The sequence below is a fragment of the Phocoena phocoena genome, chromosome 12 (genome assembly GCF_963924675.1).
Source record: "Phocoena phocoena chromosome 12, mPhoPho1.1, whole genome shotgun sequence".
Classification (NCBI taxonomy): Eukaryota; Metazoa; Chordata; class Mammalia; order Artiodactyla; family Phocoenidae; genus Phocoena; species Phocoena phocoena.
The window spans coordinates 42,672,086-42,802,952 of NC_089230.1; the positions used below are offsets into that span (position 1 = coordinate 42,672,086).

Below are 130,867 nucleotides of genomic sequence, written 5' to 3' on the forward strand. Positions count from 1 at the left end.
TAATGTTTAGTCACAAATGCTTTTTTTCTGGAATCCACGAAAGACAGTTTTATACATTTTGAGTTGTTCATAATGTTTGTCTTGTGATAGTCCTGGCACTTAAAGATACATCTTTTCTGTCAGTAAAAGCTCAAATTTATTACCATGTCAATGAGATACATTCAAAAGCAGTTTTCTCTGAAAGTACCTAACTGATTTGCCAGTCATCCAAAAAGCTGAGGCACTGGAGAGTAAGATAAGGTGAACATGTTTTGATATGGTAATTGTTTTGGTTGGCTTTTCTTGTTTGTGTTTGTTTGACTAAAGTGCTTTTCATATGCAAACTAGATTGCTACTTCCGCTTATCCCAGGAATAAGCATGGAGTGCCTGCTCTCTTATTTACTGTTCCGCAGGCCACTGTACTGGGCAGGGGAAAGGGAAAATATTGCATTTAAAGAGATGATAGTTTTGCCAGTATCATTGTTTTAAAGGACATACGTTGAAGGCAATATTGATTGGGAGAAGGCTTTTATAGTATTATCAGTATCTCTTTCTAATATTCAAATGTTATGTGATATAAAACATGTTCTTTTATCTTTCCTAGATGCACTGTATATTTGTTCATAGGTAAATCTATAAAATGTATATACTTTATTTGGTGGTTTTGCTATTTATAAATTTTATGTTTTAACTGTTGCTCATTTATGGTTTGTTTTGGGTGGTTTTGTTCATCTGTATATCACCATGTTAATTTGTAATAGAAATGCACTTCATAGTATATATGGTTACTGGTATTAAAATACCTTGTAGCATAGCGTTGCCTTTAAGCAGAAGCTAGTATTTAATTGTATAGCTGAATAACCAAGCTACATGTTATTGTTTGCTCCTGGCAGGCTAGGCCTCTTAAAAGAAAAAAAGTCTTCTCCTTATGCATCCCCTGCTCCAACACATGCCCCCATGCATGACATGAGATCTGCAAACTGGATTTTAGCCAGTGTATTCATTTAGTCAAAAAAATTTCCATTGTCACGTATCTGGAAACTTTTTGTTTTGACTTGAAACCATGTTATCTTACCTTTTTAAAACACAGCCTGGGATGGGATGGCCATGGCAGTTTTCAGAGAGTATCCTTTATCTACTAAGACTGATTCCTTAGGAAATGTTAGCTAACACCTTTTGATTTTCAAGAACTAATATGTCTATAAAGCGTTTTTTCTTTAGAGCCTTGAATTGGCATTTCTATGAGGACGCCGTGTAATATGAAGAATTGTATGAGATGGTTGTGATACAAACTTTCTTGGGGTGATAAGCAGAATGAAAAATTTCCCAGGTAGTTTAAAATTGCAAAGGTCAGTTCCCATTTCATTCCTGCCTCACCTTGCTTTTGCAGGCCTATGTGAGAGCTCAGATGCTACTATGAGATTCCCATCAGGTGTTTAGAAAGTACTCGGTTAAAAGTTCATTTTAGAATATATAGTCTTTGGGGGATGAACTAAGAATTACAGACTTTTCCCAAAGGACTGAATGAGAAACAGTTTTTATGTTTTCACGTTTACAGGAAAGAAACTCATAACGAGTTTCAAGGACAAAACCAAACAGATAAGGAGAGAACTGTTGCAAAGCCATTACAATTAAAAAGGAAAAAGAAAAATATACATATGCACACACAAACAGAATAGCTGAGAAAAAATTTTCAAGAATGTGAGGGTTGTATGTATGTGTGTATATATTTACATTTAACTTCTAAAATTCTAAGTGTCTGTTGTGAATATGATGGCAGACAACATTTGGGTTATGAGACTTGTTAAAATAGATTGAAAAGAGATGACAGTTTTTTGATCCTTGGTAATATAACTGAATGGTTTTAGCTGAACAGTTGTCAAAAGTTAGCCCAGCTTGTCATTGGTGCTGGTTCTGTTCCCCCCACCGTGGACTTATTTTGTTTTCATGTTTAGAAACAGTATATTGATTCATGTGTAAGTTGCACATTTCTGACATCCTTATTACGTAATCACTATCCCACCTATCCAGTCTTCCACATAGGGTCAGCCTCAAATCTATAGGATTTTTGACAAATGTATTATATCTAGTTGTGTTGAATTTAGTATTTTTTTATTAGCCTGTAAATAAAGATGGCCTCTCCTACATTAAAATGGTATTAATCGCATTAAAAAAAATAAACATTTTGCAATTCTTTCATGTTATATATTTTATTTATTATTTATTTCTAGTAGCTTTTGTTATTTGTACCAGCAAGTCATAAAGTCCATGCAAAGGCTGAACCTAGTTACTATGGTGGAACAGTTTTTTTTAGTAGGAATTAACTGTTTGATTTTAGGAACTATTTAATCTGAATTAGTTAAAAGCATATTGGTTGGAAGGAGCTGCCAGAGCAGCTGTGGGACCAGTTTTCTGTTGAATCGTAGCGGATGCAAAAACTCTAGTCTCACTGGGTGAGTTTTATGTTACAAATATTGATGGCGAATGTTGCCTTTGAGGATAGCATTGATAAAAATTAGAAAACAAATCCTATTAGATACTATGTAAGAAGGTATTTATCCATTTTATCATCTAAGCATATATGATTTAGAAGTTCCCAAATTGTATACAAAATAATTTTAGAAATATCTATAAACATTGTTCAGTTTGTTTGCCTCAGAAGTTGTACATGTGGTCATTTATAGTCAACCTAAGAACTAGGTGTAGAATGTGTAGGAATGCTTTTTCTTTATCAAGGGTATCTGAGGTCAATCAGGAGGAAAAACTCACAAATGGTATTTTACTCTAAGTATTAATTAATGTAAACCATCTTTCAGAAAATTACTTGAGTTATGAACATTTAGAAGTATTTATTTTTTTGTCATTGAGTAACTGATTTAGTCCTAATACAATACGCTGTGTGTCAGCTTCCAGTTCACCAAGCAATTTGGAAAAGTCTTTTCCCCAGAATTCACCCACATAGGATATTGTTCTTTTTATTAAATTAAAAAGATTATTTTATTAAAGGGGTTTTATAATTAACCTTTTAAAAAAATTTTAGCTGAAAGGTATTATTGCAAATTACCATGTGCTGTTGGTGCTAAATATCTGTTTTGATCACAAATCTTTTTCAGGTGTATTTTGAGAGCTACAGTCATGGTCGTGGCAGCCAGGAGAATGCACTCCTCAGCTCTCCAGCAGGAAGGAACATAAGGGACTGAAGGCCCTCCAGCCTCTTCACTCTGGTCATCCCCACATTAATGCACAGGCTCTGCCTCATGCTGCTGCCAACCAGGGACTGAGCATGGCAGAGAGTTGACTCCTTCACTTTGGCTTGAAGACTACCTGACGGTCTTGCCAGACTCCTTTAGGATTGCGTTATAGTCTCTAAGTCACTTTCACCCAACCTTCCTTCTTTCATTTACCTGGGGTCATGCCTGCATCAGGGGCTGGTTGCCTCCCAGCCTCCCACCAACCCCAGCTCCCACCCTGCTTTTCCTCACCAGCACTGCCCCTAGTAAGTCTGTTCTATAGCTGATCCCTTCTTGGTCTTGGAGTCTGCTTCTTGGAGGACCCAGACTAACACAAGTGGACCAGGAGTGAGATCTGAGAAAACAGGTTAATAGGAGATTAGGAGCTGGTTCATCTCCCTCCCAAAGGATGAAGAGGATGACATCCTGGCCGGTGAGTGGTGTACATATAGGCCTTGGCACAAGGTTATGGCTCAGTTACTAGATATTTCACAGATGGTGTGCAGAAAAGAGTTACCAAAGCAGGCCTGAACCTGTTATCCTTAGAAAGGCCTGCTTCTGAGGTTCACCTGTGGCTACTGTCCAGCAGTTTGGATTTCATGGGTGTCCCCCCCATTCCCTAATTGATAAGAGTGGTTTACTGTGCCTGAAATGTTTGTACAGACAATAGGGTTTATGTTGAACACCTGCTTTCCTCTGGGAATCATGAATTTGGTACATGCTAGGCAAAGAGTGCCTACTTAACTGGGCACAATAAAAACCCTGGACTCCTATGCCCAGGCTCAGGCCAGCTTCCTGGTGAACAGTACTTTATACATATTATTATACATCATTGCTGGAGGAATTAAGCTCATCCTATGTGACTCCATTGGGAAAAGACTCTTGGAGCTCGTGCTCATTTCATCGGGACTTTGTTCATGTGCCTTTTCCCTTTGCTGATCTTGCTTGGTGTTCTTTCTCTGTAGTAAATCACAGTTGTGAGTACAGGTCTATGGTTAGTCCTGTGGGCCCTTCTAGCAAGTCGCTCAACCTGGGGGTGGTCTTAGAGACCCCAGAAACAGGTGGTAACTTAGGCAAATATCCCCATGGAGAGGAATTCTCTAGAAGTTCAATGAGGCAGGCGTTTGATAAATACAGAAAGGACAGTGTCTACAGAAACAGAATTGGCTGGTTACTGCTTGGTTGTATTGATGACCTATAGAAGGATAATGAGAGACTGAGGGATGTTATCAAGCTGTTAATACTGAAATGTGAGAGCTAAAGGACCTCTGAGGAGCTCATAAGGAGGCCTTTTCTCCTGCAATGGAAGGATTGAAACAGCCAAGATTCAGGCTGAGCATCTAATTGTTACAGTCACAAAGCTTCAGAGACTTGACTTAAATGTTCAGCCACATTATATTTTGTGAAATTCAAGGTTTTGGTAGGGAAAACCTAGAACCTTGAAACATGCCATGGGGACACCTGGATGGATGCCCCTGAAGATGTTGACTCTGCAGTCCCTACTGCATCCTATAGTCTTGCAGAAGCAGCCCAGCCTTCCCTAATAAGTCACCTCTGCTTATGCTGGAAGATGCTGCAGAGGCTGATATCCACCCCTCCTCCTCCCACCCTTTTCCCCCTCTCCCCCGCAGCCCAAGACAGTAACCGCCCCTCTCCTCTTTCTTTGCTCCTAGGTGTATAACTAGGGTTAAATCCTAGCAAATCCTGGCTGCAGATGTGCTGGGCCTGGTAAGGGAGAAGAAAGACCACACATCAAAAAAGGTAAGATTTGGCTAGCATATCCTGGCAGAAGCCAAGGAAGTGCTACTGGAATTAGATTTTTGACAGTGCTTGATAAAGAGCTAAACTCTCCAGTTGAAAGAAAGGATTCAAATTGGAAAAAAAGCCAGCAAAAAGTTCTTTATGAGGAACATACCTAAGGATACAGAAAGTTTGAAAGTGAAAAGATGAAGATACACTAGGCATATATTCTCCAAAGGCAAGCTGAGATAGTTAATATTCATATCAGAGAGAATAGACTTCAAGGGAAAGAAAAGCATTATCAGGCATGGAGAAAGCTACTTATATATATATATATATATATATATATATATATATATATATATATATTTTTTTTTTTTTAATTAAAGTATAGTAGGTTTACAATATTGTTTTAGTGTCAGATGTACAACAAGTGATTCAGTTATATTTTTTCTTCAGATTATTTCCTATTACAGGTTGTTACAAGATATTGAATATAGTTCCCTCTGCTATACAATAAATCCTTGTTGTTTATCTGTTTTATGTATAGTAACTTGTATCTGTTAATTCCATACTTCTAATTTATCCCTCCCCCCTCCTTTCCCCTTTGATTACCATAAGTTTGTTTTCTATGTCTTTGAGTCTGTTTCTGTTTTGTAGATAGATTCATTTGTATTATTTTTTAGACTTCATATTTAAGTGATATCATATAATATTTATCTTTCTATGTCTGACTTCCCTTAATATAATATTCCCTAGGTTGTTTCATGTTGTTGCAAATAGCAATATTTCATTCTTTTCTATGGCTGGGTAGTATTCCATTGTAGACATATACCACATCTTCTTAAACCAGTCGTCTGTTGATGGGCCTTGGGTTGTTTCCATGTCTTGGCTATTGTAAATAATGCCGCTATGAACATTGGGGTGCATGTATCTTTTCAGATTAGAGTTTTCATCTTTTTTGGATACATGCCCAGGAGTGGGATTGCTGGATCATATGGTAGCTCTACTTTTAGTTTTTTAAGGAACCTCCATACAGTTTTCCATAGTGGCTGCACCAATTTACATTTCTACCAAGAGTGTAGGAGGGTTTCCTTTTCTCCACGCCCTCCAGCATTTATCATTTGTACACTTTTTGATGACATCCATTCCGACTGGTGTGAAGTGATACCTCATTGTGGTTTTATTTGCATTTCTCTAATAATTAGCAAAGTTGAGCATCTTTTCCTGTGCCTGTTGGCCATCTGAATGTCTTCTTTGGGGAACTGTCTGTATCTTCTTTGGAGCAATGTCTACTTACTTCTGTGCATTTTTTGATTGGGTTGTTCGTTTTTTTGATACTGAGTTGTATGAGCTGTTTGTATATATTTTGGATACTAATGTCAGTCATATTGTTTGCAAATATTATCTCCCATTCCATATGTTGTCTTTTTCTTTTGTTAGTGGTTAGTGGTTTCTTTTGTTACTGTGCAAAAGCTTTTAAGTTTGATTAGGTCCAATTTGTTTATTTTTGCTTTTATTTCTTTTGCCTTGGGAAACTGATCTAAGAAAATACAGCTACGATTTATGTCCGAGAATGTTTTGTCTGTATTCTCTTCTAGGAGTTTTATGGTGTCATGATACACCATTTTGAGTTTAGTTTTGCATGTGGTGTGATGAGAGGTTCTAATTTCACTGATTTACATGTAGCTATCCAGCTTTCCTAGCACCACTTGTTGAAGAGACTGTCTTTTCTTCATTGTATATTCTTGCCTCCTTTGTCGTAGATCAATTGACCATAGGTGTGTGGGTTTATGTCTGGGCTCTGCGTTCTTTGCCGTTGATCTATATGTCTGTTTTTGTACCAACACCACGCTGTTTTGATTACTGTACCTTTGTAGTATTGTCTGAAGTCTGGAATGCTTATGCCTCCAGCTTTGTTCTTTTTCCCCACAGTTGTTTTGACATTTCTGGGTCTTTTGTGGTTCCGTATAAATTTTAGTATTATTTATTCCAGTTCTTTGAGAAATGTCATGGGTATTTTGATAGAGATTGCATTAAATCTGTAGATTGACTCCCTCTTGCAAGAGCACCAGAATCACAACTAACTGCTGAACAATCATTGTCAGGAAGACACTGGAACTCAGCAAGGATACCCCACATCCAAAGACAAAGGAAAGGCCACAATGAGACAGTAGGAGGGGCGCAATCACAATAAAATCAAATCCCATGACTCACAAACTGGAGAACAATTATACCACAGAGGTCCACCCACTGGAGTAAGGTTCTGAGCCCCATGTCAGGCTTCCCAACCTGGGTGTCTGACAATGGGAGGAGGAATTTCCAGAGAATCAGACTTTGAAGGCACACGGAATTTGATTGCAGGACTTTGACACGACTGGGAGAAACAGAGACTCCACTCTTGAAGGGCACACACAGGGTAGTGTGCACATCAGGACCGAGGGGGAAGGAGCACTGACCCCATAGGAGACTGAGCCAGGCCTGCCTGTTGGTGTTGGAGGGTCTCTTGCAGAGGCTGGGGGCAGCTCTGGCTCACTGCAAGGACAAGGACACTGGCAGCAGAAGTTCTGGGAAGTACTCCTTGGCGTGAGCCCTCCCGGAGTCGGCCAAACAACGAACAGGGAGGGAACGCAGCCCCACCCATCAGCAGACAAGCATATTAAAGTTTTACTGAGATCTGCCCAGCAGAGCAACACCCAGGTCTACCCACCATGAGTCCCTCCCATCAGGAAGCTGGCACAAGCCTCTTAGATAGCCTCATCCACCAGAGGGCAGACAGCAGAAGCAAGAAGAACTACAGTCCTGCAGCCTGTGGAACGAAAACCACATTCACAGAAAGACAGACAAAATGAAAAGGCAGAGGACTACGTACCAGATGAAGGAACAAGATTAAAACCTCAGAAAAAAAACTAAATGGAGATAGGCAACCTCCCAGAAAAATAATTCAGAATAATGATAGTGAAGATGATCCAAGACCAAAGAAAAAGAAAGGAGGCAAAGATCGAGAAGATGCAAGAAATGTTTAACAAAGACCTAGAAGAATTAAAGAACAAACAAACAGAGATGAACAGTACAATAACTGAAATGAAAACTGTACTAGAAGGAATCAATAGCAGAATAACTGAGGCAGAAGAACGGATAAGTGACCTGGAAGACAGATTGGTGAAATTCACTGCCACGGGACGAAATAAAGAAAAAAGAATGAAAAGAAATGAAGACAGCATAAGAGACCTCTGGGACAACATTAAACATACCAAGGTTCGCATTATAGGGGTCCCAGAAGGAGAAGAGAGAGAGAAAGACCTGAGAAAATATTGGAAGAGATTATAGTCGAAATCTTCCCTAACATGGGAGAGGAAGTAGCCACCCAAGTCCAGGAAGCACAGAGAGTTCAAGGCACGATAAACCCAAAGAGAAACACACCAAGACACATAGTAATCAAATTGACAAAAATTAAAGACAAAGACAAATTATTGAAAGCAGCGAGGGAAAAACGACAAATAACATACAAGGGAACTCCCATAACGTTAACAGCTGATTTCTCAGCAGAAACTCTACAAGCCAGAAGTGAGTGGCATGATATATTTAAAGTGATAAAAGGAAAGAAACTACAACCAAGATTACTCTACCCGGCAAGGATCTCATTCAGACTCAGTGGAGAAATCAAAAGCTTTACTGACAAGCAAAAGCTAAGAGAATTCAGCACCACCAAACCAGCTCTACAACAAATGCTAAAGGAACTTCTCTAAGTGGGAAACACAAGAGAAGAAAAGGACCTACGAAAACAAACCCAAAACAATTCAGAAAATAGTAATAGGAACATACATATTGATAATTACCTTAAATGTGAATGGACTAAATGCTCCAACCAAAAGACACAGGCTCACTGAATGGATACAAAAACAAGACCCATATATATGCTGTCTGCAAGAGACCCACTTCAGACCTAGGGACACATACAGACTGTAAGTGAGGGGATGGAAAAAGATATTCCATGCAAATGGAAATCAAAAGAAAGCTGAGTAGCACTACTCATATCAGATAAAATAGACTTTAAAGTAAAGAATGTTACAAGAAACAAGGAAAGACACTATATGATGATCAAGGGACCAATCCAAGAAGGAGATATAACAATTATATATGCACCCAACATAGGAGCACCTAAGGCAAATGCTAACAGCTATAAAAGAGGAAATTGGCCGTAACACAATAATAGTGGGGGACTTTAACACCTCACTTACATCAATGGACAGATCATCCAGACAGAAAATTAATAAGGAAACACAAGCTTTAAATGACACAATAGACCAGATCGATTTAATTGATATTTATAGGACATTCTATCTGAAAATAGCAGATTACACTTTCTCTCAAGTGCACTGGAACATTCTCCAGGATAGATCACATCTTGGGTCACAAATCAAGTCTTGGTAAATTTAAGGAAATTGAAATCATATTAAGTGTGTTTTCCAACCAAACACTATAAGATTAGAAATAAATTATGGGGAAAAAACACAAACACATGCAGGCTAAACAATACATTACTAAATAACCAAGAGATCACTGAAGAAATCAAAGAGGAAATCACAAAATACCTAGAGACAAATGACAACGAAAACACGACAATCCAAAACCTATGGGGTGCAGCAATAGCAGTTCTAAGAGAGAAGTTTATAGCAATACAATGCTACCTCAAGAAACAAGAAAAATCTCAAATAAACAATCTAACCTTACACCTAAAGGAACTAGATAAAGAAGAACAAACAAAACTGAAAGTTAGTAGAAGGAAAGAAATAAAAGAGCAGAAATAAACGAAATAGAAACAAATAAAACGATAGCAAAGATCAATAAGACTAAAAGTTGGTTCTTTGAGAAGATAAACAAAATTGATAAACCTTTAGCCAGACTTGTCAAGAAAAAGAGGGAGAGGACTCAAATCAATAAAATTAAAGATGAAAAAGGAGAAGTTACAGTGGACACCACAGAAATACAGAGCATCACAAGACTACAAGCAACTGTATGCCAATAAAATGGACAACCTGGAAGAAAGGGACAAATTTTAGAAAGGTATAACCTTCCAAGACTGAACCACAAAGAAATAGAAAATATGAACAGACCCATCATCACAAGTAATGAAATTGAAACTGTGATTAAAAATCTTCCAACAAACAAAAGTCTAGGACCAGATGGCTTCACAGGTAAATTCTATCAAACATTTAGAGAAGAGCTAACACCCATCCTTCTCAAACTCTTCCCAAAAACTGCAAGGGAAGGAACACTCCCAAACTCATTCTATGAGGCCACCATCACCCTGATACCAAAACCAGACAAAGATACTACTAAAAAAGAAAATTACAGACCAATATCACTGATGAATATAGATGCAAAAGTCCTGAACAAAATACTAGCAAACAGAATCCAACAACACATTAAAAGGATCATACACCATGATCAAGTGAGATTTATCCCAGGGATGTGAGGATTCTTCAATATACACAAATCAATCAGTGTGATACACCATATTAACAAATTGAAGAATAAAACCCATATAATCTCAATAGATGCAGAAAAAGCTTTTGACAAAATTCAACACCCATTTATGATAAAAACTCTCCAGAAAGTGGGCATAGAGGGAACCTACCTCAGCCTTATAAAGGCTGTATATGACAAACCCACAGCAAACATCATTCTCAATGGTGAAAAACTGAAACCATTTCCACTAAGATCAGGAACAAGACAAGGATGTCCACTCTTGCCACTGTTATTCAACGTAGTTTTGGAAGTCCTAGCGACAACAATCAGAGAAGAAAAAGAAATAAAAGGAATACAAATTGGAAAAGAAGAAGTAAACCTGTCACTGTTTGCAGATGACATGATACTATACATAGAGAATCCTAAAGATGCCACCAGAAAACTACTAGATCAGTGAATTTGGTAAAGTTGCAGGATACAAAATTAATGCACAGAAATCTCTTGCATTCCTATACACTAACAACAAAAGATCAGAAAGAGAAATTAAGGAAACAATCCCATTTACCATTGCAACAAAAAGAATGAAATACCTAGGAATAAACCTACCTAAGGAGGTAAAAGACATGTACTCAGAAAACTATACAACACTGATGAAAGAGATCAAAGATGACACAAACAGATGGAGAGATATACCATGTTCTTGGATTGGAAGGATCAGTATTGTGAAAATGAATATACTACCCAATGCAGTCCAGAGATCAGTGCAATCCCTATCAAATTACCAATGGCATTTTTCACAGAACCAGAACAAAAAACCTTAAAATTTGTATGGAAACACAAAAGACCCCGAATAGCCAAAGCAATCTTGAGGGAAAAAATCGGAGCTAGAGGAATCAGGCTCCCTGACTTCAGACTAATACTACAAAGCTACAGTAATCAAAACTGTATGGTACTGGCACAAAAACAGAACTATAGATCAGTGGAACAGGATAGAAAGCCCAGAGGTAAAGCCACACATCTATGGTCAACTAATGACAAAGGAAGGATATACAATGGAGCAAAGACAGTCTCTTCAATAAGTGGTGCTGGGAAAACTGAACAGCTACATGTAAAAGAATGAAATTAGAACACTCCCTAATATCATACAGAAAAATAAACTCAAAATGGATTAAAGACCTAAATGTAAGACCAGACACTATAAAACTCTTAGTGGAAAACATAGGAGGAACACTCTTTGACATAAATCACAGCAAGATCTTTTTTAACCAACCTCCTAGCGTAATGGAAATAAAAACAAAAATAAACAAATGGGACCTAATGAAACTTAAAAGCTTTTGCCCAGCAAAGGAAACTATAAACAAGACAAAAAGACAACCCTCAGAATGGGAGAAAATATTTGCAAGCGAATCAGTAAAGGAGTAATCTCCAAAATATTAAAACAGCTCATGCAGTTCAATATTAAAAAAAACAAAGAACCCAATCAAAAACTGGGCAGAAGACCTAAATAGACATTTCTCCATAGAAGACATACAAATGGCCAAGGTGCACATGAAAAGCTGCTCAACATCACTAATTATTAGAGAAATGCAAATCAAAACTTCAATGAGGTATCACTTTACACCGGTTAGAATAGTCATCATGAGAAAATCTACAAGCAACAAATGCTGCAGAGGGTGTGGAGAAAAGGGAGCCCTCTTGCACTGTTGGTGGGAATGTAAATTGATACAGCCACTATGGAGAAGAGTATGGAGGTTCCTTAAACTAAAAATAGAATTACCATATGATCCAGCAATCCCACTACTGGGCATATACACAGAGAAAACCATAATTCAAGAAGACACATGCACCCCATTGTTCATTGCAGCACTGTAGCCAGGTCCTGGAAGCATCCTAAATGCCCATCGACAGACAAATGGATAGAGAAGATGTGGTACATATATACAATGGAATATTACTCAGCCATAAAATGAAATGATATTGGGTCATTTGTAGAGACATGGATGGACCTAGATAGAGCCTGTCATACAGAGTGAAGTCAGTCAGAAAGAGATAAAGAAATATCGTATGTTAACGCATATATGTGGAATCTAGAAAAATGGTACAGATGAACTGGTTTGCAGGGCAGAAATAGAGACACAGATGTAGAGAACAAACATATGGACATCAAGGGGGGAGAGCAGTGGGCGGGTGGGGATGATGGTGTGATGAATTGGGCAATTGGGATTGACATGTATACACTGATGTGTATAAAATTGATGACTAATAAGAACCTGCTGTATAAAAAAATAAATCTGTAGATTGCTTTGGATAGTATAGCCATCTTAGCAATATTAATTATTCCAATCAAGGGCATGGGATATCTTCCCATTTCTTTGAATCATCTTCAATTTCCTTTATCAATGTTTTATAGTTTTCTGCTTATAGGTCTTTCACCTGCTTGGTTAAATTTATTCCTAGGTTTTGGGTTTTTGGGGTTTTTTGATGTGATTTTAAATGGGATTTTTTATTTTACTTCCTCTTTCTGATATTTATTTCATTGTTAGTGTAAAGAAATACAACATTTCTGTATATTAATTTTGTATCCTGCTACCTTCACATTCCAATGTGAAAATAATGCTAATCTTGTATATGCCAATTTTAACTAGCCTCAAAAGTTATAAAGTAAAAATAGAACCATAAAAAAATTATAAAAGTCCCTCACAATAGTAGAGATTGCAAGAAAACTTTCAAAGAAACTAGGAGAGAAGGAAGATTTAAACAGCAAAAGTAACAAGATTGTTTTAAAGTTCAAGTTAGAGAGGGTATTTGGTTATAAATGAAAGCTCTAGCCTTTGATAGGCTAGGGATGATAGATGAATGGACTATAAGAAGGAAAATTAGATACACAAAACATAAAACAGACAACTAAAACTTAGACGCTATGCTTTGGAAAGGTAAAATTTGCAATTTGCTAAAATGCCAGCAGGGGGCAGAAGATTCCAAATGTGATATTTTACTGCCACCTATTGTTAAGAGCTGGAAGGCTTTATAAAGATTATCAAAAAAATACTGTTTATTATGAGGATGAACAAACTGAGGACTAGGAAAGATATTACTTTCCAGGGTCACACACCTAGTAAGTGTCAGAGGCAGAACTCAAATCCATCTCTTGGTTCATCTTTAATAGGCCATATTCAAAGAGGGGAAAAAGGAAATACAGATGAAATTGTTGGTTTTTCAGTCTTGCTCTCCCAATAATTATTTTTAGTTTTCTTAAATAATGCAAGGTTTGATGAAGCCTAGGATTGATTCTGTTTTGATTTTTTTTTTAATTAATGAATTTATTTATTTTTTGGCTGCGTTGGGTCTTCATTGCTGCACGTGGGCTTTCTCTAGTTGTGGCCAGCAGGGGCTACTCTTTGTTGTGGTGCACGGGCTTTTCATTGTGGTGGCTTCTCTTGTTGTGGAGCATGGGCTCTAGGCGCGCAGGCTTCAGTAGTTGTGGCATGTGGGCTCAGTAGTTGTGGCTTTCGGCTCTAGAGCGCAGGCTCAGTAGTTGTGGCACACGGGCTTAGTTGCTCCGCAGTATGTGGGATCTTCCTGGACCAGGGCTGGAACCCGTGTCCACTGCATTGGCAGGTGGATTCTTAACCACTTCACCACCAGGGAAGTCCAACTGTTTTGATTTTTAAAAATCATGGTTGAGCTGGATCTGGATTTCAGTAGAAATAGTTTCTTTGTAGTTGAGTGACTGTTAGAATGCAAGAACTTCTCAAATTACAAGTAGAGTCCTCCATCCTTGAGACTATAACATTCCCCTTCCCCCCACACACAAATGTGTGTGTGTGTGTGTGTGCGCGCATGTGCACGCGCGCGCCTGCCTACGGTCCCCAGTTCTTTAGTAAGCAATGTTTGTGACATTCAGCGAAGTGTCATTGTCACTAGGTGCCTTCCTATTGTCATCCTCACCATTATTAAGGGCATTTTTACCTCTGCCTATGGCTATAACAGGTGGATTATCAGCTTCTGAAAGTGGGAAAATAGTAGAATTAAAAAAAAAATTAAAAACTGATTTTCCAGGGGAAAAAGACAAACTGTTGGCTATACCAGTCATAAAAAGGAGAGTACTAAAGGCAAATGCACAAAATAGGAAATACGGGAGAAATAGCCATAAAAGCAGAGGGAACTAAAAGGATAACGAAAGACTGTTTTGTTCAATTCCATATGAATAAATTTGAAAACTTTTCTAAGAGAATACAATTTACCCAAACTGAAGTTTTAAAATCTAAACAGATTTCTCTAGGAAAAAAATTGTCAGATTGTTGCCAACCCTGACAAATTACTCCAATATATAGTTTCACAGGGCAATACAACTAAACCTTTAAAGGGCAGATAATTCTAATGCCTAGCAAGCGAAGAACATAGGAAGAGGAGAAAACTTCTAAATTGTTTTTGTCAAGCAAAAACCTGATGAGGATTGGCACAAATAAAAATTGAAAGGGTATCTTGAAAAAGAATATTAATGGAAAAATTCTAAATAAAATGTTATCACTGTGAATTCAGCAGCACTTTAATAGACTCTTACACCATAACCAAATGTTTAACGTTAGGGCATCTATTGGTATAATTAATCATTTGTCTGGGTCTAGAGAGGGATCCTAGGGAAGAAAATTATTTGCTTCTAATTCCATAGATGCTGAAAAGGCATTGGTCAAATTCAATACCCATTCTTGGTGAGGGGAGAAAAGGGACATAATCTAATAACATATACCCCAACATAATCTATGCCCCAAAGCCAGCATCATGTTTAGTAGGGAGATACTAGAAGCATTTAACATGGCACTGGAGGAATTAAATGTACATGTAAGTATTTTAAAGGAGGTTGCATCAGCACTGTTTGCAGACATCATGATCACATGCCCAAAAGACTAAATCAACTAAAAACTACAAGAAATAAGGGATTTAGTAAAGGAGCAGTGTGTAAACAAATCAATCAGGACAAAAAATTAATTACATATTCAAATATATATGTCTGTAACTGCTAATACCAACATAGTGCGTATCATGGGTCAGGCACTGTTCTAAAGGTTTTACATGTATTAACTCCTGCAGTGTTCACCATAACCCCATGAGGTATATAATATTATGATCTTCATTTAGAAATAAGGAAATGGAGTCATAGAGAGGTAAAATAACATTTTCTTGGTCACACAACTAGAGCAGATTTTGAACCCAGGCAGGCTAGTCCCAGAATTCATGCTTTTTTCCACTAGGGCCATAGTGGTTCTTGATATATAAAAGGAGGGGTGTGGGATCATTTACAATGACAACAAAGAACACCTAAGCATAAATTAAACCAAAAATGTGTATTAGTAATATGAAGACCATTTAAAATGCCCTGAAAGGATGCAAAAGAAGGCTTGAACAAATGGAAAGGGTTATTATAGAAAATAAAAATTCCATTAGAAAAAAGAATGGGAGATAAAGTATATGAAAATTCTAGGCTTAGCTCGCTCTTGGAAGAAAGAGGACAGGTAATTAGAAGGACTTGGGATATTAAGGGAGAGTTCTTTACGTTTGTGAGATTTGAACAAGTTTATAGGTCGAGAGGAAGATACCAGTTCAGAGGGAGAAGTTGAAAATAAGGGAAATGGAAATAATTGGAGGGAAATCAGAGGTGAGGAGAGGCAGTGGGTGAAGTTTTCAAACACCTTTTCCATCGACACAGGAGGGAAGGATTGGAGTAGATACAGCTTTTTGTGGGAAGAGGGATGGACAGGTAGTTGTAGGATCTGATTTTAATGACTTTCCTAGGTGAAGGAGGTGGCAAGATCTCAGAGTAAAGGGAAACTGTGCAGAGTGGCATTGCTTTGGAATAGCTGCTGAGAGAGATGGAAAAAGAAGTGGATCCAAGGTAAGTGAAAGGGTTGAGGAGTAACGAGCCTCCAGGTAAATTGGAAACTGGGAGTTGGTAAGAGCCCCTGTGTGAATAGTTACACAGTGTTTTTCTGCTGCAGTGATGCAGATGTGAAGATGGTTTCCTGAAGGGCACTTACATTGTCGGGGCCTCAGGTTTGGCAGTCCAGGAGAGACTATAGAGTGAAAATGCTCAGACAAAACAGTTCAAGTGATGGATGGGGAAGAAGAGGCAACTGAAAAAGCTTAGCAGCCAGAGGAAAATGACGGGATCTAGGCATTAAAGAAATTAAATTAAATCTCTTAATGAGATCAATGAATAAGTAGTATAAAAGGTGAGGAATCAGAAGAATTGGAGGTTTGGAGCAGAGACAGAATTATTAAGATTTCAGAGCTGGAGTTCTTGCTGATAACAAGTGTGGACGTGTGTGGAGGTGGTTTAAGTGAACTGCAGGTTTCTAGAGTAAATGTCAAAAAATCATACAGGTGACCATGTTGGACACTGAACTGTTCAATATGATTAACAGAGGAAAAATGGAGAAGAATTGAGCTAGGTGACAGTCCTCAGTCAATGGGGAAAATGGCTTGGAAGATATTAGGGGACACACGGAGAAGAAAAGGTGGTAGAGCTAGCCGGCACAAGTATCATAAAGGCAGAGAGTTTTGCATGGGCCTGAAAGAGAGAGCGGATGGGGAAGTGGGAATCAGGAGGAAGGTGTGCATTGTGGGATAGTTGAAGAGAAAAGGCAGCCTCCACTTGAAAAGGGCTAAAAGAAATGGTGTTGGAAGACAATTTAGACTTAAGATTGGGCAGAAAGAAAAGGAGGCAGTATTTATTGATCACCTGTTTATGCAAAACACTGATATAATTAGTCTTCACAACAGCCCCCCCCCCTTTTTTTTTTTTTTTTTTTTGCGGTACATGGCCTCTCACTGCTGTGGCCTCTCCCGTTGCGGAGCACAGGCTCCGGACACGCAGGCTCAGCGGCCATGGCTCACGGGGCCAGCCGCTCCGTGGCATGTGGGATCCTCTGGGACCGGGGCATGAACCTGTGTCCCCTGCATCTGCAGGCGGACTCTCAACCACTGTGCCACCAGGGAAGCCCCCACAACAGCCCTTTTATAATCCTTTCCACTTTAGGGATTAAGAAGTGGGTTTAGAAGTCACCAGTGTTAAAAGATACACTGAGGTTGGGCTTCCCTGGTGGCGCAGTGGTTGAGAGTCTGCCAGCTAATGCAGGGAACACGGGTTCGAGCCCTGGTCTGGGAGGATCCCACATGCCGTGGAGCAACTGAGCCCGTGAGCCACAGCTGCTGAGCCTATGCGTCCGGAGCCTGTGCTCTGCAACCAGAGGCCGCGATGGTGAGTGGCCCCCGCTTGCCACAACTAGAGAAAGCTCTCGCACAGAAACGAAGACCCAACACAGCAAAAATAAATAAATAAATTACTAAAACTCCTAACCCCAACATCTTCTTAAAAAAAAAAAAAAAGATACACTGAGGCATATTAAAATTTTTAAGAGTTTATTTGAGCATTTATGGATTCTAATTGGGTAAAGACAAGCTGGAAGTAGTTAGGAGCACTTTACCAAAGGAGCCAGAAGAAAGACTTATTAGAGAAAGTATGGAAAGTATGGAAGCAAAGAAAGGAAATTATTTGATTGGCTAGAGCATAAAGACTAGTTCGCTATTTGTGATTGGTTGTCCTTAGCTTTCCATTTCGTAACCTTGAGTTATTTACAGGCTTAGATTTTGGTTTGCTTACCTAGGCTGCCATGGCATTAGAGCCACATCAGTCTCATGTCCTCCTTGTTTAACTAATTTAACACCAGTATAATGTGCCTGAAGTCATGTATTTAAAAAGATTAAATCCCAGGTTAAACCTGAGTTCTATATGGTTCTAAAGCCTGTGATATTTGCAATAAATATGATATCTTCTGTCTGTTGGGGAGGTATCATTCCAAGATGGCAGACTAGATAAGAAAAACTGTCTATGAATTCCTGGGTAAAATAAAATCAGAATTCTTTAAAAGGCCCAGCTAATCTTAAGAAATAAAGGGAAATACCCAGGTATCAGAATCAAAGAAGAAACTGACAAGTAGAGTGACAAGCACTGACTGGAGCTGAGGCTCTGGGCATCCTGGGGTTGGGGAGGGTTTCATTTCCTTAGATGCTGGGTATTTAACCTCCAGGAAGGGATAGGAAACAAGATTTGGGGTTAGGCGTGGCAGGAACAGTGAAACAGTGAACCTAAAAAAATCTGCCCAATAAGAGAACAAAGGATGAATGAATGACCCTGGGTGACAAGGGCAGTCTCCCCTGAGGAATTAAAACCAGGGGGCTGTGCTGCATACAGGCTTGGGTCTAAACTTTCAGTATAGTCTAGGAACCACCAATCCAAAAGTTAAAATACAAACCGGTGCAGGATGGGTGATACTCCTGGTATTAGGGTTGCCAGATTTGGCAAATAAAAGTTAAAGGACATGAATACTTTTTTAGTATAAATCTGTTCCATTGCACAGAACATACTTGAACTAAAGAATTATTTGTTTTTTATCTGAAATTCAAACTTAACTGGGTATCCTGTATTTTATCTGGCAGACCTGCCTGGTGTACCTGACAGATACAAATTCGAAACCCCTCAGAAAGGACATTGTCATGAAGTTTTCACAAGGAGGAAAAAGCCCTGCTGAGGGATGGCTCACAATCAAAAGTCTGAGACCACACAAAGACACAAACCATCACAAACAAGAGTCAGTAGAAACAACAAACAGGACAGAGCCTCAAGAACTTCTGCTTGTTCATTCACTGAGCAAATACTTCTTGAACACCGTCCTAAGTGCTGGGAGTATGCAGGGAACAAAACAGACAAAAGTCATTCCCCTCATGGGATACGGTCTAGTGGGAGAGTCAGATAATAAGCAAGAAAACAAAACTGTGCCAGATTAGCGACACACATTAAGGAGAAAAGTAAAGTAGGAAAGGAGATAGAATGTGTTAGAGGAGAAATGTGCAGTTTCCTGCCAGGGAGAGGAAGGAAGAGGCTGTGGAGGTTTCAGTGGAGTACAGACTTGACAGAGGTAAAAGAACAAGCCGTGCAGCCATCCAGGGGAGGAGCTTCCCAGGAAGAGAACAGCAAGTGCACGTGTAGGTGACAGCCAGAGGGCCCATGTGGCTGGCATGGGGTAAACAAGGTGGGAGAAGTGGGAGATGAGGTCAGAGAGGTGACAGCACGATGGGGGGTGCAGATCACAGATTTGTCCTGTCCAACACAGTAGCCACACGTGGCCATCTACATTTAAATAAATGAAAATTCAACAATTAAAAATGTATTCCTCAGTCACTCCAGCCACATTTCAAGTGCTCCATAGACACAGGTGGCTGGTGGCTACCCTACTGAGCAGGTCAGGGAGTATTTCCATTCTTGCAAAAGTTTTACTGGACAGTGTTGACAGAGCCTTATCACTGCACAGACTTTAGCTTTTACTCTAAATGAGATGAAGATAACAGAAAAATCAAAGAGAATGTAAAATTAGTAGGTTTCAAATGATTAAAAGAAGGAATCAAAGCCAAAGAAAATACCAAGACAGTGTAGAAAAGGGAAGACTTGAAAAAGAATCAGCAGACCGTCCAGAAATTTTTTTATAATTGACATTACAACCTCAATGATTAAACAGCCGATTAGATAGCAGAACTGAGAATTAGTAAACTGGAGTGTAATATGTAATCTTACACAGTGCTTCATGTGGGCCAGATGGTGCTCTGAAAGCTTCATTTAATCTTCATAACAGCCATAGGTAGGGGGAGAGTATTTTTTTCCCCCCAGGTAACAAGCAAGGAAACAGGTGCAGAGAAGTTCTGGTGCCTTGTCCACCATGCACTCAACAACTGTGCCATGTTGTCTTTCAGGAATTCACCTAGAACGCAGCACAGAACGATAATGAGATGGAAAGTAAGAGGGATGAGAGACATGGGGGATAGAATGAGAAGGTCCAATGAGCATCCAACAGGAATTCCAGGACTGAATAAAGAAAACAGCAAAGAGGCAAGTAGTATTGGAAAAAAGGGGCTGAGACTTTTCAGTTGATAAAGATGAATCCTAAGATTCTAGAAGCACAAGTCCCAAGTGAATACAAATGAATTTATAGCCCAACACAAAGTGGTAAAATTGCAGAATACCAAAAAGCAGAGTGAGAAATCTTTAAAGCCTCTAGGGGAATTTATTCCCAGAATAGGGAGAGGCTGGGCGAGAGACCCATAGTGGGAGATGAGAGATGTGTAGCGGGCCGTGAACACAGCAGTGTGGCTTTGAGAGGGGCACTGGGTGACTGGATGGGCTGTGTTTTGGGGAGGGACTGCTAGCTGGACTGTATTCAACCCTAGCTTCTCATTAGTGGGACTCAGCTCCTCCCCATTCCTGGCAAGAGCCTAGGCATGTGCTCTCTCTTAACTCAAGTAAGTACAGGATGAGCACTGCTCTCAGAACCTTAATAAATATTTGGTGCATGAATGAATGGAAGAGAAGCATTTTGAGAATAGTGAGGCCAAGCTGGTGGCTATACTTGGATTGCTGAACTGATGTATGTATTTATGAAAGGCCTTGTGGTGATGTTTTTATGAAAGGCTATTCATGGTGTCTATAGTTGTGCATATAATATAAATTTGATTTTAGTTTCTGCTAAGAATCTAAAGCAGTGTAAGATAAACACAGAAAAATCTCTAGCATCCTTTCCAGAGGTTTTCTAGGCTGATTATAAATATTGGTGCAAGTGTAAATCATAGTAGGAGAACCCAGAGCACAGTTTCAGCAGCCTCTGTGGACAGCATAGTCTTGTCTGTCAGAGCAGATGTATTTCCACCACAATTGTAAAAAGTGACAGAATGCAATCTTTGCCTCCCAATAGGATTTGATAACAGAAAAAAACCAGACAATTGCCTTATCTTATGTGCTAATGTTGCAAAACAGTGGAAAAGAAAAACAGTATTTTCCTGCTCTTATCCTCTAGTTTAGGCTTGGCTGTGTTGGGTGTATCAGACAGACTTTTCCACTGCCCATGCTAGGCTACACAGTAGGCCATTCTGAGGAAGCGGTGTTCCAAAACAAAGTCCTGTTCTCCCACTTTCTGTCATGATTAGATCATGTATACAGGGAAGACATGTGATAGATGGACACAGCCCCACTATAAAGAAGTCTGTTTTTATGGACTAATATTTTAATGTTAAAAATATATACAGCCCAAATGTTGTCACAATTAATTATCTGTAAGCCTTGGAGGAAGGCACATTCACATCCTTGTTACACATGAGGAAACTGAGGCTTAGGGTTATGTAATGACCAACTGAATACACAAATGGATCATGGCCATACCATAAGTAAAAACGGAACTCTGGCTGGCAGTGTACAGCAGTAAGCGTGGGAAACCAACTCATCATCCATAGTCACCAGCCCAGAACCCGGTGGCCTGCTGTAAGTCAGACTTGTAGGAAGTCTACAAGTTGTAGACTGGATTGTTACTTTTTGTAACAATCCAGGAAGCCAAACTAAAATGCATGAAACAATCGACCCCAAATCGCTAAGATTTTATTAATAACTGACAGCTTCCATAATTTCTGTCCCCAGTTCCAACTTAGGACCAACCAGAGGAAGCCAGATGTGCTCCTTCCACTGCACCACTTGCACTTTTGTGGAGGCTGAGCCTCAAGTGCCTTCAGTAGCCCAGCAAGCAGGACACCAGTGAGAGATTGGGGTATGTACGTTGGTTTGGCATAGTTTATTGCAATTAGTATTCGTAGAAAACCATGTAAACTCACAAGGTTAATGGTTTAACCTCCACAGTAACCACAGATAGTCTGCTGTGACCTTCCAGCACCTCAGTATTCTAAAATCTATGTTTCACAGAAAGTCAGTCATGCAAATAGGATTATAATACATTTTTAGGGAAAGGATCTTTTTGGTCCACATTTTCTATTAAAACAAACAAACATACACTTCCCTCTTTGGCAAAAGAGGTTAAATCCCCCCACTGTGAACTCACAAAGCAAACTCAGGTAAAAACCACTGAACATGAGGTACAGCTGAAGTCTGGGCTAATCTGGAATTACAGACACATACTCGAGGGGAAATTTTTTCTTACAAAATTAGTTCAGTTTCCAACCATCTCAGTAGAAAAGCTCTATGTAGATTTGGCCTCAGTCACTTTTGTAAGAACACGTCAAGTAACTTTTCTGTGTTTCAGAGTACAATGTGCTATTTCTGAAGCAAGTCATGAAAAGTGTGGGTGTCTGACCTCAGCAATATTTTTAATCTGAGGTACAAAAGCATCTGACACAGTAATTTACAGCGTAATTGCTGTGCCACCTTCATTCAGTTTGTTGAGAGAGCAGTTTTGGTTGCCGTTAAGTCTCAGCATTTGGCTTTGCAGACAGTTTGAAAAGGCAGACTTGCATGTGAAAGCAAGTATCTGCCAGACCTGAGGTGAGCGAGAAGCAGTGTGAAGGCCAGCTGCTCAGGAGCCTGCTAGCACAGGCTGCGGGCAGCGAGGCCTCTGCAGGCTCCAGAGACCTGCACCTTGCACACCTTCACAGGCGCTGAGCATCCCCACCTGAAGTGGAGTCTAAGGAACTGGCAGCTGCTGAGGTGGTGTATTTTGTTTGTTTGTTCTTTTTAATTTACAGTCATAATTGCAAACAAACAACCACCCTGGTGTGCTTTTCTTGCTTCAAGTAATTTCATTCCTTCCAAGAGAAGAATGTTAACAATGCTTTTAGTTCTCGATATCAAAGGAAAGGAAATGAGCCATAATAACAAGATTAAGTTTAAACAGACCTGCTGCTAACACACTATCAGATAAAATATCTTTAAAAAGTGAACATACTATTATATACGTTTTTGCAACAGCTGCATTCTCCTACATAACCTCCATGTAGAACCAAAATCTGCGCAACAAACTTAAGTTACTTTAATTCTTGTTAAATACAATTCTGTACAGATTGCACATTTTACACCGAAGCAGCTCGGTATCACAGTTAGAGAAATGAAAAATGCCATCTGAAAACTTTCATTTTTCTAGCCCCACAAAACCCAACAGACGCTCGCCCTAAGGGTCAGGGCAAAACCAGCTGCACAATTCTGTAAACAGTGGCGGGGGCGGGGGGGGGGGGGTGCCTCTACGACTCCACCGCAGGATCCTGTTAAACCATACACGCGCGCGCACAGCCCCGGCGCTCAGTACCACAGCAGCTTTCATTCACAGTGTGTTCACAGCAGGGCGGTCATGGCCGTCTGGTTGAGGGGTCTGAGGCAGTCTCTGGGGGCCAAGTAGGCAGCGTTGGTCGCGGGGTTGACCTGCGGCTTTTGATAGGCGGGATCGGCGCGCGCCGCGGCTGAGCCGCCGCCGCCCTTGGGCTTGTCGTAGCCCGGGTCCGCGGGCGCGGGGCTCAGCGGCAGCTGGTAGCCGGCGGCCGGGGAGAAGGCACCGGAAGAGAGGGAGTGTTTGTGCGCCGGCCCAGGCCCCGGCACGCGGTAGCCGCTCCGGGCCGAGAAGGTGTGAGCCCGGGCCAGGTGCCGCTCCACGATGGGCGTGGCGTACTCGGGCTCGGGGTTGGTCAGGGGCAGGGCGTACTCGTGGCGGCCGGCCGGGAGGGGGCAGTCGTAGTGGCCGCTAGCCTCGGCGTCCGGCCCCGCCTCATCGGCCTCGGTGTCCATCGGCCGGAAGGTAGAGCCCTTCCTGGTGACCGTTCCGGTGCCAATCATGAGAGGCTGCTGGTAATCTGAAACCCAAAGGGCAGACGTTTGTGCACAGCCCCCCCCCCCCCCCCACCATACACCCACGAACCGGCTGTCTAGAGGGAGTGCTCTGCTGAGGGCCTGCCCTGTACCGGGCAGGAAGAGGAAGAGAAAGATTAAGATGTAAAAGGCACAGACGCCACACTTAGGGGTTTACATAACTACACAGGTGCTTTAGGAAGCCTCAAGCCTCCGAGGAACCTAGCGAGGCGGAGCTAACCTCTAACCACACCTAGGGGTAGGAGGGAACAACTTCACGGGGAGCTCTTAGGCTGACTCCTGAAAGGCCACATTTTGGAGGTGGAGGTAACACTGTCAGGAAAGGGAAAAGTGATTGGACAACCTGTTAAACAACCATGAACATAGAGTGTGATGTGGCCAGAGCATGAGGGACATGGAGGAATTTAATAGAATATGAAGACCAAAGTAATAGGTTTGGGGCTAATGATAAGGATAAGGCTCAAAGCTTTATTGAGTCCTTACTTGGTGCCAGGCACTATTCTATGACATTAAGATGTCAATTAGTTAAATCCTCCGGAAAAAAGTACTATGAGGTAGGGACCATTATTCCCTTTTACAAATGGAAAACTGAAGCAGAGAGAGATTAATTTTTCCAAGAGTACACAGGTAGCAGCCAGTGGGGCAAGAATTTGAACACGTGTCCCAAGTGCGAGCTGTTATCCATGTGCTATATCATGGAGGGCACTGAGTGCCTTGCTAGGAAGTTTGGTTTAACGCTGTAGAAGCCTACAAAGATTGTAAATTTAGAGACTGGCAGAAGAGGTAACCGTGGAGGGAGACTGAAGAGGGAAAGATTAAAAAAACCAAAAAGCAAAAAGCAGAGAAATGAGACATATGTCATAAATTAGGGGACTGGCAGCAGCTCTGGAAAGGCCACACTTTGGGGACAGGTATCAGAGGAATTTGTCACCAATGATGTAGGGAGGTTATGACCAAAGAGGACACCTCCCAGATATTAAGCCCTGAAAACTGGGATGCCCATTCAGAAGCCACTTAGAAAAGGAATGCACAGAGCACATAGGTTAAGGGTTAGGAACGATGGGTTCAATTTTGGATCCCCTGAGGACGTGGTGACACTTGCAGGAGATGATGTCCAGCAGGCAAGAATTACTGACTTACTGGGGACCGGGAGGGAAGTCTGGATGTGAGCTGCAGAGCAGATAAAAGGGAAAGGAATGGCTCTGCCGGGAGCTCTGGAGTGTAGTGGGTGAGACTGCAGATGAGTGGAGGGAAGAGTGGGGCCTTGCATGTTTCAGGTGCCCAGAAGGACCACACAGCGAGGAAGGAGAAGAGGCTGGACCAGAAGCTGAAGGAGAATGAAAGGAGAGGGGCTCTCCACTCTCCTCGCCTCACCCCCAAGGCAGAGCTTGAACTGTCTGAGGAAAGGAACAAGAAGACGGATTCTGATTGGAGAATTACTCCCTTTGCCCCTGAAGCAGGTCAAGCAGCCTTTCCATTGGTACCTTTCTGACTTTCATATATAACAGTAGCCCTGGGGCATGGCCTAAAAGCCCACATTTCTAGCAAGCTCCCAGATGGTGCTGCCGGTCCTCAGAACACACTCTGAGTAGCAAAAAGCTAGAGCAGTGCTACTCACAGTGGTCTGTGGATGCCTACCTGTCTGAGAACTGTTTGTGACAGATCTGTAAAGAGACAAGTGCACAAATGGATAGAAAGTGTTCAGATCTTGCAGCAATTTGAGAGTCATTTTATGTCCCTTGAATCTAATTAGAAAATTAGAGCTTTGTATTTTATGTCTTTTTAAACATTTCATTTACTAATTTATACTGTATTTTACAAAAATTTTAGTCCTTGATGGATTAAAGAAATAAAAGGCAAAAACTGGATCCTTCCTCACAAATCGTTTGAGAAGATTGACTCTCAACAATGGCTTGTCAGGGACCTTGAGGCCATTCTAACAGATTCCTTCATCTCCTACCTCCAGTTTGTCAAGGGCAGGAGCTATGCTCAATTCATCTTTCTAGTTCCTTTTTCCTAGTGCCTTAATCAAAACCTTAGTAACAAAAACAGATTAGTTAAGGGCTTCCAGATTTCATTGGTACTTCAGGACCATTGCTCTGGGTGTCATTAGAGGCCCTGCAGGTGTAAGAGCCTTGGCTGAATGAGGCTTTTGGGAAATATTTCACTGTCACTTTGTAACTCTGTGCAGAGCAGAGAGAAAACGTCACACATTACTGATTTACTAGACCCCATCTAAACAAAAGATTTTGGTCTTATTTCTCTTCCTGGTCTCCCCTCTCCCATAAGCAGCACCTCCTGGCTAACAGCATGGTCACGGAGACTTGGTACCGACCTGCCATATCACTTGTGATGAGATCCAACTTTTGTGTCATCTCCTTTCCATTATCGTAGCTGATGGTAAACTCAGCTGACTGATGCCTGGCAAAGGGATATTTGATCTGCTTCCAACAGTCTGGAATAAAGATAACATGAAACAAACTAACTTCTCAGAAGTGTAACGCATTTACTCCACCACAGGTTCCAGGTTAAGTCAGAGGTCAGGCTGCCCTTTGCCAGCTGACTGTGACAGGTGCACAGCCACAGCTCTCCAGGTGTGTGTGGTGGACACAGCATGATGAGGTCACAACAAGAGCACACACCATCCCAACCATGCTTTCTACTCTGCGGGTAAAATGTATTTGTGTACCCATCAGGGCCCAGATTATCCCTAGGTTAGACCACCTGGGCATGGTTTCCCCTAATCTGCACTGACATGGTGTTTGTGACCGTGAGGGGTCAATGCAGCTGGCTGTTTAGAGCCTAGGGAGGTGGAGTCCCAAGTGGTCCTTGAGATTCTCAGGGGGGTCCTGCCCTGCTGCCCTCTCTTTCGACTGCAGCTGACTCATTGCTTGGCATCCTGTGTCCTAAGGATTTTCTGAAACCCGCCCTGCCTAGTCCTTCCCCAGAGTGAAAAACACAATGAAGGCCTGAAGATGCTGGGAGTGCCGGGCAATGTCCAGTTCACAGATGGGGATTTTATAACTTCTCCTTGGTGACAGGCAGCGTGGTGATGTAAATTCCAGTTGCCAAAAAGAAATAATTAATTAATTTTGATAAATGATGGGATGATGTTGAACAAAAGTAAAAATAAACTGGCTATGAAGATTCTGGATTAAGAGACAGGATACAGTATATTCCTTCCTGGTAGATTTGTTAACTTAAAGCTATTAGATCTTATTTCTTAAACCATATAAGTGTGGGTTTTAATCAGGATCTGCTGATTAAAAGCACCTAATCATGCTTTTAATCAGCAGATTCTGTCCCTTCCTCAAGGATAGAATAAAACTGTAGATAGTTTTTTCAACCAACCTGTTTTCTGAGCCTTAGCTGATCCATAAGGATTTCCTTTCTTCTTCCTCCTATCAAGACAAAAAATCCCACTGAAAAGATTTCTAAATGATATGTACTGTTCATAAAATAATACATGATATTTTCTACCTCTATCCAACTTGTTTTTAAAATAGAAGTTCACATTTTATCTTGGGAGAAGTAATGCTGCTTTCTACACATGAACATACGAAGAGTAACTTTTGTGACTGTTTACATAATTAGAGAAAAAAAATTTTTTAATGTGAAGTCACATACTTTCTAAGGACTACAAAGATCCCCACTCCAGCAACCAGCAGGACGAGGAGCACCAGTGGAGTAACAATAGTTATGACGTTTAACCCTAAGAAGGGGAAAAGACATCATATTACAGCAGAAATGAACAGCAACCAAATTTCGCGATCTAAAACTGAATACTGATTTGAAAGGTCCTCAGTGGTTTAACATGTGGGGGACAAGAATACATGCTAGGCATTTACTGATACTGGAAAGCAAAAAGAGGATTCAGGGCTCCCCTGGTGGTGCAGTGGTTGAGAGTCCGCCTGCCAATGCAGGGGACACGGGTTTGTGCCCCGGCCCAGGAAGATCCGACATGCCGCAGAGCGGCTGGGCCTGTGAGCCATGGCCGCTGAGCCTACGTGTCCGGAGCCTGTGCTCCGCAACGGGAGAGGCCACAACAGTGAGAGGCCCGCGTACCGCAAAGGAAAAAAAAGTATAGAAAGGTATGGAATGGAATGTCTCCCTTCCACCTCTGTTCTTCCTCTATGTGAAATTATGTTTCTTGACATTTTTCCAGATATACTGGGATGAATATATATATATATATAGATAGATAGATGCTGTATCACCCCCACTTTTACACACGTGGTCGAGTGCTATGTAAACTGTTCTGTACCATGCTTTTTTTTTTTTTTGCGGTACGCGGGCCTCTCACTGTTGTGGCCCCTCCCGCTGCGGAGCACAGGCTCCAGACGCGCAGGCCCAGCGGCCATGGATCACGGGCCCAGCCGCTCCGCGGCATGTGGGATCCTCCCGGACCGGGGCACGAACACGTGTCCCCTGCATCGGCAGGCGGGCTCTCAACCACTGCGCCACCAGGGAAGCCCCCATGCTTATTTTTTTAAGTTGTCAGTGTGTCTCAGAGAACTTTCTGTATTACTAACACATTCCTTTTTTATGGCTGTAGAGTATTCCATGGTATGGATGTGCTATTGTTTTATTTTTCTATAAAGGATTTACATAGTGTTTGAAGGGCACATATGTTTGTTTCCAGTCCTTTTCTACTTACAATAGTGTAATGAAAAGTGTGGACATATATTAATTTACACATGTGCAGATATCTCTGGACCATCTGCCCCCAGACACTTATATGACACAGAAAAAAAGAATGTTGTTGAAGCTACCGTATTATTGGCTGGAGTACAAGTTATATTCCTTAAGAAACCGCAAAACGATAACTGCCCTACCTTTGGGCATTTCTTCAGAGGGGATGGGTTTTAAGATTGTCTCATCTTCTCTGTTAGTTGAACCAACAGTATTTAGACTTGTTTTGCTCCACACCAATGAGTCATTACCTGAGTGAGAAGAGATGTTAGAGAAACCACATTAATAACAACAATTTGTGAAAGGAGGTGACCAGAATCCAGTAACTCACTGACTCACCCTGAGTCCTACTTGGTGCAATCTGGCAGCCAAGGAGCTCCACTTTCAAGGCTATCCTCTGGTGCCACGTCTGGGGGATAACACGCACGTATCTGGCCACGATGGGAGGGATGAAATTGTTCCGCACAGGGTCCCGAAAATTAGAGTTGCCCTGAAACACCTGTAGGAACAGGTAACCTTTACCTGAAGATTCTATTCGTTTCTAGGTCTTTATCAATCTACTCACACCTGGTTATATGAAATCAAAGTGAGGATTCTATGTTGCTTTTATAGACATGCTTGATATTGAAGATCCAAGGCTTTGCACTCAAAGGCTGAGTAATCTGGTGCTGTGCATCTGTTTTTGGAAACACACTGATGGACTGATGAAGATATCTGGAGGCCCACTCTCCCACTCAGTTCCCTCCTCCAGAGTGTCTCTTACCTTTTCTTCATTATTCACAATTCCTTTATAGGTCTCCCACTTGGAGTTGTTGTTTCTGAAGTTCATTACAAAACTCTTTACATAAAAGTTGAAATTTGACTGTGTGGATCCAGTGGTCCTAATTCCTTGTAAGAAAATATTATTTATGGGTTAGTTTAAAAAATATGTTATACAACATGTATTATAACTTCAGGTTTCTTTTCTTTTTTTCCCTCTCATTTGAAATTGCAAATCATTTTACAGGCCTGCTTTTCTTATCTGCAGTTAGAAACGTGATGACAGATGAGTTTTCACGCTGACAATATGCCATAAAAAGGTTTCAGCACGGAGATATCAGCTCTCTCACCCACACATCCATCCTTACCCCCTGCATACAGGTTCTTCCCACAGAGACAATGTGAAGGTTTGTTACTTTTGAAAAAGACATAGCAACTGACAAAGGATTAATCTCCAAAATATACAAGCAGCTCATGCAGCTCAATATCAAAAAAACAAACAACCCAATTCAAAAATGGGCAAAAGACCTAAATAGACATTTCTCCAAAGAAGATATACAGATTGCCAACAAACACGTGAAAGAATGTTCAACATCATTAATCATTAGAGAAATGCAAATCAAAACTACAATGAGATATCATCTCACACCCGTCAGAATGGCCATCATCAGAGTCTACAAACAATAAATGCTGGAGAGGGTGTGGAGAAAAGGGGAACCCTCCTGCCCTGTTGGTGGGAATGTAAATTGATACAGCCACTATGGAGAACAGTATGGAGGTTCCTTAAAAAACTAAAAATTGAACTACCATACGACCCAGCAATCCCACTACTGGGCATATACCCTGAGAAAACCATAATTCGAAAAGAGTCATGTACCACAATGTTCAGTGCAGCACTATTTACAATAGCCAGGACATGGAAGCAACCTAAATGTCCATCAACAGATGAATAAAGAAGATGTGCTACATATATACAATAGAATATTACTTAGCCATAAAAAGGAACGAAACTGACTTATTTGTAGTGAGGTGGATGGACCTAGAGTCTGTCATACAGAGTGAAGTAAGTCAGAAAGAGAAAAACAAATACCGTATGCTAACACATATATATGGAATCTAAGAAAACGGTGCTGATGAACTTAGTGGCAGGGCAGGAATAAAGACGCAGATGTAGAGAACGGACTTGACACAGGGTGGGAAGGGGAAGCTGGGACGAAGTGAGAGAGTGGCATGGACATATATACACCACCAAATGTAAAATAGGTAGCTAGTGGGAAGCAGCCGCATAGCACAGGGAGATCAGCTCGGTGCTCTGTGACCACCTAGAGGGGTGGGATAGGGAGGGTGGGAGGGAGACGCAAGAGGGAGGGGATATGGTGATATATGTATGCATATAGCTGATTCACTTTGTTGTACAGCAGAAACTAACACAACACTGTAAAGCAATTATACTCCAATAAAGATGTTAAAAAAAAAAGACATGGAGTACTCTGAGGTGGGGGCACCTGTGCAAATTCAAAACATAATTTCAACTGCAAGTCATCTTGTTTTGTGAAACTGCACTCGTTTCAGTACCTGTTATTTTCTTTTTCTCTCCCAAATCTATCCTCAGCCACTCCCGTTTGTGGTTCTTGCTCCTGTCCCCCGAAGCCCATGACGGGCCTTGGTCCTGAAGTCGGGCTTGGCCAGGAGACCAGCGGACCTGATCTCCAGTCTCATTGATCCACTCCCAAGAAGAAGAAGCTCTGATTTGCCGGTCAGGTTCCAAACTCAAGGATCTGCTGCAACCTAGAAAAAAAGGGCAGGGAAATATTTCAGATATAGACACAAAATGAAAACCAAAAAAACAAAGCACCCTGTTTCACCTAGAATTATTCGGTTGATTTACTTCCATTCTGATATTGAATCAACTGTTTAATTACTAATTTTTTAATGATTCAGACTTGCATTTGACTCGCTGGTGCTGTGGTATCTTGATACTATTGCTGCTTTTCTTCTTAATGGACCTTATATCCCCTATAAGTGACATCTCTTTGTCCCCACTGTAGATTTTCCTTTCTAATCTAAATCCACCATGATTTCAACGAAGTACAAGGTGTCCTAAAAGCTGAAAATGCTGAGGTTCTTCTCACTTGATCAGAGGGAGGACTCCACGCTCTCTACCCTTGAAGAGCAGGTACGTCAGGTGCCCTGAAGATCAGTTAATTGTACCCAACATCGACCCTGGGAGCTTAACTATACCATGTCCAAGACAATGTGGAGGTTGCAGATAAAGGCCAGTCCTCCTCCTGGGCCGAGAAGACATGTTTGTATTATTGTCCTTGAAATATGTTATTTTATGTGAGGGAGAACATTTCCCCAGAACATATTCCATGACAGAGGGGCTAAAAAGCCTTTATGCTATTCATTTTCAATAACTTCATTCCAGATACACACAAATCAGATTGCACTGCTCAAAAGGTTTTTCTGTTAAAATCTAACATAAAGGAATTTATCTTAACTGTCATTTCAAATTTTCATTTTTTCTGGCAAAAGTTTTAGATTATAAAGAAAAATATTTCTTTTCCTAATGTTAACTGGGTTTATTGTCTGATGTATTTTTTAAGTCACAGCATACTTGGTGCTACATGACCTGAGGAGAAAAGAAAAAATTAATCTTTTAAACGATATCTTCTGAGGGGTATGGAAGAATAAACTACCCCTGAAGATTTTAAAATATCAAATTCTTAAGGAAAGCATGATCCTTACCATTGGAGGTAAACAGAAATCGCTTGTCTGACAGGGAACCACTGAAATAATAAACACAAAGATGAGGAGGTTAGTTGCTTCACTGGATCTTAATGACTGGTACAGCGCTATAGGATGGGGCTCAGAGCCTTCCCACACCCCATGTGGTCCTCAGAGCACCCGGCAAGGCTACTGTTATTATCTCTGTCATTGGTATTTCGTAGACCAAGAAACTCAGGCCCTTCGAAGGTAAGCAACTTTCCTAAATTCATAGAGGTGACAAGCAGCCAGGACTCCTGAGATGCTGCTGTTGAACCACAAGCCTGTGCTGTTTCCATCACGCCACATTGTATTGGGAAGGAACAGGCACATATACAGTCTCCAGGACACACCTAAATCCCAATTAAAGAATACGTAGTGATGGAGACAGAAAGGATGACTGCCCTGAACACTCCCTTTGCTTCAGAAGGCACCCCTACAGCACCACACTCGCTTCAACAATCAAGGACCCCTGAGACATGAAGATGCCTGATCACTTGTACAAGAACGAGCATGTCAGTCTAGCTGCCTCCCCTACAGACTTCTCCACTCCTTCCCTGAGGGGTCCTGCCCCAGCAGCGTCGCTCCGCAGAGAGCCTCCGCCCGGGTCTCTCTCTCTCCCCTCACACTCCTACCGACTGCAGCAAGGACACCAAACCATGAACCAGCTCCTGCTTCTGGATGACAAGGTACAGCTGGAGAAAACTCAGAGCACCTCACTGACGGGTCCTGAACTGCTGCAAGACAGGCCTGCACATCTGGCATTGATCCCCGGGCCTCTGGACCCCCCAGTTCTGTACCTTGTATTACTCTCCTGGTGAACTTATCAAATCGGCCCTGCTCGGCAGTTGTCTCCTTCTGCGGAAAAGAGGTTCCTAAGGCCTGAGATCACATGTATCTTTTTGTAAATCCCTCACCAACTCAATGCTGTAACAATATGTAGAATGAATAGAAAACTTGGAATTCTCAAGATGAATCTTATAGGCATCGTACTTACTACATTAGATATTACAGGTAAACAAAAAAAGGTAGGTGTCGCTGTCATGTTCAGTTATTTTACGATCTGAGAGTACTCCTATTTTAAATGTTTAACTCTGAATTATTGTGACAATAATGGACAGAGAGGGTACTGAAATGTGAAATCCACAGAGAACCCAAAACTAGTCTGGACAGAAGCACCTTCACAGCAACATTTTGTTTTTAAGTAACAGGTTTTTCTTTCATATTCTTTGTCCACTCTCAGGCAGAGACTCTGTAAGCCCTGGTTTTCCACCTAAAGATTCTATTATAATCTGTGCTGAATATAATGCAGGCACCAATCATTTCGTACAGGAGAAAATGCAGACCCACTTGGGTCATGGGACCTTCTTCAGTTCAGTTAGTGGCCAAGCAGGGGTGAGGACCCAGCTTTCCTAACCTTTAAAGAAAGGTGCACACTGTTGCAATTTGTATTTAGATTTGTTAAGATTTTAGAGCCTCTCTTTGACTGATTTTTGCATTTTCTCTAATGTTCCTGCACGAAGTATTACACTTGAAGTTTGGCCCAGATAAGCCCAAATAATACTGCTGCAACCCTGATCACCTAAACGCACTCCCACTGCCATGAAACATTAAAATATTTACTTTGTTGTTGTTGAAAAAGAGAAGTTAAGGATAGAAGGTTAGCTTTGGAGTTCATCCTGAGAAGAAAATGCTGGGTAAGGTTCTGCTGCTAAGATCTCTCTGCCTGGCTTTCCTCTATTATCAGCTGGAATATGTTTTTTCATTTCACCCAATTAAGCTAATTAAATACAACCACTAGAGAATTCTATAGGTAAATAAGCTTCCTCTTTGAAAACCCCCTAGGGAAAATGGGGTTCTAAGGCATTCACACATTAGGGTGAATGGATTCGATCAGATTCCAGGAACTGCCAGCCTTCCTTCCCAGAGGGCTGTAGAAGCAATCAGGAAGAGCCTGAGGTAAACAAAGAAAAGCCTTCCCAGCAGATGGTTTGAGCCATCATCCTCTGTGTGAGGTCAGTCGCTCTTCCTGATTCCATTCTGGTCTCCTCAGATCAAGGAAGTGACCTGACCCGGGATGAATCCCAGAAGAACCCTAGATATTTACTTTAGGGACCACTTCTTCCTCAGCTGCAATGCTTCCTTCTGTGTTTCTTCCTGAGCGCCAAACAATCGTGTGTGGGAACAGAAGTTCAATGACCGCATGAACAGTGCTTCCCCAACAGCGAAACAGCACAGATCAAAACAACTGCTCCCTGAAGGTCTGGGAATGGAAATGAGTGGAAGAGACTGTATGAGCACACAGTTTACTCTTTTCTGTTCAGTACACAAAGATGGTGCCAAACCACAGAGCCAGAAGGGAGAAGGGGCCTTGATATAATTCTAGACTTTCTGTCTACTTCCACCAAAACAAAAATCTGACAGTTGGTTCAAATAACTATATGGAATGTGGAGCAAAACTTTTCCTAATTCATTAATGGTTTAGATTTCTGGACTCTTACTTTTGCATCAAAGTTGAATATCAAATTATATAATTTGTATTTCATGTGTATTAAGTCCAGTTGATGTAGCAGAATCAAGAACATTATGTCTATACTTTTACTTAATAGTTTAAATAACTTTTTTTCAAAAGTAAAATAAAATCCAAGTAGTACAAGTTAAACTTTTTACTACCCTATTTTTCTACAAAAGAAGCATTCAAATGTATTCAGACATAGGCAAGAGAGTCCAGAAACAGATTTAAAGCCAAAGGCCAGTTCTTCGTTCCTATTTGGAAACAGCGGCACCTAACAAATCTAGGCCACAGCTTGATACCTTCCTGAAACAGCACCTTATTATCCATAGAGCAAACAATAAAAGACATAAAAAGAAATGGATCTTCCCAATGTTCATTGCAGCACTATTTACAACAGCCAAGACATGGAAGCAACCTAAATGCCCATTGACAGAGGAATGGATAAAGATGTGGTACATATACAGTGGATTATTACTCAGCCATAAAAAAGAATGAGATAATGCTATTTGCAGCAATATGGATGGACCTAGAGATTATCATACTAAGTGAAGTAAGTCAGAAAAAGACAAATATATGATATCACTCATGTGAGATCTGATTTTAAAAAATGATACAAATGTGGGATCTGATTTTAAAAAATGATACAAATGAACTTATTTACAAAACAGAAAAAAACAGATGTCTGAAACAAACGTATGGTTACAAAGGCGAAACTTGGGGGGTAGGGGTAATTCAGAAGCTTGGGATGAACATACACACACTACTACACATAAGATAGATAACCAACAAGGACCTACTGTATAACACAGGGAACTCTATTCTGTGATAACCTATATGAGAAAAGTATCTAAAAAAGAATGACTATATGTATATGTATAACTGAATCACTTTGCTGTAGACCTGAAACGAACACAACATTGTAAATCAACTATACGCCAATAAAATTAAAAAAAAAAAAAGAAACATCCTCAAATGTCAAAGTCAAGCAGACATTTAAAGCTTACTGTGCATAAGCAACCATTCTTACTATAAATCAGGATATAAATATATAAATAAGGATATAAATTTTAATGTCCCAAAGAGTTTGAGGCAAGTACATAAGTGAAAAAAATGTAGGGCTTCCCTGGTACGCAGTGGTTAAGAATACACAGGTTCGAGCCCTGGTCCAGGAAGATCCCACATGCCGTGGAGCAACTAAGCCCGTGCGCCACAACTCCTAAGCCTGTGCTCTAGAGCCTGCGAGCCACAGCTACTGAGCCCGTGTGCCACAACTACTGAAGCCCGCGCGCCTAGAGCCCATGCTCTGCAGCAAGAGAAGCCACTGCAGTGAGAAGCCCGTGCACCGCAACGAAGAGTAGCCCCCGCTCGCTGTAACTAGAGAAAGCCGGCACACAGCAACAAAGACGCAATGCAACCAAAAATAAATAAATAAAATTAAAATTTTAAAAATGTATATACATATGTGTGTGCATATATGTAAGTATATATAATACATGTGTATATATTTTAAATTTTTATTTATGTAAAAGTACATATGTGTGTACACATACATGTGCATATATGTCAGCCGTATCTGCAGATTCTGCATCCCCAGATTCTACCAACCACAGAGTGAAAATATTCAGAAAAAAAAAAAAAATTCCAGAAAATTCCAAGAAGTAAAATTGGAATTTGCCACATGCTGGCACCTATTTACACAACATTTACATTGTATTTACAACTATTTACATAGCATTTACATTGTATTAGGTATAAATAATCTAGAGATGATTTAAAGTACGTGGGAGGATGTGCATAGTTATATGTAAAGATTATGCCATTTTACATAAGGGACTTGAGCATCAGTGGATTTTGGTATCCATGGGGGTCCTGGAACCAATCCCCAAGGACACTGTACAGTGGCTCAAGGAGCACTGTTCCCTCACTAGGCAGCCAGCCATTCCAAAGCGAGTGTCCCTCTGGACGATTCCGAGCTGCCTGTTTATACTGGTGGACAGCTGGATCACAAGGCTGGCCTATTTTAGTTCAAACAGCTCTAGTTTTCCACTCTAGAAGCTGAGGAAACCTGAAAGCATTAAAAGCTGAGGTTGAAGTGTTTAAAGCAATTGACATACTTTTTTCTTATGAAGCTAAAAGATCAGAGGATAACACGGAACAGAGAAGTTAACAATGTTAAAAAAAAAAAAAAGCCATCTTTTATTCACTTCCCAACTATTATTCATCCTTAAGAGACTGTCTCTAGGGATCCTCTAAGGAGTTCAGTGGTTCTGCTGGGTTTATGTCAGTCCCTTATCTCCTTCAGTATCTTTGGTGATATTGGTGATGATCAGTAATTTACAGAATCAGGAAAAACTAGAGAGGAATAAGCTTTATCCCCTCCCCCTGGAGCACCTGAGAGTAGAATGCTCCTCCGTCCTGGGGCTTCAGATGTGTGCCATTCTAACTTACTTGTCGGTGAGCTTTTTTATTGCTGCATCTGTCTTCCACACTGACAGCATAAATGCTGCTCTAAGCAGTCACACACATTTTTCCCAGTTGACATGCCCTTGGTATCACATGCCTGCAGCCCTTTCCAGACCGTGAGCTGATGACTTGTGCCTGCGGGGTTACCTTCCACTCAGAACAAAAGGCAAAGTACTTACTGCCTTGAGAGCACACCGTTGGCCAGGATCCCTTCGTATTGACTCATGCCTCTGCGCAGAAGCACGCCAATCTGACCGCCCACTTCATCTGCAATTACTCCTGCATGGATGGCGGCTTTGCATAGTAAAGAGGTCTGAAACACAGCAACATCTCACTTACAAATGGCTCAACAACACATCTAAAATATAGCGGGAGCGTTTACATTTTGTTACAACTTGTGCTCAGGATCCCTATTTGACCCCTGACATGGCTAAATTATAATTCATTTAAATAAAAAGTAGAAGGGGGTGGAAAAAATTATTGGCTAACTATCTCAGAGTGACATCAGAGTCATTCTATTTATGCTGGTGAACCTGGGAACCCTTCCACTAGGGAGGAAGGAAGGGAGATAATTCACAGTGTTCGTGGCTCCCCAGTGAGTAACGCCTCCTGGGGGTGTGGCCATCTCCCACAGCGACTCTGAACTGGGCCCTGGCGCTTGCTTTGATCTGCTGCAGGTAACGTGGCCCGGCAAACTGCCACACGTGTCAATGGGGCCACCTGAGACTCCCACCCCACCCCAGATGACCTGCCACACGACTGCAGCTGCAGGCGCAATTCTAGGTAAAGGAAGCTTAAGAACCAACCAGCCCACACTGCCGACCCGCGGACTCATCAGCAAAGAACATGGCTGTCGTTCTAAGCCACTAGGTTTTGGGCTGACTTGTTCAGCAAGAACAGGTAACATCAGTTTCTTGCATTCGCTTTACTAAATATACAGACTGAGGATCATTTGAAAAGGTGAACCTTCCATACCATAGCTTCATTTTAAAATGAGATTTAACAAGGCATCAAAACCAAAAGGGTAGTGTCAGCCACAGAACACTGAATAAAACAGAAAACTTCATGAAGTTCTCAGAGTGATGACGAGCAACCCAGGGCCCAAGGCCTCCATCTCAATTTCTGAATCTCCTCTGAGAGGGTCAAACAGCTGGCACCTGCTCAGCCCTCCAAGGCTGCTGGCTGGTGTGACAAACCCAGCAGGGGTACCCGGCAGGCTCTGATTAGCCGGGGATCCTGTGGTTGAAAGTGGGACTGCAGGAAGAAGTGGAACTGTTCCATGGGGTGCCCAGGCCCGTACGTCCCCCTCGAGCACAGACCCATGGGGGAGGGTGATGAGGTATTTAGCCCAGGACTGAGGGGCCGAGAGGATCTTTTCCTAAATAAATTTTAGCAATGCCCTGCTTCTCTGCAATGGCTAATGCCGAAAAGAGAAAAGCAGCTCGTGAAATTGTGTTTCAATAACTGAACTTCGGAGTGTCTCTTTGTGTTAACGACAACACTGTTTACCTTACTGCAGTGGAAAGTTTTCCTTAGATTTAGGTTACAGTATTAGGAGGACCAGCGAGACCAACTGTATTTTGCAACTGATGTGGTTGCGATGAAATTGAGAGCTTTTGTGATCTTTAACGTAGAGAGCTCATACTTCCCAACCTAGATTCGATTTGGCAAAGGGAGTCACTTTTGCAATGACTGCTATCATAGTGAAAAAAGGGGGAGGATTTCATGACAGAGAAGAAATGTGAGAATGCTGAAACTGAGGCAGATACTACCCTTCTTGACTTTTGGGGAAAAAAAGAAGAATTAGAAGAGAAAGCTAGTACTCTTTAAAGAGACAGCTTCCATTTTCATTTTTTCTGAATTTTCTTAAAAAGCTTTCTTATTACTGTTTTAGACTCTTAGGGTACAAAATAGAGGAGCTAGCTGTAAAAGCCCTGGATTTAAATTCAGCAATTCAGCGTATCATGCTGACTCTGCCTCTAACTCTACCAGGTGTGCTTACGTCACCTCCCTGCTCTGGACCCGGCTTCCCAATTCATCTTCACAATGAAAAGGCTGGACTGGGTGATGTCTAGAATCACCTTGTGATTCTAAAGGGCACCCTGTGTACCTCTTATAGAGTCCGTGCAGGCCGGCCTCCCTCTCTCAGCCCCAAATGAAAAACAAAGTGGTCGGCTGGGCAGCTATTCCCTTGTCCCTAGGATCACCTGGCTTCCTTGGAATTCAGTCTGGGGATGGGATGGTCTTCATCCCAGCATCCCTGCCCTGTGTGTAGAGCTCTCACTGGACTTGGCATGTACAAGGGGCCTCCTTGGTAACGAGGACAGATTCACAGGCCAACAAGCAACACGACCTATCAGCTTCATTGCCCAACAGATCTTCTCATTTCCCACAGTCCCCAGCACTGAGGGAACCCAGTGGTATGTGCCCCTTTTATGGAGTTTATTTCATTGCATTATTGCATGTTAAGTTACATGTATTTATTTAATATTTTTTCATAATATTAAATGCAGACCATAGGATACATCCCCAAGAGAATAACCACCAGATCTGGCTATCATATTATTATAATAAAATTATCAGCCCTTTCCTGAGTTATTTCCTTAAAAGAAATCACTTGCTCACCCACTAACTTAAATAAAATTGATGTTTTCTAAAGTTGGGGATTTTTTGGTATCAATTTTTAAAATTCACACTCACTGAACCTGCTTTTTAAAAATTTCCTTTTGAACAGGAGATTTATATTTTATTCTCTAGCTATTTTGAGGTCTAAACCTCGCCAAAATGTAAATATAGGAAAGTCTATGTTAATTAGTGATTACCTTAAACAAAATAATTTAAATGTAACTCTTCAGGGAAGGGAATGCAATGGACACTTGAGGAGAACACATGCAAGACTCATGAACTTGAAGGTTGATGCAACTAAGCATCCCTGAAGTTCACTGAGCCACAAAGATGGCCAAGCAGATCAGCATGAGAAGACTTAACTCTCAAAGCAGTTATCGAATCATCCCAGAACTGGAGTATTTTCTTAAGTCTTCCTTTAGGAAAAATCAACTTGTACGAAAAAGTATTGACAAAGTATTAAAATGTAATATAAACATTTTAGGTGGAAGGTGCCTCCGCTAACCTGATAGTTGAGCTGCTGAATTGCCTGGGTCCACGTCTCCGTCCAACCAGTATGTCCTCTCCATGACCTCCTCCAGCTGGATTTTAGCCTGGACAAACCACTCTCCCTGCCCCACTGTTGGTCCACCACGTGAAAGAATGATTACCGTGTGGCTGGCAGGGTCCTGATGCTCCGGCCGCGTGTCAAGCCTGAGCCTCTGACGTGGGAGAGCCGAGTTGAGTACACTGGTCCACAAGAGACCTCCCTGCCCCTTGTAATATCAAACAGCAAAAGCTGTCACAGAGAGCTCCATCTCAACGCTAAGACCCAGCTCCACTCAGGGACCAGCAAGCAACAGTGCTGGACACCCTGTGCCCAACAACTAGCAAGACAGGAACACAACCCCACCCATTAGCAGAGGCTGCCTAAAATAAGTCCACAGACACCCCAAAACACACCACCAGACGTGGACCTGCCCACCAGAAAGACAAGATCCAGCCTCATCCACCAAAACACACGCACTAGTCCCCTCCAACAGGAAACCTACACAACCCACTGAACCAACCTTACCCACTGGGGGCAGACACCAAAAACAACGGGAACTACGAGCCTGCAGCCTGGGAAAAGGAGACCACAAACACAGTAAGGTAAGTAAAATGAGAAGACAGAGAAATACCCAGCAGATGAAGGAGCAAGGCAAAAACCCACCAGACCTAACAAATGAAGAGGAAACAGGCAGTCTACCTGAAAAAGAATTCAGAATAATGATAGTAAAGAAAATCTTGGAAATAGAATGGTGAAAATACAAGAAATGTTTAACAAGGACCTAGAAGAACTAAAGAGCAAAACAAACAATGATGAACAACACAAGAAATGAAATTAAGAATTCTCTAGAAGGAATCAATAGCAGAATAAGTGAGGCAGAAGAACGGATAAGTGACCTGGAAGATAAAATAGTGGAAATAACTACTGTAGAGCAGAATAAATAAAAAAGAATGAAAAGAATTGAAGACAGTCTCAGATACCTCTGGGACAACATTAAACGCACCAATATTTGAATTATAGGGGTCCCAGAAGAAGAAGAGAAAAGAAAGGGACTAAGAAATATTTGAAGAGATTATAGTTGAAAACTTCCCTAATATGGGAAAGGAAATAGACAATCAAGTGCAGGAAGTGCAGAGAGTCCCATACAGGATAAATCCAAGGAGAAACACAAGACACATATTAATCAAACTATCAAAAATTCAATTCAAAGAAAAAATATTAAAAGCAGCAAGGGAAAAGCAACAAATAACATACAAGGGAATCCCCATAAGGATAACAGCTGATCTTTCAGCAGAAACTCTGCAAGCCAGAAGGGAGTGGCTGGACATATTTAAAGTGATGAAAGGGAAAAACCTACAACCAAGATTACTCTACCCAGCAAGGATCTCATTCAGATTCGATGAAGAAATTAAAACCTTCACAGACAAGCAAAAGTTAAAAGAATTCAGCACCACCAAGCCAGTTTTACAACAAATGCTAAAGGAACTTCTCTAGACAGGAAACACAAGAGAAGGAAAAGACCTACAATAACAAACCCAAAACAATTAAGAAAATGGTAATAGGAACATACATATCAATAATTACCTTAAAAGGAAATAGATTAAATGCTCCAACCAAAAGACACAGACTGGCTGAATGGATACAAAAACAAGACCCATATATATGCTGTCTACAAGAGACCCACTTCAGACCTAGGGCCACATACAGACCGAAAGTGAGGGGATGGAAAAAGATATTCCATGCAAATGGAAATCAAAAGAAACCTGGAGTAACAATTCTCATATCAGACAAAATAGACTTTAAAATAAAGACTATTACAAGAGACAAAGAAGGACACTACATAATGATCAAGGGATCGATCCAAGAAGAAGATATAACAATTGTAAACATTTATGCACCCAACATAGGAGCACCTCAATACATAAGGCAAATGCTAATAGCCATAAAATGGGAAATCGACATTAACACAATCATAGTAGGGACTTTAACACCCCACTTTCACCAATGGACAGATCAAATGAAAAAAATAAGGAAACACGAGCTTTAAATGATACATTAAACAAGATGGACTTAATTGATATTTATAGGACATTCCATCCAAAAACAACAGAATACACTTTCTTCTCAAGTGCTCATGGAACATTCTCCAGGATAGATCATATCTTGGGTCACAAATCAAGCCTTTGTAAATTTAAGAAAATTGAAATCGTATCAAGTATCTTTTCTGACCACAGCGCTATGAGACTAGATATCAATTACAGGAAAAAAAAATCTGTAAAAAATACAAACACATGGAGGCTAAACAATACACTAGTAAATAACCAAGAGATCACTGAAGACATCAAAGAGGAAATCAAAAAATACCTAGAAACAAATGACAATGAAAACATGACGGCCCACAACCTATGGGATGCAGCAAAAACAGTTCTAAGGGGGGAGTTTATAGCAATACAATCCTACCTCAAGAAACAAGGAACATCTCAAATAAACAACCTAACCTTACACCTAAAGCAATTAGCGAAAGAAGAACAAAAACCCCCAAAGTTATCAGAAGGAAAGAAATCATAAAGATCAGATCAATAATAAATGAAAAAGAAATGAAGGAAACAATAGCAAAGATCAATAAAACTAAAAGCTAGTTCTTTGAAAAGATAAACAAAATTGATCACCCATTAGCCAGACTCATCAAGAAAAAAAGGGAGAAGACTCAAATCAATAAAATTAGAAATCAAAAAGAAGTAACAACTGACACTACAGAAATACAAGGGATCATGAGAGATTACTACAAGCAACTATGTGCCAATAAAATGGACAACCTGGAAGAAATGGACAAATTCTTAGAAAAGCACAACCTTCCAGGGCTGAACCAAGAAGAAACAGAAAATATAAACAGACCAATCACAAGCAATGAAATTGTAACTGTGATTAAAAGTCTTCCAACAAACAAAACCCCAGGACCAGATGGCTTCACACACGAATTCTATCAAACATTTAGAGAAGAGCTAACACCTATCCATCTCAAACTCTTCCAAAATATAGCAGAGGGAGGAACACTCCCAAACTCATTCTACAAAGCCACCATCACCCTGATAACAAAACCAGACAGAGATGTCACAAAGAAAACTACAGGCCAATATCACTGATGAACACAGATGTAAAAATCCTCAACAAAATACTAGCAAACAGAATCCAGCAGCCCATTAAAAGGATCGTATACCATGATTAAGTGGGGTTTATCCCTGGATTGCAAGGATTCTTCAATATATGCAAATCAGTCAATGTGATACACGATACTAACAAACTGAAGGATAAAAACCATATGATCATCTCAATAGATGCAGAAAAAGCTTTCAACAAAATTCAACACCCATTTATGATAAAAACCGTGCAGAAAGTAGGCATAGAGGGAACTTACCTCAACATAATAAAGGCCATATATGACAAACCCACAGCCAACACTGTTCTCAATGGTGAAAAACTGAAACCATTTCCACTAAGATCAGGGACAAGGTTGCCCACTCTCACCACTATTATTCAACATAGTTTTGGAAGTTTTAGCCACAGTAATCAGAGAAGAAATAAAGTGAATCCAATTGGAAAAGAAGAAATAAAGCTGTCACTCTTTGCAGATGACATTATACTATACATAGAGAATCCTAAAGACTCTACCAGAAAAATACTAGAGCTAATCAATGAATTTGGTAAAGTAGCAGGATACAAAATTAATGCACAGAAACTTCTTGAATTCATATACACTAATGATGAAAAATCTGAAAGAGAAATTAAGGAAACACTCCCTTTTACCAATGCAAGAAAAAAAATAAAATACCTAGGAATAAACCTACCTAAGGAGAAAAAAGACCTGTATGCAGAAAACTATAAGACACTGATGAAAGAAATTAAAGATACCAACAGATGGAGAGATATACCATGTTCCTGGATTGGAAGTATCAACACTATGAAAATGACTATACTACCCAAAGCAATCTACAGGTTCAATGCAATCCCTATCAAACTACCACTGGCATTTTTCACAGAACTAGAAGAAAAAATTTCACAATTTGTATGGAAACACAAAGGACCCCGAGAGCCAAAGCAATCTTGAGAAAGAAAAATGGAGCTGGAGGAATCAGACTTCCTGACTTCAAACTATACTACAAAGCTACAGTAATCAAGACAGTATGGTACTGGCCCAAAAAACAGAAATATAGATCAGTGGAACAGGATAGAAAGCCCAGAGATAAACCCACGCACCCATGGTCACCTTATCTTTGATAAAAGAGGCAAGAATACACAAAGGGGAAAAGACAGCCTCTTCAGTAAGTGGTGCTGGGAAAACTGGACAGCTACATGTAAAAGAATGAAATTAGAACACTCCCTAACAGCATACACAAAAATAAACTCAAAATGGATTACAGACCTATTGTAAGGCCAGACACTATAAAACTCTTAGAGGAAAACAGGCAGAACACTCTATGACATAAATCACAGAAAGGTCCTTTGGACCCACCTCCTAGAGAAAGGGAAATAAAAACAAAAATCAACAAATGGGACGTAATGAGACTTAAAAGCTTTTGCACAACAAAGGAAACCGTAAACAAGATGAAAAGACAACCCTCAGAATGGGAGAAAATATTTGCAAACAAAGCAACTGACAAAGGATTAATCTCTAAAATATATAAACAGCTCATGCAGCTCAATATCAAAAAAACAAACAACCCAATCCAAAAATGGGCAGAAGACCTAAACAGACATTTCTCCAAAGAAGATATACAGATGGCCAAGAAGCATATGAAAAGCTGCTCAACATCACTAATCATTAGAGAAATGAAAATCAAAACTACAATGAGGTATCACCTCACCCCAGTCATAATGGGCATCATCAAAAAATCTACAAACAATAAATGCTAGAGAGGGTGTGGAGAAAAAGGAACCCTCTTGCACTGTTGGTGGGACTGTAAATTGATACAGCCACTATGGAGAACAGTATGGTGGTTCCTTCAAAAACTAAAAATAGAACTACCATACCACCCAGTAATCCCACTACTGGGCATATACCCTGAGAAAACCATAACTCCAAAAGAGTCATGTACCACAATGTTCACTGCAGCACTATTTACAACAGCCAGGACATGGAAGCTACTTAAGCCATAAAGAAGATGTGGCATATATATACAATGGAATATTACTCAGCCATAAAAAGAAACGAAATTGAGTTATTTGTAGTGAGGTGGAGGTACTTGGTGTCTCTCATACAGAGTGAAGTAAGTCAGAAAGAGAAAAACAAATACCGTATGCTAACACATATATATGGAATCTAAGAAAAAAAAATGGTCATGAAGAACCTAGGGGCAAAACAGGAATAAAGACACAGACCTACTAGAGAATGGACTTGAGGATATGGGGAGGGGGAAGGGTAAGCTGGGACAAAGTGAGAGAGTGGCATGGACATATATACACTACCAAATGTAAAATAGATAGCTAGTGGGAAGCAGCCGCATAGCACAGGGAGATCAGCTCCGTGCTTTGTGACCACCTAGCGGGGTGGGATAGAGAGGGTGGGAGGGAGGGAGACAGAAGAGGGAGGAGATATGGGGACATATGTTTATGTATAACTGATTCACTTTGTTATAAAGCAGAATCTAACACACCATTGTAAAGCAATTATCCTCCAATAAAGATGTTAAAAAAAACTGTGAGTCACTATATTGCACTGCACACCTGTAACATATAATATTATACAGTAACCATACATCAATAAAATTAAAAAAAATAAAGATGGTACACAGACGGCGGAGAGAAAATAATCAGAGGGAGAAAGAAAAAAAAAAAAAGCAAGTAGCCATGCTGGGGAGGTCCACATGGTAAGGAGCTGAGGACAGCCTCCAACCAAAATCCAGGAAGAAACTGAGGTCCTCAATCCAACAACCCATCAGTAACTGAATGCTGCCAGCACCATGTGAGCTTAGAAACAAGTATTTTCCTAGTCAAGCCTCAGATGAAACTGCAGCCCCACTGACACCCTTGTGTCACCTTGGATACCCCCTTGTGAGTGTCCCTCACTCAAACTCAGCAGGCCACGCTCAAACTCCTGACCCACAGAACATGAGAGAGAATACATGTGTTGTTTCAAGCTTCTAAGTTTTTGGTAACAGTCATGTAGCAATAGATATCTAACATACACACAGTATCAACATATACCAAAAAAAGACACTAATCAGACTTCTTTGAAGAGATTAGTTTTCAAAATACAAAATTTCCCCCCAGATGAAATCATACTGGAAGCAAATGGTGTAAAACCAGTTAGTGCGTCAAATAGGAAACCTGTTTGTTAGCACTTCCAGATCATGTACTGAGGCCTACCACCCAGGAAACCATTAACCTGTTACTCTGAAAAAGGGCTCTGTCAAGAGGAGGTGAGATCAACAAATAAAGCAAGAAAGAAACAATGCTATTTCTCTTTCTGCATATAATTCTTAAGTTTCTTATACAGGACAGGAAGATAATACATTAAAACTTTATATTGCTAGGGGGAGAAAACTATACCTCAACTTTTTAGTTCTTTTGGTTAATTGCCTGAAGTCATCTAGGACTTCAGCCTGTGCCGAGTATATTTTCAAATTGAGGTAGTGTAAATCATTTTAAGATTCAGTTTCTAGTCCAAGTAAATATCCTGTGTCAATCTTGTAAATTAAGACAACACAAGAAAAAGGAAACAAAGCAAAATCACAAAACCTGCTGCTTCCAGAATCAGGATGTACTGAAAGCAAAATTAAAGCCAAGTTTTTTTCCTCCTGCTGGAGATATGTGATCAATCTCCTAGAACATGTATGTTTTCTCCGTGCATAAAGAACTCTTAGAAAAGTTCCATCACTATATAGATTTTCACATTTCTAATAACTCAAGCCCCTTCCCGTAAGCTATAAACCCAACTATTTTGAATAGCAAATTTTTTTTTTTTTTTTTTGCGGTACGCGGGCCTCTCACTGTTGTGGCCTCTCCCGTTGCAGAGCACAGGCTCCGGACGTGTAGGCTCAGCGGCCGTAGCTCACGGGCCCAGCCGCTCCGCGGCATGTGGGATCTTCCCGGACCGGGGCACGAACCCGTGTTCCCTGCATTGGCAGGCGGACTCCCAACCACTAAGCCACCAGGGAAGCCCTTGAATAGCAAATTTTAAAAAATCAGGTATCAGATTTCCAGGATAGAAATCTGTAAATAGTAAGAAATAAAGGATTGTGTATCTGGATATAAGATATATACTTTAGAAAAATGATTTCTTGTGAATTTATTTTTTTCTGGGAACAATTTATATCACCCAGACAGTTTCAATAGACATTAAAAATTGAAGTGCAAGTAGGGAGGGGAATAATATATATGAGCAGGGCATATGGCTTCACTGGTCCTAGATATAATGTCACTATTCTGTGATGTAAAATGTTCATGTCCTTGGCTGTATTACATGAATCAATTGGAGCATTAAAATAAAGAAATAAATTATAACAAAAGGATGATCTCTTATAAAAATTGGATGGAATTATACCCTTAGGTATAATTAATATAAATATAAATAATATAAAGGGTTTTGTTTACCATTTCATTTATAGTATGCTTAACTGTAGGAATGAATGCCATGAATAACCTTGGTTTTTATACTTATTTCATTTATTCTCAGAAGAGAACTGTGCATCTATCTACAAAGTTTTATATCTTATTTGACTTTACTTTATAAAGAATTTAGGCAGAGCAACAAGCACTAACTCTTTTTAATTTCCTCCCTGCCATAAAATTACCCTCAATTACTTACATCTCTATATCCATGCACCACATTCCCAGAAATATCTCCTGCTATGTCTCTACAACCAGCTGGGCAGAACTTGCTGGAAAAAAAATAAAGAGTTTATATTTTATTAGGTCGTACTTAGTGTGAAATTATACTTAAAAGTATTTTCTCTCCTCTATACAACATGCAGGAATATCTTTCTTTAATGACAAATCAGAAACCTGATTTGTGAAAACACAGACTTATCTAAAATGTTCACCTGAAGGCAAGTTTTACACAATTATTTGTTTTATATCAAAATTCATTATAAACTCTATTAAACAATGAGCTTCCCTAAAGCATCTTAATTGATTTTAAGGGGTCCAAGAAATGTTAAGTAAAAAGGTAAAGTTTCTAAATACAGTATATATAGCATAATCCTGTTTTCATGAAAAGAAACGGTTAAATAACAATTTATGTTTTCTATGGATAAAAAGAAAACAAGGAAGAATATCTCTGGATTCGCTCTGAGTGTAGGAGTTTGAGAAACTATCACTTTCTGTGTTACTAACTGTAAATTTGGATTCACTCTACTAGCATTACCCAACTGGAACATAATGGAAGCCATACATGTTAATTTAAATATTCTAGTAGCCACATTAAAAAAATCAAAAGAAACAGGCAAAATTAATATTAATATTACTCATATATTTTGTTTAACCTAATATATTCAAAATGTATCATTTCCACATGTAATGAACAGAAAAATTATCAAGATATTTCCAGTCTTTTTTTTTAAATAAGTCTGCAAAATCTGCAGTATATTTTATACTTACAGCACACCTCAATTTGAATTAGTCAAGTTTAAATGCCTGGAGAGTGATGGTCTACATTAGTTATAAATTACTTTTGCAGTCAGAAAAAAGGTGTATATTTTTTCAGCTTTACTGGGGTAGAGTTGACAAACAAAATTGTAAAATATTTAAAGTGTGCGTCATGACGATTTGATATACGTATACACTGAAAGAATTCCTCCCATCTAGTTAGTTAAACACAGCCATCACCTCACACTCACACACACACACACACACACACACACACACACGTACGTATATATATGTATATTTTTTTTTTGGTGAGAATATTTAAGTTCTACTCTCTTAACAAATTTCAATTACACAATATGGTGTTATCAGCTACAGTCACCATGTTATACATTAGATCCTCAGACCTTATTCATCTTCATAGCTGAAAGTTTATACCCTTTTATCAACCTTTCCCTATTTCCCCTAACCTCCAGCCCCCAGTAACTACTTTCTGTTTCTATGAGTTTGACTAGAAGAGGTACATTTAAAATTAGGATTTCATTTACTTAAGAGTCATTTTTCAGGAAACTTTTCAGAAACATGTCATGGCATATGATATGGATGGCTCTGGCTTAGGGTGTGTTGACCCAGGCTCTGTTACTACCTAACTAGCTATGTGACCCCGAATATTGCATATTATCCCCCTTAAATTCAGTTTCCTCTTCTGTAGCTCCTTCAAGCATCAACATATCAATAGGCCATGAGAGACAACCATACATCTAAAACGACGTGCAAAAGGAAACTCAAAATATTATGTGAACATTGACACCTTTAAAGATGAATGCCATAGGCCCTTGTTTCTATATATACCATATTACAATAATGTCTGCTTGGTTTGTTCAAGAAGAATGTACCAGCCCAAGCAGATTCCAAAACAGCAGTTGCTTTTATTTCATTTCCTCTCAGTTTCCTCCTGCTGACTTAGCAAATTAGATGTGTAACAGAATCTAATTATCAAAACTACCCAAATAAACGGTTCATAATTCTTCCCCATTGACCTAGTGGAATCCAGCACTACAGCAATAATCAAGGAATTAAGAAACAGAAAGAATGGAAATCCTATTACAGGTTTACAGTTCCTTATCCTAGCCCTTAGAGCCAGATGTATTTCAGAATTCAGAATTTTGGGGATTTTAGAAAAGTAAAACAGTGCCAATAATGTATATGATGTATGACGCCACTGAGGTCTGCAAATATTAATCAAAACATTAATATCTCTGTATCAAATATATGGATAGTCATATTAGGTCAAATACATAAAGACAAAATAGCTTCATGTTTAATTTAGTCCAATTTTGCTGTCAGATGAATTTAAGGTCACATTAAACAGGTACTGCCACCAAATGAGTTACAAAAATCTTTTGACTTTTAAAGCTTTCTGCATTTCACAATTATGGATGAAGGATTATGGCCCTGTACTAGTCATCATACCTCATCTTTAACTAAACTCCACAAATAGGCTGGGCTACAGCTTAGATGATATGACACCATAACATCACACTGTAGGGCTGAATATATTCCTTTCTCTAAGAGGATAGGAAATGACTATTGATGCCCAGAGGCCCTGTCACCCCTGGGACTGTACACGTATGGCTGGAAAGAAAATGCTGCTGAATGTCTGCATTGGATGAACAGCAACTTTAAGGGCAACATTTAATTACTGGTCATTTTCATTTTTGTCTTTTCTCAACTGACCTTCATATTAGTAAACACTAGAGTTGATTCTGCATATAAAAGAATCTCATTTATTAGAGTATCAGATGGATAGGACCATGGACTCTTAAGCTTGACTTTTGGGGCATTCTTATTTATTGTGTAGCCCTAAGCAGGTTACTTAATTGCTTTGTGCCTCTGTTTCTGGGGTAAAACAGAACCTGCCTGGTCGGCGTACTGGAACATTCACATGAGCTATCTAGATGCTAACTCCAGAGAGCTGTACTTGGTACTAAGAAAACACTCTAATGAGTTAGAGTTGTTGTTAGTGTTTTTGTTGATAATGACCTATAGACCAGTGGTTCTCAACTAGGAGTGATTTCTGCCCACCAGCAGACCTTTGGAAACGTCTGGAGAAATTTATCATGACTGGCTCACATAGGCCAGGGATGCTGCTAAACACCCACAATGCACACAACAGCAAATCATCCAATCCAAAATATCAATAGTGCCAAGGCTGAGAAATCCCCCTCTAGACTTACTTTACACATGAGAAAATGTACATCTAAGAGATTAAGTCATTTTTCCAGTTAAAGTAAAGCTGGGATGAAAATTTTCATCTCCTATTCTCAGTATGTCTCTTTTTTGTGGGAAAGATAAAATGAACCCTTCCAGAATTACAAAAGTCACTCCCAAATGCTGGCCCGGTAAAAAAAATGCACTCTAGACTCCATTTTGGCTCATTGGTACTAGAGTAGAACTCAAGGGTCAGCAAACTGTGACCCATGGGCCAAATCCAGCCAGCGCCTTTTTTTTTTTGAAATAAAGAAAGTTTTTTTGGAACACAGCCATGCTCATTCGTTCACATATATACTGTCTATGGCTGCTTCTGCACTACAAAGGCAATAGAAACTGTATGAACAGATGCAAAAGAGACTGCACGGCCTGCAAAACCTAAAGTATTAATTATCTGGACTTTGACAGAAAGTTTGCTGATCTCTGCTGTATAAGAAACCATTTCAAATCTTCCTAATTAGTTACAACATAGATGACTTTTTTAAATTAAATTAAGTACAAATAAGTTACTTTATCTGGTTTAATGTCAAGGAAAACAAAATATTCAGCAACAAATGACTGCAGCACAGCTAGGACACTGTATTTACCTGTATTCTGTCTTCAAATAATGGTTAGCTCGTTCCAAACACGTTATTAAATCTGTCATAAATAAAGATAATTGCAATCAGCTCTAAAGATTTCTTTTAAAATGAAACAGTGTTTGAAAAGTATTTATTCGTTATCTAGTTATCTGAACTCTTCTGTTTAAAAATAAATAAAAACGGACCCACTATCCCCAGGATTTCATCAGTTCCCTTCATTTTTCTTTTCTACCATCAGTGATGGTTCTTCAGTATTTATCCAGTGAATGACAACAGAATCTATTTCCAACTAACCAACACTGGTTAGTTACTATTCACTACATACCTACAAAAGGCCATGTGTATAAGCTCCCCTGGCAGGAGGAAAACCATTTCAAGAGCCCAGTGTGGTTCAGAGAAGGTTCAGGAACATCTTAATTTAACAATCTAGCTAGTGGCAATCGAGCGACCACAGGGCCAGGAGTTTAGTGAGAAAGCAAAGAGCCTATCAGCTTTGATCAATGAGGACCAAGGACTTAAAAGCAGCGTGCTCTCTGGAGCAATTTATAGAACTGAACTAATACTCAGCAATGGAAACTCTAAGATACTGTGGATTTTGGTGCTTTTAGATGGACCTAGTATCGTTTCCAAAATATTCCACACTTGCTGCAGAAGTTCTTTCTTTCCTTAATCATTTCAGTAGTTCTTAGGGAGAAACGTATGCTGAACTCCGGCCATGCAGGGGCCTGCTAGGATATTGCTCAGATCTGATTGGCTGAGTGAGAAATGAATGGGGTACCCCCTTCCCAGAGTATTTCTGCAGGAGGGGCCTGACAGCAGAAACTCTGGGCACCTCTGTGGCCCTGGCAGACCCTGGGCTGCATGGAAATTACTCTGGAGTTCGAGGCCTGGATGGGAGGCCACGCTTTCCTTTCCCATCAATATTTATGCTCCCCTTCTCTCCCGCTCACGCGCTAGCTGGATGGGTAGGGCACTTGGTGACAGTGACTTTCTCCTCCTCATACTCGCATGCTCCCATGCTGGTGCACTGGTGTGTATGGAGTGGGGGGGTGTCGCTGGTTAAAAGGCTTGTCCCCTAAGCTAACAAAGGGGTTGGTGGAGAGCTCCAGAGAACAGCCAGACCTTAGGAGGGTCAGGAGGGTAGCCCCAAAGATACACAATCCATGATTTCTAGGAAAATGAGATCAACCCTCTCCCACATAAGTCAGCAGATCAGTCTAACATGGGCTATGAAAGTGTTCAGTTCAGACCTAACTCCTTACAAAGACACTGAATTCCTCTCTTCCCTCACATCTTAATTCTGGATCTGAGGTCACGGTTCTGTCCAGAGATGGCGACTAGCAAGAGGAATTCTAAGACAGATAAAGGTTTACAGATTTATGCTGGTCCTTCTGCTATACCTGGATGGTCGCTGCTGGCATAGGTTAGCAAAAAACCCCGCCCAGAAATGTGGGATCCACTCTCAAAGCGAACAGTTACTTCACTGGTGTTCAACAAAAGTTCTTTGGGCACAGCCATGCTTCCACAATACGGACCTAAAAACAAAGCACACTTGTAGCTCATTTCAAAATTTAGACCAGTACAAAGAATTGGTATATACATCTTTTTCCCTTAAATGTCAAATTTACCAGACAACACATACACATAAGATTATAATCTTTACCCAACTGAAATTTTGCTTCATACTGAGACTAAGAATTAGTGACTGATTGTAAACTGATTATACAGAGAAACAAGATGGGGGAAGCGGCCAATTCTAGATAAGAAACAGCTTGGAACTAGTTAATTGTGAACAACACAAGAGATAGGTTTCGATGTTTATAAGAAGGCGACTAACAAACAAAAATCAAATATATTTAGTTAAGAAAAGTGATATTCTAGGGACCTCCTAAATTTGCTTAAAGTATGGTCTAAATGCTTGTGTCCCAACCAAATTCATATGTTAAAATCCTAATGCCCAATGTAAAAGTATTAGGAGGTGGGGCCTTTGGGAGGTACTTAGTTTCACAAGGGCAGAGCCCTCATGAATGGGATTAGTGCCTTTATAAAGGAGGCCCCAGAGAGCTTGCTTGCCCCTTCCAGCATGTGCAGACACAGGGAGATGGCTATGAACCAGGAAGGGGGCTCTCACCATCCACTACACCGTATCTGCCGGCACCATGATCTTGAACTTCCCAGCCTCCAGACTGTAAGAAATAAATGTCTGCTGTTCATAGGTTACCCGGTCTGTGATATTTTGTTACAGCAGACTGGAGAGACTAAGACAGATAGTAAAGAAAATGTTATCACAAAAATGATATTCTCCTAAATTTGCTCAAAGAAACTCACAAGTTCCCTTTTGCCAAGAAAGTTCCACTACTGTATAGCACAGGGAACTATACTCAATATTTTGTAATAACCTATAAGGGAAAAGAATCTGAAAAATATATATATGTGTATAACTAAACCACTTTGCTGTACACCTGAAACTAACACAACATTGTAAATCAACTATACTTCAATTTTTTAAAAAAGTGTAAAGAAAAAGAAAGTTCTAGAATTAAAAGACTGTCCAATACAGGGTAAAAATCTTATTCTCATGCAATTTGCACACTTCTCTTTCTCTTCTTTACCACTCTTAACAGCAACTTCTGGTTAACTCATATAATTTATTTTGATTTGTAAAATGAAGTTTATAAGAAAGCAGAATAACGTCTAAAGGCTTTTGAAATACCACAGTATAAATTATACAATTAAGCGTATAACATAGGGAGACGCAAGAGGGAAGAGATATGGGAACATATGTATATGTATAACTGATTCACTTTGTTATAAAGCAGAAACTAACACACCATTGTAAAGCAATTATACCCCAATAAAGATGTTAAAAAAAAAAAAGAGTATAACATATTGTTTCTAAAATACGTTGCTTGAAAAGCAATAGGAAGCTCTATGAACTTTCAAAAGACAAAATTAGGGCCTCCCTGGTGGCGCAGTGGTTGAGAATCTGCCTGCCAGTGCTAGGGGACACGGGTTCGAGCCCTGGTCTGGAAAGATCCCACATGCCACGGAGCAACTAGGCCCGTGAGCCACAACTACTGAGCCTGCGCATCTGGAGCCTGTGCTCTGCGACAAGAGAGGCTGCGATAGTGAGAGGCCCGCGCATCGCGATGAAGAGTGGCCCCCGCTCGCCGCAACTAGAGAAAGCCCTCGCACAGAAACGAACACCCAACACAGCCAAAAATAAATGATAAATAAATTTTTTTTAAAAAGACCTTCCTAAGAGTACTCAAGGTGAAGTTTAGTTTGTAAACTGTCATCTTCAAAGTCAAGTATGCAAGACAGGATAATTTCTCTAAAAATAGGGGTTAGCAAGTCAATTTTGAAGAGCGGTATTCTTCATCAACTTCTCCCAAAATAGAACAGTATAGAAAGAGTCAATGGAACAACAATGACAACATGAGGTTAAGGGAAGAAAAAGATCACTCCAAGTCAATGTGAGTACAACTAGTCACACCAGCCAAAGCCAACACAGGGACCAAACTGCTAAAAGATGCAGAAGATCGTGAACCCAACTCAGCCTTCCTTTCCTGATATAAGGGATCAAATTTCTCTTCTGTCCTGTCCAGGTGTCACGTTCTGAAGATGTGATAAAATGAGAGAAATGCTGTGTGTTTACATGCCCCAGATCTCACTTGTTGCCTATTATTAAATTATAATGAAATCCAAATAAAAAGGATCATTTCTCTCTTTAGAAACACTCATCATATACAATTACTTACATGAGTTAATACCTGCAAATTATTTAGAATGGTACCTAGGATATAAAGTGTTAAGTACTTGTTAAATAAATGAATACATTAAAACAAACAAACAAACAAATAATGCCTGTTTTCCTTTTAGACAATGTTCCATGGGGTTAGGGACTTTTCTATATCCGTCACTATCTCAAACACCTTGTACGTGGGACAGCTTTCCAAATATTGTTTGAATCAAAATGAAGTTAAATGTTCTTCTATTTGCAACAGCTGGTTTTTAAAAACCAAACATGATTATAAAGATACATAAAATATTTAATCCTGTCATTACAAAATAGCATGAAGAAGCAAGAAAAGTGTGGAAAAGCAAGAAAGGAAAAGAACATCATTAGCGTGGTAGATATATGGATTTTTTGATCTTTAAGAGTGCTCACAAGCATGGGAGATAGGCAATTAATACTAAATCCATTTTGTATAATAAAGTAGAATGATAAGCACTTTTGCAAAATTAAAGTGAGTCAGATCACTGTGCTTGACTTACGCAACCGATTCTCAGTTTGTTTTAAATAAGTTTCAAATTCATTTGTTCTTTGCACAGGTAAGTGAGATACTTACTTTGCAAACTTAAGCACAAAGATGAAATAACTAGTAACTTGTTGCTATTAATAAATCAGAATATTTTTCTAATCATATTTACTTCTTCCAAGAAGAAATAACAACATATATACTCTTCTCCAAATCATGATGACGATACCATACCAATCTCCCCTTAAAACTTCTATTTGCATTCCAATGAGTTCTAACAAAAACAGTCAGGAAAAGTGTAAATTGATAATCAGTGAGAACTTGTTTGAAATTTTTTTAGTTGACATATATTTGACATATAACACTATAATGTAAGGTATACAACATGTTAATTTGATACATTTATATATTTTAATATGATTGTCATTGTAGGGATAATTAGCACCTCTATCACATTACATAATTATCATTTCTTCTTAGGGGTTGGAATAATTTCTAGTCTCTTGTTTGATGATTATAATATCGTTGTCTATATTCACTATACTGTACATTAAACCTCTAGGGCTTATTTGTTACTCGTTGCAAGTTTGTACCCTTAAACAACATGTGTCCTATTCTCTCACCCTCCATCCCCTCATGACCACCATTTCATTCTTTGTTTTTACCAACTTGTCTTTTTTAGATTCCGTATCTAAAAAAGTGGAGATCATACAGTACTTGTCTTTCTCTGCCTAGCTTATCTCACTCAGCATAATGTGCTCAAGGTCCACCCATGTTGCTGCAAATGACAGGATGCTCTTCTTTCTCGTGGTTGAATAACTGGAATTTTTTTTAAAGATTTTTATGGAACAGTTGAAAGGAAAGGTTGCAAAATTATAAATATTTTACACAAGTAGATAAGAATGTATGCCATTACACTAAGTTGTTGTACAATACATACAATTTCCTAGATCAAAACCACATAAAAATAGTAAAACTCTAACTTGGTTGCATCCTCCCAAAGTCATGGTAGGCATGGTAGGTAAACATTTCTGGAAGAAGTTCAAAGAAAGAAAATGGGAACACGCACACACTTTAATCACCGTTACCCCACAGGCACCATCCCTCTCACATTTTCATTGATGTGCTGCAAAAACGTAACTAAACCCTAGCAAGGACAGGGTATGCCCTGTGTATACAAATGCCATCATTAAAAGTTATTTGACAGGTTCATCAGGGCACAGCCGTCACAACAGCAGGAGGCAGCTGTAGCCCAGGGTGGGGAACTGAAGCTGAGGGTTGGCTGCGGTATCACCTTTGGCAAAACACCCAAATTATTGCCTGTCTGAAGGTCTGACAGATAAAGATTCCTTTTCACAGATTAGAAGTTAATAACTGCATTCCTAGAATTAAAAGGGAAAAAGAGATGAAAATAGAAAAATGTGAGTGGCAGTGAGAGGGAAAAATAATTAATGGGAAACCATGAAAGGAGTCTGTCCTAAGCAATGCTCTCAGTTTTCAGCAGACTCCCTGGAGGAGGATATCTTTTCTTATGAAAGCCTTTCACCACCCACACCTGCCCCAAAGATATATTTACGGTTAGTACTCTCTGTCCCAATTTTTCAAAAGGATCTACACCTGTATTTGAACATGCACAATGCCATTGGAAACCCAAATAAGGGCTCAGAGGTGACTTCTAGCTTTGACCATGGTTATATTTGCCATCCTGTGCAGTGTTCCTAGATTGGTAAACCTGTTTCAATTCACAGTCAGACTGAACCCCAAACCTTCTTGAGTAGTTCTGAAGACCTCTAGCAGACCTAAAAGTAAGACTCACAGTCTGCATAGAATAGAGGTTTGCTTCACAACTGGCAGTGCTGTGTTTCACAGAACTTGGACTTGCTGTCTAGCAATGACCTTCCTCCTCACCTCTATCCTTGTCTGGGAAACAGGTTCCACCTTTGTAGTCTCAAATTCCCACCAGATTGGGAGACGGCAGAAAGGCAGTTCATCAAGTAGGCAGAAAAATCAAAAAAAATAAATCCTCTACCTTTTGTGGAATGCAGTGAGTCACCCTGGATTGTGGGAAAAGCCATCAATGACACCAAATGGAATAGCATGTGGCATTTGGCACCAGACATGAGACCAAGAGCCAGCAGACAATGGACTGATTCCTTGGACAAAAGGAATAAAGGGCCAGGAACCCTAGGAGCTGCCTGCTTTGAGCACAGTAGGCCAGTTCCTCTCAACACATCCCCTGTTCCATGAGCAGCTGAGAAGGGAAACCCTTTATCTTCCCACGTGTGAATAAAAGCAAACTGTCCTACAAGGAAGAATGAACTGGCTGCCTGGAGCCAGTCCTCTGGCTTCTCTGGCAATCTGACAATCTGTGCAGCAATTTATCCTCCTGCTGCATTCTCCATGGCCCGTCTGCCTAAGTCTCCAAACATTACAAGGTAAAACTTTGTTTAGTAACTGTTCCAAGTCATTACAGATGGGTCTATGCTTTTGATCTCGAAACTGACAACAGTAAGTTATTGTTTCATCTGTGAAAAAGATGTGTTTAAAAAATGGTATGCATGCTGTTAAAGGAAATCAAAGAGACCCATCCCTCTCCATAACCAGGGGTGAAAAACAGAGAGCAAATAGAAAACTTAAGTCTTGACAGATCTGTCATAAATCAAATTGAACAACAACAAAAAACTCCTAAAAACCTTCATTAGCCTTACGAGCACCATCTTAAGCACACATTTAATTTCTCATGACAGATAAGAACATGCCAATGAGATGAAGTGATGCTCCCTGGGAGAGCCACTGGCAGAGCCAACCACTCGAAACGCCATCAGCCAGCTGCCAGGGAAGTGGTACCTGGCACGGCCCAGATCTGGGCGCAGAGGCGTGCTGATAAAACAGTCTCCAGGAATGTCGAAGCTGCAAACGCCACTGGACTTGTGTCCATTTTCCTTTTGTTATTTTTTTTTCTATGCAGTCAGATGGCAGGGTTTGTCCTTGCTTGCTAATTGCAATAGGTCACTGTACAAAATTACAGAATTTTCAGGGCCATTTTCTTTGAAAAGGAGGGAAATTAGCATAAAAAAAGGGATATTCCTGGACTGTGTCATTAAAACCATAGTCACGTAAGAATGTAAGTGGTATCCCTGGAGAGTTCTGGTCTCTGGTTCCCAGACAAAAATCAGTGACAGATGATAAATGAACCAGGCGGATTCCTAGACAAAGGTGCGGCTTTACTTGGGGCTAGGGACTCAGGTCAAGAAGCACTTTCACAGCAGAACCCACCTAGGCCGTTACTTCTCTCCCAACAAAAGATGGCAATTGGCTGAAATGAATCACAGTGCATCTCTGGGAAAATGTTTGAGGAAGAGGAGGAGGTGGAGGCCAATACTTCCTCTCCTTGACGATTATGGTTATGTTAATGAGACATCTAGCATGGAACTTTCTGGCTGATATAACCTTTTTTATAAGTTTACGATTCTTTCTGTATTCTACCTTGGCATAAAAGGCAAAACAAAGCAAAACAAACAAAAATCAGTCCTTCTCAAGCATTTTCCACCAAAGTAGCCTCAGTCATAGAGGAGAACGCACCTCTGAGGTGGTTGAGGCCCAAAACAACTTTCCATAAGCTTCTTCAAAGGCTTTTGCTTTATCATTAAAAGTCCTAAGAATTTTGCAATCTCCATAATGTGGCTGTGAGACATAAACCATGTATAAAATAGAGGCTGCCAATCTTGCATTTTTCTCTATTTGGAATTTTTAAAAACAATCAACAGGCAAGGCATAATGATTAGATCTTACTGCAATATGCCAGGTATTGCATATTGCAATAAGTATCATTCTAAACTATTATCACAGAAATCTTGTTGCAATTATGAGTCAAAACACTTAGTATTATTTCCTACTTTTCCCATTTCTCTTGTTTCTGGTGTAATATAAATATTAACGGTTGACTTCATATCGTTGTACTTCTAAGTCACTGACAATGGTTAAAAAAATACTGGGGGTGGAGGTGGAAGTACAGGAAGTGTAAGAGAACAATTCTGGAACTTCCTGGCTTTTCTATAGTGCAAATCATTTAGCACAACACAGCTAATTTAACTGACTACAATTAGGTTCACTGACCATGATGTCTCCCTTAATTTTTTGACTAATGCATTTTTTTAAACCTTGAATTCATACTAGCACTCTGTGCGTGAGTGACTTCTCAGAACTCCATTTGGTTCTCAGACCCCTAGGGGAAGGCCTGCAGAGGTCTTCATTTCTTGTTCATCATTCAGCAAATAACGAATAAGAACTACAGCTCACTTCTTCTGCACAAGCCACAGGATCACATGGCTTTTGTCACCCTGAATGGGAATGGCACGGTGCTTAAAAGTGGGATCCCTGGAGTCAAATGCCCAGATTTGAATCCCAGATCTAGTTAAGTGATTGTAAGCAAGTTACTTGACCTCTTTGAGCTTCAGTTTCCTTATGTGTGGAGGCTAATAATAGGCCCCCTCTTACAGGGCTATTACGAGGGTTAAGTGAGTAACTCTGGAGCACCAAAGGACAGTGTACGGCACAGATGAACGCTCCACTGCAGACACCTGCTTTACTGTTTCATGGTCTTTTCTATATGATAAGTAGAGTCTGGAAATTTTAGGTAAATCAAGTCTTTCTTTAAATGAGGAGGGGATATTTATTGATAGAGGAATCTTTTTTTTTTTTTTTTTTTTTTGCGGTACGCGGGCCTCTCAGTGTTGTGGCCTCTCCCGTTGCGGAGGACAGGCTCCGGACGCGCAGGCTCAGTGGCCATGGCTCACGGGCCCAGCCGCTCCGCGGCATGTGGGATCTTCCCGGACCGGGGCACGAACCCGTGTCCCCTGCATCGTGCAGGCGGACTCTCAACCACTGCGCCACCAGGGAAGCCCGATAGAGGGATCTTACTGTAAATCTTCCTACAGTGTGAAAAAAGACACTCAAATTTATAAGCTTATAGATTTTTAAATATATAAAGTTTGCCAAGATCAAGCTACATGCAGTCAGACTCGTTAAACGCTGACTGAGCATCTGCCAGTGTAAGACTACGCTAAGCAACAGAGGATAAGCAAAGGATGAATAAAACGCAATTCCTTCCTCAGGAAGCCCCCTATCCGGTCGAGAAGCTAAAATGATCCCAACCCGAGACTGGTGCTGCACTGACGGCTTAGAAAAGCAACGCGAGTCCAGGCGAGGGACCGACTGGAGCTGCTGGACATCAGAGGAGGTTCTAGGGTAAGGGGCATTGGATTTGCTTTGCGCGTGTGTGTGTGTGTGTGTGTGTGTGTGTGTGTGTTAGAAAGGGCAGAAAAGCAGGGGAAGAAATAGAGGAAGAAATAACACATGAAAGAAATAACATCATCAAATGTACCGAACATGAAACTGTGTGATGTGTTTAGGAAAAGGCATAGGAGATGCGGAGACTCAGAGATGTGGCTGGAGGACTTCCCTGGTGGTGCAGTGGTTAAGAATCCGCCTGCCAATGCAGGGGACATGGGTTCGAGCCCTGGTCCAGGAAGACCCCACATGCCACAGAGCAACTAAGTCCGCGCACCACAACTACTGAGTCTGTGCTCTAGAGCCCGCAAGCCACCACTACTTAGCCCGCAAGCCTAGAGCCTGTGCCCTGCAACAAGAGAAGCCACCGCAACAAGAAGTCCATGCACTGCAACAAAGAGTACCCCGGGTCGCCGCACGAGAGAAAGCCCACGCGCACCAACGAAGACTCAACGCAGCCAAAAATTAATTAATTAATTTTTTAAAAAGATGTGGCTGGAAATGTGGGTGGGAAGAGTGCGCGACCGAGCCTTGAACCATGCTAACAAGTGTCTATGGACAGTGGGACACAATTAACAATTTTTGAAATAAGGAAAGAAAGAAATTATTACAACAATATTTAACAAGATAATCTTAGATGGTCCGGAGGGAATGGAGACTGGTGAAAGGAGAGAGGGGAAAATCAGGAAGCTCTTTCTATAAGAAATAGATACAAAGATGTGGACTGGTGGTGGCAGTGAAAATAAAAAGCCAAACTGAATGCACCATGGGCTTAGGGAACATGGGTTCTCGGCTCATCTCATGAAGCTGGCTGGAGAAAATCTGTCCACGAAGCTCTTTCTGGCTCAGGGAACCCCTGCCACAGGCTTGGACTGATTTGGGTAACTTTAGGTCACCAGGAACGCACCAGGATGGGTAGGGTGGGGTGTGCTGCCGCAGCGCAGCCTCTGCTGGGTGGAAGGAGCGTGCTCGGGGTATTGGGAGGGACCGATGTGTTCTCTGCTCTCAGATATCTTAGACAAAGAATAAACTGTGTGCAAGGCCATTGGAGAGGAAGAGGGGGTGGAAAGGGGGAAAGGGCAAGAGGAGGAAGGGGAGTAGGGAGGGAGTGATGATGGTGGCTAACATTTACTGAATGCTTGTTATGTGCCAGACATCATTCTTGTAAGTTACATATACATGTGCCTCAATCACCCATATGTGGCGGATACTATCATTTTGCCCATTTTAAAGATGGGGATACGGAGATACAGAAAGTTAAGTAATTTGCTCAAGGTCATGTAATTAAAAAATGAGTAGTAAGGCAGGAATTTGGAGCCAGGCAGTTTAATTCCAGAGTCTGCACTCTTAAGCCCAATTGAAAACTCTGCATAGAAACAGAAGTGCTCATCTCAATCCATGCTGAAGGCCAGCCTGGTGTTATTGATCCACAGTGACCTAGGCGGGGAAGTCTCTGAAACTACGTGAGAACAAGGTCCTCTGAGATCCCGAGGAACCAGTATCTGGCTCCCACCAAGATTCCTCCAGCAGGTTAGGAATAGCCCTAAACTCTGCCTACTGGGGGAAGATCAACTTTCATGGAAAACTGGGACCTAGTCAATCTTCTTGAAATATCAGGAAACAGAAATGACAGTTTCTCTGGGATCCCCACAAGCAGTCGTGACAGAAACAAACCTCTGGGTGAATTCTTTGCGGTCAGTAAGACTGGAAATGGAACTTAACCAGTAAAGGTTAGAGGGTCCCTAACAAGTTTTAAAGTTGAGAATAATGATCTTCAGTATGAACTCATAGCCTTCCCTCTTCAGTGTCATAAATAAAACAATGTGAGACGTTTCATATTTTAAATGTAGGTATACTGGTATGACTCATTGCCTGAATCAGCACCTACTCTTCCCCCAAGTTCAAGATATTTTAATATTTTATATAACTAACCTCTTATTATTTTACATCACACATATAAAAGGGAGGAGATTGAGAATCAGTACCAAAGCAGCAATCTGAACTGTTCTGTACAACAGCTAAGTGCTTCACGATCCCGATTGGATTCTAGACCAGAAAAGGGACATTAGTGTTTCTTTTGAAGGGAGGCTCTGTTACTTTGGTCTCTTAAACAAAAATGCAGAATACCCTTAGTTATAGTGAAAACAATCTCTACTAATCAAAGTATGATACTTCTTAAACATTTTCTTTGGCCAGGATATTAGTACACATGATCTTAAAAGTCAGTATATATGTTTACAGCCCAAAATTTTTATACATTTAAAAGTTTATGTTTAAAAGTAACTTTACAATCTTATTTTGTTCTTAAACAACATATATTCTAAAGTGAGGTTGATCTAGTTTATCAACTTTGCTGCATCCTGGCTGTTTCAAGAGTATTTTAAAAGGGAGAATCAGTGTCTTAACTCAGCCATAGATATGTAAGTACATTCTTTTAACTGATGTTTGAATCTGAAATATCAGCCCTCATTATAATATACGACAAACAGAAGAATAATAAGCCCATCTTATTTGTATCAGGTCTCTTAACGATCAGTGAGATCAGGTGCAAATTTTGCTTGATCACTGTGAAAGCTGGTGTGGGTCACACTTGTTTATAGTATTAAACGTTTTGCTACCACGAATGAAAGCACCCGAAGTATATGAACCAAACATTTAAAACAAAATCGGCATGGGGGGGGTGAACCATTACAAATGAACTGCATAAGGATTAAAACTATATAACTTCAGCATATCCACAATGGTTAATGCAATCACACTGCAACTATGTCCACTCTTGGCAGAGCTTATAAACAGGGATGCCAGAAAACATTATTCTTTTTCCAAACATTAACTCCACATTCAAAAGTCTGATAGTGTTGAGTCTTAAAATCTCTTGGCAACGGGTTTTAGCCATTAATTGAAAAAAACTGAGCTGGATAAACCAAAACTATTCAGCTCTTTCAGCCATACATGTAACCTTTAGAGCCCTGTATACTGGAATTGCAGGAGGTATTCTAGAACATATGTTCCCCGCGGGGGGAACTGCAGTGGGCACTTCCCTCGACTGCCGGCCCAGGCAACAGCGCTTTGGATCCCTGAGACCCTCCCGCCACAGTCCTGTGGCCACACTGGCTGCAGAGGGGCCTTCCCCACTCCAGGGAGCTGGGCAACAGTCCCAAAGGAAGGGACACTCCCTGAGCTTGCACAGGCCAACAAAGCACTCCTCCCCCTCTTCCTTCTCTCTCTCCTCTGCAGATGATACACTCCTCCAGGAGGTTCAAACTGACCAGGGGACTATTTTAACTAAATTAAAATACAGGTCTAAAGCGCAAAGAAAATCTACTTTTTTAAGAAACGTATGTTTATTAGAGAAAAAAATAGAGAGTAGAGAGAAAATATAACCATACCCAGAGTTGAACCTTTTAAAGTCCTCCTTCTAACATTTTGCTACAATTATGTTCTGTCTTACTTTATTCAGAGGCTTTTTTCTATTATTAGGACATTACTGCGTATTCATATTTTACCTAACACTATATCCTAATCAGCTTTCTACGTTAACAGTCTTTTCACCAAGTAGCTGTTTAACACTGCAGGTATTACATGTTTTACTGAACTGGTTCCTCGCCATTGAATTTGCCAATTCACTTTTAAAACCATTTATTCACGGAGTATCTACTACATTCAAGTCACTGGATTAAATATGCTAAGTATACATATATGAATAAGTGGCTCCTCCCAGAATGCTCTTCAAAACTACAAAAGACACAAATATATATATGCAGCATACACACATACGCATGTGTACACCTGCTATACCTGGCCCTAAGCCACTTAATTTTTTTTTTAAGGGCACATTAATTTTACTCAGGTTGAGATAGAACTTTTTCAGCCTATATGTAATAAAGATTTTCCTAACAAAGAAAATCTGTAGTTCTGACTACAAGAAAATTTAGAATGTACTTCTTTTTAAATATGCTTATAGGATTGAAGTATTCTAATTTCCTTTCCATGCATTCCTTTTATTGCTAATTTCTGTTATTCTTGTCTGCTGGATTTGCCTTAACATGACTGATCAGGGAATCTTTTACGTAGCCTCAAAAGAAAGAACTTCTGAGCATCGTTAAATATTTTATCTTAAGAACATCCCCAACCCAAAGTATTAACTACACCTGTGTTTTAGGCAAAACTGCTGTATGATGTAATACTGGGCTGGTCCACCTGGGAAGGGTGATAATGCACTGAGTTTTTCTTTGGGTGTTGGTGCTGGGAGAGGAACAGATATCTGGAGACAGATGTTTTAGAGCCACAAAGACATAGATACAAATTTTCCTTTCAGCCCTTAACTAGCTTTGTGATCTTCAGCATGTTCCTAAAATAAAATAAAATAAAATACTCGCCGTACCTCAGTTTCCCTGTTTGTAAAAAGGAGTTAATAATATTTACCTTGCAGGGTGGATGTAAGGATTCCAGAAAATCTACGTGAGGCCAAGCATGTGCCTGACATACAATGAGTATGCTTATTTCTATAATGAGTATATATTCTGTTTTTGAAAGACAAACATAACTATGTAGGAAAAAATTTAAAGAGAAAAACGAATTTACTGGGCTTTACTGAAATGAATTGCAATTCATTACTCACTTCCTAGTGAAGAGTCTAAATCTTGAAAATTCAAGAAGCTGGAAATGTGGACTAGAGTGCCCTGAGGCCAACCAAGATCACCTTGTAACCCAGCTCCTAAAATGTAGTTAATCCCAGGCTTTTCCTCCCTTTTGTGTATTTGCGAATATACAACAAAGACAATGGAGTAGACGCCTTGGTGTGGGAAAGCCAATTCTCCTATCCTGTTTCAGGACGATTTGCTCCCCTTTCTAGTTCTCACCTCAGCCCCCAAGCTGAGAGAGACCCAGAGCAACAGAGGTGATTAGCTGCTGCTCTGTCAGCAGATGGAATTAACTGCTCATCTTCTGGAAAAGGAGATGCTTCCCCACAGAGACTAGTGTGGAAAAGCCGTTTATGGCCCTGCAGCACTTTCCCTGGCGTTTTACACAGGAGCTCTGACACTCAATGCCCTCTGAATCTGAAGGAAATTTCCTGGTCAATGAAGGATTCCCTGAAGAGTGGCTCCATAAATTACCACACATTCGATTACCAGAGCTAACAGAACAGTAAGTGTTCCCAAGGGCCGTAAGCATCCCCGGAATTCTCATTTTTCCCATTTGAGTCAAACTGGAGTTAAAAAGTTGCAACTAATTATATGAAATCAACCATCTTTACTCTGTCAGAGTAATTCAACCAACATTAAAATACAGGTAATATTCCCAGGGATAAAAAAAATAAATCTTAAGCTTTTTCCTCCATGGGGGCTAGATAGGTTTAGACCTCTGAACAGTCTGGGGACTGGTCTGGGCTTCCACCCTGGGAGGAGTGAGGAAGCTCCGGATGCAAAGGTAAAGACAGCCTTGAAAGCTGTGTGTTTGAGAGAAATTACCTATAGAACTAGCAGGAGGACAGGGTTTTGCTTAAAACTTGTATCATTTTTGGAGTTGTAACACACAGAGAATTTCAAAAAAATCTCTAATCTCAGAAGAATCTGTACGTAAGTTCTGTCTTTGTTTTCTAATCCACGAAACCCAAGTTGTTTCCTTGGGCTAAGGACTGTAGGGTCAGTGCTAATGGTGATTTCGGACACCAGTGTGCTAACAGCACACCCCAAACCACAAAAAGCTTAATTTCAGAAGGTTACTCTGAAAACTGTCCTTTGCACTTGTCCTTCCCCTACCCAGAAAATTGACCCCAGACATATGTGTACAGTCCCTTCACTCACTCCATTTGGGTCTCTGCTCAAATGTCTTCTTATTGGAGAAGCCTTCCTGACCATCCCATTTGAACACAAACACACTCAGAATCAGACTTGGTATCACCTTAGGATGACTCCTTTTTCTTATTCCTTATTTTTCTTTTTCACTGCCTCTCATATTATAGATGTATTTGTTTGTTTGTTTTCCACCCGCCCCTCTACCAGGGTAAGCACAATGAAAGGAAGAACTTTTGTTTTTTCACTGCTGTATCCCACCCAGTACTCCACAGAGCACTTGAACGCATGACCACTGTTCAATAAACATCTGTCACACGAATGAATGAACTGTAGGTGTTTCAGCCAAAGGCTATGTATCTCCAATTGTCTTCCCGACAAGATATAAACTAACTAAGCTCCTGAGACCCACGCAAGGCTACCATCTCCCCAGATGTCTTTTGTGCAGCTTATGAAACAAGTGTATCCATGTGAGCTACGCTGAGAGTCTACGAGGAGCAAGTTCCTCTTCTGATCTTCCCAGGCTGTAAGATGAGCGTGCCACGTGCCTCCTCCCTGCATCTCAAATTTTCCCATGCTCAGTGAAACCTAGATACCTTTTCTTACCATATTGATCTGAAGAGCTAGTGAACAGAAGGTAGTCAGAAGCACAGGTCTGGGATTCAATATCCAAATCTCCCAACCTCAGAATCAATCTCTTCCCCTTCGGTACTGTGATCGTCTTTTCACAAATAGTGTGATTGGGGTAAGTCCCTGGATAATTCTTAGATGTCATGGTGCCACTGTCCTTGTAGGTCACTATGTGCCCACAGCCATCACCTGTTAAAGAAAAAAAGAATACAAAAAGTAAGTGAGGGCTTCCCTGGTGACGCAGTGGTTGGGAGTCTGCCTGCTAATGCAGGGGACGTGGGTTCGAGCCCTGGTCTGGGAGGATCCCACATGCCGCGGAGCGACTGGGCCCGTGGGCCACAACCAATGAGCCTGCGCGTCTGGAGCCTGTGCTCCGCAACAAGAGAGGCCGCGATGGTGAGAGGCCCGTGCACCGCGATGAAGAGGGGCCCCCGCTTGCCGCAACTAGAGAAAGCCCTCGCACAGAAACGAACACCCAACACAGCAAAAAAAAATTAATTAATTAATAAACTCCTACCCCCAACATCTTCTAAAAAAAAATTAAAAAATTAAAAAAGTAAGCGAAATGAATTTTTACTGAGGACTGAAAACGTCCAGTATAATCTTCATCTTAGGTATTCTACTCCTTCTATGGAGAGAGAGGGAAAAGCTAAAAAAAAAGAAAAAAAAGGATTGAATTATTAAAACGTATTTATTATTCCAGGTTATTTCATCTCTTGTTTCTCAGTTTAATATTCTGAACACTGTTGATCAAAATGTTTCATGTATTAGCATGGTAAGCCCTTTGCAAACACATCATTTAGTCTAATTACTTTTTCTAATCATCTATCCAGATATCTACCCATCCACACTTGCACAGTGGGCCCTTGGCATTCGCAGATATGCCATTTGTGGTTTTGTCTACCAGCAAGCCAGTGCCATGAAATAATTTGCAACCGAGAAAATCCTACTACTCATTTCAGGGGTTACTGTCCTGATTAAATGGGATCATGTATGCAAAATGCTCCTGGTAGATTCTGAGGCTTATGCTGAGAGGACTTTGTTTAAGAGCCTGTCATTCAACTGGGGACTAACAAGCATCTGACATGCACATCTCAGTTAGTAACAGTCACAGATTTGGAAGTTCCTGATAGACTCAAGATGTATCATGAGTGTCAAGGATCTACTGTATTGAGTGCTTGCCACCTGCCAGACACGGCATTGTTGGAGACACATAAAAGCAGCAATGGCTGCTCAGGACTCAGAGTGAAATGGGAGAGTTCCATGTTCAGGTAACTATAACACTAGGTGCCCCTGGCATAGCAGGAGCTTAAACAAAGGGCCAAAGAGGGCAAGAGAGAATCTATTTCAGTGAACTCTCACTACTTCACTAAAACAAGGAATTCTCTTAAGACTTTCTGAACAGGGTAGTTAATCAATTGACCAACAAGTTGTTCCAGTATATTAAAGTGACCAGGTTAATCACCCAAACATCTAACAGCATGCACAACTGGGTGGGCTGCAAACATTGCATGCAAAGTCTGAAGTACAAAATGCCTATGGTTACTACGGCTTCAAAGAAAGAAAGCCAGAATTTTTGCCCTTCACCGGAGGGAGAGAAAGCAGAAGTCTGTTGGAGAAGGAACTCTCTGAGGTGGTAAGAGAAGGCATCCCAAAGCCTCCTATGGACAAGCCCCAACTTGGGCATCCTGGGAATCTGAAGCCCAAGGCAGCCTTCTTCCTTCTCCAGGCTAGTCCCTGCTAGAGGATTCATCTGGGGTCTTCCTTTATTCTACCTCCTTCTTGCCCTGAGGCTTGCAGCCCAAATGACATGGGGGCCTAGTTAAAATAAGGGGTTGGGGAAAACTGCAGAATCTATCCCAAATCAGCCGTCAAGCTCCAGGCAAGGACCCACTCATTATGCAGAAACTCTCACAAGATTCCAAGCAGGGAGGTTGCACTGGGGGAGTTGACCTATAGGAGCAATGAGTTAGTACCAGAGGGAAATGGAGATAGACGGCTAAGATAAAACTACTCTGAAACCTGGAGGTCCAGGCAGAAGTTGTGGAATTTATACAGTAGGCAATAGGGGTCCACAGAGGTTTTTGAGAAGGGAGATAATGAAAGAGGTATTAGAAAAAGTGTCGATACAGGAACTAGGATGCAGGAGAATCTGCCTCAGAAGGGCAGTAGGAGGGCTAGGAATGGGGTGGCTGGAATGGAAAGGGAAAGAGAAACAGGGGGAGTTCACAAGAAAAAAATCAACAGGCTCGCGTTTCGCTTAATTATAGTGGGAAAGACGAGAGGAGAAAAAAGTTTAAAAAAGTTGAGACGTTGAGTCCAGAAATGATGGGAACACTGAGGCTAATATGACAGAAAGGGAAGCCCAGAGGGCAAGCAGGTTTGGGGACAAAGGTTGTAAGTTTGGTTCTTAAGTTTGAGGTGATAGCTATATTCCTTGGGCTCTCTGGCAGTAAGTACCAAATTGTTGAGAATTAAATGAAAATTATACTAGAGTAAAGCATACGGTGCAGAAGCACGTAGGGGTTTTGATTTAAATTTAGAATTATTTACCTGCTCTTAAAGGCTTTTGTTAAAAAAAAAAAATCCAATTGACAATTTCTCTTGGAAACTGGAAGACAGGGCAATCATACCAGCAGGTGTTCTCACAGGGCTGAAGGCGGTGGCTGCCCCTTTAAAGGAGACAAACGCCCTAGCTCCCCACAAGGTCCTGTAACTCGTTTCTAAGACTTGCCCACCTTAGGAGGCAGTGACTTGGAGCACCCTGATGAAACAACACTAGGGTAACTAGTGTACAACTATGCATATAATTATACACATAACTAACCCCCTCTAAGCCACCAAGGTATCACCTGTGAAACCTTTAAATGTCTCGTTTCTTAGTACTATGAAATTCTGCTTTTATAAGAGAAAAGAAAGTGAAATCTTTTCCTAGAAAACATCCCTAGACATAAAATGAGCTCAGTTACAGGTGAATCGGCCCACACATGATTACTGTATTCGAAGTTTTAAGCGACATGTCATGACAAAGGAAAATTCCAGGGTGTCACTTTTATTCAAGCCTGTAATTATGCTTCTTTTCAATGCCTTCTACTCTAACGCCCAAGAGGAAACTCATCTCACCCAGCGACACTGGCAGAATGTGAGCAGGTTTAAGTCTTCAACACTCCCATCCTTACTTTACGTGGGGGATTGTGGCTCAGATGTGGAGAAGCTTCCCTTTTCCATTAACTATCAGAATGAAAGTAGGTCTTTCTTCTGTCAAAAAACCTGAAAGGAATGGCTGAGTCCTAATTTATTACAAAGCAAACTGTCATCAGAAGTTGCAATTTCACTCCAGCCTATGGAAGACTACTTATGGAGTCTGCTGTGGCAAGCACTAATATAATAAACTTATTCCCTGGGTACTAATGACATCAGGAATTTTCAACCTACTGTCTTTCCACAGTTTTGATGACTTCAAAGGACTAGATATAGTTAACAATATTATAGTATATAATTGGAAGTTGTTAGGAGAGTAGATCTTAGATGTTCTCACCACAAAAAGGAAACAGTGATTATGTGAGGTGATTGCAGTGTTAGCAAATGCTACAGTGTTAAATAACTTTGAAATACATAAATGTATAAAACCAATGCATTGTAGACTTAAACTTACACAACGTCATATGTCAATTATATCTCAATAAAGCTGAGGGAAAAAAAGAACTTAGAAATATGCCAAAGAGCAAATGGAAAATGCCTAGGGAGAGAAAATGCCTATGATATCATATACTCAATAAGGCATATGCATGCAATTGAAAGCAACAGAGAAGCACTATTTCCACGACCTCATCCTAACACTTTTGTAGCTTAACTCAGAGCCCAACTCTAATTAAGAAACACTGACAAGAAAGACGACAAGAGTTATTTAAAAATCTACCAGTCCATGTTCCATATGTAATGTATCAACATCAATATCATGGTTGTAATATTATACTACAGCTTTGCAAGATGCTATCACAGGGGAAACCAGGTGAGGGTACACAACATCACTCTGTATTATTTCTTACAACTGCATGTGATCTATGATTATCTCAGAATAAAAAATTTAATTAAAAAAATTTGGAAAAATCTGTCAGTCTGGTTAAGTTTTCCTGGCAGGGGGTGAAAATGAAGGGGCTTTTTCTAATTTATACTTTTTATACTATTTGGATTTTGTGATCTTCTACTTAAATTATTTTTAATTAAAGAATTTATACAAGCTTGCATTAAAAAGATCACCATGGAATGACAACAAATAAAGGAGGCCACTTTTATTCTAAAATCTCTGTGTACTAAATCCATTAACCAAGTTCTCACATTTGTCTAAAAAGCATAGGGTGTCGTGTCTGGGGAGGTTCATAATATATGCCCCAGTTTACAGATGAGAAGACAAGATGTATATGACTTTCCTTAAGGCTACTCAACCAGAGGTACATACCAGATGACAGTTCCAAGATGATCTAGTTCTAGGATTTTAAAAACACTTTTGTCACCTCTATTTGATTTTGTAACACAAGTGTATTTGTGTTTAATTTTGGAAAACCACCTGCACTGATGCCCTACCAGACCTCTTTTTAGATACTTTCACAACATCTGTCTATTAAAATGAACAGAAGATGTAGCTTATCTGGCAATGGTCACAAATGGATGGAAAACCTTTGGGTAGAAGGTTGAGGAAGAACTTTATTTTTTTTAATTAATTTTTACTGGAGTATAGCTGCTTTACAACAGGAAAAACTTTAAAATGAAAGGATCAGGCAGGTCACCACCTAAACTTATTAATGGATCTCAGCATGACAACAAGTGAGAAAATCAGGTATTACAAGTCTCCTGCTAGGATAAAATGTGCTCTGCATACCAACACATATGAAGCACTCTTGCCAAAAAGCAAAACATTTGAATTGATAATTGACTCTGAATCTCATCAAGCCTTTACGTCTAACTTCAGTTTACAGGAAACACAAGGGGTAGAAACACAAGTGTACTGACATCACAAGGAAGTCATTAGCTGAATCCAAGTGATATTCTAGGTGCAACTGACCCAGTTTCTTCAACAACGAATTGTATAAAGAAATGTTTTAAAAAGTGTTTATTTTAACTAAAAATAGAATTACCATATGATCCAGCAATCCCACTACTGGGCATATACCCAGAGAAAACCATAATTCAAAAAGATACATGTACCCCAATGTTCATTGCAGCACTATTTACAACAGGCAGGTCATGGAAGCAACCTAAATGCCCATCAACAGACGAATGGATAAAGAAGTCGTGGTACATATATACAATGGAATATTACTCAGCCATAAAAAGAAACGAAATTGTGTCGTTTGTTGACACGTGGATGGATCTAGAGACTGTCATAGAATGAAGTAAGTCAGAAAGAGAAAAACAAATATCGTATATTAACGCATGTATGTGGAACCTAGAAAAATGGTACAGATGAACCGGTTTGCAGGGCAGAAGTTGAGAAACAGATGTAGAGAACAAACTTATGGACACCAAGGGGGGAAAACCGTGGTGGGGTGGGGATGGTGGTGTGCTGAATTGGGTGATTGGGATTGACACGTATACACTGATGTGTATAAAACTGATGACTAATAAGAACCTGCAGTATAAAAAAACAAACAAACAAAAGAACAACTAATACTAAACTTTCTTTGGGTTATTTGTATGGAAATATGTTAATATAAATGTTTCAGACATTACATGAAATTTCTAAAACTCATATGATCTGGTATAATGTTATAAGTCATAATTCTAGTTATTACTTTAAAATGTATATCTCAGAAATAATTAAATTTCCTTGTCAATTGCATTATTATGAACTTTCATCAAATCTTTGTGGTCATTTTTAAGTCTTTTGTCATTTACAGACAGTTCTGGGTATACTCTGATGCTTTTGCAAAAATGTTCCTATGAAAGGGTTTCATCTTCAAGGAATTCATGGAAAAGACTCTGACGAGTACAGGTTTCTGGTAACTGACTATACTGCTGAACTGAATGAATAAGCATTTTCAGAACACTAATGGAAAACTGATGAATTCATAAAAGTGCCAACAAAAGATCAAGATAAAAAAAAGTTAATTACATGGGACTGAGTGAACTGATGAGGATGATTATAATTATTGTGACTTTTTGTTTGAATAAAAAAAAAATCCCACAAGGACTCAGAGGCAAAACATATACAAATCAATTTTCACTGCAAAGTAAAGGAGCTGTTACAGTGGAGGATTACTGGACTGAATGTCAATATTATGACATAGTATGAGTGTGTTTCGTGTTTGGTAATTGCAATTATTGTTGCTTTTGTTGTGGTCATCCATTTACAATGCTTGGTGTCAGTTTATTTATCTCTTGTAAAAATAAAATACAGTGTGTGTGTGTAAAAAAAAAAAGTGTTTATTTTAGATTAAAGGAAACTTAAACACCACAACAATCACATGAATCTTATTTGGACCATGACTTGAAAAACCAATCTTACAAAACCATTTTAAAAAGATAACTGGGGGCAATCTACAGATTCAGTGCAATCCCTATCAAATTACCAGTAACATTTTTCACAGAACCGGAACAAAAAAATTTTTAATTTGTATGTTTAAAATTTTAAAACACCAAAGACCCTGAATAGCCAAAACAATCCTAAGAAAGAAGTATGGAGCTGGAGGAATCACACTCCCTGACTCCAGACTATACTACAATGCTACAGTAATCAAAACAGTATGGTACTGGCACAAAAACAGACACAAAGTTTAATGGAACAGGATAGAAAGCCCAGAAATAAACCCACACACTTATGGTCAATTAATCTATGACAAAGGAGGCAGGAATATACGATGGAGAAAAGACAGTCTCTTCAATAAGTGGTACTGGGAAAACTGGACAGCTACATGTAAAAGAATGAAATTAGAACATTCTCTAACACCGTATACAAAAATAAACTCAAAATGGATTAAAGACCTAAATGTAGACCACTCCTAGAGGAAAACATAGGTAGAACATTCTTTGACATAAATCGCAGCAATATTTTTTTTGATCCATCTCTTAGAGTAATGGAAACAAAGGCAAAAATAAACAGATGGTACCTACTTAAACTAAAAAGCTTTTGCACAGCAAAGGAGACCATCAACAAAATGAAAAGACAACCTACGGAATGGGAGAAAATATTTGCAAATGATGTGACCCACAAGGGTTTAATTTTCAAAATATACAAACAGCTTATACAGCTCAATATGAAAACAAACAAACAAACAAAAAGCAGCCCAGTCAAAAAATGGGCAGAAGACCTAAATAGACATTTCTCCAAAGAAGACATATAGATGGACAACAGGCACATGCAAATATGCTCAACTTAGCTAATTGTTAGAGAAATACAAATCAAAACTACAATGAGGTACCACCTAACACCTGTCAGAATGGCCATCATTATAAAGTCTACAAATAATAAATGCTGGAGAGAGTGTGGAGAAAAGGGAACCCTCCTACATTGTTGGTGGGAATGTAAATTGGTACAGCCACTATGGAGAAGAGTACGGAGGTTCCTGAAAGAACTAAAAATAGAGTTACCACATGATCCACTAATCCCAGTCCTGGGCATACATCCTGAAAAGACGAGAATGCTAGTTCAAAAAGACACATGCACCCCAATGTTCATAGCAGCACTGTTTATAATAACCAAGACACGGAAGCAACCTAAATGTCCATCAACACATGAATGGATAAAGAAGATGTGGTGTGTGTACATAAACATATATATAATGGAATATCACTAGTCATAAAAAATAATTAAATAATGCCATTTGCAGCACCATGGATGGACCTAGAGATTATCATACTAAGTAAGTCAAAGACAAATACTATATGGTATCACTTACATGTGGAATCTAAAAAAATGATACCTATGAACTTATTTACAAAACAGAAATAAACTCACAAACATAGAAAAAAAACTTATGGTTACCAAAGGGGAAAGTGGTGGGGGAGGGATAAATTAGGCGTTTGGGATTATCAGATACACACTACTATATATAAAACAGATAAACAACAAGGTCGTACTGTATGGCACAGGGAATTATATTCAATATCTTGTAATAACCTATAATGGAAAAGAATTTGAAAGAGAATATAAAACAATCTCTTTGCTGTATACCTGAAACATTGTAAATCAACTATACCTCAATTTAAAAAAAGTTGGATTTTCAAATGCAATATAGTTACGCTAATAAATACCAATGCTGATTTTAAAAAAGATAATTGGGGTATTAAATAATATCAGGGGAGTATTATTCACTTTTTTAGGTGTGATAATGGTATTGAGGTTATGTGAGAAGATGTCTTTACTTTTAGGGATGCCTACTGACATATGTAGGGCTGAAATGACATGACGACATGTGGTCTGGGATTTGCCATAAAATACTTCAGCAAAAAAGGGAGAGAGGAAAATAAGTAAAAAAGACGGGGAAATGTTGATGGTTACTATAGCTGGATGATGAGGGTTCACAGGGTTTTTTTGTTTTTAATTAAAATGAAAAGAAATAAAAGGTCATTCTTGAAGGCAAAAAATACAATCTTGGTTTTACGGTTAAGCTCCACATGGTGTTGGGGGGACTCAAAGGCAGTGAGCCGCGGTGATGCAGTAGTGGGAGGCGACAGGGACACTGAACTGTCACCACCTACCATCAAGGGGGGAACATGGCAAGAAGGGGGATGGAGGAAGTTTGGCCACAGGGAACTTGTCTACTCTTCACAAGTGGCTACCATGCAGCATTTACCATCTTCTTCCTTTGAACTGTAATTTAATTGCCAAAGCACATGATGACTAAACTGTGTATCATTTCCTCCTCTCCTCAGACTGGAAGCTTCTCCCCCTGTAGAACAGTTGAAGGGTCCACAATGGGCCTAAACCCTGGGGTTTGCTCAGAGCCATAGCTGGTTTGTGAGACTGACGCACCACCTCCTCAAAACAACTTACAGAAATTAAACTGGATGGAGGAAGTTTAGATTTTGGAAAAAGCTGCAAGTACTCATTAATGTTTTATAACTCCCCAGGTGATCTCTACCCCAAATTTAAGCATTTTAATTCTGAGCATTTGGAAACAATCTAAATTAGAAAAGAGTCAGACTATGACACCTCCGAGCAGATTGATATTAAGGAAAAGTTAAGGCCATGTTTTAGAAAACCATTTAATTTTAAAACAGAATATAGACCACATACATAGATATGAAGGAAAAAAGGTTTAAACTGTACATTTTTATGGTGTGGGATTAGAATTGATTTCCATTTTATTTATATTAGTTTTCTAAATGTTCTACAGTATGAATACATTATACATAAACCAGAAAAATAATATAATTAAAACTACCAAATCCACCTAATGTGCTTTGTAACATTAAAGGCTACTTTCAGCATTGGTCTTAAGGTATGCAGATGGGAAGAAGTCTCTAAACCAACATACCCAAACTGGCATTAAAAACTTACTCAATAAACAGCTCAGAATTTAGGATAATGCAGTTCCCATTTGAAGGAGATCACAGTCAAGGGGAGAGAGATGTAAGTTAACAAGTAATTCCTGAGGGTAAAGTGACAGGTCCAATGGACTCATTATCTGTTCCCCCAAATGCCTGAAATGAATGGATATGCATTTATCTTTCAGACTTTTACATCAGCTATTTAGGAAGTATGGATATACAAGGTATTTTCTAAATAAGCTTAAAACAAATCCCCAGATGCTTGTCTACACGAGTCAACCATTTATTTAGTCTACTCAAATTCCAGCCACTAAGAAAGGAAAACAATAACTTCCTTAAAAGACTACTTCCCTTTGATAAGTAGTCACATTCCACTAACAGCAAAGTGAAATTAAGATATATTTGATATGGACTAAGTTCTGCAATACTACAAAGAATGATTTAGGCTTTGAAAAATTTTTTAAACTTAATTGTACCTGGAAAATTATTTGAAGTAAAACAACTAGTACAAAAAATATATTTAAGATTAATTATTGACTAGTCCACAGAACAAGACAGCAACCTTCAAACTTGTTGAAGATCCATGGTTAGAATATAGACTTCTCATCACAACCTAAGCAAGCACACATGCATACTTTTTTTTTTTTTTTTTTTTTTTTTTGCAGTACGCGGGCCTCTCACTGTTGTGGCCTCTCCCATTGCGGAGCACAGGCTCCGGACGCGCAGGCTCAGCGGCCATGGCTCACGGGCCCAGCCGCTCCGCGGCATGTGGGATCTTCCCGGACTGGGGCACGAACCCCTGTCCCCTGCATCGGCAGGGAGACTCTCAACAACTGCGCCACCAGGGAAGCCCAATACTTTTTATTATATGTAATGCACTGTGATATTTTCTGTTCTATCCCATTTCATTTTTAAGTTAAAAGCGTGCTGGCTGTGCCAGATGAACTGACTGCCTACAAATGGGTCACAAGCTGCAATTCGGAAAATAGTGCTCTAAAGTATCACGAGTGAAACCACTTCTAGAAACATGATTTCATTACAGTTGTATCCTTGCTCTTCCTAATATTCAAGTTGCAACAGGTCTCAACACATACACCATTACCCATGTGTGGGTGTGAGAAAATTTCTTCCCATTTCTGAGATCAAGTGAGCTCTTGATGACTACAATCTTTTCAACCACAAAAGGGAGCTTGCAATTACTACAGAGCTCTTTGTCTGATGGTAAGGCGAACAGCTTTCCCAAGCTATTACTAATTTCACTGTCAGCCATCCTCTCTTATAAATGTTGTTCTTCTCCAGTTGTGCTTAACTTTTTCACTGCCTGTAAAGGAATGGAAGCACAGGGGCAGGAGAGCCTTTTTATTCTATGTGAGAATAAAACGAGTAAAACAGAAGTTATGATGGTAAAACTTCAATTATTCAAAATCTTTAGTTTTCCTGAAAGGAAAATGGATAATAGTCACAGCTATAGACTAGAAGCACATGACCAAGTTCTGCAAAACTGTTCTGCAAAACTTAGAATCTCTTTAAACCTTATTCTCACTGTGTATAAAATAGATGCTACAACACAGTGTTTCCTATCAGCTAAAAAAGTCACTTAAAACAAATCAATTTGAATGCATGAAAATTAAACAAGTCATTTCAAGAGGTCCTATCCAAGAGTCCCTACATAATGGGAGACTTTCCATCAGTGTGCAAAGACATCAATAATTTTAATATTAACATATTAAAAAGCATCATTTATGCCCAATGGATATAAAAATCTCAAAATCTTGTTTAATGCTATTCTTTAATGTGCTATAAGTAAGATCAGTGAAAACTCTATAGTTCTTGGTCACTCTCCAGTCTATGAAAAGGAAAAACGATCACTGAAAGGGCTGTGGATGTGGGGGAAGAGGGTTGCACACATGTCGGCTTCTAACTTCATAAACTATTTCCATATACTTGGGCGGTGACAGAGCACAATGGTTATGACACTGGGTTCCTGTGTCCCTGGGAGCTGTGTGGGCTTGGGTGAGTCCCTTTACCTCTCTAATCGTCAATTCATCATCTGTAATATTGAGATAATGATAGTGCCCAACTCACAGGAGCATTAAATAATACAATGCTAGTAAAGCACTGAGCATAGAGGCTAGCATACAGTGAGATTCAATACATTTTAACTACTATATTTCTATTTTAAAAATACTACACATATTAAAGCATCAAGAATATTGCTTTGAATTAGCTGACTTCTTCCAAATTCCACCACTCATTGGCTCTACGATTCTAAGAAGTTACCTATTTTGTATCAATCTTCCCCATCTCCAAAATGACCACCCAAAACTGGGTGTGGTAAAGATGAATGAGGCTGTGTGTGTTAAGTGCTCAAAACTGCTGGGAAGTCTAACCAGAATTCATTCCCCAAGATTTATCTAGGGCCACTAGCTGCTAGCTCAGCATCTCTCAAAATAGGCACTGGATCCCTCAGTCCTTAGAAGGCTTACAAAGAGATCACACCCTGGTTGCCAAAAAATGGCAAATAAGCTTCCAGAAACCCGCCTTTTTCTTCACCACAGGACATCTCAAAGCCCTTGCAGTGCATGTGAAACTTTAAAGGAGGATGCATGCTCAATGGGCATCTCCTGGGAGCAGTGTTCTGTGGGACACACTGGCCAACTCCTGGGCTGGGCTCACAAAAGGGGGGTGCACAGAGAGATCCCAAAACAGGGCTTCCGGGATCAAAGATCAGATGTGGAGAGGTGGATTTTGGTCTTTAGAGCTCTAAAAAATGGACACTGAAATTGTAACCTGTCACTGATATTCCAAAGCAAGACTTGCCACTGTTGTTATTAACTTACAAGTGCTTAAGTTACAAGGGGAATTGGTAACAAACTGGACACGTTGTTTGAGAGAAGTGTCCTAATTTCACAGATAAAAATGTAAAACCAAACCAAACAAAACAAACCCCTTGTTTGTAAAGCAAAACAAGTCTTAGATGACTGTGTTATCCCTGTTGAATAGATGTTCAGGATACGGAAGTTGGAGAAAAGTGGCTGCTGACCTTTATTAATAATGTCAGGATGTTGATGTCATGTCTACGTTGCAACTGCTGAAGCTGAGGACAAATGCGAGCAATCCTTCCTGTCTCTACAAAGTGCTGTATTTTCTAACCTTGGTTCCATGTTAAATATGCATATCACCAATATTCACATATGTGTAACTGGATGTTGACTTTTCTCTTGGTGTCCAAAAATTCCAACATTACCAAGTACAGACAAAGTTCATCTGAGCTTTAGAAGTCAAAACTGTGGATAAACAACAAGGTCCTACTGTAAAGCACAGGGAACTATATTCAATATCTTGTGATAAACCATAATGGAAAAGAATATGAAAAGGAATGTATATATATGTATAACCGAATCACTTTGCTGTACAGCAATTAACACAACATTGTAAATCAACTATACTTCAATAATTTTTTTTAAAAAGTAAAACTTTAAATGTTTCTCTCTTGCTCCCTCATATATACAGATATTTTCACTTTGACAGATTTTTTTTTAATTAATAAGAACCAAAAAGTTATTGGAACAGGAAAAAAATCATAAAATTAATTGTGAAAGTGCTCTTACTAACCAACCATTTATTGTAAAAGGTGACAGATACTGAGTGTTCTAAGGGACTTTATATTATCTTATTTAACCTTCAGGACAATCATATTTGATGGATATTATTAGTTTCCTTTTTAAAAATTATGAAACATTTCATACACACATGCGGACACACAGATAGCTGTGTATAAAGAGTACTGTCTCAAACATCCAAGAACATACCCCATAGCTTAAAGACAGGACATTTCCAATACAGCCCAAGAAGCCCACAGCACCCTTTCTTTACCACATGTCCTTCCTATTGTCCTTGCTCTATGTGTGAAGTTGAGGCTCTGAGAAGCTGAGTAATCAGCCCTGGTGGCGGAGCGGGCATCTGAACCTCACCTGACTCCAGACCCCATGAACCTCAAGCACTGAGGTGGCAATTGCTGAAGTCACCCATTTCAGAAGTGAGAACACTGAGCAGAGAGATTTCAGGAACTGCCCAAGATCACACTACCAGGGTTTTAATGCCAGCACAACCGGCATTAAAACCCACATTACGATTATTTATTTATAGCCCTACTCTTTTGGTCTTGAAATTAACATGAGGAAGAGAGCCATATTTAATTCAGGGTTTCTTGTAAAACGTATGAGGAATTCCACCACTCTCTGTTTTGAATCATTTAAGTAAGTGCTTTTTACTAGCCTGTTAAAGGAATAGTCTGAGAGGCGGCTAGTTTACTTCCCACAAAGGCTGTTCTCTGCTTCGCACCAATGGAGCTCCTAAAAGCTGCTCTGTAAATGAAGGGTCAGTAGACTCAAGTGCTGCTTCTCAAACTTCAGTGGGTACAGCAACCACCCGGGGATCTTGCTAATGTGCAGGGTCTGAGATTTCTGCATGTCCAAAAGTCTCTTGGTAATGACTCTTCTGCTAGTCTTTTTAAGATATACCCTGAGTAGCAGGAGACTAAAGGGCCCTCATTATTAGGAGGGATCTTGAAGTGAATTTTCTTAAAAATGAAAAATCCTTGAGATACCAGTTTTGTATGGTTTTCCTTTAATATCTGTTCCTAAAATTGGAACACATCTGTATTTTCAATTCTCTGACACATTTTTACTCTCGATTTCATTTATACATCCAGGACAGAAAGTAATAAATTTCAGGATCTATATTTAAGCCAGAGTGACGTTTCTAACACCTGGACAAGAGCGTCAATTTAGGAATTATCTGAGCACAGAATGAAAAATACACAAATAGGATGAGGTTTGCGGGAACATACATGTACATACCACATGTAAGGAAAAAGCAATCAATGTTGACTAACCAGAAAATAGCAAATCTCAGTTGGGAAAGAGATGGCATTTTATCATTCATCGAATGAGGTACGAAACATAAGAATTGAGAGAAAAATAAATAAATCATGAAATTCATATCACGTTGCATGGTCCTGAAAATATAGCCTTTGCACATTCTGTATTCTGCACTGCTAAATGTATCACAGTGGATTAAAGCACAATAGCTACTAATTGGGAGTTTTCAAAGTCTTAATATTTCTGTAGCAAGTGTAATCATCTCTAAGAGAAGCCAAAGGCTATTAATTTAAAACTTTATTGCATAAATAACCCCCTGAAATTGTGTTCCTCCAAGGCTTCTTTTCTTGAACTTGATCTCACCTGGATGAACGTCCCTTGAAGATGAGGGGCAGAAGACCACCATAAGGCATTTAGAATTGTAGGACATGCACCTGACCCCCTCTTTAGGCACATAAAGTGAATGCGCCTGGGGTAAATGATTCAATCTCTCTGAATCTCAGTTCCTTCAATAGCTCTCAGAATTGTTGGGATTCAATGCAATTCAATTAGATGCAGAAAAAAAAAAAAAGCCAAAAAACAAAAAACCACCTGATAAAAAATATATATTTGAAGGTAAGGTTTTAAAATGTTATTCACATAAAAAGTATCTGATTGGGCAAACAACAATGATCAACAGATGCTTAAACCATTGAGTGAAATGTCGATGGAAAAGAGTAGTCTGAGTGAGCGAGAGACTATTATCCCACAGACCACTTCCAGGTCATATAGGAAAGGGCAACTTTATAAAGGATGGATTGAGTTGTCACTTCCTGAAGTCACTGATCACTCTCAACATCACTGAAATGGGGGGCAATAATCATCACAATAATAACATATGCATCTTGCTGTGATACAATTAGCAGTACATGGCACCTCGAGGTACTTTTACCCAAAAGCCTTAGCCTGAATCTAATCAAACCTGTAGGTCTAATTCAGGTTTATACTTTAGGGGATGGTGCACGTAAAAGAAAGACACACCACTCAGAAGCAGTAAGTCAATTTAGGATGTGAGCTGTGTCACCAGACAATTGAATTTGACTTCCTTGCAGGAAAATAAAATGTATGTGGGTGGGGATCAGTGGTAGATCAAAAGCGACTTAAAGAGACGTAATAACTGCCATGTGTGGACTTTGTTTGAACAAACCAGTAGCCAAAAGACATGTTAAGGTTAACGGGGAAATATGACTTGAGTGTTAGATATTAGGGGAGAAATGCCATGAAGTCTTCAATATACTTTAAATACCTCAGGGGAAAAGCAGTGTGTTTGTTAAGATCTTAATAATATAGCACAGCAACTGTAGCAAAGAGGATAAAAAAAGGAAAAGGAAGAAGAAAGATGGGTGGAAAAAGAATTTCCTACCCAAAAGGCAAGAGGGTCTCAAAGATTTTTAGACCCTTTTGAGCTAGCACTAACAGCAGGTACGGCACCATTTCCCTATCTGTAGAGTTGGCTATCTTCTATTTTAGACTCTTGGCAAAGCAGGGGCTTTCTAGGGGGAAAAAAAGGCAAATCTTGGTCCACGTAATTCTCACAATCAGCAGCCTCCATTCTAAACTCCTCGGAGTGGGAGCAATTCAATAAACAGCTCTCAAGTCCCAGCGGGCCCATGGGCTATTAAGTCTCAAAAGTTTCCTCCTTTGGACTGAAATCAACCACATTTCAATCTGCTTTTGTAAAGCAATAAAAAAAAGCTGGGGCTTCCCTGGTGGCGCAGTGGCTGAGAGTCCGCCTGCTCGATGCAGGGGACACGGGTTCGTGCCCCGGTCCGGGAGGATCCCGCATGCCGTGGAGCGGCTGGGCCCGTGAGCCATGGCCGCTGAGCCTGCGCGTCCGGAGCCTGTGCTCCGCAACGGGAGAGGCCACAACAGTGAGAGGCCCACGTACCGCAAAAAAAAAAAAAGCTGAATTAAATCCACTCAGCCTGTTAAAAATTTAAGTGAGACCCACGAAGATGTTTGCCACCTTCCCTGTAGGAAAGTTTATGCACTGGCACTTTGAATTTAACTGGACTTCTGATCTCTGTCAGAAATAATAGTGAAATAAAGTTTTTTTTTTTCCCTTTTTCTTTTTTCAAGAATAGGGTGCTGGGCTTCCCTGGTGGCGCAGTGGTTAAGAATCTGCCTGCCAATGCGGGAGACATGGGTTCGAGCCCTCGTCCGGGAAGATCCCACATGCCGCGGAGCAACAAAGCCCGTGTGCCACAACTACTGAGCCTCCGCTCTAGAGCCCACGAGCCACAACTACTGAGCCCATGTGCCACAACTACTGAAGCCCACGCGCCTAGAGCCCAGTGCTCCTCAACAAGACAAGCCACCGCAATGAGAAGTCCGCGCACCGCAACGGAGAGTAGCCCCCGCTCGCTGCAACTAGAGAAAGCCCGTGCGCAACAAAGACCCAACGCAGCCAAAAATAAAAAAATTAAAAAAAAAAAGAATAGAGTGCTCCATAAAAATCATTTACACATAACCTCTAGGAACATCCACTAAACACTCTCAGTCATGAAATGGAGCCATATAAAATGAAAATGACCATATGTAAGCATATATCAATATAAGACAAAGACATTTCTGCAAATATGGGGTATTAGAACACCCAAGGAGATAGTTTATGAAAACTAGATTAACAGATTAAACAGAAATGGCATTAAACAGTCAAGGCATACAGGACTATATGGCTTAACACAGTGCTAATGTCACAAATGCCTAAACACTGTCCTCAAGTGATCTTCAAGGTAAAGCAGGGCCCTGATGCCCTCAATGTATAAGCACCTACAGATCTTAGGGGACCAAAGACCACCTGCTCCTCTATTTTCAAGATGGCCTGCACCTAACTTATGGCAGCTTTGCTGGTATTACCTGGAAAGGAGTCTCTGAGATTCCCAACTCTTTTCAGAGTTGAATTTAGCTATTTTCTCGAATACATGTACGGTGTGTCTAAAGACATCACAATAGTCATGTATGCAATTTCTGTTTAAAACACTTTAGTGACTACTACCCTTCACCTCATTCGCTCAAACCTCAGCCGTAAGCATTCATGCACCGACTCAGGAAATAGTTATCTGGAGCTTGTTATCAGCCAGGTACTATAACCGGTGCTGGTGGTGAATAAAAAAGCTCTGTTTCATTTTGCTCTCACAAAGCTTAGCCTTTCCTTCTATTTGCCTCCCGTTCCCCACCCCCACCCCCCCCCCCCCCCGGCAAAAAAAACCCCTATCCTCTTCAACTCCCACTGAAAGGCAAGTTTGGCAGTTGGTTCCGGATCCAGCATACTAGGGGTCATAGTTAGAATTCATTTCCACATTGGGTTAAAAATCACCATGTGTTTTCTTTTCCTCATCAGTTAAGTCTCTCCCATTCCTGCACCCCCAGGACAAACAACGATTTTTAAAATTTTATATACAAAGCAGAGAATGAACATCTGGAAGATGACATCAACACGACTCTTCAGTTGCAAAAAGGCAAAATTACTCCATAGTCTAACGAAACAGAATCTGAAAGTCTGGCGATATTTTTCCTTTCATCTTCAATGCCAGACTTTGAATATACCAGAATGAGTTCCTCTATTTTAAATCCATATTTTCAGACTTTTTGTTTACAAACAACACTTGGACTAGACATACAACTTCATTACTTTGTCTTGTTCCAGTTGTGATTCTCAACTAGAGTCAGCGCTGAGTCTTTAACAACAGGGCAGGAGCTGTGTTTTCACTGTCTTCTCCCCCCATCCTCACTGAGCACCCATTCCCTACTGAGCACCCATCATGTGCTGGCCACTGTTCAAGGCACATAGCTTCTCATGGATCTTAACTTCTCACAGTGGGGAGACGGACAAGAAAGAAAAGTATAAATTATAGACTCTGTTGGAAGGTGGTAAATGCCCTAGAGAAAACTGCAAGCAGGGAGGGGGAATGTGGAGTTCTGGGGAAGGCGAGAGGGTTCCAGGCGGTTAGGGCCATTCTCCCTGTGAAGGCAATATTTGAACAAAGATCAAAGGAGAAGGGAGTCACGTGGACATCTGGGGCAAGCCTGTTCCAGGCAGAGGGAACAGCACCTGCGAAGGCTCTGAGGTAGAAGGGTTCCTGATACCACTGAGAAACAGCAAGAAAGTCAGTATGCCTGGGGATGCGGGGAAGTGTGGTAGAGAACAAGGTCTGAGAGGCAGTCGGGGAGGCAGAACAAAGGGGTCCCCGTATTTGTCAAATTAAGAGTAATAGCAGTAATAATTAGGAAGAGAGCTGGAATTGAGTTCTTTGTGCTAAATGCAATTCCAAATAGGCACCGTGTATTATCTCCTTACAAATTCAAAGCAACTGGTCGCTCTAATAGGCACAGAGTTGCCTTTATGCTTTAGGACGCGCATGGCAGTAAGTGCAAAACTCTCTATAGGAAGTATTTCCCTTAACAAGCCCTCACCCTACCCCTGCCTTAACATGACTAAAACCTTCGCTAAACTCTGCAATTAATCTCCCCCGTGCATCTTAAAAATAAAAACATAGTTTCTTATAAATGTCAAATGTCTTGCTTATTCCCAAGTTGTGGTTTTTTATATGATTTTCAAGTCTGTTCCAGTACCTGAAGGTGAAAGGGTTCAACTTATGAAAAGTTAGTAAGTACAATTTGAGACACTATTCAAATCCTGCTTTAATAACATCCTTTGATGTGTTTAATGAATCCTTTAGCACAACTTTTTTTTTCCCCTGTGATACTGTATATGGTATAACTTCATGTTTCAGAGTGTTAGTTACAAATTACATCTAATAAAGCCAAAAGACATGGTACATATTGTTCTGCTGGCCATGTTCCCTTCTTTCTGCTGCACTTGCCTTTAAAAGGCATCCTGACATATAGAAATAAGCATGCCAAGACAGCTGGGCTTGCTAAACAAAGTTAATTAGTGGAAGTACCAGATGTACCTTTATAAAGAACTTCAGTAGACTATTACTTAGTTTCCACTAATTAGGACATAATTTGAAAAGATCTCCTAATAGGAAAAGATTGTTCAGTTCAACTCAAGAAACATTTATTGGTCAGGTGCTATGAAGATAAAGACAATCCAGTGGCTGCCCTCAGAACTTACAGTCTCCCAGGCTGACCGAATCACAGGCCTTCAAGATGAAGGAAAATCTGGGGTGAGGGCAAGCACTGATGCAGAAGGTGCGAGAACAAACTTGTGACTACTTTTTAAAAAGCCACTCACGCCAAACACCAGACATCAGCTGTCCCCTGCTGAACCAAATATAAAGGAGTGATGGCTTAAAAACAGAACTTCCGAAAGTAAAAAGTTAGAGGTGGGCAGAATTTTTTAATCCATTTTTCTGTATCTAATTCTATGCTTAGAAGTTTCCTCAGAGATTAACTGCTTATTTTTATTCTTCTAATACTTAAATCAGAAGGAGGAAATTTTTAATATCCATTTCCAAATATTTTGGTGAAGAGAGAATCAGGTATTTTTAGTCAGCACAAATTCCTCACATGAATTAAGGGTATTTTATTCCACAAAACTTATAATCAAGGGAATAAGACGTAAGCCCAAGCCTATGGATTTATACAAATCGAATCAATGCTAATGATCAATTTACATGTGACATTATGTAAAGTCAAAATCATGTGAAACAATCTGTGTAAATATCTAACTTTAGTTAAGTGGATCCAGAGGCGCAAGAAGGAGCTAAAATCAGCCCATATTCTGCTCATCATGCCCTAATGCCTGGGGCCTGGCCGCCTATGAATACAGGAAGAATGGACTTTTAAAAAAAAATAATAAATTGAGCAAAAATACCACATAGGCGGGCGTCCCTGGTGGCGCAGTGGTTGAGAGTCCGCCTGCCGATGCAGGGCACATGGGTTCGTGCCCCGGTCCGGGAAGATCCCACATGCCGCGGAGCGGCTGCGCCCGTGAGCCATGGCCGCTGAGCCTGCGCGTCCGGAGCCTGTGCTCCGCAACGGGAGAGGCCACAACAGTGAGAGGCCCGCATACCGCAAAAAAAAAAAAAAAACACAAAAAAAACACCACATAGGCAAGTAGCAGCCTTAAAAAGGAACTATTATAGCTTCAGTGGTCATCAGACTCTGACTTTAAATTTTTGATTAATTTCATTGACTAGGCTTACAAATATTCAGATTAATGTATCATATTTGCTTCCTGAAACATAACACAATGAATAAAACTCTAATATTAAATTGTCTATGACACAGACAGCAGTAGCACTTTACCATAACCCTAACATTATCAGATGTTTCCACCATCTCAAAGCTGATTTGAATCAGAATTACCTGTGGGAACTTTTTAAAATTGCATGTTCCCAGGCCCCACCCATTGGATGGTGTGATTCACAGTATGGGTCTGGGGCTTTATAAAGCTCCTGGAGAGACTGGTGAGCAGGTAGGCTGGGGAGCCACGAAGCAGCTAAGTTGACAAGGACAATGGAGGTAAAATGTAGTAAATGCTGTCTTCTCACCAAAACAAGACTGTTATGCTAAGGCTACCCTCTTACCTTCTAAACATTGAGAGCACTAATATCACTGATGACCACCATCCAACTGTATATCCAGTAGCATATTTCAAAACCTAAAATGGGTTTGCATGTTTAAATTTATGAAAACTTGAAAAATAAGTGACCAAGGGCTAATTAGGAAAATGACAGACGTGAGAAATACTCAAAAAACACTGATTATGCCTCTTCACTCATGAGGTATCAGAACTCGAGTTCGTAGATTTTTTTCAGTAACTGTGCCAAATCTAAGTTTTACTTCTTTTGCGATTGGTTCTTTTAACATCCTAAATATATAGGATGCTTCACCGAAACATGACATCTTCTTCCATCAATCATGTGCAGTAAAGTCTCAAATTTGAAGCTCTAAGAATCTAAGCAATCACACGTCTTCCCAGAGAACTGCTCTATAAAGTTAACAGCCTGGATGCCATATAACATCTAAAACTTCATTTGGAAACATGGGTGACAGCTTTAGCCAGATTAGTACAGGGACACATTGTTGGATCTATTCATAGATGTACAGTATTGAAGGTGCCTCTTCAAACAGTGACCTGAGAAACATTTAAGTGCTTAAAACACCCGTGATCAAAATCGTACGTTTTAAATAAAAGCATACATATTTATATTTTACGATATTCCTAGCATTCTGCTACAGTGCCAAGATACAGTCCGTCTAAACTTTAGCTTTTTTTTTCCTTCCTAACAAATCGGTATGTATGCAAACTTAGGAACCACTACCAACACATCTTGAATATCAATGTTTCAGACTGGGAATACATGGTTCAGTGAAAAAAAAAATGCCAGCATTTGGCTTAGTTTTGATTCTTGTCTCATTAGAAAACACGGGGCGGGGGCACGGGGGCAGTCAAAATATTCTGGCTAGATGCACTGCCATTAAGTAACCTCAGTCGTAGAGGGGCAAAAGTAAGGGAGGAGGGAAACAAGAACTGAAAAAATCCGCAGAAAGCTGCCCCTTGCGATCCATAAAGAACTAAATTACAACGATTTGCCTACAGCTGGTAAAACGGCTTACTGCTCTCATCTGGTGGCTATGCCGCAGTAAATTCGGTTGTGGGCTAATTAGGTCCAACTTGAAGCCAAGGACCAGGTGCAGAGAAAGATCCGCCTGGTCGGGAGTCGACTCGCTCCAACACCCAAGAAGAAGCCGAGCCACAGGGTTCCAAGTCGGGGCGCAAGCAGCTCACTCGTGACGGGAGGCGCGGTGGGACTGCCGGTTTCCCAGGGGGACCTCAGGGAAACCCTTCCCGACCATCCGTGCAAGCCACAAACTCACACGCTACGATTCCAGCCGCGCAGGGAAGCGAGGCGACCGGGAGGGCCCGGCCGGCCAAATGCCGGGCAGCTCTGTCAAAATGAGGCTTGAGAGGGGCCTCCCCGCATAGATCTCTCCCCTAAGGCTGGGGTCGTCAGCTCGCGACCCTTGGACCATGTCACTTCAGGAAGGAAGTCTGGAAACTAAGTGAGCCGGGCTGCGGAGAGAGAAAGTGGGGAGGCGCCAAGCTGGTCCTCTTGTTTGGGGGCGAAGGAAGGAGTCTGGTGGGGAGCGAACGGAACGCAGTTAACTTATTTTACACTCGAGCCGCCATCGGCCAGAGAGAGCCGGACTCCGCCGGGCGCAGGCTGCAACCCCGACCTCCTCCCGCGCGCGGTCCCCTCCAGGCCCAGTGCACCGCCCGCCGGACGCGCTCCACTCACCCAGCTCCTCCGCCTGCAGCCAGAGCGGCGCGGAGACAGCGAGCAGCAGGGCCAGGAGGCCGCGCCGAGCAGCCCCCGCCTGCGCGCAGCCGCCGCGGGCGCCGGCCACCATGGCCCCGCCGGGCGCCAGCTTGGCAGGCTCGGCTCCCCCTTGGCCCGCGCAGCGCCGCCGCCGCCGCCGCCCCGGCCGGCCGCCTCCTCCACGGCCGAGCGCGGCGCAGGGACTGGGAATAGCAGCGGCCCGGCACCGAATCTCATTGGGGCGGCCCGGGGCCCAGCCCGGCGGGGGCGTCTCCCGCCCCGCCCCGCCCCGCCCCGCCCCGCCCCGCCCTGCGCGCCGGCCCCCGAGGAGGAAGTCTCTCCCGGGCGGTGGCTGGCCGCGGGGGTGTAGGCGTACCGGGCGTGGCCCGCGCTCCCCTCTAGGTACCCTGCGCTCCCCGCTCACGCTCTCCTTTTCCTCTGCCCCTCCTCTCCCAGTGCACGTGAACCTGGGAGCCCGGAGGACTCCTGGCCTTGAGACCTACCCCCAGCCGCGCTGTGCCCGGGTCGTCCCCGGAGTGCCTGAGAGAGTGGTGGGAGCGCCAGAAAGCCTACTCTCCTCCAGGGCTTTGCCAACCCTACAGGGGTGGGCATACCATTGACAGTAGCACTGGGGGACTCGAAATATTGTCACGGTAGGATGATGGTGGTGACAACATCCAGTTCAAGTTCTTTTTCATTCATTCAAAAGTTACTAGGTTCCAAAAGTGTGCCTCCCGGCCACAGTGCTAAACCCTTGTGACACTTGCAGACATTAAAAATAATAAGGCAAGTATGCAAACGCAAATCGCAGTCGGCGACGAATAGTGCTAGCGGAGCCCATTCAGGAAGATCTAATTAGATGGCGGGTGACGAGACTGCAGGTAGGAATCAGACAGGAAAGGCCGCACTTAAATAGTGGCATCTAAGCTGAGACTCGGAGAGTGAATGGGACTTGGGAAAGCGGAAGGCGGGGGACAAGAGAACGGACAAGGTGTGCAAAAGAGCTGAGGGAGGAAAGGGCCAGGGTGTGGGGAGTTAGGCGAACAGGTGGGTTCATGGCCGGAGGTGGAAGCCGGAGCGCTGAGCAGGGTCCGGAACGTGGAGGGCCTGGAAGGTCGCGTAAAGGATGTTTTTAAACTTTATCCTCGGAGCTAGGAGCAGCTAAGAAGTTGTTCAAACGGAGGAATGACACGATCCGATTATCTGGGGGGTGGGGTGGAGAAGGGCTTGGGGGAGGGGAGAATTACAAGGCTATTAGCGAGTAGCTGGATGGGGAAGTGGCAGTGGAAATAAATGAGGACAGATTAGATACATATTTTAAAGACTCTGACGTCTCCAGATCGCTAGTCCTCCGCTCACTGCCATAACCTTCGCGCTACCGTTTGGCGCCCTGCAGTTTTCCTGGGTAACACGCAGCGACAGTTAACACCTGCAGACGCCGAGAAGGGGAAGTGTTAGAGGCGGGAGGAAATAACAGCCACTCCAAGGGCCAATATTGGCCCGTCACGTGCTCTTTAGATACCGCGATAGACTCTGTTCACACATACATTCCTTTTTTCCTCTGTATTTTTTTAACTAAATACAAACGCTGTTGAAACTTCCAATGAGATATCTTTGGGGCTTTGCTTTCTCGAAGGCGGCAGAAGTTAGAGGAAAGAACTTGGGCTTTAGAAATGAGGCTGATCCAACTCTGAATCTAGGGTCAACCACTCACTGGGACTGATTCTCTCTGGGACTCTCTTCGTTGGGGAGTATAATACCTAACTTTCCTGGCTGTCACAGAGACAAAATAAAATATGTATAAGAAGTTATAGCATGTAAGAGGTAATCAATAAATAACAGGTTTAGCATATTTGTATTGAAAGCAAAGGTCACACCCATGAAAATATTAAATATTCTGACACAAAACATAAAAAGATACTTTGACACACTGAATCATTTCCTAACTCCAGCTTGCCCTATTTCTTCTTTTCATTCTTTCTAAGAAGGTGAGTATTGGCAGCTGCGGGCCTCTAACAGGTGTGGCTCTGTGAGCAATGAACGAAGAAAGACAATGGGAGCATTGTTCACAGTGAGGAATTCGTAGGGTGGGGCAGGTGAGCTCCCGGGGGGACCTTTTCCAACTCAGGTAGTAGCTTGATGGGAATCCAGTAGTTTATTCTACACCAGAATCCTGAGCCAGATCAGGAGAGAGATTTAGGATCTGGTAACAATGGGAAAACCAAAAGGCCAGGTGGATCCTAGTGCTTCATATGCCATTCCTTCCTTGCAAAATAAAAGAAAATCTCTAGTCAAGAAAAGCATAGTGAAAGAAAAATGTGAAAATACAACAGATTATCAATTATACTTTTGTATATAATACAATAAATAAGCCTCATTGAATTGATATACTTCAACCACACAGCCTTTGGTGTTAGGCATGTGTACCTGTTTTATTCTTGAGTTGATACCATTTTGATCTTTTTTCAAAATAATGCACTGTGGAATCTCAGAAGTTAATGTAAAGTTCCAAGGGAATCTCAGAAGTTAATGTAAAATTCCAAGATTCCATTAAAAATTATAATTGTTAGAATCCATCTGCAACATCTCACAAACTAAGATTTAAAAACTGCTTATCATATGAAACATCTCTCGGAAGGGGCTCTCACAAGGCTATCTAACCCCAACCCCTACTTACCATTTAGTCTTTCTGTATTTTGCATATCTAACTACAATTTATGCTTACATCTGTAGCGGTTCTGTAAAAATAGAGAACAGCTGGTCAGGGCTGCCTTGTTTTATATATAAAATATGTATTCTGTATTGCTTAGGCAAGACAGAAGTTAAACAGAACTGCAAGCCTAGTATTATTCTAAAGTAGTTACAAAGCTTCAGATTGTAGTTCAATCTGACAACCTAATCAATTTTGTCCTTAACATTTGGTTACCCCGATAGTGACTCTATGAAGAGAGAAACCCTTACAGGCTTCTGCTTCCTCAACACTCTCCCTTTTCTGGTTCAACTCAATAAACATATTTTAAACATTTTCTATATGTGAGACAATGTGATGGAGATACAATGAAAACAAATACAGGTACCTCTCTCCCTCATTCATGATCTAATGATAGGAATTTAAGAAAAGTAATGATATAGGTTGACAAGTACAATAAATGCAAGAGGCTCAGGGTGTTATAGAATCACAGAGGAGAGGTACATAAATGGATTTCAAAAGGCTGGGAGGGCGTGGGAGGGGTGAAGATGGGAAATAGAAGAAAAATGTTTGTCAGATGAGAAGAACTTGTGAGAAAGCAGAGTAGAGATGACAGTTGCTTATAGGAATCAAGCCTAATTCATCGGGGCTGGAACAGTGGGATTGAGACAGGAGGGAGAGCCTGAAGGTGGGGTAGGAGGCAGGATCTGAGGGCTCTAAGGGCAATGGGAAGCAGGGCAACTGGCAGAACTTGTTCAGATTTGCATTTTTGAAAGACCATACTAGCTGCAGGGTGGGGAATGGATTGGAAAGGGAGGCAGGGAGACCAATTAGGAGTTTGTGGCAATACTCCAGACTAGAGATGACGACACCTCACCTCCTGTGCTCAAAGGGGGTGTCCCCCAGACCACCAGCACCTGCAACACTTGGGAGCTTTCTAGAAAGGCAGACTCCTGTCCCCACTCCCACCAGGAACTCTGAACCAGAATCTGCATTTTAATAATATCCCTAGGTCAGGATAAAGCCATGGGCAAATCTGAGCAATAAAGGATAAAGACACAAGACACATATTGAGTCTTAGAATGTAAACAGTGAGAAAGAAGAAAGATTAAATTTTGAATGCAGTGGCCAAAATAATTTGTATCACCCACATTTTTTCCTCATCTGTAACTCCCTATTGATTTTTTTATTGTTTAATTTATTTATTTTATTTATTTTGGCTGCATTAGGTCTTCGTTGCTGGGCACAGGCTTTCTCTAGTTGTGGTGAGCGGAGGCTACTCTGTTGCGGTGCGCAGGCTTCTCATGGCAGTGGCTTCTCTTGTTGCGGAGCACGGGCTCTAGATGCATGGACTTCAGTAGCTGTGGCACGCGGGCTTGGTATTTGTGGCTCGTGGGCTCTAGAGCACAGGCTCAGTAGTTGTGGCTCACGGGCTTAGTTGCTCTGTGGCATGTGGGATCTTCCCAGACCAGGGCTCGAACCCGTGTTCCCTGCATTAGCAGGCGGATTCTTAACCACTGTGCCATGAGGGAAGTCCCTCCCTATTGACTTTTCAAAAACTTTTGTTGCCGATGTTCACTAGGTAGCTGTGTCATCTAAGATCCAGCAAGAATTCTTAAATGCTGTAGCTCACGGTGGCCAAGTCTCACCTTCTGGTCCTCTCTTTTGTGGGCCCAGAAACTTGATTTCTGTCAGTGTGCTTGACCTTGGGGATACTGCTCCATGATTAACTTAGTCACAGAAGTATACAAACCAGCATCAGTGCCAATTTATTAATTAACGGTGAGAACTATAAAATGGTGAGGGACATTTTCTTCAGCCTGAAAACAACTTTGGAAGCTAGACTCCATCAGAGGTTGTTAGGTGAACATAAAAGAAAAGCAAGGCTGATTATTTGAGGGGTTCTAAGGTTTGAAGGCAACACCATAAGAATACTTATCCTTCGCACCTCTCACCTCTATTAAAGTAAAAACTTATTCTGACACTTATTAAAACTTATTCTGACACTTATTAAAATTAAGGAATACTTTGTTCAGGGCTATCCCAGTAGGGGTTAAGACTATGCCAATAAAGGGAGAGATCAGGTTTACCTCTGAATATGGCAAAGACAGCTGGGGATTTCCAGCCAGGGAGCAGAGTGACAGGGGAGTGGATGGGACACGAGTAAGAGGAGACATGAAGGGTAGGAGGATTCTTGTTAAACCCACTTAACCCACTTCAGCAGGATCCCTGCTGAAGGCAGGTCAAGGATTTATATATCAACAGTGGGGAATGAGGAACTTGATCAGCTATCAATGGTAATCAGATATCAAGGGTGGGATAGTCTCTCTAAACTGACTTAACAGGAATCTTACTAAAACCTAACTATGCAGGCCAGAGAGGGCCCAAAGATGAGGCCTAATCACAAAGGGGGCTCGGAGGAGCTTGATTTTATTTTGGTCAAGGAGAGTCTTCGTTACACATGTGTGTGGATTTCTGCCACCGGCACTAAACAGCTAGAATAAGCAGGTCAAACCCTCTCCCACTGCAGAGCTTAACAGAGAACTGACCTTTCTCTAATTTCCGTTTCTTCTTTAGATATTAACGTGGGTCAGGCTTTCTCCTGCCTAGACTTTCTCCCACGTTCCCTCATTCCGTTTCCAGTGCACTATCTATTGATTTATGGTGTTCACTTTCAAGGAATAACCCTGTTTTCAAGTTCTAGTTGCCTGCAATACATTTGTGTAATTTTATTTATTTTTAATTTGGTTTTCCAGTTTTATTGAGAAAGAATTGCCTACATCATTGTATAAGTTTGAGGCATACAGCGTGATGATTTGACTTACATATACTAATGTAGAATGATTATCACAATAGGTCCAGCTAACATCCATCATTTCATACAGATACAATATAAAGCAAAGAAAGGAAAAAAAAACTAAAGAATTTTTCTCCTTGTGATGAGAACCCTTAAGATTTACCCTCTTAACAACTTTTCTATATATCACACAGCAGTGTTAACTACAGCCATCATGTTGTACATTATATCCCTAGTACTTATTTACAGTTGTGTAATTTTAAAATATAGTTTTTGAAGAACATTCATATACTTGATCTGAATGGGTTCTTAGCTCTGGGGTGGTTGTTATCTAATTGCAGGATGCTCCCAGAGCCCACTGAGGCTGGAAAAGCTGTGAAGCCAAGAAACTTATTTATTGAAACTATTGTTTCCCAAATGGATCTGAAATTTCGTTTTTGTTTTCTGTGGTGTGTTGGGTGGGATTTAGGGTAACTGCACAGTTTCTATTTTGTTTTGTCTTTTTCCAAACACATCCAGAAGAGGCACAGTGGGGCAGCTTCATCCCCCAGGCTTAAAAGAGCCCATCACTAACCAGTGGCTCATTCCCACTCTCTCATGGGAGATTGAGATGGAGTGGACAGACCAGTGTGGATTGCTGGAGGAGAGTTCTAGGCTCTGCTGTCTTCACAGTTGCCTCCTTCAGTCCAGAGACCTGGGCCGTTTGCCTGGGTGATGAGAGGAGGGAGGAGGAACTTTGAGGCTCTGCAAGCAGGTGGAGCCAGGGTCCTCATACTCCTGGAATTACACATGTCTTTAACAGCTGTCATTCAGAACCCCCAAGGTAAAGGAGAGCCTTCCACTTCACTCGTAACAGCCACAAACTGTTGATATGAGTGTTGGGATTGGGCCTGGGAGCTGAGTGTCCGGCTCAGCTAACAGGCGCCAGTGCTTCCCCTTTCTCCTCTGGCCCCTCCATCTGAGCCTAGAACCCAGGGAGGAAGAACTGGAGAGGAAGCTTGGGGAGCAAGGGCTTAACAGGGAGACGACAGCAGGAAGCAGAGGGTACCAAACTGGGGAGCCCTGGGTGTGGGACTCTAGGGTATCCGAATTCTGAAGCTGAAACTGACTTTTAGACCTTTAGACTGTGACCTCTGAGATTAAATCCAACGTGCTCAGAGCTGGGGAAGTAAGAGGAAGGGCTAGGGGGACAGAGCAACCCCTAGCACAGCCCCACCCCTGCCCGCTGCTCTTATGCTCTTGTGATACAGGGGGCAAGGGAAAGGCTCTAGACAAGGAGTCAGGGAGAACTGGGTCTAGTCCTGGCTCCACGAACTCTGTGACCTGTGCAAGTCTCTCCCCATCTTGGGGTCTCATGTCTACAAGGAGAAGGCTGGATTGACTGGAGAATCTGTGATACTTCCTACTTGGACATCCGGGATGTTGTCCTGATGCTAATGTGAGCCACTGGGGAAGTGAAGGTGATCCTTTGTGATCTCTGGAAGGCATAGTTGGAAGCTTAAAACATTGAACAGCAAATGAAAACTTTCAAGGAGAGGTGGTTCCCATCCTCTGGCCTCCCCCCTGTGACTCTCAGATATTCAGACCTGAGGACTGAGGGTTTCAAAGAACAGGTATCTGGTGTGGAGGGGGTGAGAGCAGAACATCTATGAAAACATGCCTGATCACCTCGCAGTGCCTACAGCGAGAGAAATCATGAAGCTGGGGACAAATGAGGGCTCTCCGTTCAAAAGCCTGGGCCATTTCTATCAACTTCTGCTAAGAGATTGGGTTCTGATTTCTTTTTTTCCTTCTCCCTACAAAGACCATTAGTAGCCACCAGTCCATTTAAACAGGAGATGCATTTCTCTCTCTCTTTTTTTTTTTTTTTTTTGCCGTACGCGGGCCTCTCACTGTTGTGGTCTCTCCGATTGCAGAGCACAGGCTCCGGACGCGCAGGCTCAGCGGCCATGGCTCACGGGCCCAGCCACTCCGCGGCATGTGGGATCTTCCCGGACCGGGGCACGAACCCGTGTCCCCTGCATCGGCAGACGGACTCTCAACCGCTGTGCCACCAGGGAAGCCCGGAGATGCATTTCTTTTAAGCAAAAGGATGAACGTTCCAGCAGGAAGACCTCAGCAGCGGTGTCTGGTCTTTCTGAAGATCCCTTCTGCCCTGTCCCCACACAGCAGTTTGTAATTTCCATGCAAATTACCAATTCTTATCCTGATAAACGTCTTGAATGCAGAAACTCAATGAGGTTTAAAATAAAAAGTCCTAGTGATGAGTAAGAAATTGGACTATTCCTATTAAAAACTATTGTCCACCTTTCTTTTCTAAAGCCTTATATCTCCTACCTTCACATGCTTTATCTCAGGAAAGATCCTCATTTAGTAAATATGTGAAGGATTGAATTTCAGCTTGTTTGTCAAACAGCTTTGCCTTTTCAAAGAGGATGTTTTCCATTTTCTCTAAAAATCTTAATGTTTGTGCCATATGACTTTAAAAAAGTCGTGTCTCCATACCACATGGAGATGATCATAGGTCAGAAAACGGAGAGATAAAAATCTTAAAATCAAGAAGTTTGAGTAATTAGCGTAGAGGTTCCTAAATAAACAGAGAGCACTTTATGGGTTTGATTCTGAAATCTTCATTTAGACAACAATTCTCTTGGTTAATGGAATTCTTGTTTGAATAGAAACACAGAATTAGGAGATTGAGAGGCAGGTTATAAGGACTTCAGAAGGCTTGATAGTCTGTGAACAGAGCCACTATGGGAAGCCAGACAGTCTGACACCAGTCTCTCCTCGCCCCCTCCCAGCACTTGGCTACTCTGTGCCAGCTTCTTAAACTCACCAAATGAGATCTTTAAGGATACAGGGTTGGCAGTCCATGGTTAACATATGAGCTAAGATTGGGATTGACATATATACACTGATATGTATAAAATAGATAAGAACCTGCTGTATAAAAAATAAATAAGTAAAATAAAATTCAAATCAGAAAAAAAAAAAAGAAAATGTTCTAAAAAATTGACCGGTGATGGTTGGACCTATCTGGTTGTGACTATACTAAAGAACCATTGAATTGTACACTTCAAATTAGTGAATTGTATAGTATGTTAATTGTATCTCAATAAAGCTGTTTAAAAAAGAAAAAAAAATGAGCTAAACAGTTTCTCTTTCACTCCTTCTATCCTTTCCCCCTTTGCAGCTTTCAAGGGTCTTCCATACTTCTATGAATCATTTTTGCAAAACTTTACTCTCTTCCTGTAGCCCAGAGGTGTCTTTGGGGATGTTAACTGATCACGTTTTAACAGAGTTACAGATGGTCCCCAACTTATGATGGTCCTACTTATGATCTTTTGACTTTATGATCAGAAAGCGATACACATTCTGTAGGAACTGTACTTCAAATTTTGAATTTTGTTCTTTTCCCGGGCTAGCAATATGCGGTACCATGCTCTCTTGTGTTGCTGGGAAGTGGCAGCTAGTCAGAGCTCCCCATCAACCACACGATCAGGAGGGTAAACAACTGATATACTTACAACCATTCTGTACCCATAGGACCATTCTCTTTTTCACTTTCAGTACAGTATTCAATAAATAACATGAGATATTCAACACTTTATTATAATATAGGCTTTGTGTTAGATGATTTGCCCAACTGTAGGCTAATGTAAGTGTCCTGAGCACGTTTAAGGTAGACTAGGCTAAGCTATGATGTTCAGTTAGATGTAGTAAATACATTTCAACGTATGATATTTTCAACTTACAATAGGTTTATCAGGACATAACCCCATCATAAGTTAAGGAAGATCTGTATTTTTTAAGAGGATAGCTTAAACAACTCAGGCTGCTGTAGCAGGTACCCTAGACTGGGTGGTTTAAACAATAGAAATTTATTTCTCTTAGTTCTGCAGCCTAGGAAGTTCAAGATCAAGGTGCTGACAGATTCGGTTCCTGGTGAGAACCCTATTCCTGGTTTGTAGATGGATGGCTTCTTGTTATATCCTCACATGGTGGAGAGAGAGAGAAAGAGATTATCTCTCTCATGTCTCTTCTTATAAAGATACTAATCTCATTCATTAAGGCTCCACCCTCATGACCTAATTACCTCCTAAAGGTCCCACCTCCTAATACCATCACATTGGTGATTGGGGTTTCAACAAATGAATTTGGCGGGGGGGGGGGGGGGGGCACAAACATTCAGTCCGTAGCAGAGGAGCTATTGAAAAACAACAATATCAAATTCAGCTTCCTGGGCCAATGTTTTCTGTCCCTACTTGAAGGTGAACCCAGTTGGCTTTATCCCTAAGGCATCTCTTGAGGACTGAAACACACTCAACAATGGAACTTGATATTATGTTCCACTTATCAAATTTGGGGGCTGGTGACTAATCACATCTTTACACCCACATTCTTAAGTTTTCTCTTCTGTTGAATGTAACTGGGATTCAAAGCACCAGCCTGGAGTCATCAAACTTTCCCTGGGAAGCCAAGTTGGTCCTACTTTTCATTGGAAGGAGGCAAGTATACCTGATTTCCTGCTAGAGACATGACAAGGTACTATCAAAGACAAAAAGAGAACGATGTTGGGATCACTGAGACCAAGCAAAAGGTCAAGAGTACAAGTCAGAAGTACTGTCAGGATGAGGGTCTCAGAGCCAAGCCAACAAAACAGCCTGGTTTGAGGACAAGGTCTACTTATGAGGCATGGCAAGGTTCCCATCATGCTCTTCATGCCTGTCTGACTGAGGTGTGAAAAACAGCTTCAATGCCCAAAGAATAAAAGTACAAAGTGGATATGACAGGCTGAGGAACTGAAGTTTTTGTTGGGGTCTCAGCCGTGTACTCTGCACAGTATTTTAGGTCAGTGGCTCACTTCAGTTAGTGTACACCATTGACCGGATTATTACCCTGAAGAAAACTGTTTCCCTTCCACCGGTTTGGCTTTCATGACAGTAAGGTTTATTTATCCCTTGTTCTTCTGCATGTTCAAATATCACAGAAATTCCATAAGCCTCTTAATTCACTCTGCAGAAAATCTGCTCTAGAATGTACTATGTGCTGTGTTATCCAAATGTGTTATTTAAAAAGAAGCAATTGGATACTTCCCTTGTGGTCCAGTGGCTAAGACTCCATGTTCCAAATGCAGGGGGCCCAGTTCGATCCCTGGTCAGGGAACTAAATCCCATATGCATGCTGCAACTAGAGATCCCACATGCCACAACTTAAAAAAAAAAAAAAAGAAAAGATCCTGCATGCTGCATCTAAGACCCAACATAGCTAAATAAATAAATAAATACTTTAAAAAAATAAAAAGAAGCAATTGGACTTCTGCTTCTGGGAAGATGGATTGGACATACTTTTTCTTATTCTTCTTGCTAAGTACAGCTAAAAACCTGGAAATTGCATATAATACAAATATAAGAAGACTATGGAGTAAGGAGACGCCTAGAAACATTGGGACCCAAGGAACAACTTGGTGGTGAGTTTCTTTTTGTGTTACCCATCACAGACTTGGAACTTCAGAAGGCTGCAACCAGGAAACACCAATGGGTACAGACCAAAGAACACACACACACACACACACACACACACACACACACACACACACACAAAACAACCAAAGCCTGTTCTCTCTAGCCAGAGGACCTGAGAAGGGGCAGCATAGGAAGACAGAAAACTTTTAGACAATCACTTCTCTACTCTAGCCAAACATCACAGATAAAACTATAGCCTCATCCATACCCATACCAGCAAAGGTAGAGGGGGGAGCCTAGACTTCTGTCCTCATGAAACTGTAATGATGGCTGCCAACACCCACTCTGGGGTGGTGTTAGAAGACCAAGTAGGGATCTGGGACTTTCCTCTCCATTGGTCACTAAGGAGGTCCACCTGCTGCACCTATAATGTCAGTGGAGACCACATGGCGAGTCAAAATTCCCATCTCCACCCAGGAGTAACGGGAACTCCCCCCCCCCGCCCCCGCACACACACACACCTTGGGTGTCACTGGAGGCCAAGTGGGGAACCTGGACTTCTCCCTCCATTGGGAAGCGATCAGGCAGCACACCACTCTTCCCCTGCTGGAGGTGTGTCAAAGAAACCCAGCTAACAGGTTTAAAGGAGATCCAGAGTCTCATAACATAATGTGAAAACATTCAACTTTCAATCAAAACTCACTCACCATATCAAGAACAAAGAGGATCTCAAACTGAAAAAACAAAGTAGATGCCAATGCCGAGGTGACAGGGTTTTTTTAGAATTACCAGACAAATATTTTAAAGCAGTCATAATAAAGTTGCTTCGAGGAGCAATTGTGAATATGCTTCAAAGAACCACCACAAAATAGAAAGCCTCAGCAATAAAAGACATAAGGCAGAATCAAATAGAAATTGTGGAACTGAAAATACAATAACAGAAATTAAAAGCTCAGGATGGGCTGAACAGCGTAGCGGAGGGAAAAGAGGAAAGAATCAGGAACTGGAAGATAGAACAATAGAAACTACCTTATCTGAACAATAGAGAGAAAATAGACAGAAAACCAGGAACAGAGCCTCAGGGACCTTTGAGGTAATAGCAAAAGATCGAATAATATTGTCATTGGAATCCCAGCAGGAGAAGAGAGAGAGGCCAGCCCTGAAAAAGTACCTGAAGAAATAATAACTAAAAACTTCCAAATTTGGCAAGAGACATAAGCCGTAAGATTCAAGAAGGTGAATGAATCTCGAAGAGTATAAACCCAGAGAAATCCACGGAAAGGCACATCATAATTAAACTTCTAAAAACTAAATACAAAGAAAAAAATCTTGAGAAAATAGCCAGAGAAAATAACAACTTACTACGGTGGGGGGAAGAAACAGAATGATGGGAGATTTCTCATAAGAAATCATGGAGACCAGAAGGAAGTTGCACAATATTTTCAAGTACTGAAAGAGGTCAACCAGAATCCTACACCCAGAGAAAATGTCTTTTAAGAATGAAAAGGAAGTCAACACGTTCTTAGAAGAAGGAAAAATTAGAGCTTATCACCAGCAGATGCACCTGAAGGATGGCTAAAGAAGTTCTTTAAACAAAAAGGAAACATTAAAGGAAGAAACCTTGGAACATCAGGAGGGAAGAAAGAAAACAGTAACCAAAAATATGGGTAAATACAACAGACTTTTCGTTTCATCTTGAGTGTTCTAAATTATGTTTGTTGGCTGAGGCAAAATTTTTAACACCGTCTGATGTGGTTAAAAAAGTGACTTGAGAGCTAAGAAGACAGAGACAGAGACAGAGAGGAGCATTCTATAATGATAAAAAGGTCAATCCATCAAGATGACACACAATTCTAATTGTGCAAAAACCAACCACATATGTAAAATGTTTTAAGCAAAAACTAATAGAAGTGAAAGAAGAAATAGACAAATTCATAACTATAATTAGAGACTTCAACACCCCTTTTTCAACAGTTGATAGAACAACTATGCAGAACATCAGCAATTACATAGAAGTCAACCCCACCATTACTCAACAGGATCTATGTGACATTTAAATAACACTCCACCCAACAACAGCAGAACACACATTCTTTTCAAGTGCCCACAAAAGTTAGACCATATCCTTGGCTATAAAACTAATCATACAAATTTAAAATAATTGAAATAATACACAATGTGTTCCTTGACCACAGTTGAATCAAACTAGAAATAAATAATGGAAATACCTCAAGGACTTAGAAAAATAAATACAAGCTAAACCCACAGCAAGAAGAAAGAAGGAAATAATAAAGATGAGAACAGAAATCAATGAAATTAAAAATCAAAAAACAGTAGAGAAAATCAATAAAATAGAGAGTTGGATTTTTGAAAAAACTAACAAAATTTGACATACCTCTAGCAAAACTGATAATACAGAGAGAAGATACAAACTACCAATATTAGGAATGAAAATAGAGATAACACCACAGGCTCTACAGACATGAAAAGGATCACCAAGGGAACATTTATACTACAAACAACTCTACATACATACATTTGACAACTTAGATGAAATAGACCACTTTTTTTGAAAGACATGAAATACTACAATTTACCCAATATGAAATAAGTAATTTGAAGAGCCCTGTAACTATTAAGGAAATTGATTTCATAAGTAAAAATCCTCCAAAAAGAAATCTGTAGGCCCAGATGCTTTCACCAGAGAAATCTACCAAACATTTGAAAAATTAATATCAATTATATACAAACTTTCCAGAAAATAGAAAAGGAGGGAACACTTTCTAATTCATTTTATAAAGCTAATTTTACCCTGACACCAAAACAGACAGCAAACAAATAAAAAAACACCTCAGAAACATACAGACCAATATTCCTCGACACTACATATTCTAAAATCCCTAACAATATAAAATTAGTAATATATAAAAAGAATCATATTCCATAACCAAGTGGGGCTTATGCCAGATTTGCAAGGCTGGTTCAATATTTGAAAATAACTGTAATCCACCATATTAGGAGGCTAAACAAGAAAATTTACATGCTCATATCAATTGATGCAGGGAAAATATTTGATAAAATTCAGCATTTACTCACACACACAAAAAAAAAAAAAGAAAAAAATCCCTCAACTTCACAAAGAACATCTACCCAAAACCCTCCAGCTAACATCACATTTAATGTGAAAGCCTGATGCTTTCCCACTAAGATTGGGAACAAGGTAAGAATGTCTGTCCTCACCACTCTTATTCAACGTAGAGCTAGAAACTCTAGTCAGTTCAATAATACCGAAAGAAAAAAGGAAATAAAGGACATACAGATCAGAAAAAAAGAAATAAAACTACCTTTAGGGGCTTCCCTCGTGGCACAGTGATTGAGAGTCTGCCTGCCGATGCGGGGGACATGGTTTCGAGCCCTGATCTGGGAAGATCCCACATGCTGCAGAGCAACTAGGCCTGTGAGCCACAACTACTGAGCCTGCGCGTCTGGAGCCTGTGCTCCGCAACAACAGAGGCCATGATAGTGAGAGGCCCACGCACCGCGATGAAGAGTGGCCCCCGCTTGAAGCAACTGGAGAAAGCCCTCGCACAGAAACGAAGACCCAACACAGCCAAAAATAAATAAATAAATAATTAAAAATAAATATCTGCTTATAAAAAAAAAATTGTTAAAAAAAAAACAACTATCTTTGTTTGCTGAAGACATGATTGTCCATGTAGAAAACCCCAAGGAATCTACCAAGACTTTCCTAGAACACATAGGTGAGTTTAGCAAGGAGTGGCTTGATTTGTGAGTTTCTGGGCAGGTCCAGACAGCCTGCTTTCTCTCTTCCCATTTATTAATCTACTGCCCGGAGTAATTTGGTTTGTATTCACTGTAGGATTTGGGAGTTATTTTCATTCAACTCATATTCTGTAGTTAACAAGTCTGTCTGCCCAGACTAAAACAAAACAACTTTTCTATTGAAAGCAAAAAGCTACTATTTTTATGTAGCTAAAATAAGTCGTATGAATCTTTTCACCTTGATTGTGCGGGGAACAACACATGTGAGTAGCCTAGCCTAAACTGTCATAAGAAGAAATATGGGCTCATTTAGGTTTCAGAAAGAACAAAAGTACAACCATAAAGCAAAAATAATTTAGGAGTTTGAAAAAAAATAAGGATTTCTATTTCACAAAGGACATACTGAACAAAATTTATAGGTAGATGAAAGACTGGGGAAAGACATTTGCGACTCCTAAACAGACATGGAGCCAACATTTGGAATACATTCATATGTTTAAATCATCCAGAAAAATCCAGGCCATGTTTCAGAAAATAGGCAAAGTATATGACATACCATTTACAGAAACCTAAATGCCTAACACATGTATAGACAGCTGTCCAAACTTACTAGTGAATTTTATTATTATTTTTTAAACATCTTTATTGGAGTATAATTGTTTTACAATGTTGTGTTAGTTGCTGCTTATAACAAAGTGAATCCGCTATACATATACATATTTCCCCATATTTCCTACCTCTTGCACCTCCCTCCCACCTTCCCTATCCCACCCCTCTAGGTGGTCACAAAGCACCGAGCTGATTTCCCTGTGCTATGCGGCTGCTTCCCAGTAGCTATTTTACATTTGGTAGTGTATATATGTCCATGCCACTCTCTCACTTTGTCACAGCTTACCCTTCCCCCTCCCTGTGTCCTCAAGTCCATTCTCTACATCTGCGTCTTTATTCCTGTCCTGCTCCTAGGTTCTTCAGAACGACTGTTTTTTTTGTTTTTTTTAGATTCCATATATATGTGTTAGCATACGGAATTTTTTTTTCTCTTTCTGACGTACTTCACTCTGTATGACAGACTCTAGGTCCATCCACCTCACTACAAATAACTCAATTTCGTTTCTTTTCATGGTTAATATTCCACTGTATATATGTGCCACATCTTCTTTATCCATTCACCTGTCAATGGACACTTAGGTTGCTTCCATGTCCTGGCTATTGTAAATAGAGCTGCAGTGAACACTGTGGCACATGACTCTTTGAATTATGGTTGTCTCAGGGTATATGCCCAGTGGTGGGATTGCTGGTCCTACGGTAGTTCTATTTTTAGTTTTTTAAGAAAAATCCACACTGTCCTCCATAGTGGCTGTATCAATTTATATTCCCACCAACAGTGCAAGAGGGTTCCATTTTCTCCACACCCTCTCCAGCATTTATTGTTTGTAGATTTTTTGATGATGGCCATAACTTACTATTGAATTTTCAATGCAATGAAATGTCAGTTTACACTCTGTGAGAATGGCAAAAATAGAAAGTTAGATAATATAAAATTTGGTGGGGATGTTGGATAATAGGGACCCTCCTACACTGCTGGAGAGAATATAGACAGGTGGCACCATTCTGGACAGTGATTTGGCAGTGCTCAATCAAATTAGGTACCCACAGCTCTATGATCCAGCCAGGACCATAATGGGACATGCATGAGGATGTAGAGGAGTCAGGATGTCCATCACTTGGGGAAATGAGCAAGTGAAATATGGTTTGCACACCTTGGAGCACCATGCAACATTTAGAAGAAATGAACTTCATGTGCATATAACAGTATAGATAGATGTTAAAAACATGGTATGGAGTCACAAAGACTCAGATGGGACCTTGTGTGTGCAAATTTATATAAAGGTTTAAAACACACAAACAACAATGCTTTTTACAAACTTTCATCTAAACTCAAGACAACACATAAACTACATTACTTTTGTTGCCTGTAGTGGGGAAGAAAACAAGGGTAGTGTATATATAACTAAGCAAAAGGGGCTTTATATGGACTCGTGACATTGATGATGCTGTGACTTGGAATGAGTATGATTAGCTAAATTCTCTGAATCTGAGGTAATTAAGGAAGAAAAGATGAAGGAGTAATGGAAGACTGGTTGTATAGGAAACTGAAAGCTGAGATGATTTCATGTTACATCAGCTAAGTGGAGTTGATAAATTGGGAAAGACACATTAGGCATGCACAGCTCAGTTCTTTCCTTTTTTCTTGGGAGGTGGCCTCCATTGCATAGGCCTGCTTAGGTCCAGGGCTATCTAGGACTGGGTGGGCAAGTTTTCCTAATTTTGTAGCTTAGTCAGTAGGCCTAGTGGGGTCTCACACTTTCAACCAAGGACCATTGGTAATGGCTTCCATTTTTACTTTATTACTTAAATTGTTTATAATGGGATGGGGGAGAGGGGTACTAATTATTGGGAGCTCACCAGAGACTGCAGCTGTCACAGGCACTTGAATAACCTGGGTTGTGTTGCTTTTATTATTTGGCAACTAATTTTTCTACCATCTTACCCACCCATATCAACATACAGCATGGACTTGGCAAAAAGCATCTTACTGAGTTAAGTAGTAAAGGTCATGGTCTCACCACTTACTGGAGAAGAGTGAAGCCATTAACAGAGCTTGACATTGATTCCGGCAGTGAAAAGCTGGAAGAAGGACCTTAGTTCTTGTCTTCTTTGAAGAAAGAATTCAGCAGAGAGACCAAGTTGGCGAAAAAGATAAAATCATTTACTAGAAGCAAAGTACCGTGTGGAAGGGCACACAGGTGAGCTCAGAGTGAATTGCCTGCAATAGGGGCAGCTTAGGTTGCTTATATAGGGGCAGTTTTTTGGGTTGTCTCTGGCCAATCATCTCCGTATTTGGTCCTGGTGTGGGCACACATCTCTCAGCCAAGATGGATTCCAGCTGGTATCTTCTCCCTCCTTTTGTCCTTCCCCTAGACTGAGGGTCTTTTCTGTGCATGTGTTGGGTCAGGAAATCCACAAGAATGCACCCAATCAGGGGCCAAGGCTGGTATCCCATCTGGAAGCATCAGCAGGAGACCAGCTGCAGCTGATCAGACTAGGGCCTATATATCTCCTACCTCAAGATCAGAGCTTGTTGACTCACATCTGCCTGTAAATTTAACCAAGCTTGCTTATCAGGCTTTTGCTGGCTACTTTCAATTATTACTGTGTCCCTAGGGTGTGGTGTACTAGAAGGAAAAATGAAAAGGGGGCTGTGGCATGCTGGGAACAACAGGCAGCAAAGGAGGTAGCAAGGGAGCCGAGCAGCATATAAAAACCTTAGTCATCATGGAGTGCCTTGTGCGGCACAACCCCTGATGTCCCTGAACCTTAGGACAAAGGTGATGTTTTCCTCAATATATTGTGTTCAATTACACAAGAAAATATCTGATAAAACTTTAATAGATTGCTGTTAAAAATAAAAAGACATTTAAAATGGTTAACTTTGGCTTTCTTAAAAATTGCTCATGTGCCACACCTAATTCTCCAATCTTGTTTGATAAATGAATTATGACTTGATATTACTATTTTAAAATAATTGTTATATTTACTGAGTCTACTTTTGGTACTTTTCTAAAAAGGTATATCTTATCCTCTCTGCACTTATCTAAGTAATAAACCCAAGTTCACTATTATGAGTTCCAAGTCCTTTCCTTTTATTTTTGTGATGTTTATTTACTTTTTTTTAAACATCTTTATTGGAGTATAATTGCTTTACAATGGAGTGTTAGTTTCTGCTTTTTAACAAAGTGAATCAGCTATACATATACATATACCCCCGTATCTCCTCCCTCTTGCATCTCCCTCCCACCCTCCCTATCCCACCCCTCTGGTGGTCACAAAGCACTGAGCTGATCTCCCTGTGCTATGCGGCCACTTCCCACTAGCTGTCTATTTTACATTCGGTAGTATATATATATATATATATATATATATATGTCAGTGCCACTCTCTCACTTCATCCCAGCTTACCTTTCCACCTCCCACAGTCCTCAAGTCCATTCTCTACATCTGCACCTTTATTCCTGGCCTGCCCCTAGGTTCTTCATAACCATTTTTTTTTTAAGATTCCATATATATGTTGTAGCATATGGTATTTGTTTTTCTCTCTTTATGACTTACTTCACTCCGTATGACAGACTCTAGGTCCAACCACCTCACTACAAATAACTCAATTTCATTCCTTTTTATGGCTGAGTAATATTCCATGGTATATATGTGCCACATCTTTATCCATTCATCTGTCAATGGACACTTAGGTTGCTTCCATGTCCTGGTTATTGTAAATAGAGCTGCAATGAACATTCTGGTACATGACTCTTTTTGAATTATGGTTTTCTCAGGATATATGCCTGGTACTGGGATTGCTGGGTCGTATGGTGGTTCTATCTTTAGTTTTTTAAGGAACCTCCATACTGTTCTCTATAGTGGTTGTATTAATTTACATTCCCACCAATAGTGCAAGAGGGTTCCCTTTTCTCCACACCCTCTCCAGCATTTATTGTTTCTAGATTTTTTGATGATGGCCATTCTGACTGGTATAAGGTGATACCTCATTGTAGTTTTGATTTGCATTTCTCTAATGATTAGTGAGGTTGAGCATTCTTTCCTGTGTTTGTTGGCAATCTGTATCTTCTTTGGAGAAATGTCTATTTAGGCATTCTGCTCATTTTTGGATTTGGTTGTTTGTTTTTCTGATATTGAGCTGCATGAGCTGCTGGTAAATTTTGGAGGTTAATACTCTGTCAGTTGCTTCATTTGCAAATATTTTCTCCCATTCTGAAGGTTGTCTTTTTGTCTTCTTCATGGTTTCCTTTGCTGTGCGAAAGCTTTTAAGTTTCATTAGGTTCATTTGTTTAATTTTGTTTTTATTTCCATTTCTCTAGGAAGAGGGTCAAAAAGGATCTTGCTGTGATTTATGTCATAGAGTGTTCTGCCTGTGTTTTCCTCTAAGAGTTTTATAGTGTCTGGTCCTACATTTAGGTCTTTAATCCATTTTGAGTTTATTTTTGTGTATGCTGTTAGGGAGTGTTCTAATTTCATTCTTTTACATGTCGCTGTCCAATTTTCCCAGCACCACTTATTGAAGGGGCTGTCTTTTCTCCATTGTATATTCTTGCCCCCCCCTTTATCAAGAATAAGGTGATCATATGTACGTGGGTTTATCTCTGGGCTTTCTCTCCTGTGCCATTGATCTATATTTCTGTTTTTCTGCCAGTACCATACTGTCTTGATTACTGTAGCTTTGTAGTATAGTCTGAAGTCCGGGAGCCTGATTCCTCCAGCTCCGTTTTTCATTCTCAAGATTGCTTTGGCTATTCAGGCTCTTTTATGTTTCCATACAAATTGTGAAATATTTTGTTCTAGTTCTGTGAAAAATGCCAGTGGTAGTTTGATAGGGATTGCGTTGAATGTGTAGATTGCTTTGGGTAGTATAGTCATTTTCACAATGTTGATACTTCCAATCCAAGAACATGGTATATCTCTCCATATGTTTGTATCATCTTTAATTTCTTTCATCACTGTCTTATAGTTTTCTGCATACAGGTTTTAGGTAGGTTTATACCTAGGTATTTTATTCTTTTTGTTGCAATGGTAAATGGGAGTGTTTCCTTAATTTCTCTTTCATATTTTTCATCATTAGTGTATAGGAATGCAAGAGATTTCTGTGCATTAATTTTGTATCCTGCTACTTTATCAAATTCATTGATTAGCTCTAGTATTTTTCTGGTAGAGTCTTTAGGATACTGTATGTATAGTATCATGTCAGCTGTTAACAGTGACAGATTTACTTCTTCTTTTCTGATTTGAATTCCTTTTATTTATTTTTCTTCTCTGATTGCTATGGCTAAACCTTCCAAAATTATGTTGAATAATAGTGGTCAGAGTGGGCAACCTTGTCTTGTTCCTGATCTTAGTGGAAATGGTTTCAGTTTTTCACCATTGAGAATGATGTTGGCTGTTGGTTTGTCATATATGGCCTTTATTATGTTGAGGTAAGTTCCCTCTATGCCTACTTTCTGCACGGGTTTTATCATAAATGGGTGTTGAATTTTGTCAAAAGCTTTTTCTGCGTCTATTGAGATAAATATATGGTTTTTCTCCTTCAATTTGTTAATATGGTGTATCACATTGATTGATTTGCATATAGTGAAGAATCCTTGCATTCCTGGGATAAACCCCACTTGATCATGGTGTATGATCCTTTTAATGTGCTGCTGGATTCTGTTTCCTAGTATTTTGTTGAGGATTTTTGCATCTATGTTCATCAGTGATATTGGCCTGTAGTTTTCTTTCTTTGTGACAACTTTGTCTAGTTTTGGTATCAGGGTGATGGTGGCCTCATAGAATGGGTATGGGAGTGTTCCTCCCTCTGCTACATTTTGGAAGAGTTTGAGAAGGATAGGTGTTAGCTCTTCTCTAAATGTTTGATAGAATTCGCCTGTGAAGCCATCTGGTCCTGGGCTTTTGTTTGTTGGAAGATTTTTAATCACAGTCTCAATATCAGTGCTTGTGATTGGTCTGTTTATATTTTCTGTTTCTTCTTGGATCAGTCTCAGAAGGTTGTGCTTTTCTAAGAATTTGTCTGTTTCTTCCAGGTTGTCCATTTTATTGGCATATATTTGCTTGTAGTAATCTCTCATGATCTTTTGTATTTCTGCAGTGTCAGTTATTACTACTCCTTTTACATTTCTAATTCTATTGATTTGAGTCTTCTCCCTTTTTTTCTTGATGAGTCTGGCTAATGGTTCATCAATTTTGCTTATCTTTTCAAAGAACCAGCTTTTAGTTTTATTGGTTTTGCTATTGTTTCCTTCATTTCTTTTTCACTTATTTCTGATGTGTTCTTTATGATATCTTTCATTCTGCTAACGTTGGGTTTTTTTTTTTGTTCTTTCTCTAATTGCTTTAGGTGTAAGGTTCGGTTGTTTATTTGAGATGTTCCTTGTTTCTTGAGGTAGGATTGTATTGCTATAAACTTCCCTCTTAGAACTGCTTTTGCTACATCCCATAGGTTTGGGGCCATCATGTTTTCATTGTCATTTGTTTCTAGGTATTTTTTGATTTCCCCTTTGATTTCTTCAGTGATCTCTTAGTTATTTAGTAGTGTACTGTTTAACCTCCATGTATTTGTATTTTTTACAGTTTTTTTCCTGTAATTGATATCTAGTCTCATAGCTTTGTTGTTGGAAAAGGTACTTGATACGATTTCAATTTTCTTAAATTTACTAAGGCTTGATTTGTGACCCAAGATATGATCTATCCTGGAGAATATTCCATGAACACCTGAGAAGAAACTGTATTCTATTGTTTTTGGACGGAATGTCTTATAAATATCAATTAAGTTCATCTTGTTTAATGTATCATTTAAAGCTTGTCTTTCCTTATTAATTTTCATTTTGGATTATCTGTCTATTGGTGAAAGTGGGGTTTTAAAGTCCCCTACTATGATTGTGCTCTTGTCAGTTCCCCCTTTTATGGCTGTTAGCATTTGCCTTATGTATTGAGGTGCTCCTATGTTGGGTGCATAAATATTTACAATTGTTATATCTTCTTCTTGGATTGATCCCTTGATCATTATGTAGTGTCCTTTTTTGTCTCTTGTAATAATCTTTATTTTAAAGTCTATTTTGTCTGATATGAGAATTGTTACTCCAGGTTTCTTTTGATTTCCATTTGCATGGAATATCTTTTTCCATCCCATCACTTTCAGTTTGTATGTGTCCCTGGGTCTGAAGTAGGTCTCTTGCAGACAGCATATATATGGGTCTTGTTTTTTTATCCATTCAGCCAGTCTATGTCTTTTGGTTGGAGGATTTAATCCATTTCCATTTAAGGTAGTCATTGATATGTATGTTCCTATTATTATTTTCTTAATTGTTTTGGGTTTGTTATTGTAGGTCTTTTCCTTCTCTTGTGTTTCCAGTCTAGAGAAGCTCCTTCAGCATTTGTTGTGAGCTGGTTTGGTGGTGCTGAATTCTCTTAGCTTTTGCTTGTCTGTAAAGGTTTTAATTTCCCTGTCGAATCTGAATGAGATCCTTGCTGGGTAGAGTAATCTTGGTTGTAGGTTTTTCCCTTTCATCACTTTAATTATGTCCTGCCACTCCCTTCTGGCTTGCAAAGTTTCTGCTGAAAGATCAGCTGTTAACCTTATGGGGATTCCCTTGTATGTTATTTTTCCCTTGCTGCTTTTGATATTTTTTCTTTAATTTTTGCTAGTTTGATTAATATATGTCTTGGCGTGTTTTTCTTTGGATTTATCCTGTATGGGACTCTGTGTTCCTGGACTTGATTATTTCCTTTCCCATATTAGGGAAGTTTCAACTATAATTTCTTCAAATATTTTCTCAGTCCCTTTTTTTCTCTTCTTCTTATGGAACCCCTATATTTCGAATATTGGTTCGTTTAATGTTGTCCCCGAGGTCTCTGAGACTGTCCTCAATTCTTTTCATTCTTTTTTCTTTATTCTGCTCTGCAGTAGTTATTTCCATTATTTTATCTTCCAGGTCACTTATCCGTTCTTCTGCCTGTTATTCTGCTATTGATTCCTTCTAGAGAATTTTTAATTTAATTTATTGTGTTGTTCATCATTGATTGTTTGCTCTTTAGTTCTTCTAGGTCCTTGTTATATGGTTCTTGAATTTTCTCCATTCTATTTCCAAGATTTTGGATCATCTTTACTATCATTACTCTGAATTCTTTTTCAGGTAGACTGCCTATTACCTCTTCATTTGTTAGGTCTGGTGGGTCTTTACCTTGCTCTTTCATCTGCTGTGTATTTCTTTGTCTTCTCATTTTGCTTATCTTACTGTGTTTGGAGTCTCCTTTTCATAGGCTGCGGTTCGCAGTTCCCGTTATTTTTGGTGTCTGCCCCCAGTGGGTAAGGTTGGTTCAGTGGGTTGTGTAGGCCTCCTGATGAAGGAGACTGGTGCCTGTGTTCTGGTGGATGAGGCTGTATTTTGTCTTTCTAGTGGGCAGGACCGTGTCTGGTGGTGTGTTTTGGGGTGTCTGTGACCTTATTATGATTTTAGGCAGTCTCTCTGCTAATGGGTGGTGTTGTGTTCCTGTCTTGCTAGTTGTTGGGCATAGGGTGTCCAGCACTGTAGCTTGCTGGTCATTGCGTGGAGCTGCATCTTGGCATTGAGATGGAGATCTCTGGGAGAGCTTTTGCCATTTGATATTATGTGGAGCTGGGAGGTCTCTTGTGGACCAATGTCCTGAACTCTGGTCTCCCACCTCAGCAGCACAGGCCTGACACCTGGCCAGAGCACCAAGACCCTGTCAGCCACACAGCTCAGAGGAAAAGGGAGAGAAAAAGAAAGAAAGAAAGGAAAGAAAATAAATAAAATAAAGTTATTAAAATAAAAAAGAATTATTAAAAATTAAAAGGTAATAAAAAAGGAAAAAAAAAAGAAAGAAGAGAGCAACCAAACCAAAATACAAATCGACCAATGATAATAAGCGCTAAAAACTATACAAAAAAAGAAACAAACAACAACAAAAACGGACAGACAGAACTCTAGGACAAATGGTGAAACAAAGCTATACAGAGAAAATCACACACAGAAGCATACACATACACACTCACAAAAAGAGAAAAAGGAAAAATACATATATATTGCTGCTCCCAAAGTCCACCATCTCAATTTTGGGATGTTTCGTTTTCTATTCAGGCATTCCACAGATGCAGGGTACATCAAGTTGATTGTGGAGATTTAATCTGCTGCTCCTGAGGCTGCTGGGAGAGATTTCCCTTTCTCTTTGTTCGCACAGCTCCTGGGTTTCAGCTCTGGATTTGGACACTCCTCTGCGTGTAGGTCACCTGAGGGAGTCTGTTCTTTGCTCAGACAGGACGAGGTTAAAGTATCTGCTGATTCGGGGGCTCTGGCTCAATCAGGCCACGGGGAGGGAGGGGTATGGAACGCTGGGCGAGCCTGCGGCGGCAGAGACCGGCATGACGTTGCACCAGCTTGAGGCGTGCCGTGTGTTCTCCCGGGGGAGCTGTCCCTGGATCCCGGGACCCTGGCAGTGGCGGGCTGCACAGGCTCCCCAGAAGCGGGGTGTGGATAGTGACCTGTGCTTGCTCACAGGCTTCTTGGTGGCTGCAGCAGCAGCCTTAGCGTCTCATGCCCATCTCTGAGGTCCGCGCTGATAGTCGCGGCTCATGCCCATCTCTGGAGCTCATTTAGGTGGTGCTCTGAATCCCCTCTCCTCACACACCCCGAAACAATGGTCTCTTGTCTCTTCGGCAGCTCCAGAATTTTTCCTGCACTTGCTCCCAGCTAGCCGTGGCGCACTAGCCCCCTTCAGGCTGTGTTCACGCAGCCAACCACAGTCCTCTCCCTGCAATCCGACCGAAGCCCGAGCCTCAGTTCCCAGCCCCGCCCGCCCCGGCCGGTGAGCAGACAAGCCTCTCGGGCTGGTGAGTGCTGGTTGGCACCGATCCTCTGTGCGGGAATCTCTCCGCTTTTCCCTCCGCACCCCTGTGGCTGCGCTCTCCTCTGTGGCATTGAAGCTCCCCCCTCCGCCACCCACAGTCTCCACCCGCGAAGGGGCTTCCTAGTGTGTGGAAACCTTTCCTCCTTCAAAGCTCCCTCCCAGAGGTGCAGGCCCAGTCCCTATTCTTTTGTCTCTGTTGTTTCTTTTTCTTTTGCCCTACCCAGGTACGTGGGGAGTTTCTTGCCTTTGGGGAGGTCTGAGGTCTTCTGCCAGTGTTCAGTAGGAGTTGTTCCAGATGTAGATGTATTTCTGATGTATTTGTGGGGAGGGAGGTGATCTCCATGTCTTACTCTTCCACCATCTTGAAGGTCTCCCCCCCAAGTCCTTTTCTAAAGCCAATGAAACATGTAAGAATTTTAAACAAAAGAAGTATCTGTAATTTAAACCATTATTTTGAGTGCTCTATTGCTTTACAGAATGTTGTGAATTTGCAAGTGTATATTTTGTGTTATGTAATAGTAGACTTTGATCAGAAACACACAAGTTAGAGACTTCCCTGGCAGTCCAGTGGTTAAGACTTCGCCTTCCAGTGCAGGGTGTGCAGGTTCGATCCCTGGTCGGGGAGCTAATATCCCACATGCCTCATGGCCAAAAAACCAAAACATAAAACAGAAGCGATATTGTAACAAATTCAATAAAGACTTTAGAAATGGTCCACACACACACACACAAAAACTGCACAGTTAAATAGTAACCTGTAATAAATTTATATTACATATGTAGCTGGGTTTGCAGATTCTCTGTCCAACTTAGAATGATAATAATGACTCTTGATTTCTTCAGTTCCGTTTTGAGGAAACTGTGACTATGTTTGACAACTTGGGCTGGCAATAACGTTTCCAACAAGGGTAGAAACACACATTTTCCAGTGTCTGTACTCTGATCTCTGATGTCTGTCCTCATATTCACTCAGATGCTTAAATCTTCATGTGCACTGAATTAGAAGGAATCAGTATGAATATGAGAAGACATCTTTATAAAGCAGAGTAGAAATTTGCTGGGAATTATTTATCTATCACATAAACTCCAGAAGCTAAACATAAAACTTTAAATTATTTTTTCTGCTTAAAATACAGTATATGATTATTGTAAAAACGTAAAACATTCCAGAAGTAAAGGAATTAAGGTTTTTTGTCTTCCTAATTCCTTTTCCTCACCCACACCAGAAAACTACTGTTATGTTTTTGTGTGAGTTCCTCAAGAATTTCCAAAATTGAGCTTTGATTTTGCCACAAGAACATCACTGTTTAAGTACAATTATTATTTTGTGACTATATTGACATCACGTGAATAAAATTTTTCAATGCAGATAAAATTTGGTTTACTATATGTAAACTTATTATAGGAACTTTGAGGAATCACTTCACAGTGTTAGGTGTGATTCATTTTAGATTCCATTCTTTAGAACAGGAAGAGCTGGTTAGGCCTGTTTCTCTTGGCTCCCACAATCTTTTCCTGGCCCAATCCAACTTTATCTCAAATTGTTATATACCCAGTAAAAACTTGCTTTCACACTATTAGTATATTTTACTTTTAATAGTTCTTGGATAAATTACATTTTTGCTTATTTTCTTTGTAGGATAAAAGTCAGCTGGTATAGGCACTAGTAGCTTAAACTCTGCTGAAAGCAATAGCTGCCTCTGTCAAAGCAAGAAAGGCTTTTGGGACAGTTAATACCAAGGTCTTTGCATCCTGGATAGATACAAAAGCTTAACAATCTGTAATTTTACACTGTACGGTATATTAAAGAGGTAGATAATTGATCTCTGTTGATTTCCAACCAAAATTCTTGGCATATCAAATGGGTGAATATAAGTAGGAGAGTAATTCTCAATTTTATGTTTCCAATTATTAATGCTTAATGAAAGAGACAAAATACTTATTAAATAAATGGATAAATTGCTTTTAAATTAATGGATGAATACTTGGCTTTAACAAAGATGTGGTAATATTTTCTCATAATTGAATAGCCAAATGGTTCTAAGTCCATTCATTAATTTATTCACTCATTTGTTGTTTGGTTAGTATATCCAGCCATCCATCCATCTATCTATCCATCTAGAGAGGTTAAGTGACTTGGTCAAAGTCACACAGCTAGTTAGTGGCAGGGACACATGATAATTTGACATGAGCTGATTTGATATGGGGTCATTTTAGAATTCTAAAACATAAATTATTGAACTTCTATTTGTTCTTACTTGATTTATTTTTATTTACTTTAAATTAATGAATATATTTATCTGCTTAACAAAGGAAACTAATTTTCACTTGACATTCTAGTGCATGGCTTAGTTGACTATAGGTTTTCTAACAATGCTAACCTTACTTGAGTGGGTATAGAGAAGACAGGTGATGATGGGAGGCATATTTGGACCATAGTGTGACACCCTAGTCTCCATTCCACACTGTCCAGAAAAATCCACAATTCAATTTTTATCATTTCTTTCAGTACTCAGTAACACATATGTTATACTCAAAGCTATCAAATGCCTCTATAATGTTGGTTTTGGCCAAACTTTTTGCAGAGAACAGATTTTTTAAAAATGTATGTTCACTGCCTTAATGATTATAAAAATAATAGATGTATAAAAAAATCCAGACAAATAGAAATAAAGCAGAAAGAGCCTTGAAATGGGGCATGGTTAGGGAAGGATAAGAGTCAGGGATATCTGTAATAAAAAATAATGTGGCCACTATAAAAAAAAAACAACAGAAAACAAGTTTTGGTGAGGATGTGGAGAAATTGGAACTCTTTTGCACTGTTATTAAGAATGCAAAATGGTGCAGCTGCTATGAAAAGAAGTATGGAGTTTCTTAAAAAACAAAACAAAACTAGAATTACCATATGTTCCAGCAATCCCACTTCTGGGTATGTATCCAAAAGAATTGAAAATAGGATCTTGAAGAATATTTGCACATCCATGTTCATTATAGCATTATTCACAATAGCCAAGAGATGGAAGCAACAGAAGTGTCCATCTACAGGTAAGTAAATAAAACGTGACATGATAGAGGTGGTAATGCTACAGTGGAAATCATAGTGTAAGATATAAATGTATCAATAAAATCAACACATTGTATACCTTAAACTCACCACAATGTTATATGTCAATTATATCTCCATTAAAAAAGGGAAGGGCTTCCCTGGTGGCGCAGTGGTTGAGAGTCCGCCTGCCGATGCAGGGGACACGGGTTCGTGCCCCGGCCCGAGAAGATCCCACATGCCGCGGAGCGGCTGGGCCCGTGAGCCATGGCCGCTGAGCCTGCGCGTCCGGAGCCTGTGCTCCGCAACGGGAGAGGCCACAACAGTGAGTACCGCAAAAAAAAAACAAAAGGGAAAACGTGGTATATATTGTACATATAATAAAATAATGTTTAGTTCTTAAAAAGAAGGAAATTCTGTCATATGCCACAGAATGTATGAAACTTGAGGACATTATGCTTAGTGACGTAAGACAGTCGCAAAAGGACAAATACTGCATGATTTCACTTAAATGAGGTATCTAAAGTAGTCAAACTCTGAGAAGCAGAGAGTAGAATGCTTGTTGCCAGCGGTTAGTGGGGAAGGGGAAAAGGAGAGTCGTCGTTTTATGGAGTTCGAGTTTTGCAAGACGAAAATTTTCTACAGATCTGTTGCACAACAGTGTGCACATAGTTAGCACGTAAAAACGGTTAAGATGGTAAATTTTATGTTATGTGCTTTTTTTTTTTTACACCACAATAAAAAAATAGAACCCAGATGTCTTAAAACAAACAAACCCCAGTGATTATATTTCGATCGGGGTCAACTGTTCTGTCTTAGTAGCTCTGGGGCTGGGACTACAGTTCTCCAGCTTTCTAACTTGTGAGATCAGATCTGTGTCACTCTGCCACGATTTCTCTTGGGCTAGGGATACAGATGTTTCCCAGAGAAGCCCCGTCATCCCTGTGAGGAGCCCCAGGACAGCAGAGTGCTGCAGGGGAATCAGCCCCGAGCTCAGACTACTCTCTGCACTGGGTAGGTCACTGAATCTCCCAGCCTCGATTTCCTAGTCTACACCTGTGCATAAAAATCTATTTTGCTCTGTAGTGAGGATTAACCGTTGAGCCTTGCTAGCAAAGCATTGTAGCTTTTTTTTTCTTTAACATCTTTATTGGGGTATAATTGCTTTACAATGGTGTGTTAGTTTCTGCTTTATAACAAAGTGAATCAGTTATACATACACACATGTTCCCATATCTCTTCCCTCTTGAATCTCCCTCCCTCCCACACTCCCTATCCCACCCCTCCAGGTGGTCACAAAGCACCGAGCCGATATCCCTGTGCCATGCAGCTGCTTCCCACTAGCTATCTACCTTACGTTTGTTAGTATATATATGTCCATGCCTCTCTCTCGCCCTGTCACAGCTCACCCTTCCCCCTCCCCATATCCTCAAGTCCATTCTCTAGTAGGTCTGTGTCTTTATTCCTGTCTTACCCCTAGGTTCTTCATGACATTTTTTTTCCCTTAAATTCCATATATATGTGTTAGCATACGGTATTCGTCTTTCTCTTTCTGACTTACTTCACTCTGTATGACAGACTCTAGGTCTATCCACCTCATTACAAATAGCTCAATTTCGTTTCTTTTTGACTGCCACCTTCAGGCCTTTCTAGTTTGATTTTCAGGGCCTCTGTGTCAGCAACCCAGATTCTCAGTACTCCGAACCGGCAATGCCGGGGCAAGCTCCTGGGTACAAACCTTAATGAGCTCAGAAGGGTGGCATTGTGTTCCAGAGCAATGTAATTCTGGAATGCAATGCCAGAGCAACCAACAACAGGAAAGTTATCTGAATGGACCTTTGAAATCTGTTATAATAAAGGTAAGCAACCATCCCTAAAAGAAATGTCAGAGACACAGCTTTCAAAATCATCATTCATATCAGAAGAGTGCTTGTACTGCCTAGTCTATCAAACACGAAGTTATTACGTAAACTTCAGGATCTATTGAGAAACTGTAAGTGGGACGTGCCTGGCCTTCTGTGGATGACAGTAAATGGCATTAACTAATTAGTGACCGATCCCCCCCACGTATTAGGCAATACGATTTAGAGAATGTATTATTTAACCCAGACAATATATCCAGTTTTTAAGGAAAGCAGCTTTCATAGCCCTAGATATATATTTTACGCCTCAAGGATCCTCTGCCACAAGTGGATTGCAGTCCTGGAGGGCTCTCATTAATATTACTATTTTTTCTTCTTTTTTTTATTGGAGTAAAATTGCTTTACAATGTTGTGTTAGTTTCTGCTGTACAGTGAAGTGAATCAGCTATATGTATACATATATCCCCTCCCTCTTGGACCTCCCTCCTACCCCACCCCCCACCCCCAATGTAGGTCGTCACAGAGCACTGAACTGAACTCCCTGTGCTATACAGCAGGTTCCCACTAGCTATCTGTTTTACACATGGTAGTGTATTTATGTCAAACCTAATCTCCCAATTAGTCCCACCCTTCCTTGCTCCCGCTGTGTCCACATGTCTGTTCTCTATGTCTACGTTAATATTAATTCTCTACGTCTCTTGTTAATATTTAAAACAACATTAAAAACAAAAATGACTCTGTTTAATCAATCTAATTATAGTTATTCAGTGGTTATTTTTACAAGAATTGTAGAAGTGGGCATTAAGAATCTCAAAACGGAAGTTCACAGACAGAGCAGGATAAGAATTGAAACATATGATACCTTCCCTCTTAGAGACTTAGATAGAATTAGAGAGAATTGTCACTGTTTACCTATTCAAATTTCAAATAGATAGAGAGAAAAGTCACTGTTTACCTATTCAAATTTCAGCAATGCCATGATAAATATCTGAGTCAACATGGGCAAACAAAAGACAAACAAGGAAGATTAGGACCGAAGACTCCTAGAAGAAAAGAAAGTCCAGCATGAAGAGCCCTTAGAGATCAGATTGCTTTTTATTCCATGGACATTGTGACCTGACATTAAAAAAAGAGAGAGAGAGAGAGAATATATGTCACTAGATTCATATTTAGTCTGTTTTTTTCCCCTCCTTTGCTAATTACTTTTACTCAGCTGTTGAGTCTATAGCACTGCTTAATTAACAGGAGGTGAACATTGGCATGGTGCATCACTTAGAAACTATAACAGGGAATTGCTCAGTAATTTCTCAGTAATTTCAGTGTTGTCTTTTTGTCATGCAAAAGAAAGTAGCCCATACTTCCCTTTACCCCACTTTAATGATGTGAACAGTTTCCAAATTCCAGGTCTGTTGTTGTTTGTAATAAAAAGTATACATTTTCTTCTAGATTCCTTCTTTAATGAAAATAAGGAAATATAAATAATTTGTAAATATCTTGTCTGCAACATTGGATTTATGCTAATGGAGCCAATGCAAATTGAAGGTCATTGTTTTGGTGCCCATTTCCCAGATAGATAATTGTTAAGAATGTTCAAGAAGGGGGTTCGGCATTCAGTGAAAGGCCAGACTAGAATTACGTTTTCTCAGTTTAAGAATTTTAACACACTCATGTGTCCAGATTTGGTGTTAAGCATGTAAAAGTAATTTATTTCTAAGACTCAAGTATTGAAGCTAGTGAATGATTAACTTAAAAAATAGAGAAGATCCAAGATTATCCTTATAATATCCCTGTCACGCACCTGAATTTCAAAATTCTTTCTTAAGTTGAGGAAAAGGAGTGAAGTTACAATCCATGAAATGTCATGGGCATTTATAGTGTCTGAATATGTGTTTTGTGTTTTTTGGTGGAAAACATTGAATTTTGTGGTTTCTAAGTCCCCTAATATTCTACGATTTTGCAAAAAGAAAAAAAAAAAGCCTTAAAAAAGGCATGCATTGATAGCCTTTGAACTGTTTGATTAAATTTGTATTTCTTCACAAAAGACCCCGAATAGCCAAAGCAATCTTGAGAATGAAAAACGGAGCTGGAGGAATCAGGCTCCTGGACTTCAGACTATACTACAAAGCTACAGTAATCAAGACAGTATGGTACTGGCACGAAAACAGAAATATAGATCAATGGAACAGGATAGAAAGCCCAGAGATAAACCCACACACATATGGTAACCTTATCTTTGATAAAGGAGGCAGGAATGTACAGTGTAGAAAGGACAGCCCCTTCAATAAGTGGTGTTGGGAAAACTGGACAGCTACATGTAAAAGTATGAGATTAGATCACTCCCTAACACCATACACAAAAATAAGCTCAAAATGGATTAAAGACCTAAATGTAAGGCCAGAAACTATCAAACTCTTAGAGGAAAACATAGGCAGAACACTCTATGACATAAATCACAGCAAGATTCTTTTTGACCCACCTCCTAGAGAAATGGAAATAAAAATAAAAATAAAAAAATGGGACCTAATGAAACTTCAAAGCTTTTGCACAGCAAAGGAAACCAAAAACAAGACCAAAAGACAACCCTCAGAATGGGAGAAAATATTTGCAAATGAAACAACTGACAAAGGATTAATCTCCAAAATTTACAAGCAGCTCATGCAGCTCAATAACAAAAAAACAAACAACCCAATCCAAAAATGGGCAGAAGACCTAAATAGACATTTCTCCAAAGAAGATATACAGACTGCCAACAAATACATGAAAGAATGCTCAACATCATTAATCATTAGAGAAATGCAAATCAAAACTACAATGAGATATCATCTCCCACCAGTCAGAATGGCCATCATCAAAAAATCTAGAAACAATAAATGCTGGAGAGGGTGTGGAGAAAAGAGAACACTCTTGCACTGCTGGTGGGAATGTGAATTGGTTCAGCCACTATGGAGAACAGTATGGAGGTTCCTTAAAAAACTACAAATAGAACTACCATATGACCCAGCAATCCCAGTACCAGGCATATATCCTGAGAAAACCAGAATTCAAAAAGAGTCATGTACCAAAATGTTCATTGCAGCTCTATTTACAATAGCCAGGAGATGGAAACAGCCTAAGTGTCCATCATCGGATGAATGGATAAAGAAGATGTGGCACATATATACAATGGAATATTACTCAGCCATAAAAAGAAACGAAATTGAGCTATTTGTAATGAGGTGGATGGACCTAGAGTCTGTCATACAGAGTGAAGTAAGTCAGAAGGAGAAAGACAAATACCGTATGTTAACACATATATATGGAATTTAAGGGGAAAAAAATGTCATGAAGAACCTAGGGGTAAGACAGGAATAAAGACACAGACCTATTACAGAATGGACTTGAGGATATGGGGAGGGGGATGGGTAAGCTGTGACAAAGTGAGTGAGTGGCATGGACATATATACACTACTAAACGTAAGGTAGATAGCTAGTGGGAAGCAGCCGCATAGCACAGGTAGATCAGCTAGGTGGTTTGTGACCACCTAGAGGGGTGGGATAGGGAGGGTGGGAGGGAGGGAGACGCAAGAGGGAAGAGATATGGGCACATATGTGTATGTATAACTGATTCACTTTGTTATAAAGCAGAAACTAACACACCATTGTAAAGCAATTATACTCCAATAAAGATGTAAAAAAAAAAATTTGTATTTCTTGTCAGGGCTCCAGGGAGGTTTGGAAACATCAATCGTTAACCATCCGTGTCTGTTTACCAGTGTAAAACAAAGCCATTGATCTCACAAGGAGTTGATGGGCATTAGCATTTCCCCATAAAGACAGAGATTAGGTTTTATTAACATAGCTTTTACTTAAATTCTATTTGGGTTTATGGGGTGACACACTGCCACCCTGTGGACATGAGGCTTTTCAGCTTTTAGAGAGGTCTTTTAATTACTAACCAGTACTCTGCCTAAAAATATGCAGGGCTATCAACTGTAACAAACATACCACGCTGGTGGGAGATTTTGATTATGGAGGAGGCAATGCGTGTGTGAGGACCGGGGATATATGGGAAATCTCTGTACCTTCCTCTTAATTTTACTATGATCCTAAAACTGCTCCAAAAAAAACAGTCTTAAAAAAAAAAAAATCACATGAGAAAAAAAAAAAACGCAGGGCAGGGACTTTCCTGGCGGTCCAGTGGTTAAGACTTCGCTTTCCAATGCAGGCGGCGTGGGTTTGATCCCATGTCAGGGAGCTAAGATCCCTCATGCCTCGTGGCCAAAAAACCAAAACATAAAACAGATGCAATGTTGTTAACAAATTCAATAAAGACTTTAAAAGTGGTCCACATCAAAAAAATCTTTTAAAAAAAATGCAGGGCAAATAGCATCTATTTATCAATCTGTCTACCTAATAGATAGATATGTAATAACTTTAAAATTAGTATATGTGAAGCTGTGAGATTTTGGGGCATTGTTCACCATGCAGGAATTAAAAGAATAATTGTTTTCTGCTCAAATGAAACTATGTAAAAGGATAGTTGCTACATAAGCCAGTTTTTAAAAATACAACTATACCATCACCAGAAACCACAAAACTCATCCCAGGAAAGTGGGCTTCTCTTCTGAGCCAAGTTCCAGTCGAGGCTGGCCAACTGTCCTGGTTTGCCTGGAACTAAAATTTTCTTAGGATACAGGAATTTCCATGCTAAAACTGGGAAAGTTCTAGGCAAACCAGGAAGAATTGATTCCCCCTAAGTATGAGTCACATATTGCTGTCTTGCCCAGGGATTTTAGCCTTGTTTCTAGTAATTCGTCACAGACCTAGGGGAGCTCACTGTAATCTCTATAGAGTAAAAGGAGAGTATGATGAACTAAAAGTAAATGGAGCCAATGTCATGAGTAGCATAATTCATAATAGCCCCAAAGTGGAAGCAATCCCAGTTTGTCATCTGTTGAGCAGATAAATGAAATGTGCTGTATTCATACAATGGATATTATTCAGCAATAAAAAGGAATGAAGTATTGATACAGGGTGCAACATGGATAACCCTTGAAGACACTATGCTAAGTAAAAGAAGCCAGGCACAAAAGGCCACATGTATGATTCCTTTTACATGAAATGTCCAGAATAGGCAAATCCATAGAGACAGAAAGTAGATTAGTGGTTGCCAGGGGCTGGAGGGAGGTGGAATGAAGATTGTTAGCGGGCAATGGGTTTCTTCTCTGGATGATGAAATGTTCCTAGATTAGATAGTGGTAATGATTGCACAACTCTGTAAATATACTAAAAGCCATTGAATAGCACACTTTAAATGGGTGAATTGTGTGGCATGTGAATCATATTTCAATAAAGCTCTTTACAAAAGAAAATAGCCCCTTGGCGTCATGCTTCCACTATAGCAGACTGTCAGCAAACAGGATGATGAATCATATAGGAATATAGGAAAAATTAATGTATGTGTAAAAGTTTCCATGATTAACCCCTTTCAGGTCTATAAGCTATGGAATCAATTAACTTCTAAATGACTTGAGAGAGTAAGGAAGCCATCAATTTCAGATGCAACTTTGCCTATATAGAGATTTGGAGATTTGGTGTCAAATACATCTATCTGGGTTTGACTCCTGGCTCAAGCACCTAACTGCTTAAGCCTCAGTTTCCCCACCTGTAAAATGGGTTTGATACCATCTTCACTGAGTTAGTTGAGTTGCTGTAAGGACTGAAGGCGTGCAGGTCTTGAGTGATCTGGTTGGCCTTCTGAGGCAGGATTGTCATGGCTGTTCATGCACATCCTACTTTTCCTGTTGTTGTCACCCCAGGTACTGACTAAGTGCTGGGTTGGGTGAATTGCCATTCTGGGTGAAGGAGGGAAAGCCTCCCCTCTTAGGCCACATAGGGCTTTTGTCCTTTGGGAGGTGGCTGTGATTTGAGTATGCTGATGAGCTCCTCAGAGCTGCCATTCATCAGAAAGTCAAGTCAGCAGATCGTGACTGGGAGAGCTTTTCATTCCAAGCTCTATGAGAGAGTCAGGGCTCCAGGGTGCGTTGGACCTCAAGCAGCTCTGGAGGCTGGATGATGGACAGGGTGTGATAGTCTCAAGAATCTGCTTCCCGAAGGACCTGTTCCTATCTTCTTAGACCATTTGTTCTTCCTTCATCTTGCTTTCCTCCTGGCCAGTCACTAGGCATTATTTTATTTTATGATTCATACTACTATCTTTTGCCTTGTATATAAAATATAATAGTTTCTCTAGTGCTCCAAAGCTAGGGCAATTATAAAAGATTTTAAGTTTTACTAACAAGGTGTTTCAGTTGACTATTTTTCTCAGTATGATTAAATCACCTCTTCTTTTCCTGGCTTTGCTAGACTTGGGCTTCACAAGGTAGGGGGCCAGTGCCTGTCAGGCACCGGAGCTCAGGGGGCTGGTACACAGGACGTGCCTGCTGAATGCTTATGTGAGGTGAGCAAACCAGTTAATTTATAACAATGAGTGGGGCTGAGGGAGAGAATTCTATGCAGTATTTGTCATATCCCTGTATACTCCCTTTCCCCACTCTCCCGAATGGTTTCTTCCCTCAATATTCCCCTCATCCAAAGTCTCTTAGGTGGAGAATCTATGAGAGGAATAAAATTGAATGGCCTTAACTCAGGTGCCATAGACTTGGCATCACTATAAGTTTTGGCTGTGCTTGAATCAGAGGAGTTCTATGGAGTTATAAACATTAGGGGAGTTTGGGTGAGGCATTCCTGGAGAGCAGCTCCTGGCTGAGAGAACTGGTCTTGGTTATAAACAGTTAAATCCAACTCAGGGAAGGAAAGTGAAGAAAGGTGTCTGATGCTTCGGGTGGAGTGGGAGGGTGACAGTGCCAAATCTAGATCCCATCCTGGTTCCTCCTTCTGTCGGTCGGCAAGAAATCATGCAGAACTCACCTGCAAGGCCTCAAGGGGTGACCTTTTGAGCTAAATCTCAGAGAAGAATGAAGAAAACTTGGGTGAATAGAGAACTGACCTAAGATTAAAGCAGCAGAGGGAAACTACTAATGTTGTATTTCAAACAGGAACCATTTTTTAGAATTTATTATTGTATTTAATTTTGAAAAAAATTTCCATGAAACCCAATTAAAAATTTCAAAATTAGCATAACTTAAGAGATTCTTTTAATAACAATTAACACTAATAGATGATCCCTCACACACACACACACAGAGAGAGAGGGAGAGATCCTAAAACCATAGTGAAAGGCTTTTTAATGTATTTGCTTAATAAGTATTTGTTGAACAGGTGTTAGGTTGAAGCATGTGAAATTGATGTTCAGATATCAGCCATTTCACATGCTTGAACCTACTGGCTAAAGTAGTTGTTCAAGATTTCATCAGTGAAAACTCTCCTACTCTCAAGGGATTGATAATCTAGTGTGGAATACAGCCTTTATACAAATAACTAAAGAGTAATTAATCAGCAAATAATTACAAGTGTGCCAACTATGAGCAGAAAGAGGGACCCAGGGGACGCTGGAATGAGGGAACCAAAGCTAGTCTTGGAGGGGGTGGGTCACTGGGAAAGTGGTGTGAGGGATGGGTAGGATGAGTCAGATGGAGAAAGGGGTGGGCCTTCCAGGCAGTGGAGACTGATGAGGGAAGGCCCATTGGTGAAGGAAAGAACCAGAAGGAGTTCTGGCCAGTTGGAGGTGATGTAGGAGGAGATCAGAGGGAGAGAAGCTGAGCAGGTAGGCTGAGGAGAGCCTTGTAAACCACATCTGTTTTAGGGATTTTAGATGTTGAACTGTTAAAGGGTAAACCGAGGCACATTAACAATTTTAAGTTTATTTGAGCAAATATAGGCTCTAATTGGGCAGTGCCAAATCAGAATCCATTTGGAGTGAAGTGTTTAGGAGTGCTCTGTCAACAGGAGCTAGGAGAAAGACTTACACAGAGAAGGCGAGAGAGGAGCGAAGCAAGGAAATTATTTGATTAAGCAGTTGCCTCATTTGGGAAAAGCCTAGCTGGCTGTTCGTGATGGATTGTCCTCAGGTTTCGATTTCTCAACCTCGAGGCATTTACAGGCTTAAGTTTTGGTTTGCTTACCTAGACCCCACAGCATTAGAGCCAACTCAGTCTAATGCGTTCCTTGTTTAATTAGTTTAACAGTCCAAAGGGAAGTGGGAAGGCGACAAAGTGTTTTAGGCAGAGGAGCAGCTGATTTTTACACCTTGTGTTGGTATAGAATTAGTCTCAGAGACTGTCTAGTTGACATTTCCAAATCTGAACAGAATGGAGCATCCAAAGTCTGAATTGGTGTCCAGCAACCCAAGTCTTAGGAGTGCCAAATCTGTGCACCTGTCCCTCTAGACAGTGTCCACTTGTGATGAGGGCAGTGCTTGTCCTGGGGAGCAGCGAGGGAGCTATCTCACCACAGCTCTCACAGCTGGGTCGCTTGAGATTCATTTACAGGCTTTCTTGTTCCTCTGGGAAACTGTGACTATTCAGTTTCCAGAGGAACAGATGGAAGTAAAGATTCAGAAAGGAGGTGACATAGAAAGACATCATAGTTCTCTTTTACACTTGAAATAAATGGCTTGGGGTGGATCCGCTGCTGGGGAGTCCCTTCAAAATAATGGAGCAGGGTTTTGAAGTGACTATTTCAGTGAAAATTCAAGGTAGGTAAAAAAGCAACTGAAAAAGTACAATAATGACTACAGTAGCTGATCTGCTTACAATATTGGAACACACAGCCCTGTTGGCTGTAGGTAGTGCACAATGTACGGTAAGACTGTTTAATATCTGGAACAAACCTTACGAGTAGATAACAGCCCTGTGCTCCTGAAGCTTAATTAGGACCCATCCTTCCCATGTGATTGGGATAAGCTACCGGAAAAAAAACTGAAGTTCTTATTTTGAATTTTTGATGTTAAGTCTTTTCTTATTTGATACCGATATTCATCACCCATAAACGTTTTTGCACCACCTGCAAGGTGCTGGGCTTCATCGTTATCTGTTATCATTTTATATTCTTTTTGTTTTTATTGTTATGTATCACTTTAGAAGCCTTGAGTAAGAATCAGAGTATCAAGTTGAAAATGTGTTAAACAACAGAAACATGATCTCATTTAAAGAAGTCTGGAAGTAGGTGGGCCCGGTGTTAATTCAATTTTTCATTGATTTTTATATTAAAACATGTTATGGAGTAAAATGCTAAATTTGTATGAATTTTAAAACCGAAACTAGAGATACAAAGAAAATTTGAGCTCATGAGCAGCTCAAAGCTCAAAACTCAAACCCAATTCCAGAGATGGACATCATCCCCACTTAACTCATTAATTCTCCTTTGCTGTCAGGGTTCTCCCACGGAGAAGATTCAAAAGCACAGGGCACTGTGATCTTGTGAACATAGTGGTGTTCATGATTAGAACAGACCAGTGAAGTCTAACTATTTCACACATGTCAAAGGGATTTAATTGGATTAACTTTTCACAATTCTAGAGACCAGGTAACAGTCTGATTAGTCAAACTGATTGACCTAATGACATGTTAAGTTCATGAGGACATTTTTAGTTCCCAATAAACCAAAGCTTCATCTACTGTCCAAACCCTATTCAGTCTTAGTTCTTTGCCTTGGTAACTCCTTTGAAAATTAGGTAGTATATTTCATATATTCTGAGAGATATCTAGTATAATGTAAGTATTATATAAGGAATGTTACTATTACAAAAGATAATAATACACTTAAACTGTTGCCGTTCCTGCCAAGAACTTTATTCAAATCTAAAAACTGAGAAATGATTAGTTATTGCAACAGTCAGAATGCAATATCTTATAGTTCTCTCCTGTTATTATTATTATTATTATTTTAAATTTTGGGGCAGGAGTGGGGAGTGGTTACTACTCGAAACTTTAAATCGATAGTGCTGAATAAAATACATTTCCTCTTTAAAAGGAGCAGGACCATTCTAATTAGATATTCCAGTTCAGAGAGATGAAAAGAATGCTGATGACCCACTGAAAACATTACCTGGCTAAATGCAGTTTAATGTCAAGGTTGATTTTAAGATTAAAATTAAGGTTATGGAGTTTAAGGTCAGATAAATATGGATTTCAGTCCCAATTCTGCTACTTCCTATCTGTGTGAACCTAAGAAACTTTGTTAACCTTCTCAGGCCTCAGTTTTCTCAACTGTAAAGTGGATATGCTAATAATTATTTTGTTGAGTCTTAGACTGGAAGGAGATAATACACATAAACCATTTCTCAGTGTGCA

The 130,867-nt window shown here is 40.4% G+C and overlaps 1 protein-coding gene across 3 annotated transcripts; it reads right to left on the bottom strand.

The window, feature by feature from the left end:
• Positions 1–23,575: 23,575 nt before the first annotated feature.
• On the bottom strand, positions 23,576–90,599 carry DCBLD1 (discoidin, CUB and LCCL domain containing 1). Of its 3 annotated transcripts, XM_065889036.1 has the most exons (15): positions 90,488–90,599; positions 67,840–68,052; positions 53,288–53,422; positions 51,894–51,945; positions 48,257–48,329; positions 37,478–37,611; positions 32,303–32,343; positions 31,130–31,342; positions 29,559–29,683; positions 29,135–29,294; positions 28,939–29,046; positions 27,731–27,815; positions 27,455–27,504; positions 26,439–26,558; positions 23,576–24,087 (listed from the first exon to the last, which is right to left on the bottom strand). In XM_065889036.1, exons 1-15 carry the CDS (start codon positions 90,597–90,599, stop codon positions 23,576–23,578), a joined length of 2,133 nt encoding a protein of 710 aa, XP_065745108.1. The 3 variants fall into 3 exon arrangements, with proteins under 3 accessions (XP_065745108.1, XP_065745109.1, XP_065745110.1); XM_065889037.1 differs by lacking the exon at positions 23,576–24,087 and having other exon boundaries at positions 26,475–26,558; positions 27,455–27,497; XM_065889038.1 differs by lacking the exons at positions 23,576–24,087; positions 27,731–27,815 and having other exon boundaries at positions 26,475–26,558.
• Between the last annotated feature and the right edge of the window lie 40,268 nt (positions 90,600–130,867).

What these genes read in the sequence shown, in the direction of transcription:
- DCBLD1 (XM_065889036.1), bottom strand. Translation starts at nt 90,599, where the DNA reads ATGGTGGCCGGCGCCCGCGGCGGCTGCGCGCAGGCGGGGGCTGCTCGG. An exon ending in TGCCAGCAGCGACCATCCAG is followed by an intron (nt 51,946 to 53,287) that starts GTATAGCAGAAG and finishes TATTTATGACAG; the next exon opens with ATTTAATAACGTGTTTGGAA. An exon ending in AGCTAAGGCTCAGAAAACAG is followed by an intron (nt 26,559 to 27,454) that starts GTTGGTTGAAAA and finishes TCTTTATTCCAG; the next exon opens with ACTGTTGGAAGCAGATCAAA.